This window comes from Physella acuta, unplaced genomic scaffold (genome assembly GCF_028476545.2).
Source record: "Physella acuta isolate Inbredline_101_S28 unplaced genomic scaffold, ASM2847654v3 ptg000210l, whole genome shotgun sequence".
NCBI lineage: Eukaryota > Metazoa > Mollusca > Gastropoda > Physidae > Physella > Physella acuta.
This window is the reverse complement of record NW_026731729.1, coordinates 51,834-167,636: the sequence shown is the minus strand read 5'-3', so window position 1 is coordinate 167,636 and position 115,803 is coordinate 51,834. Positions and strand designations below refer to the sequence as shown.

At 35.8% G+C, this 115,803-nt stretch overlaps 6 protein-coding genes and 1 long non-coding RNA gene across 16 annotated transcripts; 2 read left to right on the top strand and 5 right to left on the bottom strand.

Annotated features, from left to right (window-relative positions):
• Positions 1 to 37,472: 37,472 nt before the first annotated feature.
• On the bottom strand, positions 37,473 to 52,864 carry LOC131937449 (meiosis 1 arrest protein). Its single transcript, XM_059294897.1, has 14 exons — positions 52,715 to 52,864; positions 50,767 to 50,835; positions 48,483 to 48,640; positions 47,506 to 47,691; positions 46,730 to 46,843; positions 46,451 to 46,574; positions 45,913 to 46,008; positions 43,795 to 43,874; positions 41,205 to 41,294; positions 40,707 to 40,862; positions 40,422 to 40,567; positions 40,001 to 40,118; positions 38,432 to 38,569; positions 37,473 to 37,965 (listed from the first exon to the last, which is right to left on the bottom strand). Exons 2-14 carry the CDS (start codon positions 50,822 to 50,824, stop codon positions 37,834 to 37,836), a joined length of 1,596 nt encoding a protein of 531 aa, XP_059150880.1. The 5' UTR covers positions 50,825 to 50,835; positions 52,715 to 52,864; the 3' UTR covers positions 37,473 to 37,833.
• A 2,511-nt stretch (positions 52,865 to 55,375) lies between these two features.
• Positions 55,376 to 77,085, top strand: LOC131937444 (mediator of RNA polymerase II transcription subunit 25). Of its 8 annotated transcripts, XM_059294879.1 has the most exons (26): positions 55,376 to 55,570; positions 55,639 to 55,692; positions 57,874 to 58,121; positions 58,261 to 58,306; positions 58,856 to 58,980; positions 59,137 to 59,235; positions 59,390 to 59,510; positions 60,535 to 60,600; positions 60,821 to 60,914; positions 61,056 to 61,097; positions 61,206 to 61,280; positions 61,600 to 61,781; positions 61,986 to 62,048; positions 62,466 to 62,502; positions 62,832 to 62,938; positions 64,774 to 65,553; positions 66,365 to 66,461; positions 66,581 to 66,683; positions 66,886 to 67,063; positions 67,414 to 67,569; positions 67,685 to 67,822; positions 68,691 to 68,834; positions 70,716 to 70,854; positions 71,830 to 71,874; positions 75,049 to 75,161; positions 75,592 to 77,085. In XM_059294879.1, exons 3-26 carry the CDS (start codon positions 57,988 to 57,990, stop codon positions 75,814 to 75,816), a joined length of 3,309 nt encoding a protein of 1,102 aa, XP_059150862.1. In that variant the 5' UTR covers positions 55,376 to 55,570; positions 55,639 to 55,692; positions 57,874 to 57,987; the 3' UTR covers positions 75,817 to 77,085. The 8 variants fall into 8 exon arrangements, with proteins under 8 accessions (XP_059150862.1, XP_059150863.1, XP_059150861.1 ...); XM_059294880.1 differs by lacking the exon at positions 55,639 to 55,692 and having other exon boundaries at positions 70,719 to 70,854; XM_059294878.1 differs by lacking the exon at positions 55,639 to 55,692.
• Positions 77,086 to 78,918: 1,833 nt separating this feature from the next.
• Positions 78,919 to 82,830, bottom strand: LOC131937426 (oxidoreductase HTATIP2). Of its 2 annotated transcripts, none has more exons than XM_059294837.1 (6): positions 82,495 to 82,830; positions 81,894 to 82,080; positions 80,399 to 80,506; positions 80,087 to 80,224; positions 79,906 to 79,967; positions 78,919 to 79,383 (listed from the first exon to the last, which is right to left on the bottom strand). In XM_059294837.1, exons 2-6 carry the CDS (start codon positions 82,077 to 82,079, stop codon positions 79,161 to 79,163), a joined length of 717 nt encoding a protein of 238 aa, XP_059150820.1. In that variant the 5' UTR covers position 82,080; positions 82,495 to 82,830; the 3' UTR covers positions 78,919 to 79,160. The 2 variants fall into 2 exon arrangements, with proteins under 2 accessions (XP_059150820.1, XP_059150819.1); XM_059294836.1 differs by having other exon boundaries at positions 78,920 to 79,383; positions 82,594 to 82,829.
• Positions 82,831 to 87,346: 4,516 nt separating this feature from the next.
• Positions 87,347 to 93,746, bottom strand: LOC131937435 (transmembrane protein 101). Its single transcript, XM_059294866.1, has 4 exons — positions 93,607 to 93,746; positions 91,096 to 91,276; positions 90,175 to 90,333; positions 87,347 to 89,324 (listed from the first exon to the last, which is right to left on the bottom strand). Exons 1-4 carry the CDS (start codon positions 93,744 to 93,746, stop codon positions 89,025 to 89,027), a joined length of 780 nt encoding a protein of 259 aa, XP_059150849.1. The 3' UTR covers positions 87,347 to 89,024.
• Positions 93,747 to 95,453: 1,707 nt separating this feature from the next.
• LOC131937434 (UDP-N-acetylglucosamine transferase subunit ALG13 homolog) lies at positions 95,454 to 98,459 on the top strand. The gene is made up of 2 exons (XM_059294865.1): positions 95,454 to 95,735; positions 97,810 to 98,459. Exons 1-2 carry the CDS (start codon positions 95,667 to 95,669, stop codon positions 98,251 to 98,253), a joined length of 513 nt encoding a protein of 170 aa, XP_059150848.1. The 5' UTR covers positions 95,454 to 95,666; the 3' UTR covers positions 98,254 to 98,459.
• A 302-nt stretch (positions 98,460 to 98,761) lies between these two features.
• On the bottom strand, positions 98,762 to 104,577 carry LOC131937433 (inositol-3-phosphate synthase 1-A). Of its 2 annotated transcripts, none has more exons than XM_059294863.1 (7): positions 104,463 to 104,577; positions 102,210 to 102,301; positions 101,422 to 101,839; positions 101,012 to 101,262; positions 100,659 to 100,854; positions 100,228 to 100,427; positions 98,762 to 100,131 (listed from the first exon to the last, which is right to left on the bottom strand). In XM_059294863.1, the coding sequence occupies exons 3-7, from the start codon at positions 101,828 to 101,830 to the stop codon at positions 99,493 to 99,495; spliced, it is 1,695 nt and encodes a 564-aa protein (XP_059150846.1). In that variant the 5' UTR covers positions 101,831 to 101,839; positions 102,210 to 102,301; positions 104,463 to 104,577; the 3' UTR covers positions 98,762 to 99,492. The 2 variants fall into 2 exon arrangements, with proteins under 2 accessions (XP_059150846.1, XP_059150847.1); XM_059294864.1 differs by lacking the exon at positions 104,463 to 104,577 and adding an exon at positions 104,391 to 104,409.
• Positions 104,578 to 106,883: 2,306 nt separating this feature from the next.
• On the bottom strand, positions 106,884 to 109,625 carry LOC131937427 (uncharacterized). Its single transcript, XR_009386223.1, has 3 exons — positions 109,483 to 109,625; positions 107,487 to 107,548; positions 106,884 to 107,046 (listed from the first exon to the last, which is right to left on the bottom strand). It is a non-coding gene; the product is annotated as an uncharacterized LOC131937427 (long non-coding RNA).
• Positions 109,626 to 115,803: the final 6,178 nt, after the last annotated feature.

The window sequence follows — 115,803 nt, the reverse complement described above, 5'->3', positions numbered from 1 at the left end:
TATTGTGAAGGATTTTGTATGTTTAAATTTTAAATAAATTAAATAACCAGAAATGACACATAGTTCAAACAAGTCATGCACATAAATGAGTTAAAGACAATATGTGCTTGCATGTAAGTAAAGTTCGGTGTCAGAGACAATGGATGTTTGCATGTAGGTAAAGTTCGGTGTCAGAGACAATGGATGTTTGCATGTAGGTAAAGTTCGGTGTCAGAGACAATGGATGTTTGCATGTAGGTAAAGTTCGGTGTCAGAGACAATGGATGTTTGCATGTAGGTAAAGTTCGGTGTCAGAGACAATGGGTGCTTGCATGTAGGTAAAGTTCGGTGTCAGAGACAATAGGTGCTTGCATGTAGGTAAAGTTCGGTGTCAGAGACAATGGGTGCTTACATGTAGGTAAAGTTCGGTGTCAGAGACAATGGGTGCTTGCATGTAGGTAAAGTTCGGTGTCAGAGACAATGGGTGCTTGCATGTAGGTAAAGTTCGGTGTCAGAGACAATGGATGTTTGCATGTAGGTAAAGTTCGGTGTCAGAGACAATGGGTGCTTGCATGTAGGTAAAGTTCGGTGTCAGAGACAATGGATGTTTGCATGTAGGTAAAGTTCGGTGTCAGAGACAATGGATGTTTGCATGTAGGTAAAGTTCGGTGTCAGAGACAATGGGTGCTTGCATGTAGGTAAAGTTCGGTGTCAGAGACAATGGATGTTTGCATGTAGGTAAAGTTCGGTGTCAGAGACAATGGATGTTTGCATGTAGGTAAAGTTCGGTGTCAGAGACAATGGGTGCTTGCATGTAGGTAAAGTTAGGATACTGTGGTGAGTGCTATGTCCAGCCGTCTTTTAGGAATGTATGTGACATTTAGGAATGTATGTGACATTTAGGAGTATAAGTGACATTCAAGAACGTACGTAAGAATGTATGTGACGTTCAGGAATGTATGTGACATTCAGGAATGTATGTGTCATTCAGGAATGAATGTGACATTCAGGAATGAATGTGACATTCAGGAATGTATGTGACATTCAGGAATGAATTTGACATTCAGGAATGTATGTGACATTCAGGAATGAATGTGACAGTTAGGAGTGTACACGACATTCAAGAATGTACGTAAGAATGTTTGTGACGTTCAAAGGTGTATCTGACTTTCAGGGCTGTATGAAAAATCCACGAATGTATGTGAAAATGTATTTGACACTTAGTACTATATTTGACATACAAGGATATATCTAGCAATAAAGTTTCCGATCAGAAACACTACACAAACTACCTAGTCCAGAAATAGAGAAGAAATTAAAAATGTAAATATAAAACAACCTGTCTTTGCGATTGACAAGTGGAAAAAATATGTTGCCCTTTTTTGTTTCAGAAACTAAACATTGGTGTAACATTGATGTAACATTGATGTAACAATGGTGTAACAATGGTGTAACATTGATGTAACATTGATGTCACATTGATGTAACATTGATGTAACATTGATGTAACATTGGTGTAACATTGATGTAACATTGATGTAACATTGATGTAACATTGATGTCACATTGATGTAACAATGGTGGAACATTGATGTAACAATGGAGTATTATTGATGTAACATTGATGTAACATTGATGTAACATTGATGTAACATTGATGTAACATTGATGTAACATTGATGTCACATTGATGTCACATTGATGTAACATTGATGTAACATTGGTGTAACATTGTTGTAACTGTAAACCTTGAAATCATTCGAAATCATCATATAAGTTACCTTTGATAAAACGAGTATATCAATCTTTAAAATTACACTTAAATTAAGCATAAATTGTCATTAAAAGAGTTTATATTTCTGACTTCAGTAGAGGAGAGTTCCCGACTTCATAATAGAAGAGATTTCTTCCTCCAGAATGCCAGAATGCTCTTGAGTTGTTTTTTAATTTTCATTTTAATGTAGCTCAAATGCTTTCAACTATTGAATGAAAGATTCTCTTCATTCGCCCAAAGACGATTTAAATGAAAATGTATCAGTGCCTGGCGACAACGAAAATTGTATCGCATAGAATTATGTAAGACATGTGGCCTAATTATTTCGTTTCTCGACTATGTTTTATCCCATCAAAATACACGCAGACCTCCATTCAAACCATTTTTGATCGTGAAAAATATAAGTATATATATAAATGTGTGGCCAATTACTGGCTTAAAATGAACCCAATTGTGTACACAACGCCGGCTGATGAGCGCCATGTTAAACCAGCTGTAGACAGCCTGATAAGATAAACACTGTCTATTTGGGAGGTAAAGTTCTGCTGCTCATGGTAAACACGTGTGGGGCGGAGTGGGTGCTAATATGGATGAGGTTTTTTTTGGAGGGCGGGGTATCTTATATAGACGGACATTTGTAAAAATGGGGGGGAGGGACGAACAATTGTAAGGGATGGAGGAGGGGCTAATATGGACGAGCATTTGTGGGGTGGGGTAAGTAATATAGATGAGTATTTGTAAGGGTTGAGGTCGGGCAAATACAGACCAGCATTTGTAAGGAGTGGCGTGAAAAGACAAGCACTTAAAAGTTTGGGCGGAAGGCTAATATGGACCAGTATTAGTAAAATTAGGCGGTTGTGGTAAAGAAGTAGGCTAGTGCAGGGTAGGAGAGATGGTTACAATGGATAAATATTTATAGAGCTGGGGATTAGCTAGCATAAGGGAGCATTACCATAGGCGGAGTGGGGGTGGCTTATGTTCACGGGCATTTGTAGGGGTGGGGTGGCTTATTTTCGCGGGCATTTGTAGGGGTGGGGTGGCTTATGTTCACGGGCATTTGTAGGGGTGGGGTGGCTTATGTTCACGGGCATTTGTAGAGGTGGGGTGGCTTATGTTCACGGGCATTTGTAAGGGGGGTGGTTTATGTTCACGGGCATTTGTAGGGGTGGGGTGGCTTATGTTCACGGGCATTTGTAAGGGTGGGTGGCTTATGTTCACGGGCATTTGTAGGGGTGGGGTGGCTTATGTTCACGGACATTTGTAGGGGTGGGGTGGCTTATGTTCACGGGCATTTGTAGGGGTGGGGTGGCTTATGTTCACGGGCATTTGTAGGGGTGGGGTGGCTTATGTTCACGGGCATTTGTAGGGGTGGGGTGGCTTATGTTCACGGGCATTTGTAGGGGTGGGGTGGCTTATGTTCACGGGCATTTGTAGGGGTGGCTTATGTTCACGGGCATTTGTAGGGGTGGGGTGGCTTATGTTCACGGGCATCTGTAGGGGTGGGGTGGGTATTATGGACGGCCATTTGTAGTGGTAATATGCATCTTATGGACGGCCATTTGTAGTGGTGGGTGGATATTATGGACGGACATTTGCAGTGGTTGGTGGATATTATGGACGGACATTTGCAGTGGTGGGTGGATATTATGGACGGCCATTTGTAGTGGTAATATGCATCTTATGGACGGCCATTTGTAGTGGTGGGTGGATATTATGAACGGCCATTTGCAGTGGTGGGTGGATATTATGGACGGACATTTTCGAACTCTGCTAGAGTAAACTCCCCTTCGGTTTTTGATTTATTCGCTTCACGCCTCGTTAGCTTTCATTTAACAACGTTTTTTAGAGCGCGCGCCGTCGCTTTTTAATTATTTTTTTTCGTTCCTTTCCGCATTAATATTTTTTCGCTCTTCGTTATTCTTCTTACTTCACATCTGTCGTACACTCTGTGTACCCTGGGATTTTTAAATCCATTTTATTAATATTATTCTTAAATCTGGATAATTTTGACGTTTTTCTCAAGATCAATACTAGCACATTTTAGCGGGCATAATTTTTCTCTGGGTTTGCCATTCTCCTCTCTTTCTCCCCAACTCACTTTTTCTCTCACCCCATTTCTGTTTCTCTCTTTCTGCCTCATCCTTTACCCTAATTCTATCTACCTATTTCGCTCTCTGTCTCTCTCTCTCTCCCTCGTATATATATATATATATATATATATATATATATATATATATATATATATATATATATATATATATACATATATATATACATATATATATATATATATATACATATATATATACATATATATATACACATATATATATATACACATACATATATATATACACATACATATATATATATACATATACATATATATATACATATACATATATATATATATACATATATATATATATATATATATGTATATATATATATATATATATATATATATATATATATATATATATATATATGTATATATATATATGAAGAAATAGTTCATCTAATTTAAAAATGAATGCTGCCACGATGAATGGCGAATTAGTTCCCTTGATTTCCCCCTTTCAACCTTGAATGGCTTGTTTACTGCAAGTTTTGCCTTACCCAACCAGTCTAGTGTCGCAAGATGCAGCCTAGTTTTAAAAATGCTAGTTCTATCTATAGAAGTAGCAGGTGACATTACATAAGGTCGACTAAATTAGTGGCCGTTGATAGACCTGCGATAGACCTGTGAGAAAATGGACGTTGATAGACCTGCGATAGACCTGCGAGAAAATGGCCGTTCCGCCACCGTAGCCACACTTTTGACGGTAAGCAGAGTGTGGTAACGTATCCGGCTATTTCTGCCACATGGGACAACGCCGTGGATTAATGGGATGTGGTTTAATGTGGTGTTTACAGGCGTACGCCGGTGGGTGTGTGCTGGCGCCAGATCAGCTGGACGGTGATCACAGATGCTATTGATCCGTTTTTAATTTGATTGTTCCAACAGTTTCATGCGACTGTAAGAAACTCGTTAATTGCTCTATGGTGTGACGCGACAGGTGCAAAAGTACCCACCGACCGTTGCACTTTTGCGGTGATTGAAAAGGAGGACTTTTTTTTTAAATCAGTTGTTAGAAAGGTATATCTTCAGTTGATAGAAATTTATATCATCAGTTTATAGAAAGGTATATCATTAGTTGATAGAAATGTATATCATCATTTGATAGAAATGTATATCATCAGTTATTCTATCATATTATCAAATATTCCTAAGATTAAATTTTGTGAATGTCGTAAAATATAACGTAAAATGTTACCTATATTAAATGTCAATAAAATCAGTCAAATATTATAAAAATACAAAGCCATTTCCTAAGCAAACCAGCACCCCAACTAAAATACCCCACTAGCAACGTAGAATGCTACTATATACCCCACTAGTGATGTAGGACACTACTATATACCCCACTAGCAACGTAGAATGCTACTATATACCCCACTAGCAATGTGGGACGCTACTATATACCCCACTAGTGATGTGGGACGCTACTATATACCCCTCTAGCGATATGGGACGCTACTATATACCCCACTAGTGATGTGGGACGCTACTATATACCCCACTAGTAATGTGGGACGCTACTATATACCCCACAAGCGATGTGGGACGCTACTATATACCCCACTAGTGATGTGGGACGCTACTATATACCCCACTAGCAATGTAGAATGCTACTATATACCCCACTAGTGATGTGGGACGCTACTATATACCCCACTAGTGATGTGGGACGCTACTATATACCCCACTAGCGATGTGGGACGCTACTATATACCCCACAAGCGATGTGGGACACTACTATATACCCCACAAGCGATGTGGGACACTACTATATACCCCACTTGCAATGTGGGACGCTACTATATACCCCACTTGCAATGTGGGACGCTACTATATACCCCACTAGCGATGTGGGACGCTACTATATACCCCACTAGCAATGTGGGACGCTACTATATACCCCACTTGCAATGTGGGACGCTACTATATACCCCACTAGTGATGTGGGACGCTACTATATACCCCACTAGCGATGTGGGACGCTACTATATACCCCACTAGCAATGTAGAATGCTACTATATACCCCACTAGTGATGTGGGACGCTACTATATACCCCACTAGCGATGTGGGACGCTACTATATACCCCACTTGCAATGTGGGACGCTACTATATACCCCACTAGCGATGTGGGACGCTACTATATACCCCACTAGCGATGTGGGACGCTACTATATACCCCACTAGCAATGTAGAATGCTACTATATACCCCACTAGCAATGTAGAATGCTACTATATACCCCACTAGTGATGTGGGACGCTACTATATACCCCACTAGCGATGTGGGACGCTACTATATACCCCACTAGTGATGTGGGACGCTACTATATACCCCACTAGTGATGTGGGACGCTACTATATACCCCACTTGCAATGTGGGACGCTACTATATACCCCACAAGCGATGTAGGACGCTACTATATACCCCACTAGCAATGTAGAATGCTACTATATACCCCACTAGTGATGTGGGACGCTACTATATACCCCACTAGCGATGTGGGACGCTACTATATACCCCACTAGTGATGTGGGACGCTACTATATACCCCACTAGTGATGTGGGACACTACTATATACCCCACTAGCGATATGGGACGCTACTATATACCCCACAAGCGATGTGGGACGCTACTATATACCCCACAAGCGATGTGGGACGCTACTATATACCCCACAAGCGATGTAGGACGCTACTATATACCCCACTAGCAATGTGGGACGCTACTATATACCCCACTAGTGATGTGGGACACTACTATATACCCCACTAGCGATATGGGACGCTACTATATACCCCACAAGCGATGTGGGACGCTACTATATACCCCACAAGCGATGTGGGACGCTACTATATACCCCACTAGCGATGTGGGACGCTACTATATACCCCACTAGCGATGTGGGACGCTACTATATACCCCACTAGCAATGTAGAATGCTACTATATACCCCACTAGCAATGTAGAATGCTACTATATACCCCACTAGCGATGTGGGACGCTACTATATACCCCACTAGTGATGTGGGACACTACTATATACCCCACTAGCGATATGGGACGCTACTATATACCCCACTAGTGATGTGGGACGCTACTATATACCCCACTAGTGATGTGGGACGCTACTATATACCCCACTAGCGATGTGGGACGCTACTATATACCCCACTAGCGATGTGGGACGCTACTATATACCCCACAAGCGATGTGGGACGCTACTATATACCCCACTAGTGATGTGGGACACTACTATATACCCCACTAGCGATGTAGGACGCTACTATATACCCCACAAGCGATGTGGGACGCTACTATATACCCCACTAGCGATATGGGACGCTACTGTATACCCCTCTAGCGATGTGGGAGGCTACTTTTGATGAAGGATATAACAGAGTGAAAACTATTATCTATGGCGTCAAACAGCAATTCCAAACTAAAGTAGCTAATGCTTAAAATAATGAACGGAATTGTTAGATAAGATCTGACGTATTTAATAAAGTTAGATACGCTAAGCGAATTCTTCATACACTAAAATAATTTGCCAACAGAAATAGGAAACGTTGCCTTTTATTAAGTTACGCAAAGTGGAATTTTTTTAGCGCAATTTCCATTCTGGAGAATTGCGTTTATTAACTCGTCATTTCTGGGAATGGATGGATGGATGGATGAATGTGTGTCCGGGCTTTAAGTCGTATCTCCTCCTTAACGAAGCAATATCGATGACTAGTTCCAAAAGCAATTATGTTAAGTAAGTTAGGAGAATGAGCATAGGCCATAAAAATTCCGGGTTTCTTTCATGTATTTCCCGGAAAAGCCAAAAAACCTCGAAAAAATTCAGTTTTTGGCCCATATCTCGGCAACCAGACCACTTAGCGACTTGAAACATGTACCAATCGATTCCTGCCATAATTTAAAACAATATTGCCGAAGAAAGTTTTCAAAAATATCCTCTCGTTCGGTCACAAATTTTAAAATTACATAAACACCTACAAACCGATCTTTCTTCTAGCTTGAACGCACCCCATCATTATACGTCAGAGCTATTTTTAGATAACATAAGGAAATTGCGCATAAATGTCACTAGACTTTTTTAATTAACTTGTTTTCTCTATAAACGTTTGTCCACTGGACAACTGTATCAACGGTATCTTTTCAACTGTAGCAACTGTATCAACTGTATCGTATCAACTGTATCAACGGTACCTTTTCAACTGTATCAAGTGTATCAATGGTATCAACTGTATCAACGGTATCGTATCAACTGTATCAATTGTATCAGCTGTATCAACTGTATCAACTGTATCGTATCAACTGTATCAACTGTATCAGCTGTATCAAGTGTATCAACTGTATCGTATCAACTGTATCAACTGTATCAGCTGTATCAACTGTATCAACTGTATCGTATCAACTGTATTAACTGTATCAGCTGTATCAAGGGTATCAACTGTATCAACGGTATCAACTGTATCAACGGTATCAACTGTATCAACGGTATCAACTGTATCAACTGTATCAACCATGTAGTGGGATATCTTTTGACACTTATTATCCCAGTGTTGGGATATCTTTTGACACTTATTATCCCAGTGGTGGGATATCTTTTGACACTTATTATCCCAGTGGTGGGATATCTTTTGACACTTATTATCCCAGTGGTGGGATATCTTCTGACACTTATTATCCCAAGTGGTGGGATATCTTCTGACACTTATTATCCCAAGTGGTGGGATATCTGGTGTGACAACATCCATGAACAACATCTCACCTGATCCAGAGATCGCTACTAATCTTGCTATCTCCCCTTTTGTCAATGCATACAGTAATCTTTAAGTAATTTTATGGCTTATTTTGTATTCAATAGGATTCAAAATTAGATATTTTCGCGGTGTCCTCGGACACAAATTCCTCTGAAAAGTTTGAAAGGAAAACGTTGTATTAGAGAAGTGTTTCAAAATTGAGTTACACTTTTCCTACAAACAGTCGTATCGAATAAGCAGAAACTTGTAAAATTATTTTTGTAATAAAGAAAAGGCTATATCCTGAATTTAAAATAATTTTTTAAAGTTACCCACCATTTTAAAAAAAAATGTACCAGACACCTCCACAAGTTTGACATTTTCTGACAGAAGGGAAAAAAACACATCCAAAACCTCTCAGACTTGATCTCAAACACAAATTTTAATTTTTTTCTGGCAACTCTCGTAGTGGTTTTAAAAAAAACACGCTCCCTTCCCCCGCTGATCCTCTAGAATGCCAACACTCAAACGTTTGTACTAGATCTTTGCGCGGACGGGACCATCTCAGGATAGTGGACAACTAGATGGGAGACAATTCTTACACTGATAGCTGCTACAAATGTAGACCTAGATGGGAGACAATTCTTACACTGATAGCTGCTACAAATGTAGACCTAGATGGGAGATAATTCTTACACTGATAGCTGCTACAAATGTAGACCTAGATGGGAGACAATTCTTACACTTATAGCAGCCACAAATGTAGACTTAGATGGGAGACAATTCTTACACTGATAGCTGCTACAAATGTAGACCTAGATGGGAGACAATTCTTACACTGATAGCAGCTACAAATGTAGACCTAGATGGGAGACAATTCTTACACTGATAGCTGCTACAAATGTAGACCTAGATGGGAGACAATTCTTACACTGATAGCTGCTACAAATGTAGACCTAGATGGGAGACAATTCTTACACTGATAGCAGCTACAAATGTAACCCTAGATGGGAGACAATTCTTACACTGATAGCTGCTACAAATGTAGACCTAGATGGGAGACAATTCTTACACTGATAGCTGCTACAAATGTAGACCTAGATGGGAGACAATTCTTACACTGATAGCTGCTACAAATGTAGACCTAGATGGGAGACAATTCTTACACTGATAGCTGCTACAAATGTAGACCTAGATGGGAGACAATTTTTACACTGATAGCTGCTACAAATGTAGACCTAGATGGGAGACAATTCTTACACTGATAGCTGCTACAAATGTAGACCTAGATGGGAGACAATTCTTACACTGATAGCTGCTACAGATGTAGATCTAGATGGGAGACAATTCTTACACTGATAGCTGCTACAAATGTAGATCTAGATGGGAGACAATTCTTACACTGATAGCTGCTACAAATGTAGACCTAGATGGGAGACAATTCTTACACTGATAGCTGCTACAAATGTAGACCTAGATGGGAGACAATTCTTACACTGATAGCTGCTACAAATGTAGACCTAGATGGGAGACAATTCTTACACTGATAGCTGCTACAAATGTAGACCTAGATGGGAGACAATTCTTACACTGATAGCTGCTACAAATGTAGACCTAGATGGGAGACAATTCTTACACTGATAGCTGCTACAAATGAAGACCTAGATGGGAGACAATTCTTACACTGATAGCTGCTACAAATGTAGACCTAGATGGGAGACAATTCTTACACTGATAGCTGCTACAAATGTAGACCTAGATGGGAGACAATTCTTACACTGATAGCAAATAATGTAGCCCTAGATGGGAGACAATTCTTCCAGCCCTTTCTTTGGGAGAAAGTTGAGTCAATTCTTGTGTTTATCTAGCTGACAGTGTCACAGAGTCAGCAGTCTCATCGTCCAGATTGATTTCTTTATGTGACTCCAAGAGCTGACTCATTCGACTGACTCCAACTTACAAATTATTTGAAGCACCAGAAGACGACGGCTAACAACAATAGTGGACTCTAGGTGCTAGGTGAGTTTGGGCTTATCCTGGTTTGATAAGTGGTTAGCGGAATAAGTTGGTGAGCTTAATTGGAATGGGGGGGGGGGTCGTAGCAGGTGGGGTTGATTCATTCGTACGTGTTTATAGGAGAAAGGTCTTCTATCAAACATCTTTCTCGGGGGAGGGGGGGGGGGCACCTAAGACTTTTGGGGGCGCACTTTATATTTGCGGGATGGGGGAGGACGATGGTTAAATTTGATTGTTAATTACGTCTTTACCAACTGATTTAAGTCCCCTAAGAAAACAAGCTTCAAGACGTCCATTAGAACATAAGTAGATTAGTTTACAAATTTAATAGTAGACCAAATTTGATTAAACTTGTTTTTCGGCTTGCCTAAAAAAATTAATTGAAGCATAACTGACGTAGATAAATAAAAACCATGATCAAACCATTTTTTACAGGCAATAAAATGTGTAACAGTGCAGGGTAAATATGCTCGCTAAGCTCTCGGTATTGATCTCAGGCACTCCCATCTTCCCTTCATGATGCACAAGATTCAATTTGCATTCGTCACAAACAGGCTTATGACGCTAGGACTTCATGCAGAAAGACGCCATCTTGAGGGGTAAGCAATAATCTAGCAGGGGAATTCCCGTCAAATGACAACCGGGGGAAGTCTTGCACGGCTCTCATTTGCAAGGAAGAATGCTCCTAATTTTTTAATTGATAACTTACTCGATGTTTGGTTTTTAACATCTTCATCTCATGGTATTTCGTAAGACAGTGAATCTAAAAATGAGCTCAAATTACAGAAACAGGTGAACTCTACTTTTGCTGCCTTGTTAATTTATGCCTCGAAATAAAAATTTCTCGCGGAGTTGCTATGAGAAAGATGAAGGTTAATATTTATCGGAGTTCGACGAAAGAAGATATACGTTAATAGTTATCAAAATAACATGTCCAAGTATGAACGTGAATAGTTATCAAAATCCCATAAAAATGGGAACAGAAATGTGCAAGTAGAAGTATTAAAGATTCACTATGTAAGAAAATACTACAAGCAAACTTGAGAAAAGAGTGGTAAGGGTATGTTCTTTCCACGGAGTATACGTTGTTTAAATGTGTTAAATTGGACTAGAAAATGTTTGGCTATTGGCGCGAGCCGACCAATGAATTTCAAATGAGAGAATGGACCGCACGTGGAGCAGTGTCACGTGGTTGTGACGTGACGACTTGAGTATCTGATGTATGGCAGGAAGCGGCTCTGTGCTGCTGGGATGTTCGCAGGGTGCTGGTTAGAATAACAGAGGTGTTCATTTCCGTTTGGTCGGCCCTCTCACAGTCGGCTCCTTTACACTACACAACAACACATCTCTAATACAGCTTAACACATCTCTAATACAGCTTGATATAACACATTTCTAACGGAGCTTTAACAGAACACATTCCTAACACAGCTTTAAGAGAACACATTTCTAACATGTGCAATGATTAAATGACCGATACAAAATTGTCCTTGCCTTGCATAGTTGGCTCCACAGTTAGACACACTTCTAACTACCAATACAACTACCAATACGAGTCTAAACCTTCCATACCTCGCATATCTTACACATCAGTTCGACACACTACTGACTATCTAGACGACACAAAACCTTCCGTACCTCACATAGTTTACATCTCAGTACAACACACTACTGACTACCTAGACGACACAAAACCTTCCACACCTCGCATATCTTTCACATCAGTTCGACACACTACTGACTACCTAGACGACACAAAACCTTCCGTACCTCACATAGTTTACATCTCAGTACAACACACTACTGACTACCTAGACGACACAAAACCTTCCACACCTCGCATATCTTTCACATCAGTTCGACACACTACTGACTACCTAGACGACACAAAACCTTCCATACCTCGCATATCTTACATATAAGTTCGACACACTACTGACTACCTAGACAACACAAAACCTTCCATACCTCGCATCGCGACCTGCCCAGCACCATCAGCCTGGCGTGTGAACCAATTTCCCGCTGTTGTGGGCACGACTTGTTCACTAGTAATTGCAGGACAAGGTCAAGGAAGTCTCAGGGAGACTCCAAGCCTGGATGGATGACCGAGTAGTGGGACTTGACATTCGGCGGCGTGGCCAAGGTGGTAGTGTGGCCAAGGTGGTAGTGTGGCCAAGGTGGTAGTGTGGCCAACGTGGTAGTGTGGCCAAGTTGGTAGTGTGGCCAAGGTGTAGTGTGGTCAAGTTGGTAGTGTGACCAAGGTGGTAGTGTGGCCAAGTTTGTAGTGTGGCCAAGGTGGTAGTGTGGCCAAGGTGGTAGTGTGGCCAAGGTGTAGTGTGGTCAAGTTGGTAGTGTGCTCAATTTGGTAGTGTGGCCAAGTTGGTAGTGTCCATAGTGAATTTGGCCAAGGTAGTATTGTAGCCAAGATAGAAGTGTAGAAGATGTGGTAGTGTGGCCGACATAGAAGGGTTGCCATGTTGGTAACTTGGCTAAGCTGGTATTGTGGCTGAGGTGGTAGTGTAGCCAGGAGGTAGTGTGTATTAAAATAAAAAGATACATTTCGCCTACGACTTTACTTGACGTTTCTGCTAAATTTTTCACACCTCCCCTAGCACTAGCCTATATCTCTTCATGGGAGGCAAGACTCACAGTTTTGAAATCGCTGGTTTAAACTTTAATATCACCAAATAATTTTTTTAAGGTTTATTATTGAAGTTTTAAAGTGGAAGATGAAATAAACATGTCTGATAACGTGTTGCGATAATCCATCAAAAAGAAGTAACATCAAATGAATTATTTTATTTTCATTTCCAGTACAAAACATAAAAGACTGGGAGGCACACAGACGGACAACCGAGGTTTATATAGCACAACAGAACAAGTTTTAAAACCTTTACAATAACAAGCCGTAATGCATTCAAAATAAAATAAAGAAATATGTTTTCTTTCTTGTAGAAATAAAACTTATTTTGAACTTTATAACATAAAATATTTAAATTAACTAAAAATCTGAAGAAAAAATGTTTTGTCTTTTGTGAAAGCTTTGGTCACTTAAATGTGTAAGATAAGACACGAATAACCCATGCTTTTACTATAGAAAGTTAGTGAAAATAAAAATTTAAACTCATTAAATGGTATTAGATAGAATCATACAAAAACCACTTTCTTTTCTCTAATGGTCCTAAAGAAGATTAAACTTTGAAGGGTCTATTGTGTTGTGTTTTTGTAGCCTACACTTTGTTCAACATATTTGCATGTTTCAATAACACTATAAGTCGGATCAGATAAAGTCAGAAAAAAAAATGTTTTCATTTTCTGAATTTAGTTTGTCCACCTCAAGGCTGATTTTTCCCCATCTTCTCCAATGGATTCTTCAAAAGCCATAACCCAGCATGTTTGACCGCAGGGACTTTCGATTGCCCTCCCTCGCCCGCCCAGCCAAACAGCGATTGCTTTGCGCTTTTCTTAATCGCCCCAATGAAAGGCGCAATGAAGACAGGAGCGGGTAAAATATAGTCCCGGCTTTCGACCATTTTTACTTTGATAAATCCAGAGTTCCAATTGAAATGTCTATCGATTTTATAAAGCCGGGCTATTGAAAAAAGAAACTCAGGGGTCGATACGGCTAACAGAGTGCGTGATATTTTTTTCAGGAAAGGATAGTAGCGGGATAATTCCAAGGGAAACAATCCCTGTTAGTGCTGTAACAGATCTGAAACGATGGCAAGGGGAAAACACACGGAGTAAATACTGGATTTCCTGTTGACTCCCTAGGGCATGCGCAGCGCAAGATTTTATTTAACTTTAACGTGCTTTGGGGGTGGGCAAACGATTTGTGGAATCAGCTTTTTTGTTTGTAAGTTTTTTCATCCTATTACAAGATGGACGCTGTTGTTATTTTCATCTAAGACAAGCTCAACTATTGCTTAAATGTTCTTGCTCTCTATTGATGTCTAATTGTTGTATACCCATGTTTTGATACACTAAACTTATCTTCATTTAAAAGATTCAATTGATTCAAACATTGAGTTTAGTAATGTAACTTTTTCAGGCGATAGGCATTCCTGTAAACGACTTTCGGCAAAATGTCCGGCAGTCCTAATGTCAAGTTTTCCTTTTCTTTTTTGTTTAGCCAGTGGTGTAGGGGAGACCCACCCCAGGCAGCCATTTTGTTGTACAAGGAAATCTAATCTAGAAGGTGGCCGAGCGTCCGCCCTTGTGAACTGTGTTCTTTGTGCATCACGCACCAGACGTTACTTTTGTTGAAACTAGCTGGCGTTATGTTACAGGTTACTGTAATGTCAGGATAAACTCTAACTAGGCGTTATGTTACAGGTTACTGTAATGTCAGGATAAACTCTAACTAGGCGTTATGTTACAGGTTACTGTAATGTCAGGATAAACTCAATCTTTTATCAGCACGGCCCATACGAAACAGCATGTGGAGGGAATAAATTCTGCGGAATTAAAAGGTTAAAGTTCATCCGTTATTCCCAGGGTTAAAACAATGATGAATGTTAATTTGTTAACGAACACGAGATGACAAGCTAAAAAACGCTTGATATTTTGTCACGTGCTATCTGTGAAATTACATTCCAGCCACTGGCCGCCCGTTGCTGTGGGACAATCGGACGGGTTTTTGGCTAGTTTCTCCGGCTGATACAAGGATCGTCTCTTGCAGCTCGTGGTTTCAACCCGAAGACGCCATCTTGTCGTCATCGAGTTTTTACTCGTCAAACTCTCGCCCCACATCAGATGTCAACATGGCGGCGTTGTCGTGGGTTTATTCAGCGGCCTACGTGAGTGTTGGGTTGTGTTTTATTCACAGCACTCGGGAGTTTTCTCTAAATCACACTGATTTTTTTTTATCAATCACGAAAAAATTTTTATCGCAATCATACACGATTTTTTTGTAATCGTACACAATATTTGTTTCAATCACATAACACGCAACTGTAACCACAACGTACCCATATATTCAATCATTACAACGTAGATGTTTTATAAATCGTTTTCAGTCCAACAACCGAGTTTCACACTGGCAGTACACGTGTCAACAATATAAATATTTTTTAGCCAATTTTTTAAAAACAAAAATATTTGTTTTTAAAAAACGTTGTTTGATCAAATCAAAACAGGTTTTATTGCTTTTTAAAATCAAAGCAATGTTTTAAATCTTAGGGGAAAAAATGATTTAAATTAGAACATTAATGTTGAAAAATATCGAAACCTACGTTTTTGTATTGTTCAAATAAGAATCTAATAGTTCATCTAAAAGTAATTATCAGTTATATTTTTAAAATTATGATGATGTGGGGAAGAGGGGGGCGTGTAATGTCTGTATAAAAATGTGCACCTCGCTACAAAAGTACAATTTTCATTTTCTATCGAATTTTCTAGATCGGCCTTTTCTTAGCCCGCTGTGTAATGTCTGTTTGCTGGGAAAGTAAAAGCTACTCTGTGAAAAATATTCCATTCAGAAGGCAATTAATTAACTTTGCATATTCCGACATAAAGCCGTCGTGAAATCATCCCGCTAGACGAGAGTAAGACGACTTTTGCGGACGACCCAATCGCGCGGCAGCTAGGTGGCGTGCGAGGACGACATTAGCTTCTGCTCAGCTTGATCCGCCATCCCCCCGGCACGCTACACCCTGCGATCACTTACTTAGCAACGCCCTGAAATAAAAACCCGACTACCCCGTGATTGCCTTTTCATTCCAACACTTTGGCGGTTATCTAGAAATGCGCGCGCACAAAGTTTGTTTGGCCGGGATTTTTATGAACAGTAAATTTATTTTTTTCAGCTATCTCAGAGCTGTGTGGTAAATCACAGTTCTGTTGGCGGCAACAAACGGAGACTGGGGGTCATGCGACGCAAGTGTTCAATGTGCTTGTGCAGAAATCAATCAATCACTAATGATGGGTTGTCCGACCTTGGGGTGAGCCCTGTACAGCAAGGCACATTGCAGGGACCCGTTAGGTTTTAACTCAGGGGCCATAACTCACAGGGAGCATGACAAATTGTTCTCGACCGTCACGTGCAATGCAAGATTTGCCTGGTGAAAATTTGACGGCCAAAATCCTGATTACAACGGCCAATTATATTAATTCCTAGACTAAATTTCGTTGATAATATTTCTTCGAACCCGTTATGATAATTTCTTTAAGCAAAAAAATTAGTTGTTCTAAATATTTCTACATAGTACATAAGTAGCATACATAATGAAACAATACTACTGCAAAAAATATTTATTAATTAATAATAATGTTTACGTTCTCAATACATCCATTTTCTTATAACACGTAATGCTAGTCAAGTTGTGTGTGTGTGTGTTGAAAACATGAAATAGCGATAAAGTCATTGTAGTCCTAAATTTTAAATAAAAGAAAATGTCTTTAACAGTTCATGTTTGTTATATCAATTGATGTGTCTGTCTACTCTTGCAGTGTTGGGAAATGTGTGCTTAATTTGCTACAGCTGTCTTTGGATGTAGCATCTATGTAGCAGTTTAACCTTAAGTTTCACTTTCGAAAGACAAACATTGATGTTCTCCACATGAACACCGTTTGAAAAGTCTATATAATCACACTATTTTTTTTTTATCTTTTTTTTTTAATATCGCAAGCGATAAAATTATAGTTATATTTGTAAAAATTAAAGCTGTTTGTGAACCACCGATTAAACTCATTTTCATAATTTTTGTATTTAATGTAAGCCGTTGAAAAGCAGTTTAGAATTATTTTATTTAAAAAAAAAAAACGCCCTCAACCTCTCCTTTAAGTTTAAGTCCACCGGAATGGCCAGGAAGAGTAAAACAATGAAAGTCAGAACAATTGTTTTCCATGATAAAAGACCCAATAGTTGTGTATGGTGTATAGCGTAGTATTGTACTTACATTAAATAATACAACATCCCCTATCAAAACAACACCCTGACTCTACCAATCCAAATTAAAAATAAAAACGTTTGCTAAATTACTATTATATTACTAGTAATTATTTGTTTGACTATTTTAGCCTTAATTAAAATTGTGTACTTGTCATCTTGTACTTGTTACACAAATGTTATAAAAATATTCAATTTTGGTTGAAAAATATGCTTTCTGGCAACAAATTTGGAACCATTTGGAACCAGCTTTTCAAGCCTATTCATAATGAACGCTTAGTAATTTATACTCAAATTTTTGCCGATACAATTTTTAAAGATAAGCCATTTTTGTTTTAAATTTCTATGATATATTGTCAACAATTAATAACTTTTTTTTAAATAATTTTGTTTAGTTACCGAAAATAATAAAAACATCAATTATATCCAATATTTAGCAAGCCCAACAAAAATCAAACAGTCAGAATTTTAAACCAGTGGCGTAGCGAGGTCGGGTGTCACCCGGTGCGGCACTTAATGGTGTCACCCCCCCAGAAGCGTAGTCACCCTTCCCGGGGACAAACTTTCAATTTTCGATTGCACCCCCCCTCAAACTTTTGATTTGCACCCCCCCCCCCCCCTCAAACTTTCGATTTGCACCTCTTAAAAGACTATTTAACACTCGAATTAATCACTTAATTAAGTGGAATTATCATTTTTCTCTATATATTTTGCTATTTTTTGCCTTGGTGTCACCCCCTAAATGGTGTCACCCGGTGCGGTCCGCATCCCCGCCCCCCCCCCCCTCGCTTCGCCTCTGTTTAAAACTATACATTTTTTTTAAACTACAGCACACATGATTTTTTAAATATTTAATGGGCATTTCGAATTATTTCGAGACTATTCTCGGTTGCGTCCATTAAAAGCTTCGACAGACAAAAAGAGAACCAATATTGTTTATATTCACTACAAATACCTTATCAATTCCCCTTTAATATGCTTTCAATAAGAAATTGAGGTGGTTTTTTTTTATTTTAATATTTACCTGTAGATTTTCATGCACTAGTTTTGTTTTTCGTTATGGCTTTTTAATGACGGTTTATTGTAAGCCTCTTGTTTCTAGGTATGGCTCTTTATTGTAAGTTTATTTTAAGTTTTTTGTTTGTTTCTAGCTATGGGTCTGTATTGAAGGTTTATTTAAAGTTTTTTTGTTTGTTTCTAGCTATGGGTCTATTGAAGGTTTATTTAAAGTGGTTTTTTTTTTCTAGCTATGGGTCTATTGTAGGTTTATTTACAGCCAGCCCAAGCTTGCAACACGTTGTTTCTTTAGGTTGGTCAACACAGACGGCGTGTGGGCGGCGGCTCAAATTATTTTTTCAACATATCACCAGGCAAATGATTGTTTCCGTGACTTGGGTTAACGTCCCAATAATACTTGACTGCTGTTGGTTTAGGCTTGGTGACAAAAGACAAACACACGAGGAAACGGTTCACCTCCCCGAAGGCCGTTCAAATATTTTCTACCCCTTGCGCCAACAATACCCAGCAGTGCCCGCCCGACAAGCGAACAACCACCGTCTCGGTTCATTACACAGCTGGGGCCGCCAGCAGGACTAGCGCGTCCATCCGACCCTAGTCGTCGGTCTACTACACCGACACGACGGTGTTTGCTGCTTCGTGTACTCAGTACCACTGTGGTTTTATAACGGTGTACTCAGTGCCACGGTGATTCTATCAGGGGGTGTTCAGTCAATAATTCCATGCAGCAATCCCCCATTTCGTGTCGTGTTTTGTATTTGTGTAACACCGGCAAGTCCTGCCGGTGCTGTGTGCCCTAACGTGATAATAGAATGATCGGATTATGGGAAAATATACGCTATAAGTACATACTTCTGTTTCTTCTATTTGCTCATGTTAGTTATGTGGTATTGTTTTAACCCAGACTACACAAATGTAGACAAAATTCTCCACCTTGCTCGCATGTTGTGGTTTTTTATAGAGGTAGGATGGGCTAAAAACCATTTGGGTTTTCCCGGTATTAAAAATAAAACGAGGTTGGGCTAAATACATCAAACATGAGTTGAGTTCGGGGGAGGCACGTGGTCCCGAGTCATGTGACGACATGTTTAATACGTTCTTATCTTACTGCCTTGTAGACACACGCTGAAGGAGGGCAAACACGTCGAATGTTGATTGCTAATGAATGGGTTTCAAATGTCGTAATGAATTTTATTTTAAGCCCGTCCTTCTAACAAACCAGCCGTGATAAACTTTATTTCTACCACAAACTTTCTCTGGTATTACCTGTCTGTCACATACTCCCACTTTGACACCCTCTCTCTCTCTCTCTCCCTCTGACACTCCCTCTTTTTCACCCTCTCTCTCTATAACACTTCCCCTTTGTCATCGTCTCTTTGACACACCCCTCTGACTACATGAGACCCCACCCACGCCAACATTTAAATTAGTATAACGGTCGACCCCGATTAGACCCTAATTGCTCTAATCTTGACAGATTGTAGGGCCAATAAATTAAACGTAAACTAGAAAAAACACCAGCATCATGATAGCCAATTGATTTCAGTACCAAGGTGGCCAAGTAATGTCAGTACCAAGGTAGCCAAATCATGTCAGTACCAAAATGGCCAAATCATGTCAGTACCAAGGTGGCCAAGTCATGTCAGTACCAAGGTGGCCAAGTAATGTCAGTACCAAGGTGGCCAAGTCATGTCAGTACCAAGATGGCCAAGTCATGTCAGTACCAAGATGGCCAAGTCATGTCAGTACCAAGATGGCCAAGTCATGTCAGTACCAAGGTGGCCAAGTCATGTCAGTACCAAGGTGGCCAAGTAATATCAGTACCAAGGTAGCCAAGTCATGTCAGTACCAAGGTGGCCAAATCATGTCAGTACCAAGGTGGCCAAGTCATGTCAGTACCAAGGTGGCCAAGTCATGTCAGTACCAAGGTGGCCAAGTCATGTCAGTACCGAAATGGCCAAATCATGTCAGTACCAAGGTAGCCAAATCATGTCAGTACCAAAATGGCCAAATCATGTCAGTACCAAGGTGGCCAAGTCATGTCAGTACCAAGGTGGCCAAGTCATGTCAGTACCAAGGTGGCCAAGTCATGTCAGTACCAAGGTGGCCAAGACATGTCAGTACCAAAATGGCCAAGTCATTTTCTGCGCGGTTATCATATCTGAGTCTAAGTTGGCATGAAACTTGTCCATGTCACGTAAGTAACTGGTTCAAGCGCCGAATAAACAGGAACCGTGAGTACACGTGAAAACGCTAATGAACGTTCGGTATCCGAACAGGACCGGACATGTACCACCCCACCTCCCCCTTCTCGATTCACCAGCAATGCATTTATTTGATTAAATCCAGTGGTGACGTCACCGTTAAAATGAAACAGACCTTCGTTTGTAAAGCGATAATTGTAGCAGGGCAATATAGCATCGTCGGCTCTCCACACTTGAGTTATTAGATTGCCGAATGGACTATATCGGCGATTACAATTTTAACAGCGTGGGAATCGATTTCGCCCTATCGTGTTTGTGGTTCTGTTTGTCTGGCTATACAGGGCGCCGACACGTAAGAATAATCACATTTGTGATAAATAAATCGCTATGGTAATATCCGTCCCGCGAAAGACTGGCTGATAAAACAGCCTTATGCTATTCATAAAACTCTGGGAAATAGTCTAACCACATTTTTTTTCTCTCAGTTGAGATATTTTCTTCAAGAGGCAAAGCTTTCGGGATTTTCTGAAGTGAAAATAGGAGAAAATGTTGGACAAACCCAAAACGAATTTTCGGTGTGGGGCTGAAAGTGGTGTGTGACCTGCCCCATAAAAGGCTGGCTATTTGCTCTCCATTCGCTGAGCAAGCAGTCGCGGGAAAACTCAGCGCTGGACATGTGGATAAAAGCCTGGATACAATGTCCGTTTTTTTACCCGCCATCCTCTTCACACTCTTCTCTTTAACATCGGCGCTCCAGGTCTGTCGTGTGACATTTCCGGAAGTAGACTTATCTCAAGTGACCTTTCCTGCAGTATACTTATCTCAAGTGACCTTTCCTGCAGTAGACTTATCTCAAGTCACCTTTCCTGCAGTAGACTCATCTCAAGTGACCTTTCCTACAGTACACTTATCTCAAGTGACCTTTCCTGCAGTAGACTTATCTCAAGTGACCTTTCTTGCAATAGACTTATCTCAAGTGACCTTTCCTGCAGTAGACTTATCTCAAGTGACCTTTCCTACAGTAGACTTATCTCAAGTGACCTTTCCTGCAGTAGACTTATCTCAAGTGACCTTTCCTGCAGTAGACTTATCTCAAGTGACCTTTCCTACAGTAGACTTATCTCAAGTGACTTTTCCTGCAGTAGACTTATCTCAAGTGACCTTTTCTGCAGTAGACTTATCTCAAGTGACCTTTCCTGCAGTAGACTTATCTCAAGTGACCTTTCCTGTAGTAGACACCTCAAGTGACCTTTTCTACAGTAGACTTATCTAGTGACCTTTCCTGCAATAGACTTTTCTCAAGTGACCTTTCCTGTAGTAAACTATCTCCTAGTAACATTCCTTGCACATATAGCCAATAGACTTTTCCTGCAATAGGCTAGACTTTGTACTTTTGTATATTTATAATACTGAGCTTGCGCCAGAAACTAAACTTTTTCTTACATTGGATCTTTTTTTTTTTCTTTTTTTAATAAAGGAGCAATAAAGAGAGAGTTAAATTCAGAGTATTTTTTAAACAGGTGGAATGTAATAGCTAAGACAAATATGGGGATTTTGGTTGAAAGTTATAATACTTATCAACGGTACATTTATGATGAAAAATTAAAATTGTTATTTTATAACTACAATTTTTCAATACGAGAAGCCTAAGGTATAAGTATAAGCGAAACAAGTCAGCAGTAAAACTTTCCCAAAGACATGGTAGTTAGTACTTTCCTTTTTTTCTTCCACCCCAGTTCATATCATAAACAATGATGTGTCTAAAAATAGATAGCCAAATGTAATCTCCAACTCCCAACTCAGCTGACGTCACGGGTCTACCCTAAACTTTAGCCCCGAGTCCCCCAAGCCGTGCGCAGCTATGAAAATGTTGGAGTTACTTGGTCCGGCGGCCCAGACGTATGATGTTATTTACCTAAGTGGCTGCTGACGTTTATGAGCATGAATAAGTCCGGACGACGTAGAATGACCATTCACTCTCACCAAAGTATGGTCATTTCTTTACAAGTGTGATACGTCAACATTCACTGGTTAGTGAGTTATGTCATGGACATAGATTTTCTAAATGTATTTTTGGGAAGTTAGTTGTTGTCTTCACCGTGGTCACACCAACGTAATACAAAGACACTGTTTCGTTTTTACATTGCTTGGACTTTTAAAAACAGGCGTACAGGTCAATTCTAAATCTTGTAGCCTACATGTGTGTGTCAATTCTAAAAATTGTACTTGTAATTGTATTAAGAAATTTTAAATGTATATGCTTCACTTAATTTTGACTCTGGTACAAGTGAGAAACGTGTCAATCGTGGACATGTGTGTGCCAATGAATGCTAAACCCTGTATATCGTGTCAGTATGGAATAGACAAATTGACCAAACTTTGTCGATGGCTTAACTGAAATAAAAATTAAAGTTGTTCCCCCCCCCCCCCCCCCCCCCCACACCTCTCCACTCACCCGTCCCCGCCCACCAACCAAAAGACTTGCGTAAGTTAACAGTACATTTAGCCAAACATCGAATGTACGAATCTGTCTACTGCCGTCAAGTCGACTGGTCTAGCGGGCAAGAAATGATTACAACAATAAAAATACTGAGTTGCGGATACCAGCGGGTGAGCTGACAATATTTATCTCCCCTGTCTGAAGACATCTATCAGCATAAATGAAATATATTTCAGGCCACTCCATCTTGGCCAACATCGTCCAAATTGGTCTGGCCACGTTTGAGCTGGGTCTTCCTTGATAAAACAGTATTTGAAATATTTTGTTCCAATCGGTTTATGTGTAAAGTTGAGGCAGCGCGGACGTTTGAAACAAGCACGCTGGATGTCCCCCTCTTGTGAGAGGCACGAGCTTCTATTTTTTGACAGAATTATAGAATCAGACACGGACGTCTATACGTGACAAATTGGTTTCAAAGAGTTCTGTCCCCTTGAACATTCCTTAACCCTTTACTTACACGAGTCTACAACACGACAGCGTGAACATCGGCTGCACTCATTGACCCGAAAAGTATCGCGTCATCTCACCATGGTCGATGATTTCTTGCGGGAAAGGTCAACCCGGTGTAGTTTCTGCCCGCTACAGTGCTGGAAGTGGTGTGTTTTTTTTCTCCCGATGCCATCTAACGTAGTTGAGTATCTTCTGCTATTGGGCGAACCCCTCCGGAAACACAAAGTGTTTAGGTGAACATTGAACCCGGGCAAGAACAGATAACTCCAGCGCCAAAGTACACTTGAATGTCACCAGATAGTAAAAAGGGCGATAATTTTTTTCTTCTTTGTTTAACCTTCAAATGTGTTTTATTTTTTACTCCAAGCCAGATTTAACGAGTCTATTTTTCGCTGTTAGCTTTGGTGAATCATTGGGACTATAATTAACTGTTCAGCTCTGATTGCAAAGGTGGGGCGAACTCATTTATCATAATAATAATACCCTTGTTTGAAACAAAAATTACCTGCTTTAAATATTTGGCCTATTTTTAGCGAACTTGTGTTTGCATTTAATTCGATATGAACAAATCAAACACGGGGGAAAAACGAAAGTTACCAGGAAAAGAATATTATATGAATGCAAATTACTTAAAATCTTTTGTTATTCAGAGAGGGGAGCATTTATGGGATAAAGAAATGATCAAATTATGGTTTTATTTAAATCAGAGATTAATGGACTATGGTTCGGGTACTTATAATTATACAAATATGTCGAACAATTCAAAATATTGATGTGTTATGCCATTAAAAGCATATAGTGATTCATACAGGCTTATGACAATTTAAAATCACATGTTTTATTTTACCATTTCACAACGTAGATCTGCAAGTTTTAAGTACACAGTAAAAATTAGATTTTTTTTAGAACGCGTAGTAAGATTTACTAAATATAAATACTCAAAAGTGCCTATAAGGAATCTTAGCGATTATAAGCAAGCACCGCATTACGGTGGCTTGACATAAGAGTACATAGCGCGAGTCTTATGATAGAGGTTTCTTCAGAAGTCGCAAGTGGGGGCTGACCTCACATCACATACAATATGTCAGCGCGCGCTGCTGAAAATTTGATTTCAGTTTTTAAAATATCTAGCTAAACATTCTGTCTAGAGTCTAGGTCCCTAACTCGTTTAAAATGGTTTAAAATACACAGCGTTGTGACACTTCGTTTTCTTTGTACGCCCAGAGTTCATTTTTTTTATATTTGGCACGCAGTAAAACAGTGACATCATAAATTCTTGTTTTAACTGTAACTAATCACCACTAGCTGTACCACTGTATGAAATGTCTTGGGTACAACGTAAACACAAGTAGCTGTACCACAGGATGAAATATCTTGGGTGTTTTGAGTACAATGTAAACACCACTAGTTGTACCACAGGATGAAATATCTTGGGTGTTTTGAGTACAATGTAAACACCACTGGTTGTACCACAGGATGAAATATCTTGAGTGTCTTGAGTACAATGTAAACACCACTGGTTGTACCACAGGATGAAATATCTTGGGTGTCTTGAGTACAATGTAAACACCACTAGTTGTACCACAGGATGAAATATCTTGGGTGTTTTGAGTACAATGTAAACACCACTAGTTGTACCACAGGATGAAATATCTTGGGTGTTTTGAGTACAATGTAAACACCACTAGTTGTACCACAGGATGAAATATCTTGGGTGTTTTGAGTACAATGTAAACACCACTGGTTGTACCACAGGATGAAATATCTTGGGTGTCTTGAGTACAATGTAAACACCACTAGTTGTACCACAGGATGAAATATCTTGGGTGTCTTGAGTACAATGTAAACACCACTAGTTGTACCACAGGATGAAATATCTTGGGTGTCTTGAGTACAATGTAATCACCACTGGTTGTACCACAGGATGAAATATCTTGGGTGTTTTGAGTACAATGTAATCACCACTGGTTGTACCACAGGATGAAATATCTTGGGTGTCTTGAGTACAATGTAAACACCACTGGTTGTACCACTGGATGAAATGTCTACTGAGTGTTACCGGTCATTTGTAGTTTAGGCTAGAATAGTCTAGAACTAGTAGAACTCAGGGGACAGTACGTGTGTTAGTTGGTTTAACCCTGTGGTGTTTATGTACTTTTTACAAAGGTCGAAAGTGTGAATAAAAGAGGTGTGAACTTTTGTGAGGGGGGTTTTGTGTGTGGTTATGCAGCTGGTAGAAGATAATTGACCGGCTGGGAGTTGTGTATAAAGGAGTAAACAGCATTGTGTAATCATTGCTGAAGTTATTCAATTCAAAGTTAGCATCTGCTGTGAGTTTGTTGGTTACAATTTTACACTGTAAATACAGCGTGGGCAATTCACTAAGTCCCAGTGTCATGAAACTTTAAGCTTGCGGTCATCAAATAAATTAAGACTGATCCACTTATCGATTGAGCGAGAACTTTGATCTTTCATTAATTGTAGGTTGTAAATAAAATAATTTCTTTGATGCCGCCAGCTTTACTGATGGCTGTAAGATGTGAAATGTTCGCTGCTAATTTGGCCTCGACATTAAAGGTCTGAGTGTGTATTCAGGCATATAACATGGAGTGGGTGGGCGAGCCCATATATGGAACATACAGGTATATGTTCGTGTGTCTGTCGTATTATTTAGCACACGGGTATGTGTGCGCCGGTATGTAGTTATGAGCCGATTTATCCTCACCATCGGAGAATTACCCATAAAATGTAGACATTATAATATAGTTTACGCCACTCCGATGATGCCGAACTGTCTATACAAAATGGTTAAGAAATGACACACTACTGTGTTTTTTATACATATACGTTTACCATACACCCATATTTTTACCAAAACAAATATATGCACGAATACCTACAAGTTTAACTTTTAAATCTCTGACCATGCACTATTTATTAAAATTTTAATAAATGCAAATATTAAAATCGTATAAAGCTATCCTTTAACCGGCGTCTTGATCAATGTTTTATATAAAGAGAATACAAAAGACCAGTACTAAGAAAAACGGAAGTGACGTAGTACAAGTATGCCACGAGACACTTCGTTAGAGCGAGTTTCCGGTTGCAGACCTGCGATGATTGAGTAACCACCTCGGACAGCGCGTCCCAAGCCACGGGACCCACGTCGCAATGGAACTCATTTATTGCTCTGCAAATTGTTTTCTTAAACTTTTTTCTCGCCGAAAGCCCCGGCAGAAACTGGTTGGAATGAGCTGGAATGATATCTTATTTTCTATCAGGAAAAGAAGTTGATGATAGGAGCTGTCTGAATTTGTTGTTTTTATGCTACGTTAGTATTTTCAAATGTGGCGGATAACTGCCAGTTTGCTGGGCCGGATTTCGCAACGTTGGCCGATGTATGGCTGTATCGTTGATTGTAAGGTTGAGAATGTACATATATGGTGGCCAGGGTCTGGCTTGGTTGAAGAATATCAGAGCCGTGAAAAGGTTTCGGGGCGTCATTTTCTTATGTTTAATTTATTGATATTTTCTTTCTACAAAAAAACGTCTGCTTAGTAATTGTGTAGTTCTCTTGCTAAAAAAGTTGTCCATTTTGTTTTACCTTCGTTTCTCACTGCCAGCAGCCGATAACTTGAGATTCCAGCCTAAATGTGTAGAGGTTATGTCCCATTGCTTCGTTGACCGAAACTTACTACTTGTGATGTAGGTTGAGATCTTAGCTTTTCACCCAAGTTTTTCAAATTTTCCAAAACGTCTAAAAACTGAAAACTACAAAACGGTTTCTATATTTTATTTTAAAATATTTTTTAAAATAATTTCAGAGGTATTTTACACACAATTCTTAATCTTCCTTTTGTCCTACGGCTTACTTTAGTTAACAAATTCTATTAAAACTAAAGTTTCTATTTACGGGTATATCCAAAAATATTTTGACAAAGTAACATAAAAACAGAAATAATGTTCTAGACTAATTTCTTTTGGCGGCTTCATTCTTCAGTGTCCAAAAAAAGATATGCAACAGTAGCCGCGACCAATTAAATCGATGTATGTAATAGGTTAATCTAACGTGAGTCATTTGTCTTCATCGCTACTTGTACTTTATGGATAATCATAAGAGTTTTGTTACAAAAATCTATAACGGAAAATTTTCCAGGATTGTATTTCTCCTTCTCGTACCACTTTTTTTTTAGAATCTCAGCTCTCAGCCAAGTCATAGTCATCCTGTTCTAAATATATCCCAGACCACGTGATTTACATGTATTGACTATTGACGTCGCAAGCCTCTATTCCAGACACCTTGTACCAATATGCAGGAATAATAAACTCAATTAATATAATAAGAATCGCAGCATTTTTTGTACCAAATGTTGGAGATACTCAAGCTTCGTTGACACACGCATCTATAGCGCAAACACAACTCACAATTATGTTTATTAAAGTAGATGAATACAACCATTAATTATTGTTAGTAGGGAAGTGCGATGGTTATTGGTACGTTATGAAGCAAGAACTGGCCGTGTTAGATATTCCCCTGGGTGTGTGGATCGCCTCGGGCTATCATTTTTTGTTCCAGTATCTGCTAGCACTTAGGCTGAAAGGTCAACAGACGCTCGTGTTGGGTGCGTCAACTTGGACAATAACACGCCTCGCTAGATGGTCTAATGGTTAGATGCCATTATCATGTAACGTAACTACATTTTATAACATGCAATTAGAGGATCAAAGTGGATTTTAATTTGTTTAATTATTAACAATTTTTTTTATATATTACATGAGAGTAAAGAATTTTTTTTAAATAAAACCTCGTTTCATTATTTAATTCTGTATTTAACTTTTTTTTTAAATTAAATCTATGAATAGTGAAACTTCTGAAACTGATCTTCATTGAGCATATCATTATTACGTAGCATAAGTCTTGTATATATATCCTTAGAACTAGGTATTTTCCGATACCTTCAACGCCGTTGTAATCAAAGCCGATTACGTAGAGCCAATAATGACTGAGTTGTTGGTCCCGAGTACTGTAGTGTTGAACTGGCTGGGGTGAACCATTGTCTACATGCCCAGAACCCCGTACTGTAGTGTTGAACTGGCTGGGGTGAACCATTGTCTACATGCCCAGAACCCCGTACTGTAGTGTTGAACTGGCTGGGGTGAACCATTGTCTACATGCCCAGAGCCCCGTACTGTAGTGCTGAACTGGCTGGGGTGAACCATTGTCTACATGCCCAGAACCCCGTACTGTAGTGTTGAACTGGCTGGGGTGAACCATTGTCTACATGCCCACACCAGAGCTCCGTACTGTAGTGTTGAACTGGCTGGGGTGAACCATTGTCTACATGCCCAGAACCCCGTACTGTAGTGTTGAACTGGCTGGGGTGAACCATTGTCTACATGCCCACACCAGAGCCCCGTACTGTAGTGTTGAACTGGCTGGGGTGAACCATTGTCTACATGCCCAGAACCCCGTACTGTAGTGTTGAACTGGCTGGGGTGAACCATTGTCTACATGCCCACACCAGAGCTCCGTACTGTAGTGTTGAACTGGCTGGGGTGAACCATTGTCTACATGCCTACACCAGAACCCCGTACTGTAGTGTTGAACTGGCTGGGGTGAACCATTGTCTACATGCCCAGAGCCCCGTACTGTAGTGTTGAACTGGCTGGGGTGAACCATTGTCTACATGCCCAGAACCCCGTACTGTAGTGTTGAACTGGCTGGGGTGAACCATTGTCTACATGCCTACACCAGAACCCCGTACTGTAGTGTTGAACTGGCTGGGGTGAACCATTGTCTACATGCCCAGAACCCCGTACTGTAGTGTTGAACTGGCTGGGGTGAACCATTGTCTACATGCCCAGATCCCCGTACTGTAGTGTTGAACTGGCTGGGGTGAACCATTGTCTACATGCCCAGATCCCCGTACTGTAGTGTTGAACTGGCTGGGGTGAACCATTGTCTACATGCCCACACCAGAGCCCTGTACTATAGTGTTGAACTGGCTGGGGTGAACCATTGTCTACATGCCCAGAGCCCCGTACTGTAGTGTTGAACTGGCTGGGGTGAACCATTGTCTACATGCCCACACCAGAACCCCGTACTGTAGTGTTGAACTAGCTGGGGTGAACCATTGTCTACATGCCCAGAGCCACGTACTGTAGTGTTGAACTGGCTGGGGTGAACCATTGTCTACATGCCCAGAGCCCCGTACTGTAGTGTTGAACTGGCTGGGGTGAACCATTGTCTACATGTCCAGAGCCCCGTACTGTAGTGTTGAACTGGCTGGGGTGAACCATTGTCTACATGCCCAGAGCCCCGTACTGTAGTGTTGAACTGGCTGGGGTGAACCATTGTCTACATGCCTACACCAGAACCCCGTACTGTAGTGTTGAACTGGCTGGGGTGAACCATTGTCTACATGCCCAGAACCCCGTACTGTAGTGTTGAACTGGCTGGGGTGAACCATTGTCTACATGCCCACACCAGAACCCCGTACTGTAGTGTTGAACTGGCTGGGGTGAACCATTGTCTACATGCCCAGAGCCCCGTACTGTAGTGTTGAACTGGCTGGGGTGAACCATTGTCTACATGCCCACACCAGAACCCCGTACTGTAGTGTTGAACTAGCTGGGGTGAACCATTGTCTACATGCCCAGAGCCACGTACTGTAGTGTTGAACTGGCTGGGGTGAACCATTGTCTACATGCCCAGAGCCCCGTACTGTAGTGTTGAACTGGCTGGGGTGAACCATTGTCTACATGTCCAGAGCCCCGTACTGTAGTGTTGAACTGGCTGGGGTGAACCATTGTCTACATGCCCAGAGCCCCGTACTGTAGTGTTGAACTGGCTGGGGTGAACCATTGTCTACATGCCTACACCAGAACCCCGTACTGTAGTGTTGAACTGGCTGGGGTGAACCATTGTCTACATGCCCAGAACCCCGTACTGTAGTGTTGAACTGGCTGGGGTGAACCATTGTCTACATGCCCAGAGCCACGTACTGTAGTGTTGAACTGGCTGGGGTGAACCATTGTCTACATGCCCAGAGCCCCGTACTGTAGTGTTGAACTGGCTGGGGTGAACCATTGTCTACATGCCCACACCAGAGCCACGTACTGTAGTGTTGAACTGGCTGGGGTGAACCATTGTCTACATGCCCAGAGCCCGGTACTGTAGTGTTGAACTGGCTGGGGTGAACCATTGTCTACATGCCCAGAACCCCGTACTGTAGTGTTGAACTGGCTGGGGTGAACCATTGTCTACATGCCCAGAACCCCGTACTGTAGTGTTGAACTGGCTGGGGTGAACCATTGTCTACATGCCCAGAGCCCGGTACTGTAGTGTTGAACTGGCTGGGGTGAACCATTGTCTACATGCCCAGAACCCCGTACTGTAGTGTTGAACTGGCTGGGGTGAACCATTGTCTACATGCCCACACCAGAGCCACGTACTGTAGTGTTGAACTGGCTGGGGTGAACCATTGTCTACATGCCCAGAGCCCGGTACTGTAGTGTTGAACTGGCTGGGGTGAACCATTGTCTACATGCCCAGAACCCCGTACTGTAGTGTTGAACTGGCTGGGGTGAACCATTGTCTACATGCCCACACCAGAACCCCGTACTGTAGTGTTGAACTGGCTGGGGTGAACCATTGTCTACATGCCCAGAACCCCGTACTGTAGTGTTGACCTGGCTGGGGTGAACCATTGTCTACATGCCCAGAGCCCCGTACTGTAGTGTTGAACTGGCTGGGGTGAACCATTGTCTACATGCCCAGAGCCCCGTACTGTAGTGTTGAACTGGCTGGGGTGAACCATTGTCTACATGCCCAGAACCCCGTACTGTAGTGTTGACCTGGCTGGGGTGAACCATTGTCTACATGCCCAGAGCCCCGTACTGTAGTGTTGAACTGGCTGGGGTGAACCATTGTCTACATGCCCAGAGCCACGTACTGTAGTGTTGAACTGGCTGGGGTGAACCATTGTCTACATGCCCAGAACCCCGTACTGTAGTGTTGACCTGGCTGGGGTGAACCATTGTCTACATGCCCAGAGCCCGGTACTGTAGTGTTGAACTGGCTGGGGTGAACCATTGTCTACATGCCCACACCAGAACCACGTATTCTTGACCTTCCACGCAGTGACTGCCCTAGAACACAAAGAGCCAACGTAGCGTGCATCCTCACCTAATCGGCTTAAAGAGCGTGATGGTGAGAAAACAAGTTCAGCTTGTCACAGCCACTAGGTTCGATCTGACTATTTTTAGCTCAAGATTTTTTTTTTCAAAAAAATGTCTCCACCTTTTTATAGACACAAAGAATTTTCTGTCCAAACTTCTACCCCGGCTCATTGTGAGAAGGTGGGAGCGAGAAATGTGTGATCGCTCACCTGGAAGTTTAAGTAGCTTGCAGAGAAATCTTTCCGATTAGAGCATTGATTTGGTGTCGTGGGAACTCTTCTTTCACGCGATATTCATTATATTCAGTTTTCTAGCTCATAAACTTAAATTCAATGGGATATATGGTTAGAATTTAGAAATTGTGGAAAATAATAAAACGGTCTTCCATTAGTTATAAACTAACATTAGTTTTTATAATAATTTTTATGATCTGTAGAAAAACATGAAAACATAAAATCATATCTGTTATTCTGTTCTAATTTGAAAAAGTAATAAAATGAAAAGTCCCTATGAAGCCAGATTCTGGAATCAAATAAATCTGATCAAACAGCAGCTTCATTGATCGATCTCAAAGACTATAGAAATATCTTTTGACCTCAAACTTCAGATTTAATGTCGGTGACGGCCCTTGGTAAGGGGAGACAACGCGAATCAATGTAAGCTGTTTACTGTTTACAGCTGATGCTCTCCGAATAAAGAGCTGTTTGATCTTGATTTTTTATTGCATTCACTGCCAGTGTTTCATCTGCGATAGACAGGCGTTCAAAAATTGTATCTATTGATTGTACTTGATGGCAAGAGAAGGTTAAATCTTTAAAATCGTGCTTTATTACCATGCAGTGTAGCATTTTTATTAATATCTGTGATAATAACTTGTTTTAAGTTGATTTTAAAAAGCTATTTAAAGTTGATTACAAAAAATAAAAGTAGGTTATTTTATTTTAAAATAATGCGATATTAAAATATAAAAATATATAATTGAGTTGAAGCTGTGTTACGTAGGGCGAAATGTAAAGAAAGATATCTAATGCTAGTTTACATCTGAAGGTTGGGATATGTTGTCTTGTCAAGTGTGTATAAGGGCAGACATCCCATGATGATTTGTTTTTAATTTGCCGGTAATAATAAATACTATTTCTAGATCTATTTAAGAAACTAAATACTTTCAGAACGTTTCGTTTCTTTTAATAGAAAACTTAAATGTCAAGGCAAACATTTAAATAGCACTATGATTAAAAAAATATATCGATTACAATCATCTGAGGAAATAACTTTACAATTCATGTTGTGAAAAATGTTTCTCCTGTGCCTAGTATTATGATGTTAGACTAAGTATATGGGGGAATCCCTTGGCCAAGACGACAGGGGGTTAAAGTAATGAGAGCTGACACAAGACTCACGCTGGGTTGACCAGCAGAATACCGAGTGACGGGGATCAGTTTTTTTAAACTCACGACTGTTTTCTCATTCGTCGTGACTAGCTGGCGATTTTGTCATTTCTTGACTAACTGGTGATTTTGTCATTTCTTGACTAGCTGTCGAATGATGACGTTGTAGATTTTGACATGTCATGACTGTAGATTTTGTCGTTCTTTATAACATTTTTAGGTATACAGGGTTTTATTAGTCACGAAAGTTGGAACTGGGTAAGCTAACATCAGCTGAGAACTACTCTACCAATTATGTATTAAAAACAATAATTAACTCCATACATTACACCTGTAATTAATATGTAAATTATTTTTGATGTAGCCATTTCTTATCATACTCCTATATGAGTGTGTGGAGTGTATGAGTTAGGGAAGCAGAGGCGTAGCGAGGGGGGGGGGGCGGGGGAAGGGGTGCATAAATCCCCGGGCGCCGACCTTAGGGGGCGCCAAAATGGGTTGGAAAAACAAATTAAAATCTCATTTTTGCTGCAGTTTTGCATTATAAATATAAAAAATATATAGGGGGGAGGGGGTGCAAATCGAAAGGTTGTTTCCGAGAGGGCGCCAAATAGAAAGTGTTTCCCGGGCGCCGGGAAGGGACGCTACGCCTCTGTATGGAAGACCAGTAGTACACAAAATGTGTACATGACGCAGTTAGCCATTTGTATACAACTTTACAAGATGTAGTGGGAGGTCATGTCTGTGTGTTCTAATTAAACATTTTTAGACACGCCTGTGAGACGTTCGCCACACCAATCAGATTATTTCCTTTTGTAGTGTCGAACAACACAAGGGAGATGACTGCCAGCAACACGCCAAGATTTATGTCACATACGTTCAAGGCTCGGTCGATGGAACCTCTCGTACAATTTCGCTCCTTCAATTGGTAATTGAAGAAATTATTCTAACGACAATTTGAAGAGAACTGGCACCAATATAGTTGGTTTAATTGGCCAACTCAGTTGTGATCGTTGATTTATTATGGCTATAAATTTTTGCCAATACTATTAGCCTGTTTGTAAAATACTTAAATTTTTACTTGGAGAGATAAATGAAAAAAAAGAAGAAAAATCGCAATGAATAATTTCTAGTCTTTTTAAAAAATTATTTGTAAAAATATTATATTAAAGTCTAATCTCATTAGTAAATGCAAAATAAAATAAAGGTAAAAGCAACACCACAGAAGAGATACAGTAGAAAAATTTTCGGCGTTGCTAGAACATATACGCTTGTAAGATTCCAAATTGTAAAGATAATTATATGAATATGAATTTATTTTAACATTGTTAATCTCTAGTTACACTTAGTATAATTTATATTCTATTTTCGTTATTCCAAGGTTGGTATAGTTGTCTGTTGTGGTGGAAGATAGTTTTGTCCTTACTTTCTTGATACAGCCTATATACTCATTTCTGTGACGGTTCCTACATTATAACTATTCTGGTTTCTACACGAAAGAAACATTATACGCTAAGTAATTACAGATTAACTCAAATGAATAACTTCAGCCCAAATCCCAACACATTTAGACCCGCTGATTTTTTAGTGTTAAATTTATTTTTAAAGATATACGTTTTATTATTTTTCACCGCAAGGGAATTGAAGTAATTCAGCAATAGTTCGTATTTTAACTCTAGGTCGACAAGGTTATAGTTCTTATAAGCTTTGACAAGAATGTTGTTTTCCCACACTGTGAGTGTGGTCTAAATGTTAGCATGGCGTCGTTACGGTACGATGCTGTTGACAAAACACATCACGGTAAAACAGAGCAGTAATTGGTCAACAGAGAATAGAGTAGAGCGTAGAGGGGACGGTCACACAATGAGGCGGTGTGTTTTTAAACTGAGCAAATGGGCGATGGAAAACAGCAATTATTTGTATACTCGGGAGATGGCGGACAACTTGTATACAAGTTCACTGGTGTGGATTCAAATGTGGCCGCGCCTAAAGCAACGCACAGATTCACATAGTGCTTCAATTGTGTTGTCGTGTTTTATAATGAAGCAGGTCAATTCAATGCTTGATAGCAATTGTTTTTAGTTTCAAATTTTGGTTGGCGGATCTTAAGTTTTTGAATGACAAGGGACAAAATTAATAACAAAATAAATTGTAAATCATGATGCTGAATTTACCTAGCTATGAACTGACTTCGTATAATTAACCACAAAGTATTAAATATCAATATAAAATAACATTGAGGACAATCTCTGAGCACACCCGAGTTCATATGAATTAGTTAAAGAACCGCTAATAAAGCCACAGGGGTGGAAATTGTACGCCGATAACTTTTGTGCGTTAATGTAAAATTATCAGATAGTATTTTTTGGTCTCTGTGGGGCAATGTTTGTGTTCGTTTATAAAGAAAACAATATTTTAATGGAATATTTTGTAAAACTTCTCGTGTAAAATCTGTAACTCGTGGACGTTTTGGTAAATTGTAATTTATCTCCGTTATAAACGCGATAGAATAATTAAACACAGGGCATCACCTTTAGCGGAGTCTGGTTGTTGTGTAACATCTTCAGATCTAACAATATTCAGGTGTAATAATCTTCAGGTGTAACGATTTTTAGGTGTAACAATCTTCAGGTGTAATAATCTTCAGGTGTAACAATTTTTAGGTGTAACAATCTTCAGGTGTATAATCTTCAGGTGTAACAATTTTCAGGTGTAACAATCTTCAGGTGTAACAATTTTCAGGTGTAACAATCTTCAGAAGTAACAAACTTCAGGTGTAACAAACTTCAGGTGTAACAATCTTCAGGTGTAACAATCTTCAGGTGTAATAATCTTCAGGTGTAACAATTTTTAGGTGTAACAATCTTCAGGTGTATAATCTTCAGGTGTAACAATTTTCAGGTGTAACAATCTTCAGGTGTAACAATTTTCAGGTGTAACAATCTTCAGAAGTAACAAACTTCAGGTGTAACAAACTTCAGGTGTAACAATCTTCAGGTGTAACAATCTTCAGGTGTAATAATCTTCAGGTGTAACAATTTTTAGGTGTAACAATCTTCAGGTGTATAATCTTCAGGTGTAACAATTTTCAGGTGTAACAATCTTCAGGTGTAACAATTTTCAGGTGTAACAATCTTCAGAAGTAACAAACTTCAGGTGTAACAAACTTCAGGTGTAACAATCTTCAGGTGTAACAATCTTCAGGTGTAACAATTTTCAGGTGTAACAATTTTCAGGTGTAACACTCTTCAGAAGTAACAAACTTCAGGTGTAACAATATTCAGGTGTAACAATCTTCAGGTGTAATAATCTTCAGGTGTAACCATTTTTAGGTGTAACAATCTTCAGGTGTAACAATTTTCAGGTGTAACAATCTTCAGAAGTAACAAACTTCAGGTGTAACAATCTTCAGGTGTAACAATCTTCAGGTGTAACAATTTTTAGGTGTAACAATCTTCAGACGTAACAAACTTCAGGTGTAACAATATTCATGTGTAACAATCTTCAGGTGTAACAATCTTCAGGTGTAACAATCTTCAGATCTAACAATTTTCAGATCTAACAATTTTCAGGTGTAATAATCTTCAGGTGTAGCAATTTTCAAATGTAAGAATCTTCAGGTGTAACAATCTTCAGGTGTAACAATCTTCATGTGCATGCAACAATCATACCGATTCGGTCTCGCTGGTCATAGACAATCGTGTACCTATTAAATAACCCACCCACACTGTAACCTATATAACTACTTCATGCCCCAGACCATCAGCCACATGTTCTAGAACATTTATAGGAAACCCTAAACCTTCTCTGAACTACCCCCCCCCCCCCCCCACACACACACATACCCACACAGTTTGGAACTTAGATAATTTTAGATATTAAATTTAAATTACAACAAAACGATAAACCGCTATTCAAATTCTTTGTGTTTTATATTTGCACGGTCGCAGAAATTCTTTTTTTAACCTCAAAATGGTTGACCCGGAACAAGTGTTTTTAGAAATAAACTGTTCGGGGGAAAGTACATTGTAGTGAATGTTTAATAATGTTGTGTTAGGCAGAATAGAAGTACATTCAAGTAAGTTCATTTTGACGGTTCGCTTTGTTGCTCTACCGAGTTTAGTTCATCATCTTACTTGATATTTCTGACAGTAATAAATTAAATTATTTAAATCACAAGATCAAAACAACGACATGATTTCTTAAAATACAGAATAGATTTGTGACGAAAATATAACTCTCGGGGTTGTTCAAAGAAACTTTAAATTTTAATAAACATGTAATCGATTTAAAACTCGACCAACGTCTTTGCTACAACAATTTTAATATATTGATTTGCACTTTTCATAATATGTACATTTCACGTAAATTTAGTTAAATCTATAAGGCAAAACAAAGGCGGCACATCAACTGAGTAAAGTACAATAACAGGATGTAAGGGCGTTTTGGCGAATTAACTGAAGACATGAGAATAATTAAATTTTATATAACGACAGAACAACACACAAAGATTTGGTAGAATCGAAAGCCGTGAAACTTTAGACAAATCTAACCGAAATATCAACTAGTGCTTGCTGTGTCTCGGCACATTTGAAGCAGCTGTTTTAGCGTAATTCATCAGTGGATAGGACCAGGGGTCAGCTATTAATCGGTTCCCAGTTGTCTTCGTCTCGGCTGGTTTGTGCTTGGCTTGAGACTGCAATCAATGAATATAGCATTGATTGTAATCAAAGACCCTCGTTAACTAGACACGGTGTAATGATAGACCCCCAACATCCAGACACGGTGTAATGATAGACCCCCAACATCCAGACACGGTGTAATAATAGACCCCCAACATCCAGACACAGTGTAATGATAGACCCCCAACATCCAGACACAGTGTAATGATAGACCCCCAACATCCAGACACGGTATAATGATAGACCCCCAACATCCAGACACGGTGTAATGATAGACCCTCGGCATCTAGACACTGTGAAATGATAGGCCCCTGGAATTGGGAAGTGTAATGATAACGGTTGTAAGCGTTGGTCATTAAATGCGACCAACGCTTTACTTTTGGTTAAAAAATTTTGCTTATTTTTCCTTTATACGTACAAGAAAAACTGTGTTGTTATGTGGATTTATGTATATGATTTAATATAATGTAAGCCACCTACCTTTCCCTGCAGGGCTTCATTTTTTCTCTTATTCGCTCTTGTCTTGTCTACGGCAGATTTGGGCAGACTGCTGTATTTCAAGGCCCTACACAAACCAGATTCGTAATGTAAAGGATTGAATTCGTCTAGGTGCTCCACCTGTTGAAAGATATTTTCAACTTGTGAAAAAAGTGCAACGCATGGTTATATTTTTGAATATTTATACAATATATAAACTTCCCGAAGGTGGTAGATTTGTCTGCATGATTCTCTTAATTTTATTTTATTTATTTTAGTGCTTAGTTAATGAAACTAGAGCGAAAAATAAAAAGTTACTCTTTCAAACCTATTACTTTATGGCGCAGATGATGTGGAGTTCACCTATTTCTGTGACTTTGGCATATAAAAGGAAAGTGAGGTCAGCACTATGCCCCGCGGTCTTTTCTTTCTACCACGTGAGTCTGGTACCTATCAGAGCTGGATGGACCCACCGACGTATTACGGACTATATCAAGGGAACAGAACGAAGTTTTCGTGTAAGCAGTCGTACGCTCTATATCTGTCCACGCTGACCCAACAAACAATTAAAAACGGTTTATAAATGATGATATCACGCGTAGAAATGAGTTCTCGTAAAGAGTGAATGTATAAAAGTGTCGACGATGTAGGCTCCGTGTTGGTGTATGTGTAGACACTGAACTTGTGATCTGACATTGAGACACGCTTTGACCATGTGATCAGTGCGTTGTCTCGGGTGAAGTATTGATGATGTGTCATCCTCTGTCCTTACACACACAAAACAACATTTACAGAAATAGTAGATTGTTATTTTTTAAATGAAGGCTATCTCACGACTTATTTTGGTTCGATGCATAATCATCATTCCCTTTTTAGTTGTCAGATGTTTTTTTCCAAATCCAATACATTCCCCCAACATATAAAAAAAACACGTTCTAATACTTTTTGCCCCAGCACAAAGAGCACACGAAGTGTCAAGATGACGCGTTTTTTAAGGTCGCCTGTCATTTTGTCAGTGTAGACTTTGATGGAACAGAGCACGGCCTGTCCAATTAGAAGTAACAAGAAAAGTCTTAGGTTTAATTCTGACGTTGTGGTGATGGCTTACAACATTGTGATGCTCTGTGGTGGATGGCTTTTTCTTATAAGTTTCTCTTTATTCCTTACTTTGAAGACTAATGCGCTAACCAGGAACACTGAATCAATAATACATGGAACATAACAATGCTTTAATGTTGAGGAGAGTTGTGAATAAATCGAATACGTCGAAGTCAGTGTGAGGTTGTAGGAGTAATTTAATATTTTTTATGCTAAAACAACATAGATCTCGTGTTGTGGGTTTTTTAACCTGACACTACACACATTACCAACTACAAATAAAGTTAGGTCTTCGCTAGTATTGTATAATGTTGCACCAATAGCCGTAAGAAAGAATAGAGGTAGTGGTATGCATCATGGCAGTCACCAAATAGACAAAAGTGGTATGCATCATGTCAAAGACCAATTTTGAAGAAGAACAGTACTATGTATCATACCAGAGACCAATTACACACAAAAAAAACTGTTTCATACCATAGACAACGAGGACCTGACACACAGATCAGCCTCTACGTTGTGAGCAGCTGGACTCATGGGTTGGGTCAAGGGTAGCAGCAGCTCTTTGGGCACGACACTCTTGATCAGCATAGTGCTGGAGAATAAAAGTTTTACAGTAATCTTTAGGAGCCTTACGCTGTAAAAATAGTGTACAACACTGTTTATCAGTATATTGTGCTGTGCAATAAATGTACGAGTATTTTATCAGCATAGAACTGTCATGTAAAAGTTTAACGGTCCTGTCCTTCAATGTGTAACATTAAGGTATTTGCATACGACAAACACCACTTTTTTTATCATTTTGCAGATAAAACCAAAATACCAAACGGGAAAAAAATTGTTTACTAACGAGAACGCCGTTTGTGTTTCGTCTGTTTTAACATGTAAACATAACTACCTGTGCTCGGAAGGCATCAAGATGAAAAAGCCCGCAGGTTTTGGGGCTGTGTTGACGCATTGAGGACGCGGCTGGGGCCATTCTCGTGCGCTAGATGAGCTACCTGCATTGTGCTGGTCATCGATTTGGGTAAGAAGTACCTGATCCTGCATATATTATTACTTGATAACTCTGCGTGAAACCACAATGGTAATTACAGTTTAAATATTAATTATGCTATGTTTGAAGCTGGATCGATCTCACGGCGAGAATACACAATGGAAGTTAACGTCAGAGGCGTCGAACCTTTTCTGTGAGCGCGTGACAGAGAGAATGGAAATGGTGTTGGTTCTTCTCCAGTAGCTCCCAGTCCATCCTCCAGCAGGCCGTGGCCACAACAACCAGTGGGACACCGAACAACACAGACTCGCACAACGTGTTGCGGTCCAGGCTCTTCAGGACCTGTCACAACAAGGAGGACATGCGTAGAACGTCATTCTAGGAAACTAACTTCATTTGAAAAGGGTGATGGTAATACAGGAAGAATGGTAAGGATGAACTAATGGTAAATATGAATGAGTGATAAGGCTGAGTTGATCATAAGACTAAATAAATGGTGGCAAGACTGGAGGAATAGTGAGAATGAATACTGAAACTGGTTTTTCTTTCAGGCATTTCTTTTGGGTGGGGGGGGGGGAATTTATATAGAAAATATACACTTTTACCAGTGCCCCCTTCTCTCCCTCCGGAGAAGTCTGAAAGACAGACTAACTGAACCTGAATGAACAATAAAACTTGACAAACCTTGAGCTGATAAATTGGAACTTTGATCCCTTTAGCTTTGCTGGGTGTTGGAAAAATATGCTTGCAAGACGTCGACTCGGCATGTAGATTCTGTGATTGTCGTGAATACATTAAGTTAGTTTTGTAAAGAAACAGTCTTTGGGGGGGGATTTCAGTTTAGACGTGAATTATATTTATATTTTGTTTTTTTTCTTAGAAAATAAATAATGGAGTACTTGTCAACAATCGACATGAATACATGAACACATTAGACGTTTAAATCTCCCCCATATTGACGTGTTTAGCTCTTGATATAGCACTGACCTCTGAACCCTTACACAAAAGACGTCAATAGTACGACTGTACCGAAAAACGTAGTGTGACCAACAATCACAAGAGGAATATTTCCAGCTAGCCAAGCACCTGAGTGAGGTGAGACGCCCGAGCAGCAATGTTTGCGTGTATGGTTTTCTTACTTGAAACTATCCAGCTCGATATACGGACAAAAATTAGCAAAAAATCGCTGAGTCCACTCAGCTTTAGTTTGTATCTGATTTGAGTTGTGGAAAGTAAAACAGCAGGACATAATGCTGATCATGCATTTCTTTACAAGATCTATATCGAATTTTAATAAAAAGGGACCTTACTTCCTCTCTCATAGGCAATCTTTTGAAAGGGTACATTACTTACTTACTACTATTCATGCGGGCGTCAATTCCCTAAGGAAATAAACTGATCGACTAAATGGCACTAAATGATTTCTAACGATTGGAGTTTTAATAATGCCGGCAACCACCCGATTGCAATGAACGCAATTAAAGCGTTAAATCAATGTCAGCTTTTTGTACAGTTTACCCAAGATTACATGTGCGTGTAGTCACCATTAAAAGTGCTAAAACTATCATACTTCAAGTGTAGCCTTAAAATATCATTATAATTTATTATTCTATTATGATTTCACGCGCTGTGATTAAGTTAGACAATGTAGGTGTTAACAAAAGCTAACATAACATTTTAGAATTACGTTTTATTTTTTGTCCAATGCTGTGTTTTATTTTAGCTTTAGTTGTTTTTGTTTGTTGTTTGTTTGGTTTTTTTTGCACCAAGTAAACTGTAAAACCACTAGCGAGCTATGTACTTTACAAATGATGTTAGTGTTTACGAGTTAAAAGATCCGTTATAATCATGAAGCACGCATGCATGTTTCCTGGTCTAACTCAATAGTTCACAGTCTGTTGTTTTATAATTGAACAAAATAATCAATTAACTAATATACTAATGGAATATTGAAATAATGGTACAAAAACCAAATTAGTTGTACGTATCAGCCTCCATATTTATTTTTCTTGTAGTGTATGAAACAATATGTCTAAATGTAATAAATGTCATAATCAATATAAAGAGTTAAAACAACGGGCTACATTAACCGCGTTAAAATGTTTTAAGTCTGGCATGATTTTGCCACGGTACTGCGTCTCAGTGAAATTTAAACCCAGAGTTTTGTAGTATGGTTATTATATGACTTAATTTTAGTTGATACCGAAACGGTTTATGTGACAGAAAAATGTTGACGCCCCTCTCGCCCCATCCCGTCACAGCAAGCAACCAGTCAGGCAGTTTGACAAATGTATTGCAGCTTTGTTTTGCCACTCGACCGTGCGCTCGCTTTGTGTTCTTTTCATGCTGGTCAACAAACACACGACAGTGAGCGAAGGAATTAAGGCTTGAGCTGACAATACGGAAGTTTAAAAAGTCACGTGTCCAAACAAATAAGATTTCAGCTTAATTAAGTGTTATTTTTTAAACCATGAATCTTTTGGGGTACGGTACACAATGGAAGACAGTCTAAATTAACGTAAAAGCTCAGGGCGCAAAAAGAGATTAAATTAATCTTTTCAAGTGGTCGTTACAAAAACGTTTTTATGTTCTAAAAATGACAGTGTTTTAAAAAGAATCTTTTCATGCCATTTCCATATGACATAGTTCATAACATCTCTTGAATGGTGGCAATTAATTACTTTAATAATCCTCACAAGCTGATTCAAGCAAACACTGGTGGCCGGGAAGAAAAGCTGGGATACCGTGGATAGAATAGACAGCAAACCACAGGAAGTAGGCACCACACGGCGTGGTGATTGCTGACTGCCTGCAGGAGATTGTTGATTGCCTGCAGGTGATTGTTGACCGCCTGCGGGCAATAATCAAGAAGAATCAATCCACTTTTTTCTTTTTAAGTGTTTGAAAATGAAAAACTTTTTATTGCCCTGCACGCATTATTATTATTAATTGTGTGCAAGCTTTTTTTAATGAAATATATTGCAGGAATTAACACATATTGCTCGAAGGAGACTAATGATCAATGGGATATATTATAATTGTATGATTCGTCGATGGGTCAAAGGCCATAAGACTGGATAAACGTTTAGTGTAATGATAGACCCCGGCATCTAGACATGGTGTACTGATAGTTTTGTCATTTTTACACGATTTACCATTAAATACTTTTTACTAATCATAGTTACCGATGTAATCGTAAAATTGTAATTAATTTCGCGTCATCAAAAAAAGAAATTAAATCAATTGAAACCCTCATTCAACATGAATAGCTTACAAAGTACTCTTCAAATGGGAGCTGTATAGGGCTGAGCATCCGCTCTATAAAATCACACTTAAGCACCAAAGCCTGATCAGCTGTGGAGGAAAAAATAGATTTTCTGTTGACAGGCCTACATGCTTTTAGTGGGGGGTCCGAAATTTTGTGACCAATGTTAGAAAATGAATTTTAGCCATTATTTCGCGTTTTAGAAAACTGTTTTAATAAATTGCAATAGGAATTGATTAAAATACTCTATTTTGACAGTTCAGACAAGATTTTGGAAAAATCTCGATGTTTCGAAAAAAAATTCAACTGCAATTTTGAGGGGGTTGTGGCTTTTTGTGACAGTGGCCTAGGCAAGGGGGGGGGGGGGGGGGTTAGGGGTTATAACCCCTCCCATGGACTCACAGCCTTATATATATATATATATATATATATATATATATATATATATATATATATATATATATATATATATATATATATATATATATATATATATATATATATATATATAATTTTATACATTTGGAAAAATGTTTGAACCCCTCCCATGACCAATTCCGGGCTACGCCACTGTTTTGTGACGATGTGTGACGGAGGGGAGAGGGGAGGTAAAAATCGTCCAAAAAAGCGTGACGTCATTTATGGATGACCCCTAAGGATATTTCATGTCTACATGATCGAAGGGTGTCGTCTAACAAAATTGGGAGATCCCGAATAATCTTATAAATAAACACAACCGCTGAAGATGGAAACATGAAAACTGTTAGATAGAAATATCTCGTTGAGCTGATTAATATCATCATACTTTGAAAATTATATTTAATTAACATTACAAACGAAATAAATATATGGGATATAAATAAAAATACTGTTGTTTTGAATCGTCTCTTGGTGTAAGTTGATGGGCCGGTTATAAAAAAATACTCTCTATTTACGGGTCTCTCCAAGGCAAGTCGATGTTGCTTGGTGTTGAAACTTGGAAGAGACTTTACGTCAGCTCCATTAGTTTGGAATAATTCTTGTTTGGGCAGTTCACTTGACTGACTTACCCACTACACCAAAAACCACCTTACAGTCCTATCCCACCCAACAGTCCTATCCCACCCTACAGTCATATCCCACTAGGGCAGGTTAAACCCCCAAATTGAAATTTAGGTGTTAGGACTTTTTTGAGTGATAAGGAAGTTGTAAATAGCATAGTATATGAAAAAAATGCAAAAAAAATCACTAAAAGTTATGGTTTTGTGAAAATATTTTCTAAAAAGTGTCATTTTTAGGGTAAAATAGCTCAAAATTAGCTCTCATTGAAATCACAATAACTCAGCTTCTGTTTGTCAGAATAACACAAATCTTTAATATATTGTAATATACGCAATTACAAAAAAGTTGAACTAAAACAATTAGAAAATAATAAAAAATGGATTTTAGCCAAATTTTTTAAATGTGAGACCTAAATTTTTTCCATAAAGTAGGGAGTAGACTTAGCTTTTTTTTAATAAAATGATAAGTTTCAAAGATATAGAAATTCTTTTAGTTCACCTTTACAAGCAGTGGTTAGTAAACATGTGTGCAAAATTTCAGCTAAATATCTCAAGTAGTTTTTGAGTTATAGTGATTTAACTGGTACTATTTTGTTGGAAAGTAACATTTTGAGAAAAACGCTAAATAGTGAAAAATATACTAAATTTGAAAAAAACGAGAAAAAGCGAAAACTATACCAAATAAGTCATTTTTAAAACCTCCCAGTTACATAAATTGCATCTGGTGCCTCTTACTCAGCAATAAGAACATCTATTTTAGTTAGTTTTTAATTTTTATGTTGCTAAATGTTGCTTAATATAGGTCAATTACGTCATTAGTCTCATTAATTAAAAAATTATAAAAAATACTAGCAATACGAAATTTTGCAAAATGATTATACAAAAATGTTCAGAATTGAATGTAGTTTCAGAAACAATAGATTTTCAAAAATCAACATTTCTGACTTAAATATGTATTTTGGGGGGGTTTAACCTGCCCTTACCCAACAGTCCGATTCCAAACCTACAATCCTATCCCACCCAACAGTCCTATCCCACCCAACAGTCCTATCCCACCCATCATTTTTATCCCACCCTACCGTCCTACCTGGACTAGGAGCTGGCAAAATCAAATGCATATTTTCATACTCGCTTGATGTATCAATCAACCAGTTATAGAAAAACTTCTGTAGGGAAAGCGGATCTTTACAGGAGAAATATTTCAATAGCATTATTAAACTAAAAAAAAAAGAATTTTTTTACAATTCATGTATGTATGTATGTATGGTTACAACGTATTAGAGTATTAATACAACTGTTTAGTTTTAAATTCAAGCTATTTAAAACATTTTCGATGTATCAGTGGCGTAGGCAGGGGGAGGGGGGTGAAAGTTTGAGGGGGGTGCAAATCGAAAGTTTGTCCCCGGGTAAAAATTGGAACCCCCCCTCCCCTTGAGACGATCCTGGCTACGCCACTGTTGCGTATGCATACATTGTCTCATATGTGAGGGATTATCTCATACTGCACTGAAAGAACACTTTATGCCTCCCTTCTCTCAAAATGATTAATTATATTATTTATATATTTATAATTTTTTTTTTTTTAGGTTTTAAATTATGTACATCCTTTTGGTATTTCGACTCACCACTTTGAAGATCAAATACATCGACGAGACTGCTGACGTCACTAGGCGCAAAATTGTTTACATCCAAGTTTTCTGGGATCACGTCTAGGGGCTGGCTACTGCTGATTGTAGCGCTGACAATTCTCTGAAAGGGGCAAAAGTCTACACAACCAAAATCTTAACCAACATAATCGCATCAAGCATCATATGCCATTCTTCACCTTTTTGATTTACAATTTTAGTAGGTTAATTAAATATTTTTGTTGGTTATTTAACTGATTAGTTTAAATACATTCCAACCTTAAAAACAGTTAAATCCGCTTCATTTGGTAGTGCGTTTAGCTGCTTGTGTACACAATCTCCGGATTTACCCGTTACTATAATTACTTCCAGTTGGTTAAAGTTGATTGGCGCCTGAACAACAAAAATTTCATCATTCGTTTTTGTTGTTTGTTTGTTTGTTTGTTGTTTGGAGGGTTTTTTTTAAGGGGGAGGGGTATTAAAAAATATATTTCTCATGTTTGGTTTTTTTTTTTTTGTATTTTCCGACTTACAAAAATGCTCGCCTTTAGAGGTTTTACTCCAACTATTTTCTCTATTCAAGTGGTATTGCGAGGTCTACACTACCAATAAATTCAGTCATAATTGACAATGGTCTTAAAAGTCATCTAAGTGTTAGAAATGTATCAATATAGAATATCAATTCTTTTAATTTTTTTTTAAACGATGGGGCTAGGTTGCCATCTGTATTATTATCTTTATTGTCAGGAGTTTTTTTTTTCCAAAATGTCTGAGAAAAGTCTGGAATTTCCTTTTTAAAAAGCAGTACGAACCAAGAGTTAGAGATAGGGTTAATTTGGAGTTAGGAATAGGGAGCTGGACGAAGAGTAGGGATATGAAAAAGGATGTGGACATGGATTGCGGTAAAGATAGATGCGCTGACCATTTTAAAAGGGGGCGGTATTACCGGTGGATTGACAGGGGTACTTGACAAGCGGTAGTTGATAGATAACGACGGGTGAAATAACCGAGAGGTAATTGACGTGGGAGTTGCAATGTCGTAGATGCCTACACACCTGAGGAAGGCTGGCTATGTATCGTCTGTATTGGTTACATGACTCTAGTACCGCCTGGTAAAGGCATGGCTCCTCACTCTTTGACTTGCGTTCTGATAAACCATCATCCAGCATTTTACGTATGTCCTCTATGGCTGCATGCAACCGAACGAAGTTATTTTTTGTGCAGGACAGTGGCAATATTACCTGTATATTTAAAAGTTATATATATATATATATATATATATATATATATATATATATATATATATATATATATATATATATATATATATATATATATATATATATAGTTCTATTAGTTAGATTTTCATAGAATCAGAGTCTACGTTTCAGCGAAAATTATGCTCAATAAATTACTTTACTGTATTAAAAAAACCAAAGGATTTGATTGTACCATAACAGATTATTGTTTTCGATAGGAAGTCCACGTGTAATCGATTACTGATTGATTGAGGCTGCTCAAACGAATTTTGATTTATTTTTTATTTGTTCTTTGCTAACCAATAAAACAGTTTTATACAAGGAAATCATAAAAGCGTGTTGCATTAAAATTTTATAGAAACAATGGTGTGGGTTAAATTAGTTAAAATCATTCCATCACATTACACTGTTTCTAAATACTACGTTTTCAAAGCGGGCCAGAAAATGTAACGACTATGGATTTTTTAAAATTATATTTAAAAAAGCGAACTCATTAAACTTATGCTTTTATTTATTTCCCAAGAACGGCCAATCCATACAATGATATGTACGTCTATTCCCTGTACACCATAAAGTTAATACACAAATTACATACACACTAAAAAAAAACATCCAGTCCACGGTGGTACTATGGTTGAGAACATTTAAGTTGTACATGTTTTGGTGGGTTAAATAAAATGTCGCTTTTTTTTTTTCAAAATTGTGCAACCAACTATCCCCTAATCCAAGTAATTCCCACTAACGATGTCAGCCATCGCCTGATGTTTACTTACTTCGGGATAAGACGTAAGTAAGTAAATAGCAATCAGTGGGATCCGGGGCTGGCCGTCCATCCTAGAACTCATACACAGGGTGTTTTCTAGCGCCTCGCACACAGCTCTCGCCGCCTGCTTCTCCAGAGGTGAGCTCAAGTCCAGCAGAACCGTCCGAGCTGGTTGGGTAGGTGTTGGGTGACCAAAGATGGGTGAAAAATGGATGTTAGGTGACAAAAGATGGGTGACAAATGAATGTTAGGTGACAAAAGATGGGTGACAAATGAATGTTAGGTGACAAAAGATGGGTGACAAATGGATGTTAGGTGACAAAAGATGGGTGACAAATGAATGTTAGGTGACAAAAGATGGGTGACAAATGGATGTTAGGTGACAAAAGATGGGTGACAAATGGATGTTAGGTGACAAAAGATGGGTGACAAATGGATGTTAGGGGACAAAAGATGGGTGACAAATGGATGTTAGGTGACCAAAGATGGCTGACAAATGGATGTTAGGTGACCAAAGATGGCTGACAAATGGATGTTAGGTGACAAAAGATGGCTGACAAATGGATGTTAGGTGACAAAAGATGGGTGACAAATGGATGTTAGGTGACAAAAGATGGGTGACAAATGGATGTTAGGTGACAAAAGATGGGTGACAATTGGATGTTAGGTGACAAAAGATGGGTGACAAATGGATGTTAGGTGACAAAATATGTGTGACAAATGGATGTTAGGTTACAAAAGATGGGTGACAAATGGTTCTAAGGTGACAAAAGATGGGTGACAAATGGATGTTAGGTGACAAAAGATGGGTGACAAATGGACGTTAGGTGGCAAAAGATGGGTGACAAATGGTTCTAAGGTGACAACAGATGGGTGACAAATGGATGTTAGGTGACAAAAGATGGGTGACAAATGGATTTTAGGTGACAAATTATGTGAATACATAGATCAGTGGTTCTTAATTTGGGTTCATTCGAATTCCCGCTCTACGGTGAGTCAGTCGCAGGGGTTCGGCGGAGGTCAAGACACACACCCGACTCATTTGATTCACGATTGATTTTTGTCTGTGCGGACGATAGATTAAGAAGGGTTCGGCGAATGCGCATATGAAACTGGTGGGGTTCGGTACTACCAAAAAGGTTTTAAAAACCACTTATATAGATGCAGAGGCGTAGCGAGGGGGAGGGGGGTGCGGACCGCACCGGGTGACACCATTTAGGGGGGTGACACCAAGGCAAAAAATAGCAAAATATATAGAGAAAAACTTGAGGGGGGGTGCAAATCGAAAGTTCGAGGGGGGGGGTGCAAATCGAAAGTTTAAAGGGGGGGGGGGTGCAAATCGAAAGTTCGAGGGGGGTGGGGCGCAAGTAGAAAATTTGAGGGGGGGGTGCAAATCGAAAATTTGAAAGTTTGACCCCGGGAAGGGTCGCTACGCCTCTGGGGGGGGGGGTGATACTATTAAGTGCCGCACCGGGTGACACCCGACCTCGCTACGCCACTGTATAGATGTGAGGTTACAAACGATGCGTGTAAAGATAGATGCTGTGTACTGGAAAAAAAGAATTGTCTAAATGTGTATACCAGGGGTCTCCAAACTACGGCCCGCGGGCCGGATGCGGCCCGCGAAGTCCTCTCATCCGGCCCGCGGAGATCTTTTTGTCTAAGGAAAAATCGTTTGTTGGTGATGGTTGATGACCTTTGCCCAGAGAAATCAAAGACATGCCTGGAAGAAACTGGCCCCCAAACTGAAATTCGATAGTTAATGTGGCCCTCGGTCTAAAAAGTTTGGAGACCCCTGGTGTATACTATCATAGCAGCAGCAAAAGAAAGTTCAAAGTAGAAAAATAAAAGCGTGCACTTGTGGAAAGAAAATTGTAGAATGTTGTCATTTTAAAATTGTTTTTTTTTTTCGATACCATAAGAGTTGCCACTCGAAATCGAATCTTCTTAATCGTGAAATGTAAATCAATACTTCAAGAGCGACAATATGTCACAGCATTTTGATGAAGTTGTAATCGGAGGGGGTTTTTTTAATTAGTCCAGCCGACATCACCAGTATTTAGTACTTTTTTTTCGTTGTTTCTTCCTGTGCCATTTTTAGAGCATCAATTCAAACGATTACTTTAGCAAGTAATTTAACGATGCAGGATTCTGATTCATTTTTAATGAGACCTTCGATTGTTAAGTACCTGACAATGATGATTGTGGAGTGAGCGGCCGTTACACAAGAAAAAAAAACATCTATTAGACTGAAAACAAAGCACAAAAAAGTCAGTACATTGATCTTCGCCTACCTGGTTGATAGGACATGATCGTGCGGCCACTGCTCTCGTCCATTTTAACCGTCGACATTTATCCCGTGTCTATAAAATATAAAACACGATCAATCACACAGCTTACATGGCAACAAAAGGAATAAAAGGGGTTCATATGACAGTGCCGGTATGATAATAAAGTAGCAGATCTAGGTTTATCGCTTTCGGGATCAGGGTTGCCAGGGTTAAAGTTAAGGTTGTGGAAAAAATAAAATAAAATAAAAACAATACGACGGGCCGATTTTCCAGAAGTACTATGACTGGTATTATCATTTGTAAATACAATTTTTTTAGGAAAATGTGTTAGTCATTTTAAAGTGTAAATTTAACATTTACTTTCGTACAGACATTGGCCAATAGAGTAAAGGGATATAACTGCAAAATACAGAGACATTGGAAATACGGATAAAGGGATGTCACTGTAGAATGGTTATGTAAAATATGAGTGACGTGATTAGATTTTAACATTTTAAACACAAAGTTTGAGTCCTGCTATCTATCTTCATGTCCAACAAATAAATTTCTAAAGCTTATTAATTTAGTCTGAAAATGTAAACTTTTGAGAAAATGTATATATCTAGTAAGCCTATAGGACCTTCAATATATTTGAGAATGGATTATAATTTTCAGCGGTATATTCCTCTTAGCTAGCTAATGTTGTGATATTCTTTAGGCCTATCTTTAATTGTTGAATATTTAAATTATAAATACTGGTTCTTGTAAAAACGCCCTGTTGGATGTATATTTGTTTTTTACTTTCTCGTATACAGAATTTAGAGGAAGTTTGAAATTTTTGACAGTTTTCACAGTTATACTCCTCAGTGCTTCATCATATATAAGGGTACAGGGGACTTGCACTGATTATTTATATGCTGTTCATTTTGTGCGCAATTCTTATTTCTACGCGATTCTATTCAATTTTTTTAATTAATTTAAGTATTTTAAATTTGAAAAAAAATATTTAAATGCCAATATCCCGACTGCACTGGAGTTGCCATCCCCATTAGTGTTATCTAAGAATATTCCCGTTTTTTTTTTTAATTTGCCCTAATGTTTACTACCCTGTTGTGAATGCGTCGTCAATCTATAGTGCGACATATGTCCCCGGGCGCCGACCTTAGGGGCGCCAAAATGGGTTGGAAAAATAAATTGAAAGGTTGAGGGGGGGTGCAAATCGAAAGTTTGAGGGGGGTGCAAATGGAAATCTCAAGGGGGGGGATGCAAATCGAAAGTTTGAGGGGGGGGTGCAAATCAAAATCTTGAGGGGGGTGCAAATCGAAAAGTTTGTCCCCGGGCGCCGGGAAGGGTCGCTACGCCTCTGCCGAGTGGCAATCTTTTATGTAAAAGTGACACTGTCTGCACATTTCAATAGGCCCTAGGCCTACTTAGCAATATGGTTAATGCATCGTTCATGAATGACGTCAGGCTTTTTTGTGAGTTATTTTTGTACCCCCACCTCTCGCTACATTGTCACACGTCGACATAGGCAGACCGATTCCCCGCGCAACTTCTAAAATGACGTCACATGTCAAGTTACCCCTGCAGAAAATTTCCTTTACTATTAGTAAAAGTATGTCCACTGAGTAGCCTAAGCAAAGTTAAGTAGGATAGAACTATACTTAGACTTTAGACAGACTAGGTCCTTCCCCAGACGTTAGACCTGCTAGAGGTGGTGCTAATAATAATTTAAAATATAGTTAAATAAATATAGGCATCGGATACCTAACTCGGATAGAATTATTTTGTTAATCATAGGTAGGTCCTACTCCTAGATCTACACTAGTAGGCTAACTCTAGATCTAGATCTAGACTAGAAATACTTAACTTAACTTTAATGCTGAATATTAATTAATTGTTGTAATTAATATTATATTCATAATAAAAACTCAGCAAATAAATAATAAAGTAAAGTAAATCTCAAGGGTACCTCCAGAACTCTTTAATAATACACAATTATGATTATTTTATGCTATGTTTTGCTATTAAAATAACTTAGATTCTAGATTTATATGTAGATTTAGATCTAGATCTATTACTTAATTAATTTAAACGGTAACTTAGATTAGCAGACGACAATCGGGCCAAACAATTGTTGAATCTAGATCTATAGCTTATAAAATAGTTTATAGCAGTAAAAAAAATTAAATCTTAAAAAAAAGCAACTGAAAAGTAGACTAGGGCCCTAGGCTGCAAAAAAAAATAATCCTAACGTGAACGAAACACGTCATCTTAACTGTGTTTCCAATTAACTGGAAAATCTAGTTTGGAACAAAATTAATATTCCATAACTTTTACTAGTTTACTATTCACAGTATTTTTTATTATTTAATAATTAGCTTACATATAGTTCCTGTTTGTGCTTGGGAAATGAAATATTAAACCGAGTAAAAATAGCAGAAACTTTGACAAAAATATAATTGATACAACCTAAGGATTAGGATATAGGGCTGGTAAGTAGGTCAATAAACAGTTCTATGGCTCATGTAGGTTTTATTGAGCCGTAGAACTGGTTGGTGATCTACTTACCAGCCCTATAGTCACCCGGTGCGACACCTCATGGTACCCCCCACCCTCAAGAAACAAATAAATTGCATATATATATATATATATATATATATATATATATATATATATATATATATATATATATATATATATATATATGTGTGTGTGTGTGTGTGTGTGTGTGTGTGTGTATGTGTGTGTGTGTGTGTATGTGTGTAAGCCTACATAGACCTATAATTTAATACTATGCCATCTACACGTAGATGTATGTGTGTAAGCATGTGTATATGTACTTTTATATAGTTTTTTCTTAATGTATTTCAAATTAGTAAAGCTACGCACTTTTGGTCTGAACTACGAACTCTATTTCTAATGAATAGGAACATTATTTCTATAGTGACCAAGGAAATATGTCCAACGCTTGAATCCGCTAGAAGCTCTTTGCCTTTTATTACGTTCAGGCCAGTACATTGCTTGTCTGTGAAAGTTGCGATTGTTATCACCCCCCCCCTCCTCCCATTTCGCCTAATGGCGTCTATTTGTGCACGTAATTATATCAATCCACTTATTAATTCAAGTGGGGGAAAATGGTCCTTTTCAAGGTAACCTAGGAGATATGGGGTCGGTGTGGTCGAGTCGGTAAAGCTCATGGTTGCTAAACCGAAAAGTATCGAGTTCAAACTCTCGGGCAGATGAGGCTCGTTAGCTGGGGACCCCATCCCGGTCGTTGATTGAAAGTATTCAACAATTTCCTCTTTAAATTGTGCACTCCCGGGTGATATATTTAAGGTGTTCAGTCACTAGTAACAATGTTTATCTAAAGTCGGCTATTAATACAGCATTATTTTCTCTATAGTTAGCTAATTTACGTCGTGGTTTTTTTTAGTAAGTTTTGCAGTTATTTGCCTTGGTGTCACCCGGTGCGTTCCGAACCCCCGCCACCGTGACGCCTCTGCAGCCTATAGGGCTGGTAAGTAGGTCAATAAATAGTTCTATGGCTCATGCAGGTTTTATTGAGCCGTAGAACTGGTTGGTGACCTACTTACCAGCCCTATAAGGGCCTATTACACGACGCTTAACCACCACTACCGTAACATGATATAAGAATATGATAAGCCACTACTCACGCCTTATGTAATAGCACAGTACGCTTATTAAAAGATGAATAAGTTATAAAGTAAGATCTTAAAGACGCCCCACCACTAGGAATGGGTGTTACATATTAGACGATGATAGACTTTATGTGGGATGGCGTTAAGAAGTATGACTTCGAATACTTTGTATGCCGTAAAATAAAAAATAATAATAAAAGCTGATTCTAATTAAAATTATTGATATTGGAGCTCGAAGTTTTAGTTTTTGGTTCATTTTAGGGGAGAGGCTGATTTTTTTGTAGGAACATTGGGGTAATTAGGCGAAAACTGATAAAAATAGACTGTATCATTTATATAAATCCAGTAGCGTAGCGGGGGGGGGGGGGGGGCGGGGGGGGGGACATATGTCCCCGTGCGCCGACCTAAGGGGCGCCAAAATGGGTTGGAAAAATAAATTTAAAGGTTGAGGGGGGTGCAAATCGAAAGTTTGAGGGGGGTGCAAATCGAAATCTTGAGGGGGGGTGCAAATCGAAAAGTTTGTCCCCGGGCGCCGGGGAGGGTCGCTACGCCTCTGTATAAATCCACTAATTAACTATGTGTGTTGGTAGCTATGGGCAATTTATCAAAATGTTCATCGATTTAATAATGTCAGGGTAATTGGATACTATACTATCACTGAATCAAACTACTATGAGAAACTATTTTCAGGTCTTTTACTTTTTTTTATTTATTTATTTAGATACCAAGTAGGCCTACATTAATAGATTCATTTTTTCTTACGAAATAATCAAATTTGTTCAGTTATTTTTAAAATGTTTTCATTTAATTACATTTTTACTTTAAATTCGTTTAGTTATTTAAAAACATCTTTTTGAATAGGCCTACTATTTTTATTTTACTATTTAAATTTGCACATCAGTTTCTCCGTATCTCGGTAGCTGGTTGCAATATCTATTTTTATTTTTGAACTATTTTTACCATTCACTGTCGCTTCCTGTTTGTAATAGATTTAGACTAGGGAATTTCGATCAAGCGGACGGCATCTTTAAAACACCGATTAAGCTTGGCAATATTGAGTTTTCTGCTCTTCATTTAGATATAGATCTAGATATCTATCTAGATCTTACTTCGAGAATGAAATTTAAAAACCTGTTGGATTAGATGGCTGGATAATTTATTCAAAAGTAAGTGTAAATATAAAAACCAGAACAATTTCTGATTTGATTTGCTTTCCCTGACTTGTCGTTTGTAGATCTAGATCCAGAACTAGAGGTCTACTGAACTAGAGATCTATCATCTAATCTAGGTAGGTAACTCAGTAACTGAGCTTACTGTTTTAAATTATTAGACTAGTGATTAGATTTTAGAATCATAAGCCCTAGTAGATCTATTAGAATCCAGATTCTAGAACCTAATTGATAAATCCAAAATTATTAAATTATATTATTTACTAGACTATATTTAGGCTAGGGAGCCTAACAATTTGATTTTGAAACACTGAAACAGCAACTAGGATCTAGATCTAGTTACTACAATACTAGTAGTTAGTCTAGCTACTGCCAACTACCACTGTCATGGTTCATCACCAAGGTAATAAATAAAGTTAATTTATCTAGATTCTAGAGTAAAGTGGCGTCTGTGGACAGACGTAGCAAAAAAATCGGAACTCCCGATTTCCATTGAGCGCCATTCAGTAACAGTTTCTCATAGGAACTTAAGGAACAAACCGAAAGTACTGTGTTACTCCGCATTCTTTCTAGTTTAATCACGTATGAGTCATTTTGTATTCATACACATAGCATTGGATGTATTAACATTTTCAGTGGTGAGACTTCAGACTTTTTTTGTTACATTTTTTTATTTTCTGTGCGGACACTTGCTCTTTATGTGGACAAAGCATATTTTGTTCGTTTTGTTTCTATTTCAATGATTGAAATAAATATGTTACACACATAAATAGTTCAATATATTGGAAAACAAAAAATATGAAATAAGTTTTAATTAAATTTAACATCTAGATCTAGATTAGATCTAAATTGAGATGTAGAAATACAATATCAATTTACAGTGATTAAACATGAAGCCGCTTCCCTTACTGATAATTGTTTGAATTGGATGGTTGCTATGGCAGTTTTAACAATTTCAGGGTCATGTGAGACCCAATCAGTGTTTCTTTTAGACTTTTTCTTGGGGGGGGGGGGGGGGGGCAGATACTTGATATTTCGGGGAAGGGGGGACACTGGTAAACGTATGTTTCCTATATAAATTCCATTTCGTATGGGGGGGGGGGGCTGAAGTGCACTTTACTCTAGATTTAGAAACCTAGATCTAACTAGTAGTGTAGTAGTAGATTACTAGAATCTAGATCAAGCTAAATTTTAGATATAGGCTTAATTTTCATTTGTGTTTTAAAAGTTACAAAAATGTTTCATGTTGCATTTTTAAATTTGGTTTGGAGAAAGGAGGCTAAATTCAAAAGTTGGTTTCATTAAACTTAATAGAACTTTTAAAATATCAACGGTGTAGGTACAAAAATGAGCGAGAACGTAAAGCATTATTAGTTTTATCAGTCTATGAAAATGAAATCAAATATTGTGAGCTGTCTTTTTATAAGACAGGCGTTCATATCACAACCAATTCATTTTTAGTTTTTAAAAACCACGTTACTTAAACATTGCGTTTGCTTTACTGTTCAGTTATCTATATTTTTATATCACAATATACTTGTTAATATTAATGAGTCACCTTACTTTCATATTACTAGCTTTGAGCAATTTTATGTAGGCCTTACCTACGTGATTAATGATAGTCTAATTTTCTAATAATACTAATACCTTATTAAGTATTGAGCTTAAAAGCTTATTTAGTCTTTTTATTTTTAGTAGTTTGAATAGCTTAAAAGTAGCCTGTAGGTCAAACAACAACCTACTACACATAGGCTACTGAATAGTCTACTTGATATTTCTATCAACATTGCCGGCAAAATGTTAAAAATATATTAGTCTCACAAACATGTAGAACGAAAAACAAAAATCAATACAATTATATGCTTGGTTTTCGTTGTTTAAAAATGTTGTCGCCCTTTTGTAAATAACTGCTTAAAACCGCTGTGCTGTGAAATTCATATTCTTTCCAAATAAGGGCAGGTAACTTAAAAATCCAAACCCAGGTTATAGGGATGACAGGCTAACCTAACCCTACTGCACTTTATCACTTTTCTCAATTTTTAATTTTTAAATTTAATCTATTGATAACAGTTTTGATTTGGAAAAGGCATATTTTGTTACACACTTAATTTATCTATTATTTTGAATCTTTAACTATTTCTTTAAAATGTATATGTATGCTAGTTGCTACAGTGTTAAAATATCTCACACAGTACAATTAAAGCTACTCACACACCACACCCAACACCCCCCCAGCCACATGCCATTTATCATAATTGATGATCCATTACATAATGGTTTTTTTTTTTGTTTTTTTGCAGTTAAGACAAATTGCAAAGAACTCTAAGACAAGTCTTTATGAACAACTTTAACAGTTTTTAGCAGAATTTATAATTGACTTTTTTCAAAAGTAAACTAAAAATTATATCATAACAATGGTGCTCACAGCCAACCCGACACAGCAAGATGAGGATCCTGTTTACGATGTTGTCATTGTAGTGGAAAAAACTGCCAATTTGGTGCCTTATTTGGAGGAATTAAAAACTGCATATATAATTCCTGCATTGGAGTAAGGGTGATATTTTAATATAGCTAGCACAGTTGTTTTTGGTTCATATCCAACTTAGATTGAGAAAATGCTAGGCATAGTGCTTTTTTATTTTGCTCTATTTTATGCACTTACTTCATGAGTTTTTCTCATTTTCTAGACATTTCAATGGTGGACCACCTAGTCCAATAGATACGGGTCATGATGTAAGTATATTATACTCTTTACATTTTAGAAAATAACTTTAAAAATTTCTTTGACCAGCCCACGTTCATTGAGTTACTAGGTATTATTTTGTTTTTAACTTAGAAAGACCATTGTTATAATTTTTTTAAAGTTCAAGTTGTAATGAAAATTTAGATTCATGAACACTAGGCTTTTCTTAAGCTGAGATAATACACGTTGTTATTTTTGTTACGCTTTTGTCATTTTTTTTTTTTTAAATCTGTAAAACATGAATGTCTTTTATGAAAGTGTGGCAGTAACTGCTGTAAAAAACAATAACAAACCTCATGAATACAGTTTATCCATTTCACTTAGTGACCAAACTTACATACAGTTATTAACTCCTTTACATGAATTTTAAAAATAATAGTGTAATTAATCTTTGCATAAAAATATTCTGATATGATACCTAGTCTTTTTTTTTTTTGGAAATATCTCATATTGAATGGATATTACCTTATATAAAGTAGTATCCTAATTAAATAAAAAATGTGCTGTTTAATAATGATGACATGATCTGTCTATTTCAGTACAATTGCACATTGTATTGCATGGTAACTTATACAGCAGGTGACTCTGCACCAGAAATGGCTTCAGATTGCACCTACCCTACAACTAGTACTTATGAGCTCCTCCAGGCTTTTGACAATATTCAGTAAGTTTTTCCTTTTCTTTGCTTTCATTTTTTTTTTCAAGTTTTATTCTTTTTAGAACAGGCCATATGTTCACTCAGATTATGAATAGTTTCAAGAGTGAAAAAAAGTTAGATAATTTTGTGATCACTTTTTGATATAAATTTATTTTTGTATAGGTTTATAGGAGGTGCAGGTCAGAGTTGTAGCCATGTATCTGAAGGTTTGAGCACTGCTCTTCAATGTCTAGATGAAATTAAACTACTAAGATATTCTGGGTAAGTATTTTGACCTCCATAGCTGCTTAAAATTTAGCGTCTTCATGGAGAAGATATTTAGAAATACCTCAATAGAAATAAACTACTTAAAAAAAATAATTTTTTATTACTTTAATATTGATACATGTTTTTCACGGAGTTGTAATCTTTTTAGCAAACATACACAGCGCCACTGTATACTGATCTGCAACTCCCCACCCTATCACATAACAGCAGAGGAAAGCCAAGACTACAGAGGATTTAACAGTGAACAGCTAGCCACTATGATGGGAAAGGTTCTTGAATAATTTTCTATATAGCATTATCATATACTTAATATTTATTATCTCTCAAGTCAAAAATACAAACTCAATTTTGATAAAGGGCTATGCTCAGTTGTTGTTTTTTTTTAGTTTTTAGACTGAAGCCTTTAAAGTATTTTTGCCATGTTTGGCACATTAAAGTTAGCACTAAACAGCAAAAAGCATTTAAAAACAACATTGGTTGGCATGGAAACCAGAAAAAAAAATCTGCCATTTTGAATTTTTTGGCACTTTTCAAAACACTGGCTTTTTATATTTATGCAGCTATAGCAATACAAAATTTTTTACACTGCTTATATTTCAGTATATATTAAAACTTCTATCAGGACAACTTTTTGATAGGGTTACTGGTCAGATTTCTACAAAGACAGAAAAATTGCATTCAGTATGCAAACATTTGAAATATTTGAATATTTTTACCACAAAATTTTTCCAAGAATGCCATCACAATTCGCTCTTGGCAAAAGTTTTATAATGATGGGGATTGTATTATTACTAAAAAAAATAGTAAGCTTTTTAGTATTAAAAAACTGAAAAAGAAAAAAACAAAAAGTAGATCATGAAAATACCATTTCGTCTTTTTGTTGTACTTTGTAACGTCTATTGAAAGCTTCTGGTGTTTACTATAAACAAATTCTGAAGATTGCTAGCAATGCCAAAAACAATATGATGGCAGATATCAAACATTGCGTTACAAACATGTACAATTGTAAAGAAAATTATTATTATTTCATTAACAGGATCATAAAAAGTTAATTTTTAACATATTAAAAATTTATTTTGATTAAAAAAAATTATTTTTATAATTATAAAAATGGACAAAGAATCCAATAGTGCTAGAAACTCACTGTGATGAAAAATCAGGATTTTAGCTATTTTAAAAAATTTACTGTGCATTTCCTCTTAAGATTTTCATAATTTACTATTAGTCATAGTAATTTTAGTAGTAGCTAAGTTCACGATTTAGGCCTCTTATTTAATTTTTTAAATTTTACAGCGTGGGGTTAATCTATCCATTATATCGCCTAGAAAGATTCCTGCTTTACAGAAACTCTTTAATGAGGTAATATTTGTATCAATAAATTTTTATATAAAATCTTGTAGCTAGTATAATTTTCAGTCTAGTTTTTTATGTAACAATTTGTATTTTAAGATTAGCTTATTTAGTTAACCATAAATTCATTATATATGAAAAATATGAACCCCATAATTGAAAGCTAAAAGTTAACTTTAATTTGGCATTTACTGTCTTATAAAAGTTAAATATTACTCTGTTGATAAAGGCCTGTGCTGGGGACAATTTTCACAATCTTCCACAAGCTCATTACGCAATTGATCCTAGACATCTTGTTCTTTTAAAAGGATTTCAACTGCAAGGTAATGGTATATTGTTAAATATCTTGTATGTTTGGTTTATATCATTAAGTAATTTTGCATGTAAGATGCTTCCTAGAAAAAATTCATTAAATCTGTATTTTTATACTAATACACTTTTTTTTTGTTTCCTTAATGCATCAGAACGATCAATTAGTCCAAAATTTGAGGAGAAAAAATTAAATGGTAAGTTTTTTTTAAATTACTGCTGATCACACCCTAATATATTCACTATTGGATGTGTAGTTGGGTAAAACTTGTGATCAGTTTATCATGCATACTTTGTCACTTCAGCACCAAGCCCAGCATTAAAACAAGCTGATCAAGTGCAAAAAGAAAGTTTTAAAATACCACCAACAAACCAGTCAGGTTAGAATTTATATCTAGCTCTGATTTAAAAGTTTGTTACATATTGTAAAAATACTACTCCTGGTGGGACATTTGTGTGTTTTGTCATAATTTGCTCTTAAATTTAGATGTTTTTAAATAGTAGTCGTTTTTTATACAGTTTGTTTAATATTGTTGGAAAATTTCAAGTAAAAATTAATATCCTGTATTCTGAGTTCAATAAAAAAAATGTTAACTTACATCAAAATTTTCTTTAAACAAATTTTACCATTATTGTATTGCATTTTGTTACACTTTAATTATTAAATATGACGAGTTAATTCTGTGCTTCTCTAATCAGGTTTACAACAAGCTTCTCCACAACAAGTGTTACAGGCTCCCCCAATGCAAACCACAAACCCACAGAACTCTGTATCAAACACAGGGAATTTATCTTCCTTGGATCCTCTCATAGATAGATCTGGTTTACAGGGGGGAAACATGGGTGGTAAACAGCCATTAATGGTTCAGCTGCGTGCCCAGGTATTTTTTTTATTAAGTTTTTTATTAAACACTTTAACTCAAATCACTCTTAGCAACAACAAAAAAAAAACTTTGTTTACTGAAGTGTGTAACAAGTTTCATGCATCATCAATGTTTTTACTATTAAACTTGTGCTGCATAAAGTTCCTAAGCTGTAATAAACTATTGTTTGACTAATGAACACATTTTATCATTTTCTTAAAGAATCAAAAGGCACAGCAGCCCCAATCCAATTTAACTGGACCTGTACCAATGCAGCCTAGAATGGTATGTTATTTTTGTATTCTTATTTTTTATTATATTAATCCAATGTGACATCCTGTTGCTACAAATGCAACATGACACACCCGCCATTAATGCCTATGGTGTTTTTATCGCAGTGTCATGCAAAACACCCTTGTCCGCTATTTATGCCTACTAATTATAGTAGTAGAGTGCACGAGATATTTTCTTTTTTGGCATTTTTTAAATGATTTTATTTTAATTCGAGTTTTGGACAAATTTTAAGCTTGTTTGCATGAAGAATAGTTTCTGAAAAATGCTTTAGAAGCAAAGAAGTTAAGCTCACACCTTTTCAGAATCTTAGTTTGGTTTTTCCTCTTTGTTTAAATCGAAAATTCCATTTCTAAAATTTATGAATTAATTTATTTTTTATATAATTTTTATCCTTTCTTTTTAAACCAGCGTACTCAACAGGACCCCAACATGATGAATAATATGAGTAAGTTTTAAAAAATTGTATTACTTTAATTAGACATGATAAATGTTTTTAGTAATCTCCAACATTTTAGTACTTTAACTTTACCTGAAACTGTTTGATTTCTGCATACATTGTAAAGGGGCACACAAAGATTATGCTGAACATACTTTATAATTAGAATTTAATTTCACCAATAAATATGAGAAATTGTAGTAGAGCAATTGATTGTTTACCTGAGAGTCAGGGAGGTGAAGGCATGGTGCTATCTTCTCCATAACTTCACTCCAAGAGGGCACAGTGAATCAACTCTAAAAATGTCTTAAAATATGTATATATTTATTATGTTACAGTGAGGCCAAACATAGCAACTAGCACTGGTCCAACTATAATGGGAATGCAAACTTCTGGAAACCAAATAATGAATCAACATATGTCTCAAGGAGTAATGACCTCACAGGTTAGAGGCCACTGAGTTTAAAGTTCACTGTGTTGCTTTCTGAGTTAATACCTTTGAGTTGGCAAACCACTATTTTAGAGCATCAGTGTATGGTGAATTACTGTAGGTGCACACATGTACACACTAGTTATACAATACATTTTTAGGTGATGTACACAAAGTTCATTTAACATTTTTTATAAAAATAAGTGGGTACCTGATATTTTAAAAATTTGAAAGGAGTAAAAAAATTTAAACACTGGGATGTAAATTATTTCATTGATTAATTTTCAAGCTCTAGCTTCTAAATTTTAGTTTAATAAGCTACTAACCACTTAGTCAATTTTTAAATCCTTGAACACTTTCTTAAGACCTAAGTGGTGAATTATGTAGTTTAAAAATAGCTTATTTACAGTATCTGTTTTAATGGATATATATACCATATTCATTTTTAGTGAATTGGTAGACAGCAATTTACTTTAGACTGAATTTTTTTTTAAATGTGGCAAATTATAAATTTTTAAGTTGAGTAACATTCCACTTAAATAAACATACTCAGTCATAAGAATATTTCAATTTTCTAATTCTGGTTAAATTTCATTTTCCAACACTTCAGGTTTTTTTTCAAAATGAATTTACTTGCTTGTTAACATAGTTGTTAGGCATTTGTTTTTTTTTCTACAAAAAGGGTATTTAGCTTAGGAACACACTTTGCATGCATTATTTTCACTTTGTTTTAGAAGTGAAGATTTATTCAGTTTATAAATACATTTTGTTTCCTTTAGAGATCAGTTTATAACATTTTTACAACATAATTTTCAATAAGAAATTGATATATACATGTATACAATTTATATATGTGTGTATACAGTGATAGCTACTGTCAATACAAAAAGCTGCAGTGAAGGACTAGCTTAGCACCCTCTTTTAATTTTTTAGTTGCTTTTATATTTCCTAGTTAATTTTTCAAACACAACATGACACACTTTAAAATTTTGACATAAACTGCAAACTCAAAATATGATATGTACAGCTAGAATTTCACTACATTGAATTACTGTTTAACTATTGTGAAATAATGTTCACATTTAGGGTTGACAATTGAAAATGTTATAAAATCAATTTAAGCATTACATTTTTTTTTTAAATGCCAAAAGATTGCATGAAGATATTGAAGAAAAAGTGCTAAACAGCCAATTTCACAAAACTTATATATTATAACCGATATAATTATATTGTGGAGATGTATTTTTAGAAAAATTGTGTACAATTATTATATAATAAAATTTAAATAGCATTGCTTTTGCATGCAAATCAAGCAAAATTAGTGCTTGTTTTATTTTTTTAACCATCACTAAAATAATTTCTGCGCTTCCAAACAGTTTTAAGTTGAACAATGATTATGAACATACAATATATCCAGTTAAGACTTTTTTTTTTAGATTATTACAAAACAGATTCTTTCATCTTGCTTTATTTATTTTAAAAAATTAGGGAGTGGGGGTAGTCCCTCATTGCAAAATAGTTTTTTTATAAACATAGATAAATAAAATTTGATTTTTCTAAAGTAAGAAAATTATGTTGTAAAAATATTAATCTTTCTGTAAGGAACCACCACTATTTATTGTCACTAATTTAGATAAATAAAAACCGGGATACAAAATTTTGCTGTGTTTATTTTAATCATACAATGGTTATTACTCTAGTCACATTAATTAATGGTGGATTCTTGCAGGTGTATTTTATGTTTTGTTGGTTAAGTTTTAATAGATTTTTTATGTTAATATTTTGCTAACATTTATTAATGTTTTAAATTGCATGCTTTATTCCACCCCTTTATGGTCACACTTACATAGGCCAACATGATGGCTACACAAGGCTCTAATATGATGAGCCACATTCAGACCACTGGCCCACAGAATGCTGGTATGATGCAGACCCAAAATATGGGCATGATGCAACAAGGTGGCCCACAGAACATGCAAGGGAATCTCCAGAGTATGATGCAACAAGTTGCACCACAAAGTCAGACAATGATGCAGAGTGGAGGGGGCCAGAACCCTGGAATGACACAAAACGTGGGGTCTCAGAATGCTAACATGATGCAACAAAATCAAAACATAATGCAGGCTACGGCTTCCCAAAACAATGTAAATATGATGCAGGCCGGTGGCCCACAGAACCCCAACATGATGCAGACTGGCGGGCCCCAAAACCCCAACATGATGCAGACAGGTGGGCCCCAAAACCCCAGCATGATGCAAACAGGTGGACCCCAAAATCCCAACATGATGCAGACTGGCGGGCCCCAAAACCCCAACATGATGCAGACTGGCGGCCCACAGAACCCCAACATGATGCAGGCAGGTGGCCCACAGAACCCCAACATGATGCAGACTGGCGGGCCCCAAAACCCCAACATGATGCAGGCTGGTGGCCCACAGAACCCCAACATAATGCAGACTGGCGGCCCACAGAATCCCAACATGATGCAGACAGGTGGGCCCCAGAACCCCAACATGATGCAGGCAGGCGGGCCTCCAAACTCTGTCATGTTGCAGCCAGGCATGAGTGGGTCCCAACAAGCACAGCAATCTCAGCCACCAACCTCTCAACAGACACAGTTCTCTACTCAGGTTATTAAATATATCAACATTTATCTGGGGTTTAATCTACTGGGTCAAGCTCAAGCGTTAAGATCACTAAAAAAAATTATATTTTAAGACTAAGAAGAAGAAGTCTATAAAGTGGATATTAATTAAAAAATTAATTATTAAAGACTACACCATTTTACGCAAATTAAAGCTCCATTCTGCTATTTAAAATTTGGGACATGTTTTAAATTTAATTTCTATTGAATTTATATAGTCAAGCATGTTGCAATAATGATTAAAAATCCCTTGGTTATTTGTCTATCACCCTGCCTATTGTTCTTCAGCTTCTATATATCTCCATAGATTTTTTTTTTATACTTTAGTCTCCTTATATTCTGTTAGCCAGATCTATTCTCCTTTTATAATTTGTTTCTCTTTGTGTTGTTTAAAATATTTTTCATTTGTTGTTGTTCTTTGTTTTATTAATACTTTATTGCTGTTTTTCTTAGAGTAAATATAGTTAAACAAAATAACACTTAATCTTTTTGCTTTGGATTTTAAAAATTCTAATGATCACAATGGATTAAAAAAAAGTAAACCTTTAAGGAATTTCCATTAGATAAAAAAGTAAAATATTACTTTTACAATTGAATTATAATCATCTGAAGAAGCTATTTAGTCTACTACTGTTAGGACATATCTTCAGAGTTTTTTAAACAATTTCAACATTAGTTAAGCTCATCTTTAACTTGATATATAATGTATGAATTGTTGCTGCTACTAATTGTTAGAAAAGTATTTAAACAGATCATTTAGATAGCCTCATATTAAATGACTACTATCATTTTATCAGCCCTTCCTTGGTGACCTCCAGAACCAAATGAACCCGATGAACCAAAACCAACTCCCCATGGTGCCAGGACCTCGGGACAGGAAAATCATCTGGTCAGGTAAATATGGCTAGAGGCCATCAGATTCATTGAGTGACTTAAATGTTTTCCCCATGGTGAATATCATAAAGAGCTTTAATTTGGTCTGAGAATGATGTGTTAAAATTGTTGATTCTTAGGAACCCTTGAGTATCAGGACCGAAACATGCCATCATCTAATCAAAGAAATGTTACTTTCCTGCTCAACTGCAATGTTTCTGTCGATGTTCAAGACAATGATATGTAAGTTGTAGATTTCTAGCATAGGTCTTACACTCTTCTAGTACTATGTGAATATTTCATTAGGTCAATATATTTAAAAAATGATGAATGTCTTTATTTGCTTCCGAATTTCATATAAATACATAGTACAATAAAATCAATTGGTTTTTTTTTTTTGGGATAGCATTCATGCTGATTTAAACTTGTTTTTTTTTTCTTGAAGATCAACAGCCGACTGGCCACCTAAACTGACCATTCAACTATTGCCACAACCCATGCTGTCCAGTTTACAGGCCCTGTGTAAAAACTCACGCCAAGTATTCTTCCACTTCCCAAACAACAATGCCAATCCTAACCCAGCTGCTCTCCAGAATCTCTACACACTCATGGGGCATGGATTTGTAAGTTGATTCTTCTATTCTGTAAAGTACATAAAAAGTTGTACAGCTTTGAAGAACTTTTATATAGGGCACAGATTTTGATTTGATGTAAAGTAACAAGCAGTACCAGCAATCAACTACTAATTTGCAAGACTCAAATTCAGTTTCCTTTTTTTGTATTCATCCAAGGTCCCTGAATAAGTTTGCTAGGCAAAGTACTGACTGAACTTCTCCTCTAAATGCTGTTGAAATAGATATATTATACTTATATGCCATGTAGACTGTCAAATCTAAAAGTGTACTTAGCTTTTATTTTGAGTTTTAAAAAAACATCATTTGAAAAAAGTCTTCATAATTCTGTTTGTTTCCAGGCTGGCTGTGTTAGATTTCATGTTCAATCTACTGGCACCAAAATTATTCTGCTTATGTACAGTGCTAAGAAGAAATCATTTATTGGTCTCATCCCCAATGATCAAAATGGTATTGTCCAAGGTATCAAGACTCTTGTTGCTCGCTACAGACAAAAGGTGAATTGTTTTTTTATTTGTATAAAGTGTGGATATTTAATTAGTTTTTTTTTTATCTATCTATTGCTACAAAGTAAATATTGGTTTAACATGAGTAAAATTTGTATCTATTCAGCAACAACAGGTTGCAACTACATCTATGGCTGTAGCTAATGGGAGCAATCAGGCTGTCATGCAAAACTCAGTTATGCCCCCTGTTCCGTCTGGACCATCAGCTGGAAATTTAAATACAGGGGGAATGTTGCAAAGCCAGGTATGTAGTTGAGTAATTCACGTCTGGTGGTGGTTTTATTTCAATACACATATAGGCTCATTCAGAAGTTTTCAAATTTAGTGAAAATATATATATTTAATATCTTTCTATACTTTATGTTTAAACTGTGAAAATAATTTGTAGGTTAACTCAAATCCACATAGATTGGTCATGGTCACTAGAAAGTGATACCATGTATTAACCATTCAACTATTCTGTAATTACATTTAAAGGTACTTTTTCAATGGTGATGGTTTTTAGAATATGAAGACAGCCCGGATTGTTCTAACTTTAAATCAACCTAATTAATGTAACAAGATATAACAGTTTTGTTATAGTTGAAATGAGCATTCCTTAATTTAAGGATGCTGCTGAATCTGATTTACTGCTAAAACACCTTGTTTCATTTTCTTAGTACTTGGACACTCAAAAATTTTGTACTTTTACTTTGACACTCAAAAGTTTTTAACAAAAGTTTTTAACCTTAAACAAAACATCCGTCTCAGCCTGGACCTGACATTTTTTTTTGTTCACCGCAGTGTTTGTTTATTATTGCACTTAGTTGTGCCCTCCAATCCTTTTGGAAGTTGTAAATTTGTGCGTGCAGATCACAAGTGGCTGATAAACATTTTAAAGCTTTAAAGCACTTTCCATGAGTGTTTAAACATACACATAATATTGTCTGTTTACTTATGTACTCTTGTGTTCAGTTAGATGGTTGTTTTGTGTAAAGGATTTAGTTGTAGTGTTGTAATACACCTACCTGTTGTATATAAAATAAACAGCATTGTGTGTGTTTATAAGTCCTTGGTTTAGCCAGTGATTAGATTTCTCTTGAAAAGCATTTGTTTAATTGGCAATAAACTAGATCCCAATGTCAGTTAACTCTGGCCAACAACAACAACAAGTGACACAGCAGACACCCCAACAGCAGCAACAGCCGCAGCAGCAGCAACAACAACAACAACAGCAGGGCCAGCCAGCACCAACCCAATCAAGACAAGCTAATTTGGTAATCACCAGACAACCTACTTATAACCTTTGCTTCCACCAGCTGCAAGAAACTGCTTTCAATCTATCATAACATTTTTTTCTTCTAATATGCAATACTAAATATAGAACTCACACTGGCTTCATTTACCACATTTTATCTAATGTATGCAAAATTTAGAGCCTTTAAATTGAGTTGCATTCATTCACACTTGATAAATATTGAAATGATCATATCTATAACCAACAGTTTATGACCCCCATTCCTTGTTTTACTACAACGGCTTGCTTTAGTTGTAATATTGATTGTTTGATATACACAGACAAAATAATTAAGCCAGTTTTTTGCTACTTTTGACATAAGTTGTATACAAAACTACTAACACCTATTTCAATATAAGTGTGCTAACTTTGTGTTGTGTGTAGAGATGCTTGTTCATGTGTAGTATAAACTAAACTCTTAATGGTTTAAATTATCTATAGATTATTTAACTTCTGTATGATAACAAGTCAGTGGAAACATCTATAATCATTTTGTTATCTACTATTAAATTTTACTGCCCATATATATGTATGTAGACATTAACTAGTCTTGCACCTTTTCACAATTAAATATTTGCTTGATTTGAACATACATATTGATCAACAAAAAATGAAAGACAAGATAAATTCTAGAAACATTCTGTTCCATCAGGAGCTAAACATTAATTAACTTGAGGCTGATACACTTTTTGTATGATTAGTGTGTAAACCCATACTTCTAATTCATTTATAATTAACATGCTATTATGGTGCTTTACAAAATATATACATAAACTACTGTATGTCAGAAAAAGGTTTATATACCTTTTGATTAGGTTGAGTTTGAAAAAAGAAGCGACATGGGTTGTATGTGACCATAATTAAATAATTTATTTAGTTGTTTGAAATTTTTAACCATAAGCATTTGGGAGTATATTGTTAATTTTATCTGTATTATTTTACCATTGTTTAATTTCTGTAGTATTTTTCTTCTTTTTATGCATTTTTTGTCCGCAGCCATTTCCTTAGAGATTGTTTTCAAGAACTAGTTGTTGTGTTATCCTGAATATCCACTTTCAGCACACCTCAATCATGTCCTACATCTAAACATTTGTAATTATATAATTGATCCATTAAGCAACATCTATCTTAATACGGACCCACATACCATTGTTTGTATTACCCCCATAATACAAACCCCAAAGCATTTTCTACTGTTAAAAACATACTGACATGATTTTTTTGTGTTAAGGGGAATTAGAAAATTACCATTTTGTTTTAAACATAAGGTTTACTATATAAAATGTTACTAAACCTTCAAAATTTTAATTTTTATCTTACTAGTTTTATATTTCATAAAATATGATAAAAATGTGCATTTTACTGTTTTAAACTTGACCAAATGCTGTATCTTCTTGACAACTGATTTATAGATGAATTGATCTCTTTTGGAGATCAATAAATATTTAGTGAATTTAAGTAGTATTGATTAGGAAGCATAAGGTTTTCTTTTATTTTTCATATACTGTGAATAGAGTTAATAAACTTGTAAGTTCAGATTTAATCTCACTATTTCTGGCTAAAACTTTTCAATTACTTGCTAAGATAATGGAAAATGTTTCACTCTCTCTCTCAGTATTTAAGTATTTTAAAATAAAGACTGTCTTATTACATCTGTTTAGAAAAAAACATTTCTTAAACCTGTTTTTCTTTACTTGCAATTTCAATAACAATGCTAAACATTTCAAGTTTTATATATGTTACATTCATTTATGATGATAATTCTCTTTCTCCTAGCTACAGCTGGGAGTGATACCATGATAAGCTCATCAAGTTATTTAAATGCTAGATCAATGAAGATTGTAATTTTCTGTCTTTCCAGCAGATGATCCAGAGTCTCCAGAATGACCTGCAAGCAGCCAAACAGCGAGAGCTCCAGTTCCAGCAACAGACATCCCAGGGTGTGGACCAGAAGAAGGTCATCATGGCCCAGCAGCAACAACAGCAACAGCAGATGCTAGGTAAGGCTTGCTTACCCCATTGTCTCCCCTGACTGTTAGTGCTTTTGGCTCAGTTTTTAATGGCTGTCTGCAACATTTGCCATGCTATAGAACAGCACATAATTGATTCACTTGTTGTTTGTTGGAAATAAAAAAGAAGTCTTATACCAAGTTTTTTTCAAAGTATTAGATTCTATTTCTCTTAAAAATTGCCATTATTAGAATTTGAAATAAGTGAAAGTACAGAGAGAGAAAGGTACAAATGCTTAGACCAACAATAATAAAATGTCTAACTAGCTACTTAGAACATTACACACATATATAACTTAACATTCTTTTATGCTTCTTTGTTTGACTCTGCAGCTGCTTATTGCAAATGTTTTTTTTTGGTCAACAAATGGGGTTAGAGTGGTCTACCTTATACATTTTTTGCTCAAATTTAATTTTCATGCCATAAAGGTTTCCAACTACATTAAAAGTATTAGATATTTTTAATCAGTAACTTGTCCAATGGGAAAGTAACATTGGCCCAAATAAGCACACAAATTAAAAGTTTAGCTTGGTTTATCATTGTCAAATTGGAGTTTAAATTTTTTATCTGGTAAAGTCATTTATCTATTGATGGGGGGAAATTGAGTGTCCATTTCACTATTTATTATCAACTAATTTAATGTGGGAGGTGGGGTGTCCATATCAGCTAATATGATCAGAAGGAGGAAGTGTGTAACTGTTTTAGCAACAAAGCAACACTCAGCTAAAAATCTTTAAAACATTAAGATGATACCTAGTGGATAATTTTACTTAAATTAGATTCGTAGATCCATGGAGAAAGATGTGGTACATCCAGATTGTTTACTTGTCTTATTGTCATTTCACTGACAACGTAAAGCTGACAGGTTGGCTTGTCATTGTCTAATTTAAAAATAAAAAATTTCTTGTCCTGATTGACTGCCTTCTATAAAATATGAGTTCATTGACTCCCTGTACTGTTTCTAGAGGAACATATGTATTACCCCAGTCATCACCACTACCTCTATCATGGTATGTATGCACAACAGCAATTTGTAGTTGAGGTGGTACATCTTATGGGATTGGTGCACATAAACTAGTGCATTGGTGACTTTGGTGACTTTTCTTGGTGATCTTTTTTTGTGAGTGGCCTGGGTTTACAAATAACATTTATTTTATTATCATAGTCTTCAATATGATCTCTCATTACACTTCTGCCACAACGTAGGGATATCAGTGGAACCTCTATATTTCATCTTTAGTTGTTGCTGTAAGCCATCTATTGTGTTGTTTGGTTTTTGAGAGAATTTTGTTTAATTAAGCTGATCCTAATGCTGGGAAGAGCCTAGATTTGGTGTGTGAAAAATATGCCTTCATATAAAAAGCTTTAAAGATATACAAATCATCTCTTATGTACTTTGGCAGGTGGGATTTTTACTTTATTGTTAACTTTAAAACAATAACCAATCACCCAGCCATGATAGTATCAGATAGTTTTGTATACAGATAGAGTACTGTGTTGTTTTACAAATACAATATATACTTGGTTTCAATAGTATGGAGGTTCCACGATAGTGATACCACTTTAATTAGATCACCATTTCCACTCTTCCTTTATTCAGTTTCCTGAATCCAGTTCAAAATTTCTTTTAACAACATGGTTCACACAAAATTCACTCATTCAATTGTTTTAAATTGTATTTCTAAAAATATCTTTAGTGGCATTGTCCATCTTAAAACAATAAAACCTTGCTTCTTGATAAAAATGTATACTCTGTTTAGGTGTTGGTTTTACAGTTAGGTTAAGGTTTAAACTGGAATGTTCTATTAGTGGTGTTGGTTAGGGACTTAAGATAAAAACATGTTTGTTGAAGATGAATATTATAACAGCATAGCTTATTTCATTCTGGTTTTAAAACGAAAATCAAATTGTTTTACATCATTACTCAGTAGAATATGTTTTTTTAACATAGTAAATAGTTAACTTAGCTTATTTGACTCTTCTTTCAAAATAAAGTAATGGATGTTATTCAGCATGTGGCTGAATATTGAGGACAGAAAAGTCTACAACAACAGTAGATATTTGTTCTGTGACTGTGGTCAGAACAAATACACTCTACAACAACAGTAGATATTTGTTCTGTGACTGGGGTCAGAACAAATACACTCTACAACAACAGTAGATATTTGTTCCGTGACTGTGGTCAGAACAAATACACTCTACAACAACAGTAGATATTTGTTCTGTGACTGGGATCAGAACAAATACACTCTACAACAACAGTAGATATTTGTTCTGTGACTGGGATCAGAACAAATACACTCTACAACAACAGTAGATATTTGTTCTGTGACTGGGGTCAGAACAAATACACTCTACAACAACAGTAGATATTTGTTCTGTGACTGTGGTCAGGTCACATACACTGTATACAAAACATGAAGTTTTGTTTCCAAAGTCTACATGCTAAATCTGATGGGGATCACAGCCTGTAAACATTTTTCAAGGAAATGTTTGGATACTAATTGTAGTTACATGTGTGAAAATACATTGTTTTTTAATTGTTTATGGGGCTTTGTTTTTGAGTTATGGAATAGTTGAGCATGTATTGCAGTGATTTTGCATGGGTCTTAAATAGTTGCTTGATTATCTAAATTCTATTAGATATACTTATAACAGTTACATTCTAAATGTCTCTGAGCAAATACATTTTCACATCTTAGCAACACTTTATGCAATTTTGCTTATGGCGTTCATGCAGAAATCAAAATATACCTTGCACATCATTTTTTATTAATGAAATCAAATTATCTCGTTATTTGACTTAAACCATACAAAATTAAGGTTTAAAAGAAAATCAAAATGTGATATTCTGAAAATATATGGGTTTTTTTTTTTTTTTAATTAAGTGGATAAATATTGTAAATAAATATTATCCACACAAATTATGGCCATCTGCATTTTTATCATACAAATTGAGGAAAATATTTTTGTGCTTTACTTGTCCCTTACATATTTTCTGAAGAATAAACATTTTGGCATTCCTAAAGCTGATGAGAAAAATGTGTACTTCTGACCCACATAACCAGTGATTGTTCAAGAGCAAATAATTTAAGTAATTAGTAGGCCTACATCAAAACATGAAACAATATAAAATTGTGGATTTAATTTTGAATAACAAATAGTAAACAGTCAACTAAAACATTAATATAACACGTGTTGTGATATCTGTTCAAGCATAATCATTCTTTTAGAACCACTGATTTTGTAATAGCTGCCTAAAAATTAGTCATCTTTACAAATACTCACTTTAAAGCTAGAGGCCCTCTGTAACAAAAAAATGTTTCTTCCTCTTGAAAATAAAATAAGTATTTTTAAAAGAAAATTATTTTCTTGTTTTAAGCTTAGGTGAACTACCTTATTAAAACTAAGTCAGAAAGTCTATCTTGTCTAAATAACGGTACACAAAATTGTCCATGATACCATATAGCCTACTGTTAACAATAATAATTACTAAAATTTGATTAATATTCAACTTAGATTTTTGAAAACATAAACATTAATTTGAACATAGTATGTTTTTTAAACTATTATAATATTTCAGCAAATTATTTCCTTTTTAGCGATGTCTCAGTCCCTAACTATAACCATTTGGAACTTTTCTTCTTTTATACTGGTTTTTGTTTATCATGACGGTTTTGGGTTGTTGTTTTTTTTATATTTTTTCTTTGTTCAAGTAAAACAAAAATATAAACTATCACTTGTGATTCCTTCTTTCTTAAAACTAATTGCTCCAGATTATCAAATTAAATTATTATACTCAAATCTCAATTTTAACTGAGATACAATGTTGTTTGTGAATTACAACAAAGCAGCGCACAAATTATCAGTGAACTTACAACTCTTAAATCAAAATAATTGTTGTATTTGAGCTGTTCCTCGCCAGTTTTGTCTGTAAATAATACCACGTCTCTCTAGTCACAGCATTGGCTACTATGTTAAAAGACATATTTAAACATACATTTTATGATTTTAAACTTTATAACTCAATTTTAAAAATTACACATAATTTCTTTTTTTTTTTCAATTTTCTAAAGGTCTATGTGTATCAGAAAATTTCCTCTTAAAGTTAAATTATAAGAACATTCACAAAATAATTGTAAGCACTATAACAACTTTATCATGTTTTTTTTTAATTACCATAGCACATCGAGCTAAAATTCAGCAACAACAACAGCAACAACTGCAGCGAATCCAAATGCAGCAGCAACAGCAGCAACAAATGTCAAACCCACAGCTCCGACATCTTCTTGTCAATGTAAGTGCTATGAGTTTTCTAGTAACTTATATGTGCACCAAGTTATTTAAATGTTGCTGGAGCAAGAGCAGTGTAGTCTGGATAGAAACAACCAGTTTTGTGATGATAGCAAGATCAGTTGGTCTCTGACACTGGCACTAACTAAACCTAAAGAATTCACTTGTATTGGATTGGGAGGATATAGTCTCATTTGGTCTATACAAATACTTGTAGATGGCTGATATTTTACTGTTAACTGTTCTTTGTGATTTGTTTTTGTTCAATGTAAAACAATGATCTATAGGAGAACTTTAGCGCACAAACTTTCAATTATAGAATTAGTTTCCATATTACCTCAATTTTATCACAATGATGTACTAAAGATGATCTACTCAGATGTTTTTAGATGATGTACTTAGAAGATTTAATGTTGGCCAATTGTTATCTTCAGACTCAACAACAACAACAACAACAGCAGCAGCTTCGTCAACAACAGCTGATGATGATGAGAGGTGGAAACCCCCAAGGTCAAGGTAATGTGATGGGTCCTGGTGGCCAGGCCGGAGGTGTGATGGGGCCAGGTCAGCAGGGCATGCAGGGAGCAGGGATGGGTCAGATGAGCAGCCAGCCAAGCCAAAACTTCATGGAGGATTTCAACTTGCCTGACATCCTCTGAGTTGGTCAGACAAAATCTCATCTTGGTACTTTGTGAAATCTCAATCTTTATTTTCTTTGTTGTTAAAATATTGGCTCATGAATTTAATGCAACATATACAAGAACTATGTGATTGGTTGGCATTACAATTACTGGATCACTCTTGCCTACTCAAGCTATCTGAAGTCATGCAAACAATTCACTAAAGTTCTAACAAATGATCAATGGGTCCACTATAAAAGTATTGAAGAGCTTTGCATTTATTTATAATAGTAAAAAAACAGTGTAGTATGTTGTTTCATTACGTGTTCTGTTTTATGTTGTAAATTTGGTTGTTTTATTATTGGTTGTCTGAAAATTGCTTTGTGAATGTTTAAAAAGAATAATTTATTTAAAGTGGTTTGAATGAGTTTTAAAAACTTCAGTGTGATAGTAATTTGATTGTTGAAAACATTTTTTTTAAATTATTTCTTTTGTGATAATGTTTGCAAGTGTTTTTAATAGCATTAAATTGTACTGAACAGCTCATCCCTATCTGGCTGTTTCTTATTTATTGCAATGCATTATTTACAATGTAAATAAATAACATGATTTTACCAGAGTTTTGAAATGACCTTGTTGACTGTTGCTTGATATGCAGGAAAATTTCTTTGGATTGTATGATATGTATTACAAGTCTAGAAAAATGTGTTTAATGAAATTTTATTTTATGCTATGTCATTTGCATGTGTGTACATTTAGCACTGAATGTACAAAGACATTAAAAAGTGATATGCTTGTTTTTTTTGTTGGTTTAAATAATTTTTTTCTTCATGCTTCTCATATAACTAAATTTATGTTTTATATTTACATTCATTATCTCATGTTGGCTTAACAGCCAGATTGTATTTAATGTTTTGCTATGATTAGACCAAATTTATTCTGTTGGTTTTGGGATGTTTAAAGTAGCAATGTTGTGTTAGCTGTTTCTTCACACTTGCATGATGTTGTTTTGTATGGTCTAGAGTTTCAAAAATATTAAGAGCATCCATGAAATTGTTGCTTATTGACACAAATTTAAATCATTGCCATGTTGTTGTCAGCATATGACCAGGTCACTACCCAATGTTCCCCAACCCCATGTTCCCCAACCCCATGTTCCACTCTCTACACGCTGCTATACAAACCTGTTGTTTTACTGTTAGTGTTGATACCAAAAGTTTTTATTTTTAAAATAATGAAATATGTTCTGCATCATTGTTTTTCATGCTCGCATAAAATGTTTACACATTAAACTCAATTTCATGCTGTAAATAAGGTCTCTGTCTATATGTTATTTTAATTACAAGTTAGACCAAGACCAAATGCTTGGCTTTAAAAAATATTAAGTCTTTTTCTTGATGTAACTAAGATTACAGTGGAGTTAAGATTAGCCCTTTTAAATATATAAAAATTAATGTCTGTGGGTCTTTTATGCATTACTTCACCGTTTATCCAATCATCATGAAACTGTGGGAAGTTGTAGAGAATACTCCTGGGAAGGTTTCTGCCATAAAAAAAATTTCGGAGGGTGGCGCCCAAGAGTTTCCTTGTGTTAGCACCCTGGGTCTGTTCATTGTTTGTCCTGGTGGTCATGTGACCCAGAGCGCCCCCTCTCACTCTTGAGCATCATAGCGCCTGCACTCTTTTCAAAGAGCTCATACACGAGGGATACAGTGGGCTACTACAATTGATAAGTAAAGCATACCAGGGGTCGATTCCCTGCAGTAATGTAATCAGTGGCTCCCAATAGCACCCCCTGACATCAGGGTGGTCACCAGGGGGTTGTTCTACCTCACCATTGTAGAGTGTAATCAATATACAATCACAATTTTCATACAGCACACACAAACTTGCACCCCAACAACTAAGTCCAGATATATTTTCAAACATTTTTACATTTGAATAACTCAATTCTAGTAAATGAAGTCTTCAAGTATGAAGTGCTTCTTCACAGAGTAAAATGTAAACTAAATATCATGAGTGTGGTTAAATTCCCTTCCCTCTAAGAATCTTATTTAATAATTTTTTTAATGACCTCCATTATCTGGAAGTGATACTTCATTTCCTGTTTCTAAAATACCAATAACCTGAGTACCCTTTTAGTGAAGTTGATTAACTTACATATGTATTAGCTAGTATATGTAGATTTCAATAAACATAACAATGATTTCCGGAAAAAGATTGGGATATTTTACTCAAAAACCTGCAGATTTTTTTATTTGATTATTTAATATATTCTCACAAAGCAATTTCTGATAATTTTCAGAAATGTATTTCTGTTATATCACACATATTTGACAAATATCACATATTACATATTACATTGATCTGACATTCATTGGTGCTTACACACATGACAGCTGACACTATACATGCCCACTTGGCAAACAATCAGGAATTGACAAACACACAGGCATGACCACACATACAAAACTCACTGCAACATGTTAATGACAATTAGAAAGTTGTGAACCTGTTTTTTAAGGCGTTTAGTTGAAAATTTTAAAAATGTGGTCCCTTAATTTTGTCCTAATAAACCTGATGTGTGCAATAATGAATAATTTATAGTATGTCTTTACCAGGAAAAATAGAAAATATAAGACTGATATAATGTCAGTATAGGCCAAACATGAATTTTGTTTTACCCTGATAAAGTTAGTTTCTACAAGAATGTTTAGCTTTAGTTACCCTAGTACACTACATGGAAGCTTGTTCATTGAGCTGTATTGTGTTCAATGGTGACAGTCATCAAACAACTGAATAATTTGCATATTTTAAAGGTTTGTGAGCACCAAACACTGGGTGTTTTCTAAGCACACAATGAATGAGTGTGTGAATATTGAATACTATATAGCAGTGGTGTAGCCAAGAATTGGTCATGGGAGGGGTTAAAAAATCTTTCCATGCATACAATCATATATATATATATATATATATATATATATATATATATATATATATATATATATATATATATATATATATATATATATATATATATATATGTATATATATATATATATATATATATATATGTATATATATATATAGGCTATATATATTTATATATATATAGGCTATATATATAGTAAATATATGCTATATTTATAGGGGTGTGGGGTCCATGCTATATAGCATTGGATTATATGGTCACCCCTATATAAATTATTAGGCTGTGTATTTATACAGAGTTTGACTTCACTTTTTATGCCATCGGAAAATATAGAGACAAAAACAAAATGCAGCAAATTGAGACAACCTACACAACTTAATAATATCGTTCTGCTGTCCCAGCCGATTCATTTATAATAATTTATTTATTTTAGTCCTTGTAATCTCTGTCTTTAGCTTGTGGCCGATTGTGAAATGTGGTGAATGTCTTTGTTTTCGTAAAGTTCTCTGATGTTGGTACCGTCCACTTGCTTGGTGACATTGTTAATCATAGCTTTGGCAACCGTTCTTACTGGCGCTGACATCAAAGTAGGGAAAAGATACGTAATAGGCTTGAGGACAACTGTGATAATTTTCTCACCCACTCTTCTCTCTTGGCGATTACATAGTAAAAGGCTGCAGAAAAACATAAAGAAAGAAATAAAGACACAGCACTTTTGTACCAATTTTGTATCCATCCATGTCCCCCCATCCCCTTCATTCCGAATAACGCATCACTAGAATCATTCAAAGCCATCCCCCCCCCCCCCCGATCCCTTACCCCAATAAAACACCAGGCTACTCTTTTCTTTAATCTCCAACAGCTCACCACCTCTTTTTTTATACATCAATTATTTTTTCTTAGTGAGTTGTTTCCCATTTTACGGGGGATTTAACCAAGGTTTTTACTTAGTAACAATTACTAACATGGTTTGCATGCTACGGGTACCTTGCTAAAAAAATCGCTCATTTATTATTTTTGCGAATTCCAGCCACAATTAGATCTATAATAAAGGCCTACTTTGATCATGTTTTCTTCAAAAGTCTTTTCAAACGGGGAAAACAAAATTTAGTTTTAATTTTTTTTAATGTAAATTAAATTTTAAAAAGTGTGACGTCACACTTTTGTAAATTTTAATTAAATTTAATGGAACTTACCCTGGCCTGTAGATAGAAAGGCGATCAAATTCCATTGCTCCTAGCTTCTCTTCTACTTCGCCCTGCCAAAATGAAACATAATTATTCACTAGTTCAAATAATTTCGACATTCTGAACAAGTAATAGACTAAATCTAGCCTAAAAATTATTTTAAAATGTAAAACGTAGTAATGCGCATTACCTTTATCTTGGGATAAAGTAAATAGCTGTTTTTGTTTGCCCCTTGGCTGGAGACTAAAGAGAAATGTTTACAGCCCTGGGACCTGGCCACTTCTGCTGAGTTCAAAACATAGTCGCGGTCGATTTTTATGAAGCCTTCCTACCAAACATACATTAAGTAATCATATTAAAAAATGTGCGATCGTTTTATTTTTATTACTTAAAATGGCTACAGAATGCAAAGGACTAATACTGTTTAGGCCGTATTGTCCTATTCAGGTTTAGGCGCTGAGATATCCAGCTGTAGACTACCTAACCCAAAATCTCCACTTACCTTTCCTGACTTCCCTCTTGTTGTACCCAGGCAACAGAACCCACAGTCCAAACTGGTAAAGACGTCTTTGTGGTCTTCTACTTTATCGAAGTCGATAACTTTCTGTTCCTTTAATCGATTTAATAAATATAATTGGACCAAAATATTTTTGCAGTATTGGAGACAGTCATCAATATCCTAAAATACTAATATGTTTTTAATTTATTAGAAACAAAAAGAACGAACAAATTTTTATTTCCTTTTTATAGTGCTGGTAAGTAGGTCACCAACCAGTTCTATGGCTCATGCAGGTTTCATTGAGCCGTAGAACTGGTTGGTGACCTACTTACCAGCCCTATAAGTGACACTGGCGATCTTGTGTGACGTCATTTTAGGGTGGACGTAGTTTGTGATTTATGTGACCATGTGTAACAGTAAAGTGTGGGAGTTTTTTTTTTAATCTGCGTGATGTCATTGACGGAACGCTTTATGTGAGCCTGGCCTAGGCTAATGTTTGTCTTGTGTTTTTTAATTCAGAATAGTAAATTTCCTTTTCGACCTGGCGGTCCATGGGGCAGGAAAATAGAGTCCACCTGTTTCTGTGACCAGTGTTTCTTCCAGACTTTTTTCTCCGGGGGTGCACTTGAAATTTTCGGGGGGGGGGCGGACAACTATTTTCGGGGGGGGGGGGGGGGACGACGACACTGTCAAAAGTTAAAAACTTTCTATATAATTTCCATTTCGTTGGGGGGGGGGGCGGTAGACTTACTTCGGGGGGGGGGGGGGGTGCGGTGCCGCTCCCCCCCCCCCACCCCCGAAGAGATGCATGGAAGAAACTCTGTCTATGACATCACGACTATAGACAGGAACCTGAACTCGAGACTTTCGGGGTTCAAGCTGTCAGTTTTTCATCATATAGAACAGGGGTCTCCAAACTACGGCATGCGGGCCGGATGCGGCCCATGCCGGCCCGCGAGGTCCTCTCATCCGACCCTCGGAGATCTTTTTGTCCCCGAAAAAAAAATGTTTCCTAATATTCAAACTTTTTCATCAAAGTACCTTTCAAATTTTGGAACAGCATTCAAATTTTATCAAGAATGAAGTAGGCCTACGTGAAGAACAATTTGAGAAAAAATTTGGACCTTGAGTGCGTTGTCGGTCCCCGACAGTGTTTCTTTCAGAGTTTTTTCTGGGGTGGGGGGGCACTTGAATATATATATATATATATATATATATATATATATATATATATATATATATATATATATATATATATATATAATATATATATATATATATATATATTTAAATATTTTATTAAAATATATTTTAAATATATATATATATAATTTACGGATTTATTTAAATCCGTAAATTATATATAATGTTGGAATTCGAACCGTCGGTAACACATAGATCTTGTCGGATATGGACTACTTTGATATTTATTATATTATATAGATAGGAATATATCACGGTATTTTACACGGTAAAATTTCTGACAAGTTGGACTTACAAATTCTGGTCCAAGTGAGAGCGGGACTTGGCGGCGCCCAATGAGAACAACACGTTTGAAGATCTTGGATTTGTTGAGCTCATCCACCAGAACCTTCCCCACCTCGCCTGTGTAGCCCAAAACAAACGCCGAGCGGCCCAGGGATCGAAACCTTTCCATGTCGATGCTGTTTTCTCCTTCAGACATGCTTTAAACACACACAGAAACAACACAAAAAGTAAAGCATTTAAAAAAAAATTAAATGTAGGCTACTAGGGCGATGTAAAAAGTACATGTGTTTGATAAACAGCTGAAGTTATTAGTTTAACTGGTGGATAATTCAAATAGTTCTGATCTGGTTTAAACCTTATTAAAAGTGCGACTTTAAATTTTATAGCCAAGTCTGGGCTGCTGTTTCTTTTTGTACACTCAATCAAATTAGTTCTTAATAAAGAAACAACTTGTAGCTTATATGCTACTAACTGTATAGGCTACATGCGACTAGTAGTTACTATTTAGCGTTATAAATTTAATAGTTACAGATTCAAAGAGAATGTTAGATTATATGACATCTTATAATAAATTTAATGTATGGAGAGTGCCATGTATTCAATCCTCTTACCCAGTTAGTAGTTAGATCTTCTAGAAGTGTTTACACCGCTGTTGCTGATACACATTTTAAAAAACAAAGTCTTGTACCATAGTAGACCAAAGTACTTACACACTAGAGATGTGCTGCAGGTGATCTGGCTACCAACTACTTGACTGAGCCTGTTGGCTTGTATCAAACGGTGGCGTGAATGAACTACGAAGTTTGATACTACCGATCTAGCTCAGTACATTCGCTAAATCTGTTTGTGTGACCTACCCCGGCTGAATCTGTTAGTGTGACGGTGGGGTGGTGGGTAAACACGGCCGGGAATTTGTCGAGTCACGGTTACCCGATCAATCGGACGTATGCACCTCAAGTGGGTAGCAGTGGCGTGCAGAGCTATGTTGCTGCCCGGGGCAAAACCAAAGGAAGATGCCCCCATAAATTGTATATATATATATATATATATATATATATATATATATATATATATATATATATATATATATATATAAATTACGGTGTTTAAAGCGTTAGTAGCCCTACTATTGACGATAAATTATAACACACATTATGGTATTAATCAGAATACCAATAGAAAAGCATTTTAAAAAATTGACTTAGCTGAACTCTTGAGAAGACTCCATGCATATATATCCAAAAGAATGACTGACTCATTCGGGGAGGGAGAAAACAGTTTGGGGACATGCCGGATGTTGGGGGGGGGGGGGGCTATATGCCAAGCCCAACAAAAGAATTTACAGTTTCCATTACCCTACCGGGGTCGGGCTGCGGTCACCGTTGAATTAAATTGGAAAAAAACTAAAAGGTCAAAGTTCGCCATTGTTTATTGCTACGACTGAGGCCACGGTTGATGTTAGGCCTAGTAAGTTACCCTCCCCATCTCGAACTTGAACAATGCTGTATTTTATAGAAACACATTGGTGGCACACCTCGTGTGCAGGGAAGAGAACCACGGTCGCCGGGTGATTGTTTGGTGGCTGGCGATGGGTTGATTGAGTGAGCCCTTCCCCCTCCCCCTCCGCCTCCACCCCCTTGTACCTGGTATGTAAATTTGGGATACCCTATTGTATTCTGACCAATGTAGGTGTATTTTTTGTGGATGCCTGTACTAGTTACGGACCTAAAAAATGCTAGTCTTGTCTCGTACGTCGAAGTAGTCGGATACGTAGGAATAAAGCGTCTCGTCTTAACTCGATACATTGAGAAAAGATCGATTCTAGTCATAGAGCACAGCGATTTCTGCTTGTGCGCATTGTCGATGTTTGATAGAATTTTAGTATCGCTAAACTTGGGGCCCGCACTTAATGGTCGGCTCTAGGCCCCAAGTATTCATATGCAAACCCTGTGTGGGAATTAATCCAGTAACGGCTACCAGGGTCGTTATAACTCCCACAATTCATTAAATCAACGTGGACTCACTTACTTTACAGGTGGCTCTACTATTTATAACATCAGTTCTATTTAAGCGCCCATTTACTTTACAGATAACTTTACTTTGCATTAAAATACTTTAACACAACTTTCAGTATGCCCTACAATTGATAAAAAATAAAATGGGCACAATTGTTTGAAATGATATAACTACAATGTATATTAAAAATCTGTTGATGCTTATTCTTGAGGGTGTCCTTACAGTGTCTCAGAAACAATACGGACATTCTTATTCTTTAGTATATTCATATGCATCAAAACCGAATAAATTCTCTTGGGTGCCCCTACAAGTTATCTAAAAATAATACGGGCTTACTTCATCTGCAAATGCCCTTTTAATCACAAGCAAAAATAAAATAAATTATTCGAAAATCGCTCTAATGCAATAAAGTGGTTTAAATTGTTCGTTCAATGGCCAGTGGTTAGAATAAAAGTCATGCGTTTAGGTATATTATATAAAGAGACAGTGTTAGTAAGCACACAATTTTAGACAAATTACAATATCAACAAGCATTAGTGGTTAAAATTAAAACAAATAGGAAACCATTGACAGATTTGGACACTTTATATAATTAGTTCGAATTGTGGGAAAAACACCGTTTTCGGCTATAGAATCCAAGAGAAATGTCTCTCAAATGTAATAAGAACGCTCAGTAGTGTAGGGTTTAGGGGTGGGTGACAGTAGATGCCTTGGCTTTGGGGTGGGTGAAAGTTGGGGGGGGGGGAGGTGAAAGATCACGCAGACTGTGCATTTAAATATATGGCTATGGGATGGAACATCCCAAAAAAAAAGTCTCCAGATTCGAGTACTACATTACTGGATCTCTGGCCGTGCCAATAGAGCGTCTAGGTATTACATTACCGGTCTTACAATAGAAGGTTTGTGCCTAAAGTGAGGGGGGGGGGGGGAAACAAGTGACAGCCAGCTACACCTTATTTATGTGTTTTTGGACAGTACGACCGGGCGGCCGCGAATGCCGGTAATTAAGAAGTGTGAGACTTAAGGACAACTTTAGAATGAAGTTAACTCGGCCCGGCCCAGTGGATCAAAACAGTACGGACTTGAAAGTTTGTATTTAACCGTACACAAAAATCCAAATGGCCATGAATAAAGAATATCATTAGAATAAGAAAAAACCGAGAGGATGTGCGCTTAATCAGTCTACGAATGCCGTTACGTCCATCAAAATGAATAAGGATGCCCTACAAACATTATGCAATGAATAGAAACATAATAAAGATGCCCGATAAAATATGAAGCGAACAAGGGCATAATTACTGTAGGGATGCCCTTCAGACATTCAATAATGAATATAAGCATAATAAATATCCGATAATATATAAACGAATATGGGCATAATTGCTGTAATTATATAAATACAAACGTGAATACAAGTAAATTACTTTAAAGTTGCCCTGACGATATATAAAATGAATGTGGGCATAATTACTGTTTGGATGCCCTTCAAAAGTATTATGATGAATATAAGCAAATTACATTAAAGATGCCCCTACAGTGTGTAAATTATAATCATGGGCTTTAATACTCTATGGATGACCACAAAGTATAAAATGATTATGGGCGTGTTCTCTAAAAGATGCCCCTACAGTGTGTAAATTATAATCATGGGCTTTAATACTCAATGGATGACCACAAGTGTATAAATTGATTATGGGCGTGTTCTCTAAAAGATGCCCCTACAGTGTGTAAATTATAATCATGGGCTTTAATACTCTATGGATGACCACAAAGTATAAAATGATTATGGGCGTGTTCTCTAAAAGATGCCCCTACAGTGTGTAAATTATAATCATGGGCTTTAATACTCAATGGATGACCACAAGTGTATAAATTGATTATGGGCGTGTTCTCTAAAAGATGCCCCTACAGTGTGTAAATTATAATCATGTGCTTTAATACTCTATGGATGACCACAAGTGTATAAAATGATTATGGGCGTGTTCTCTAAAAGATGCCCCTACAGTGTGTAAATTATAATCATGGGCTTTAATACTCTATGGATGACCACAAGTGTATAAAATGATTATGGGCGTGTTCTCTAAAAGATGCCCCTACCTACACAAGTATCAGATACTCTATTAATTGAAAGACTGCATACATTTATTCGGGGAATATCAATGACTACTACACCACTATCCTTCACCGATGCCCCTTTCTCCCTGAAGGTTGCACGACACGGACAGTACGATGACTATATCAGTGCCATGTTTTGATTGTATATACACATTTCGGTGAATTCGGCAAATTGTGATAATTTGATAATTCTGCCTAGGTAGACAAACCTTAGTAGACATTTAGCTTTCCTAAAAAAAAAAAAAAAAAAAAAAAAAAAAAATTAAAAGAAAATTAGAAAATTTAAAAAAAAAATCATTTTTTACCCCCTTTGGATGCCCCTTTGATGTGGCTGCCCGGGGCCTGGGCCCCCTCCGCCCCCCCCTCTGCACGCCACTGGTGGGTAGTGACCTAGATCTACGTCATATATTGATACCGGGTGTGGATGTGATGTTTTAGAATATCTGCTGCCGTTTAACTTCTCGCCATGTTTTTTTGTTTATAGGCCAACCCCTGTCTGTTTGTAGGCTACTAGCCTATAACACACATGGTGCGAAAATACTCAACTACACGTGGCCTTGGGTTGAATGAAGTAGTCGGAAAACTCAAATGCTGGCTCTTGGTGTTCTCCACTGAGAACATATGTATTTCATACCCTCTACACAAAAAATAGTATTATTTTATTGGCAGATAATTTTTATTATTGGCGGGCAATTTATGTGTTGACCAAGATAGGCTCAGGTTGGTTTATTACATTAAGGCTAAACCTAAGTAAGTATCTACCTGTCCTAGGGTTACATACATGGGCATTAGAAGAGTAACATGCATAAACAAAGACTATACAGACAAGTAAACAGCCCAAACAATTATGATCCATAACAGTGTTTCTTCCAGACAAAAACTATGTGCCATGTGACTGCATTGCAAAGGACAACTATACATACATACATAACAACATATTTACTACTCTTTAAATTATTTGACGTAAATGAATTAATTTTTTAAAAGAAATTTCTAATTCATTTAATGGATCAATTACCCCTCCCTCCTTAAGATTGCATATTATAGTCTATGTATCTGCAATGAGGGTCAGAGGGTGTAAAATAACAAGGAGTACCAGTGAATGCCTTTCATTGGCTGAAAGATGAAATACAAAATACATTTAACTAGGCTAGGCATCTATAGTACATGAAACTGGGAAACTGACAGAATAAGCTTTTTTAACCTAGAACTAACTTTTCCCTAACTTATCCTTATGGTACCCTTATCTCTAATTGTCTGGGGGACGGGAGGGTGGGAGAAGGCATAATGTCCTGTTTCCCAGGTTTATAAAGCTACAATTTATATAATTTGTGTGTGTATATATTTATAGTATGGTGTCAAGTCATTTACACAATGTGAATCAAGCAAATTTGATAAAACTCAAGTAAATATAAAATGAAACTAAGAAAAAATAAATTATCATTGTTAAATATTTTAATAAAGATGTATCATAAAGTTAAGCATTGGTTTGGAAAATATGCTGTAAGAGTTGTATAACAATTTAAAACATGCACAAACAATAAAATTTAAAGAAAAGAGTTTAAAAGTTTTGTAAGGTATTATTTTAAATATTCTTTTCACATTTACTTTACCAGTACAACAATTTAAACAAATTTAAACTGTGTTTAAAGATGTAATAAAAATAAATTAAAATTACTGATATGGAAAAACTAAATCAAATGGATGCATTCATCAGATCTTAGATGAAATATGTCATTCAAAGGTAATTAGTCATCTTTTATTATATTATAATTATATCAGTTTATTTAAGTTACTCTACATTTTTTTGCAATTTGATTCCATTCAATCTAATTAATTTTTAAAAATTTATAACCTATGTAAATTTTAAACAATTATTTGCACTTTACTGGGTAATGTACTATTTAACCTCAAAATACTAAACAGAACATAGTAACAACTATCAATACAGAGAAAATGATTCGGTGAACTAAATTAATTAAAAACTATATATTCCAGTCTTTTCATCTAGAGCATGTTAAATGCAAAACAACACTGCATACATTTTTGTAACAACAAATATTAATTAAAAGCATTAGAATTTTTAAAATATACATCTGATTAGTCTTTTTGTTAAATCAATTGTAGATTTTTATTAATCACATCTGTGGCCTTTGCTAACAAAAAATTAGACTCTACTAATTTGCACACAAAATAACTGAAAAATAAATGAGATGAAAGGCATGTTTTGAATTAAAATGTCATGTATTGTTAAAAAATATAATTCTTAATTCCTGTAACAAACAAAAAAGTCATGTAATGGACTTACTTTAATAAACACAAGCAAACAGATATTTTAAAAATAAGTGTATTCCACTTCACATATTGATTTACCAGGTGGTTCATAGACTAATTAGATAAAAACACATTTATTCTCAATAATCATCTTCACAACCAAACCAACAGAACAATCTCACCTAGGATCTACTAAGGCTAAAGATTTAATTATAAATGGGTAATTTCTGCCTATAAAAGTCCAGTTCATACATTCTAGTAAATAGTTTTACAATTTCCTATCAACAAGATTCATTTACAAAATCTTAAGGTATAGATATCAAATTTGCTTCACAAAAAATATCACAATACAGTACAAGTTGAGCAAAAATTAGAATAAAAAAAACAAGTAAATAATAAACATAAACTTTATATATGTAAATAAACTCAAATACCTATAAACGGCTATGTGATAGTGTAGTCTATTTTGTTTATTGTAGCTTATTAAATTTTCTTTTACAAGATAGGAAATCTAGCAACCATTTAACTTACAATTAGAATATGACAGCCAGTTATTCAAATTGTATAGATTCACTTTACTTTATAAAACATTGGCTAAATTATAGCAACACACATTTTAAAAACTCTCCAATAAAAATATGTAAAGAAAACCATTTACAAAAGCAATATGTTAATTCAAATTTGTGTAAAGGAAATTGCACGTATATTTAGCTACTAAATATAAATATATAATAAATTAGTCCATTTTCACTCTATTTTCAAGATGAAAAAATGCATAAATCAATCCAACACAAACACAAAGACTGTCTGCAATCATTCTAATCTGGTTCCAATAATGGACACCTTTCCTTGACCAGTAGTCAACATCAGAGTCCACTGTACAAACCATGAAAGCTATGACAACGGCTGCACACAATGACATATCACGCAAGAAATATCCTGAGAAAAAACTGAGGGCGCAGGCTGCTATGAGAACAGTGACAACATACCTTCCCCATTCACCTCCAATCATGTGACTTAAAACACCACTCCGAACCTGAAACAAAAACACATAACTTTATTTTTGTTTACTTATTTAAAACTTGGTTTCAGTTGTTTTTTTTTAAAAATAATTTTGATTGTTACAGGAACCTGAAACAAATTATTTTTTATTTTTAAAAATTTTAATCAGATGTGTGATGAATATACATATTCATCTGATTTTTTTTTGGCTCTCTAGCAAACCTAGTGATGAGATTACACTCCACCAAACTTGATTTGTGGAATTTGTTTTTATACCGCTGGCCATGTCAATCTAGCTTCTCCTTTTCAAAAGATCTCTCCCAGATGATTCTTGGCCTCTCCCTCTTCCCCCTGGTTTATCTGTCTGTATGGTTTCAGGCCTTTCTGAGTGTGCCCCCTCCATTCCCATTTTCTATCAAATATTTCCCTCTAGACTGTCGATTGCTAATTCTATCAGATGTATGTATCTTAAACTGTTCTTATCTCATGTTCAAGATATATCTAAATCAGTTTATTGAGCACTGAAGCTATGTGCTGGAGCTTGGGCCACTTTCCATGTTACTGTGCATATCACAAATAGCATGCTTTTACCTTGGTCATCAACAAGTGAAACTTGAAAAATTGATTTACAATATTTTATCATCATACTTAAAAACTATTGACAACAAAATCTTGTAAAATTCAGCTTTCAGGGATAAACAGGTAAAAAAATAAGCAACTTTGGATAAATATGATTTTTTTTTCAGATATGTATAGGGTAAAAGAATGAAACTAAACCTAGTTTTTTCACGTAAAGAAGCATATGTTATTTTGATTTGATATTTTTATTTTCTCACATGCACTTAATCTTATATTTCAACAAAAGAGACTAAATTATGCCCTACCTCATGAACATTGTTTATCAGATAGGTGAAGGCAAAAAGGTACAGCCCCATGATGATTTCTGCAAAACGCCTCAGTGGAACAGATTTACGCCTGTCAATGACATAGGCAAATAACAAGTATATCCCTATACAGCCAACTTGTCTTGTACACACTTGTAACTGTTTGAAAAATGAAAACTTTTTTATTATTTTGTTTATCTTGCACTTCCTCCACCTTTGTCAATAATGCCTCTGAACATGTCAAACGTAAGATGATATACTTTGATTTTTTATCAGTACTTTAAAAATAACAAAATAAAAATAATCATGCTAAAAATTAGATATTTAAATAATGATGCCCATAGAACAGAGACAGTGTGAACACGACCCTGTTCCCGTAGTTATGTGTCATAAGCCTCAGTGAGTACAACCATTAGTGTTGTGAATGGTATTTTAGTGTACTGAATGGTTATGAGAGTATGTGTGTAGTGGAATGTGTTATATTAATAAAAGATGTTGAATGTGACAAGGCAAGTAAGGATGTGACATGTGAGAAAATGATTTTGTTGTTAGGGGAAGGAGTTGAAGTCAGTCTTGGTCTTGTCGCGTGAGGGTGTGGAAGTCTTCGTCATGTTGTATTAGGTGTGGGTGTCTTTGTCTGCCATCTTTATGTTTATCTTTATGTATTAACCATTATTCTTATTATTTATTATCATTATTAGTATTGTAGAGTCTATTGTATTGTGCAATATGTCTTGTGTTGTCCTACATTATCCCCTAGACAGAAGAATCCAAAAGAAGCAGATTAACCTAAGCGGAAAAGATAAAGCTGTGTTTTATAATTTGTTTGAAGCTGTAAAATTAAACATGATATTAATTTAACATGTTTATAATTACTCAGAAAACTTATAATAAAATGTAAATAATAAAAAGTAAACTTACCCGCAGCCATTCTTTATAGTTTAATTTTTTGTTACTGTAAAATACATATGTAAAATAGCCTAGCTGTCCACAAAAAAAAAGTGCTGCTGCCTTTCTCTGAATGTTTGATGACATTAATAAAGCACAGCCAAGAAAACCAATAAGATTTGCATAAATGATCCTATGGTTTATAGGTGGTGCACTGAAATTGAAAGAAAAAAACAAAAAAATATATAGAGCAATCATTGGAAGATTCAATACACTAAAGAATTCCACTAATTTTAGTTAGGCCTCTCAAACAATACAAGAATTTTTAAAAATATAGATTACATTAACTAGATAGACTATAAAGTCATAAAAATGATGACTCCTTTGTAAGAGAAGCTAATTTAAAATAAAATAAAACCCAACTGGATTTTTTCGTCTGTAAAAAAAAAGTTTGGACAGAGTTATTTATACCTATATGCTAAATTGAATGTGTAGCATATACCATACTCAACGCACTGCTTTTAATTTTATTATTTATATCCACCTCGGTATAGGAGGTGCTTGAGTGTCGGTTACTGCTACTGGTTCAGTTTAATCATCCAATATCATGTGCCATCATGTCCCAACTGTAGGGTGCTCTTTAAAATTAATGTTGGGATCATAGTGCTCATGGGGGAGCCACAGGTGCTGCTGGACACTCCTGATTAAATTTTGTTAAGGATTATAGTAGCCCATTATATCCATAGTGTATGGCACTCTTGGGAACCTTTTTAATATCAGGTTAACTAGATCTAGATAACGTAGTATTAATGAATCAATAAACATTTCATAAATAAGAATTCTGTGAAATGTCAATCTTTGAGTTCTAGCACTTCTCAACACTTAGCTTCAGAAACATTACAAGAACCAACATTTTCTAAATTAATAATAACATTCTTACCATGCCATATAGTGACACAAATGCAAAGTTTATTACAAATTGTTAAGTATCTCGATCATTGTGCTGTTTTTGTCGGCTCTAGTCTAACTCTATACACTACCTATACAATGTGTATACTAGCAATCTTATTACTTACACCAGAATCAATATGTTTATGTAATATATGTAAAGTTTCACAATGGTATATGGTATATCAACCTAGCTGTGCAGTATCAAAATCATCCTATGGCAGTCACTATAGAACAGTGCCACATCCCTTATTGACTTCTTTTATTTCTAGTTATCTTTTTTCTAATTTTTATTTTACTTGCAGACTTCTATTATTGCCTATATCCTTCAGCACAAATGTGCAAAGTTTTATCATTATATCTTTAATAGCAACATTGGTATGCAAGTTTAAAGGCAATCACAACTCTCGAATTCAATTTACAATGAAACATAATCTGTTAAACACATAACTTTGAAAATTCGTATAAAAAACTACTTGGTCTAGAACAGGGGTCTCCAAACTACGGCCCGCTGGCCGAATGCTTTTTCCAAGTTACTTCAAAAATAAAATCTGGAATAACTTGGAAAGTGGCACCCCTGCTAGTTAGTTAAGCACAGAAGTACAAGGTAAAACTCCATTTTAGCGTATTTTATTCTCCGCTTCTTGTTTACCTCCAGTTGAGCGTATTTTATCATAACAACCGAAACACACCTAAACATTAGGAAAACACGATTTATTATTTGTATTGTATTTTTGTTTTAACAAATGAATAAAAAAAAGCAAAGAGATTGACTTTTTTTTTAGATTTTGATAATTTACTTTTGTTAAAAGTTGAGAAAAATCCAAATTCAGAATATTGAATGTGCAATGTCCAAGCGTCAGAATTTTCATGGCAATGGGTGAAATACGTAAAAACGTAACTCACAATTGGCTGCAAAGGCGGTTAAGTTTGTACTGTTACAAGTATCTCCCAGGCATGATACTATAAATAAACATTAATGAACTTACAATGACCCTAAAACTAAGGCCAACACAATTTCAAACAGCTATTGCCTGAGCTATGACGTATGCTGATAATTTAAGTCAATGTGAACTCACGGTGAAACCGCGACAGTGTAAGGCGTGTAAGGATTTTTCTAACGCTGACGATCACACGATAGTTAATTGGAATAATTGGACCAGTTTTAATGCTTTTTTATGGTTTTTTTTTACCTTTTCTAATAAAAAATAGCATTTATAAAAAAAAAATAGGTAGATCTGTGTTTTCCTAACGTTTTTGTGTGTTTTGGTTGTGTTTACAATAAAATACGCTCAACTGGAGGTGAACGTCAAGCGGGGAATAAAATACGCTAAAATCAAATGGAGTTTTACCGAAGTACAATAGGCCTAATCACCAATGCCAACAAACGCACACACAAAAAAATTCTGTATTTTTTTTATGAAAAACAAATATTTATCATTAATGATCAGAATTTTCGTTAAGTTATAGTGAGTTTAGTCAATCATATCATTTATCGATAACAGGTAGTTTCTCTTTAGCTAAGGTTAAATGAACGGATATTCTAATCCCGTTAGCAAATTAATGCTTGGGGCTCTTAACATTCTCTTGAAATACCTTTCGTTGGCTGCTCTTTCGGCGAATAGCATTAGCAATGTTAACGCATTTACAATGGGATACTTATGCAAGAAAAACTCAACAGCTTTAATTGCTATTTTTCTCTTGGAAGCCATTTTTTTCACAACTGTAAACCTCATTATTGAAGAGTGAGTGTGCCATGACCTATAATAATAATAAAAGTAAAAGGCCCTTTATCATTTTTAATTTTAATATTGTTTATTAGACCTATTATATTAGTAACTATTAGTATTAGGCATGGGTTTTTAGTGGTCCTAGAAAAATAAGGATAAAAAATCCCCAGTAAAAGTGTATGTTTACTACATAAAATCCATCTCGTTCGGGGGGGGGGGGGGGGCGGTAGACTCTCTTGGAAGAGATGCCTGGAAGAAACTCTGATCGGCTCCAGACAAATGAATCGAATGACCACTATTGGCATAAACGTAACTATTTTGTCCTACCCAATTTCCACACACAGTTCCTACCTCTACTACCACTATAAACTGTTTTAAATGCCTGAATTTCTGAATGAAAAATATTTAATGAACCAACATCAATTAATAAACAATCGAGCCCTTAACAGTTAAAATCGACCAATGTTAAAATGGGGTCGTCCATAATCAATGACGTCACACTCGTAGGGGGAGGGGGCGGGGTCCGTAATTTTGTGACGGTGTGTGATGAGGGGGGGGGGGTTCAGATGGTGGGACGTCACATTTTTGCATTAACAAAAAGTAATGTTAGAAAACGAATTTTAGCCGTTATTTCGCTTTTTAGAAAACAGTTTTAATAAATTGTAAGAGGAATTGATTCTTCTTCGTTCTTAATTTTCAATGTTGAAGGGATCGAGCCTTATCTGCCAGAGGGTTGGACGAGACTTTTTTTCGAATTTATCAACCGTGAGCTTTTGCCTACTCGAGGAATTGATTAAATTACTCTATTTTGAGATATTTTAGACAAGATTTTGGAAAAATATCGATGTTTTAAGAAAGATTCAACTGAAATTTTGAGGGGGGGGGGGGGGGGGTTGTAGGCAAAGGTGTGAAGTTATTTTAGGGGGGGGGGTCTGGCTTTTTGTGACGATGTGTGACGGAGGGGAAGGGGAGGTAATAATCGTCAAAAAAGCGCGACGTGATTTATGGATGACCCCAATGTTGACAATGTTTAATTTTCAACAGTGAAGATATGTTGTTTAAAAGCGAGCTTTGAAGTTTAGATGTATGATATACATGATGTTTACAGGATAACGGCATTTTGTTTTGATAACCTACAAGCATACTGTAGGTAAATGTACTGTTGTACAGCGTGGACCTCTCTCCCCACACACGGAGTTATAGCTGCCAACAACCGACTCATTTATGTAAGTCATATTACCCTTAAATTTAAAACATACTATTTCTTATACTAGATAAAATAATATAAAACTAAGGCCTGCCGAACAAGATATGCATACGTTGAATTATATAAGAGTGTTGACTAAGGTAGCTCTAAAAAGTATTGATGAAGGGGTCCCACTGGCAAGTGCCATATTCAATGAGGAAGTTTCACCAAGAGACTGGTTCTCTAGTGAAACCGTATTTACAAGGGCCCTTTTGTTGGAAACCAAAATGACGGGAGCCTATTTCGGGAGTCTATATAACGGGGTCCATTTGCTGCTTGCCCTTTTGATGGGGTTGGTTTGACGGGGCTGTTATGCCGGGGTCGTTAGTAGGCCTAAGTCATTGGCCGTTTTGTCAGTTTTGATGCAGCACGAAAAATTAAAAACAAATTTGTGCTTTTTTCCTTTATTTTTTTTTATTAAAACGTAGACTTAGATCCATATTTTGCATTTGACCGTGTAGGGCAAAGTAAAAACTAAAATTGTACCCGTAGGAATACGATAATCTTAAACAATAAATATTAAATAATATAAATTATATTATTATATTATAATAAATAATTAGGCCTAAACTTCTAAACTAATTAATAACTTTATTGAATCAATAAAAATTTAACCATCGAAGTGTCAAGATTCTAGATATATTTTATATTAATTATACTGGTGGCACATTTGATTTCAAATGATGAAACAAATAAAAAGACTTTTTGTCACCGTGGGAACCACACAGTTTGATTCACTGATCAAAGAGGTAGACTATAAAGAATGATTTAAAATGTACAATCTATTAATATATATTATATAGATCTAGGTGGTAGCAAACCATTCCCGGTATTCTCATGATATAGCGCCAGTTATTCGGTTATGTTTGTTGAGTTTTGTTAGAATTTTGAGTTTGATCAACATAATCTAGCTAGTGATACTAAGTGATACAGAAATAAAAACTACGAGCCGACCCGCTGCGTATCATACGCCGCTATTTAGTTGTTTTTTTTAGCGCAATTTCCATTCTGGAGAATTGCGTTTATTAACTCGTCATTTCTGGGAATGGATGGATGAATGAATGAATGTATGGATGAATGTGTGTCCGGGCTTTAAGTCGTATCTCCTCCTCAACGAAGCAATATCGATGACTAGTTCCAAAAGCAATTATGTTAAGCAAGTTACGAGAATGAGCATAGGCCATAAAAATTCCGGGTTTCTTTCATGTATTTCCCGGAAAAGCCAAAAAACCTCGAAAAAATTCAGTTTTTGACCCATATCTCGGCAACCAGACCACTTAGCGACTTGAAACATGTACCAATCGATTCCTGCCATAATTTAGAACAATATTGCCGAAGAAAGTTTTCAAAAATATCCTCTCGTTCGGTCACAAATTTTAAAATTACATAAACACCTACAAACCGATCGTTCTTCTAGCTTGAACGCACCCCGGCATTATACGTCAGAGCTATTTTTAGATAACATAAGGAAATTGCGCATAAATGTCACTAGACTTTTTTAATTAACTTGTTTTCTACTTTTCAGTAATTTATAATTTGTGAATTCGACAGTACCAATGCTGCCATTGAAAATATTTGCTTAAAAACACTACCCCCCCCACCCCCCCCCCCCCCCCCCCCACGTGAAAGCAGCCTCCTCTTAGTTACCTCTTCTAAGTTTAAAATCGTTTCAAACTAAATTATCTGCCCCTAATAGCCGTCACCAAACCCGTCTCTGATTGTAAAATATAAACAGAGTGAACACCGCTCACCAGATCATGTGGGGGGGGGGGGGGGTAGTGATAGAGAGGAAGAGAGGGGACTGCAAAGGCGCGCTTGCAGCTTGTTCTCTAACTGATCCCAGAAGAGAATTATATATATAGATTAAAAGCAAGGTTCAGAAAAATTAATAATGTCAAATGTAGCAATTGTTTTAACAAGCTTTTATTTGATTTGCAACATCTATTTGTTTGTGGCAAATCTTGTAACTCAGTTTTGACAGACTTTTATAAATTATAATGCAGTGATTTCATTCAAAGTTTCCAAATATCTTATTCTTCTAAGACAATGCATGATGTGATGAATAATTATTTTTAAAAAAATCTAATTAGACATTGGATTACTCATTAAAATTGAATTAAAAAGTTCTGAAACTAAAAGAAGATAACAAAATTAAATGCTAATGATCACTATATTCAATAACAGAAGGGGAGATAACTAGCTAGACACAATCCCCTGATGATCTGAGCTGTGGTTCATGCTAAATGTTGTTTGGTCACAGTGGTTACCTGAGTGTCCACTATGAAGAATGGGCAGACAACTGTACTTGGAATCTACTGGATGAGTTTTTAACTATATTCAAAAATAAAAGGGAGGCAATGATTTGCTAAACACTAGCAATGAAAATTATTAACTTTACATCATTAAACATGCAACTAAAATCAATCAATCCAAATCTGTAAATGCTCTTTATTAATTAATAAAAGATTGCACCAGATAAAATATGATTTACAGTACTTCCTGTATGTGTGGGATGTTGTGGCTGAATCTGTTATTTTTTTTTACTGCCAAACCATTTCAGAATCCTATTCCTCACTATCCCAATAGCAAAATGTCAAAAGACAAAATTATAATTTTAAAATATTAGGGTATAGGGGCCTATGTAACTTATAATTTTATATATGGGGCATATAGGTACATTTACAGATGCCTATAGTATTAGAACTGCGACTATTCTCTTCTTTCTTATGTCTTACTATTATATTATTAGATCTATTTTAAATTTATGTGCTGACTTGAACTAATCTTAACAAATTTGAAAATCCACTTTTTGTTTTATTTTAGGTTACATCTGTTCCTGTTTTGGATGTGTTAGCAAACCTTGGCTTCACTCATGTAAATTTGCAAATAGGAAGAGGAACATATGAGCCAACAGAAATTGCAGAAACAAATATTACACCATGTATAACCTACTATCGGTTCAAAGATTCCCTTGTGGATGACATTGCTGAAGCAGACCTTGTTATTTGCCATGCTGGTGCTGGAAGCATCATGGATTCTCTAGGGGCTAAGAAACATGTCTTAGTTGTGATAAATGAAGAGCTTATGGGAAACCACCAATCTGAGCTTGCTGCCAAATTGGCTAAAGATAATTATCTTTATTATTGTAGTGTTCCCTTACTATACAAATCTTTACCATCATATGACTTCAATTTACTTCAACCATTTCCACCTGGAGAACCACATAAATTTGCTGATTTTCTAGACAAAACTCTAGGTTTTGTCTAAAATAATATAATTATGAATTGTTCTTGTTACCTGTAGAAGTTAGTTTAAAGTAAGCCTTATTTTTGCAGTAATCTGTCCATCAATTTCAAATGTAAAAATCTAATTTGAATTAATACCTGTTTTTCAATTGATTTATATAAATCATTGAAGATTATTTGTGCTGTATGGCTGGTGTTACTATTACAAAATAAAGCTAGCTTCCACCTAGTAGTCTTGAATTTTATTTATGCTCACGTTAGCTAACCTATTAAAAACCTGTCTGATGAACAAGCACCACTTTTGGATTCCTGTAGTGTGTAGGATAATAGGGGTAGGATTAGGTGTAACAAGGGGTTGTGGACCAGGTGACATGGAGGTAAAAAAATTGTAAAATGTACAGAGAGAAAAGGTTTTTTTCCTATTCTTGTGTTGTTAACCAATACACTTGTATTAGATTTTTACAGCATAACAAACCACCCACAGCTTTAAAAGACTGAACAATAAGTTTTAAAATATTTATTATGTCTAATTTTATTCATCAAACATTTCAAAATTACTTACATCACATACATTTTTTTTACTCTTAAAAATACATTAAAACATCTGTTCCTTCAGTTACATCTTTGTTCCTCATCAAAACATTCATGATTTGTAAAGTTATTGAAGCAATAGGGCTCATTAAAAATATAAAATGAGTTTTTGAGATAGTTATTTCTGTCAAAATATTTCATACTCAAATACCAAATGAAAATCCAAACCTAGCACAACACTAATACACAATAAATATTGTTATAATTTATAATTAAATATAACATCAATGTCAGATATATTACAAATAAAATCAGGTAGTAGTCAATAAGTCATCATAAAATAACTGCAATGCGAGGTGTTCTTAGCTATGTTTTTCTTATGAACCTACTACTATTTATAATGTGGAATCAAGATGGGGTTAAAAGCCCCATACATAATTTTTACCATTTGTAATTGAACAAGTTGGGAAATCAACACAATTTAAGAGTACCCAAGTTATGAAAAGTATAGCTGTGCTGATGTGTGTATAAATCAAAATAATACTAGTAAAGGGTATGCTTTTATTTTAATAAATACTAGGGAATGGCAGGAACAATAAACAAGTAGGTTTTTCCTAAAATGAACATCTTTGAAGAACTAGTGTTGCATGAAAATAGGAAATTAATTAAATAAAAGCCTTTAAAATATATTTAAAAGCCTATACAATTCTATAATTGTAAAAAAAAATAATTATCTTTCTCCATTTAATACCATGCCATTTATTTCATGAAAACCATTTGAATTGTGTAAACCATTCATATGACCACTAAGTGGCTTCTTTACTATCTTAGTAATGTGATCATCTGAAACAGGTTGGAATGGCGAAGTTAGAAGAGCATGCTGAAGCTCTGATGGTATTACCTCTTGCTTATACTCTAATCCCATGTTATTAATGGGTGTTAAGCCTATGCAAGCACGGAAGATATTTTCAATACAAGCCCTTTGTTTAAAAAATGCATTTACAACAGGGGTACCTCTTGGAGCAAGGGGTGCTTTACACAGTATACTGAGTATGGACAATGCAGCATTAAATCTATGGAATTCAGTTTCATTTTCACGACGTATTTCAATTCTTTCACAAAGTTCAGCTATGATTGCGAGATCAAGAATAAGGGGTGAAGCCAAAAGAGAATCTTCACATGTGTTATGGATAGCAATAGTATTTCGACCTCCCATCATGATTTCGGAAACGTATTCATCCATAGCTCGTTTACTATCACCTACATAGGGCACATACTTGATGACAACGCAGTGATCTGGTTTTTCTCCAGGTTTATAAAGGATTGGATTTGACTTTACCATGTCATCAACAACATTTGTCTTTGATATCTGTAAAGGTTTTTGTATACACTCATTAGATAAAAAAATTTCAACTTTTAAAAATTGTAATTAATGTGTTTTGGGAAAATGAACTAAAAATCTTACCTCTTTAGATCTAAAAGTTTCAGGAGCTGAAAGGTTGGCTCCATCATTATTGCCCAAGTGATTGAAGCTGACAATTGATACAGGCTTTATGCCAGCACTGACCAGAAAATCAACCAATACAGACTTCATTTTTGTTTGCCCTGACTTAAAATCATCTCCACCAATATAAACCCTGTTCTTTTCAGCAAGCTCAACAACACCTTAAAAAGGAGAAAAAAATTTGATTGTAAGAAAATACACCAAGATGGAAAGAATGTTTTGTTATGTTTTCAAACACTACAAAAGTAATGTTTTAATTTAGAACTGGTATGCTAAAGTGAATTTTTTATGTTTAACATACAATTCATAATTATTTGTTTTAAATGAGCTATAAAACAAAAATACCATACTAATAAAATAATGAGAGATTAAAAAAATATATATTATTGTACCAGGCACAAATGTGTTTTGTGGAGATCCATTTATATAGGTAATGCCTTCTAATATTGAAGCAACAGCAAACAATGTGGAAGGTGATATTTCAGAATCTCCTCTTTTTATACTGTTTAAAAGGTTTTCTGCTGTGTCATTCAAACCTTCTCTTACTTCAGCAAATCTTTCGGTATTTGCAGTCCATAAAACGATGACCTAAATAGAAAAAGTTGTCTATACAAATTAAAAGCTTTAACAATTACTGAATTAGGATTGATGGTCCTTCATATTAGGGGTTAAACACAATACCATTACCAGCAACCTTATTTCTTAAAAACTATGTAACAGAAATGCAAACAGAGAGATAAGTTACCTTGTCTAAATTTTTCTTCTTTTTAAAATCTTGTATGTCAGCTCTGATTTGATTTACTACATCTTCCAAAGTACCTGTTAACAAATTATCTGCTCTATCTTTTTGATTAGCTGCTATAAAATCTGGGATGTAAATTGATGGACGTGGTTTCAGTTTTGACATGTAGGGGTAAAGCTGAGTTTGTAAGTTGTAGTCTAAGACCATGGCGCGCTTCATAGCATCTCCCAGATTCATAGATGATATGTCCCAACCTTAAAAAAAATGCATGGTGGTAAATTTTAAATATAATTTTAATTAAATTACAAATCAATTTTCAAGTTAAATTTTTTTATACTTTTAATACTTTTAACTTAAAATTTTCAGTTTTTTTTTTTTAAATTTGATCCTTACATCATAAACACTAAACTTACCATCAAATTGTATACTGTTTGCATCAACCATAGGCAACAATGATTTAAGGGGTACAAAAATTTCTCCTTCTGGCCCCTGACCCAAAGAAACTGTAGTTGCTTGTGTTAATGAGCCTAAGTAATCAGCATACCTCACCCCTTCTTTTGTGTTCCATGAAAGGCCCATACTATTAGCTAAAACTGCAGCAGTTACAGTTGTTCCATTGTTACCTCCCCATCCAACAAGCATGACTCCTAGCTTAGGAACTGTCCTTTGCGTTTTGAATATATACTTTGTGCTCTCTGGACAAGCAATCAAAACTGAGCCTTCTTTTTTAACTTTGGTTGTTTGATATTCATAGGTGGATTCAATATGAGTATCTGTATACTTTACATTAGGGCTATCCACTTTGATAGTTAAGTTTTCCATTTTAATATCCTGAAATAATTACATTTAAAAAATGCTTAGAAAATAAATCTGCATTCTTGTATTTATGAAATATATTTAAATCACACCTAGGTTTAAATATGCTAATGAGCGAGTAGTGATAGTTACAAATATTCTTTAACAGGTTTTTTAAAAATAAGGTCCCCTGTGACTAAGAAATATTTAGGCATGTAGTAGCACAAGCATGATAAAATACTCTTTTATCGATTTAACGTGAAATGTAGGATGCCTTCAGCTAATTAAATATCAAATGCTTTTACATTTTATTACTCGCTTTTTTTTCTTTGAACAACATTCCTGAACTTAAAATTACACTTACTTTAGAGAATTTGTTATTGAAGTTTTAACAGATTTAGCTTACCTTTTAAATTACTGTAATATAATTATCCAACTTGGCCTGACTCAGAGATTTGTGAGTTGACTTGTGAGCAATCTTACAAGACGTTAATACCACTAGAATTTAAAAAAAAGCAATTAACAGGTTAAAATTTAAAAGATTTGTCATGTGATTATTGATAAAATAAGCTTCTGAAAATATACTGAGTATCTATTAGTTTTAAAGTCTAAAATACAATTGACATATACTCATATAGATTTTGATTGGAGTCACAAATATAAAGCAAAACTGAAAACGTTTTATTTCTTTATACTTATACTTACTACATTGCTATTATTATTATGGTGTATTATTTTTTATACCTTTAGTTCAGAGTGTTAGGATTATACTTCAAGTACATGCCTATAGCATAAAGATTGCTGAGATTGTTGATGACCTTACTTTTGCTTTTCTATAAACCAAGTAATATGAAGAACATATTTGGGGTCATTATGAGTTCACATTAGCTTCTTATTTATAGGCTCTCATGTGAGATTAGATTTGTGAAAAACTTGGCTTTGCAGATGTAGCCTACATTTCTTTTATAAAAGGGCAATAATTAACAACAGGCCAACTTTTTTGTGAAAATATCATTAAATAAGTAGGCCAATTGAAAAATAGGTGAAAAATTTTGGATCGATATAAAATTCAATTAATTAAAAACTTAAGGAGAGAAAAAATAAAGTAGGCCTACATTTTTACATAACATAATAAAATTGACAAATTTCAGGTGCTGTATAAATTGGAATTGGAACATCGAATTCATGGGGGGGGGGGGGGGGGGGGGGGGGGTAGTGTGGCTAAATTATAACAAATTTTAACAATACATACGAGCTGACCCGGGACGTTGCATAGGCCGCTATTTAGTTGTTTTATTTTCTACTTTTCAGTAATTCATAACTTGTGAATTTGAGACTACCAAAGCTGCGACTGAGCTTGTGAAGGACGATTATCCTCACACCCCCCCCCCTCCCCCAGTGAAAGCAGCCGTCTGTGCCGACAGTTTACCGACAATGAAAAGATCAAGCAGAACTTGTTATTACCTCCCCTTAGTTTCAAATTGTTTAAAAACTAAATTATCTGCCCCTAATAGCATTCACTAATTCGACACGGCTCTACAATTGTGAACATTTGGTGTGAACAACAGCTCACTAGACAGGTGGAGGCAGTAGCAATATGCCATTCGGAGTGCTAACATGGTGTCCTGCATGGTCCCTCAATAAAGTGAATTATATATATAGATGTAGGCCTACCAAGTGTTTAAAAACTGCTTTGCATCAAAATTCATGTAAACCATCGGCTTGTTGCAATTTTAAATTTAGTTCCATAAAATTTTCAGATATCAGCGCAACTTGAATTTACCCCACAAGCCTACTATTCGGACAGGGATAAAGTGCAAGACAGAAATGTCACATGACCGGCTATTTTTGCACCCTTCTCACAATTTCACATCTCACCTTTTACCAAGACCTTTTTGGACCTAGACTAATTAATTACATAATTAGGCCTATTAGCCTAACTATTAACTTTTTAAATAAATTCTAGACAGATTTTACTAAAAGTCAAAAGTTATCTTCCCTTTGACTTTGACACTTTGTTGACTTAGATTTATTTGTATTCTACCTTACTGTCTAATTCAGTGCAGTGATGATAGATAATATCATAATAGTCTCAAATAGTCTACATTCTAGATTTAGCTTGATCTAGATTCTAGATCTAGATTCTAAATAAAAATTTAGAAACTAGATCTAGATCTAGATTTCTAGTTGCTAGACGACGATGATTAAAAATAGTTGGATAATGGATGGATCATGGTCCAACCAACCAATGGATATTCGAGTGCCTAATGATTGATTATTATTAAATTAATTAATAATTAGATCTAGATCTAAATCTAGAATTCTAGATCTTATGGATTCTAATAATCCTATAATCTAGATAGAACTATAAGATTCTAGATCTAGATTAGAAAAATCTAAGATATAGATTCTAACTGTAGGCCTATCTGATCTGCTTGGCTGGAGAAAGTACACGACGACCATTTCGTCACTTCCAAATAATAGTCTAATTTATTTATCAAAAATGTATTTATTGCATTTATTATAATAAAATGATGACATTGTCGTAGAGAGAAATGAGAGAATTTGATGTCTAAAAATAATTTACTAAAATGATAATAAATGTGACGAAAAATACGTAAAAACATCAACATTCAACACATCGTCTAGCTAGATTTACCGGCATTCAGATTTCATCTGCAACACAAATAATCATGCCACACATTGACCAATAGAATTGCGTTAAAAGTCGCATGATTAGCCTAGGCCAATTTGTGTAGACGAAACGAGTAGGCCTATCCAATATAATTTTTATTTTATTTGATGCTTTAAAATTAAATGAAAGTCATTTGATTATGACTAATAATAAAAGCTGTATTAAAATGCGTGGAATCCAATATACACATGGAATAGGGTTAAGATTAACGAAAAATGAAAAGCGCATTTTTAAATTAAGTGCAAATAGCCCACATGCTATTCACACAACTACAAATAACCATAGATAGTAATTGGGCTTGTAAGTTGTTAAAGTAGCTTACCAAGTTCTCGCTCCGGTAGTTGCCAGCTGGCGTTTTTTTCTTTTTTCAAACCAAATGTGAATATTTTTTATTTTTATTTTTTTTAAGTTATGAAATCTACTTTCGTTTTTGGAATAAAAAAAACTCCGACAATAAGTTGTTTTAAGTAAATTAAGTTTAAAATAACACACACACACACAAATATATTATATTTTATATAGATCTAGATAGATCTAGAATACAACCTGTATAATAATAATACAACTATAATCTATATAAAATATGATATTTATAGGCCTAAAAGATTTCAATCGTAAATCTGAAATCAAGCCTAATTTAATTAATAAATATATATAGCCTAGATCTAGAGTCTAGATTTCTAGATCTAGAATTCTATATCTAGATCTATGACTTTAAAAAAACCCTCTTGAAAATTCCGACTTAGACAGTAACATACGACATACAGGATTTATTTTTAATTTATAGACTCAAGAGTAGTCTAGAGATCTAGATTCTAGATCTAGTTTCTTTTATTTTACAGTGTAGTTGAGTGGAATTAATTACTAAATTACTAAATAGGCTATTTACTTTAAGACAGGTAGACTAGAATATGTTCAATATCAATTTATATATAGAATCTAGATTATTCTAGATCTAGCGAAGTTTAGTGTAGTCTTGTTGTAGAACTTAAGAACTAAATCTAGAGTGTAGGCAACTGTAGTAATTTAGATCTAGAATCTAGTACTGTGTGACGTCATTTTAGGGGGTGGGGGTCTGGCTTTTTGTGACGATGTGTAGGGGGAGGGGGGGGGGGGGGGGAGGTAAAAATCGTCAAAAAAATGCGTGACGTCATTTATAGATGACCCCCATGGAGAAGATCCACACAGAAACAGTTTAAGGAAATGGGCCTAACATTCAAACAGGTAGAGGTACCAACATGATGTTAGAGATTATGTAGATATACATATATATATATAGGGGGAGGGGTAGAGAGAGAGAGGGTTCATCTGTAAATTGCATCACACATTTTATGATGATTTTTACCCCCCCCCCCCCCCCTCATAAAGGAGGGCAGTAAAAAGAAGAATGTATGATAGCTGGGTAATCCTAATTTATATAATCAGATTATTGTGGTAAATAAAAGTCAACATATCTAGCCTAACAAAATGCCATGAATTTAAAATATATATTATGACTTAGAGAAAGTTTGGTGAAATGGAAATATCTGCAAATTTGATTTATTGATGATGTGTAACTTGTTTATATTATTCCTTTGGAGCTGATATTAATAAAAAGTTAATGAAATTATAGAGTTTTATCCAATTGATGTTTCTAAAGCCTTGCATGAACTTAATTTAAATATATTTAGCTGCCCAGGCAAAGAACCCAATGAATTTTCCAGAATTGGCTTGTCGTTTGACCGATGGTAACAAAGAGAATCACCCAGGATCTTCGCTAATAAGAAAATCTGAAGACGTACCTTATTCTTCTATACCTAAATGTGATTTGTCTAATGAAAATATTTATTCAGTGACAATTGCTAAAGATATTTTACCATTATTTCAAACATCATCTTCTGAAATGTTGTTTTCTATCTCTAAACCTTCCACAATTTCTTCAAGTTTCAAGAGATATTTTAACATCATTGCCTACTTCCCACAGTTCTTATGTTCAAAATTAGCAATTTTCTGAGAAACAAAGTAATAATAAATTTGTACCCAGTGTTTTAGTTTCAGCTCCATTAAAATTTAATAAACCAATCAATTTCAAAATTAAATGTTTCTTATCCCATATGAAAGTAGTCTGTTTTATTTAAGAAAAATCACCTTTAAAACAATTTAATGTTTGGATGTCAATAAATTGTTGACATGGACTGGTTTGCGGGTAAGCTTTTATACTTAGTGTACAATAAAGATTCAGTTTTGATGTCAATATAGTTGCTTCTGAAAGAATTAAACTATAAACAATAGCATTTATATTAATATCTCAATGGCAGTTCAGTATACTTTCATCTTTGTTTTCAAATAACAAAACAGAACTACAGTTTTAAAATTGAAAAAAAAAATGAAAAGAATTTCATAAATGGATGGTTTTTTAATTACTTAAAACAGAAGATGCATCAATACAGCATTACAATGTATATGATTAATATTTCTTTTCATGGACAATCATCATTTAAATTCTTCATTAAAAGTTAAATTCAGCTTCCTTGTGTCTAAAAATCCACATCCATGCTGTTCCATTTACCTGGAAATTAAATAAATAATATTTTTAACAACTTTCTGTAATATGAAAAAATTAATCATTGATTAAAACAGACAGCCAATATAGCAGTTGAATTAAAATTCACCTGTTTCTGTAACATTTGCATGTAAAATTAGAGTGTTCAGAGGTATATACCCAGCCACCTTTAATTTCCCTATCTTGAGCCAGGTACTCATGAGAGCTGGTACTCATGAGACTTAGGACATCATACTAGCACTAAAGGCAGGGATCTGAACTCTTATCTTTTAGGATAGAAATGTAAAAGCTACTGTCTGACAGTCCCACTATCAAGCCATACATATTAATACTTACAGTAAATAATCTTAGTAGCAACATATTCTTTAAGAATTAGAAAACTGAATCGGTTTCAAACTTGGGCTTAAGCTGAAAAATGGCTTATTATAAAATAAAATTCAGCTCACTTTTAGTTCAAGATCAGCACCAATAGCCACAGTAAAGTGTGAGAAAATTGCTTGCCAAGTACCTAGAGAATTTAAATATAATAAATTATTAAGTTTATCCATATATTATATTAAAATAATTATTTAACTAATATGTGATATTAATATATATATATATATATATATATATATATATATATATATATATATATATATATATATATATATATATATATATATATATATATATATATATATATATATATATATATATATATATATATATATATATATATATATATATATATTTATTTATTTATTTATTTATTTATATTTATAAAAGGTTTAATTTATTGTAAAGGTTCAGTTTTCTATCTACTTAGCTTGTCTTAAAAACTAAAATATCTGGTTTACAGTTAACCATATCTTAACTATTACAAAACTATTAGTTTCATTTTCATTACTTGTAACTAAAAATTGTAGTCAATAGATCTAAAACTTAATTCTATTAACAGCTAACTGTAACCATACTGACTCTGACCAATTTATTAATTTTTGTACCCTGTAATTCATTAATAATTAGGCTTATACTAAAAGGCCGAAAGTTATCAATTGTAGATTTTATAGTCCCTGGTCTAGACTAACAAGACTAGCCTACAAGTCTAATAGTACTAATACACATGATCTAGTTTATAAGTTTACTACTAGGCAACTTGCTAGAAGACTAGTACTTAACCAAACTTTAACTTGCTAAAAATAAAAGGGCCTAATACAATAGTAGATGGCCTAGTAATACTTTTTTTTTACTGTGCTACTTACACTGCTTTTGGTACTATTACTATGACTAACTAACTAACTACTAACTAAACTCTATTGTAGCTTGATGGAGATCTATCATCTTGCTCTTCTAGTAGTCTACACTACTTACTACTTAGAAAAGTAGTAGCACTACTGTAACAATTTCAAACTAAATTTAATCTATATATTACTAGATCTACTCATTGCAACACTGTAGTCTGATAAGTCTGTAAGCCCTAAATGTATCTAGACCTAGATTCTTGTCTAATTTAGTTTCAGTCTAGTTATTAGTACCTACACTCTACAATAGTCTACAGTACTCTACACTACACTCTACTACTACTCTAATCACTCTACTGGCTACTGATCTAGATCTAGTAAATAGCTAGAGTAGATCTAGTCTAGATTCTAGATATAAAAAAATTGATTTAAAATTAAAAACAGGTTAGCCTTACTAGATCTAGCTCTTACTAAACTTAACTTAATAACTAGGGTAGGTTTTACCTAAACTAGATCTAATCTAGATCTAGAATCTATCTAGATCTACTAGATTCTCTAGATCTAGATTTTAGATCTAGGGCCTACCATACTACCATCTGCAACTAGAATCTAGATCTATTCTACTATCTCTATCTAGATCTAGTAATACTATCTATCTAGCCATCTATCTACAAGCTACTTCTAATATAAGTAAATAACTAATAGGCCTACTTCTAAAATATTAAACAGTAATCACTGAGTAATCAGTACTAGATTTAGATCTAGAGTCTAGTTCAGTAATCTAGCTAGATCTAGATCTATTAACATTAACATTGTTGTCTAAGTTCTAGATATCTAGATCTAATATCTAGAATCTAGATTCGATTAATAAGTAAGTCGTAGGCTGAGTGAGGCTGGAAGTCATCCTCATTTTCCTGTTGTTTTAGTTTTTACCGTCATCCTTTTCTTAATATTTTTAATATTTTATCTAGATCACTAAAATACTAGACTCTAGATCTAGAATCTAGATCTAATATATTCTAATTCATGAACTTATACTCTTAGAACTAGATTAAAGCAATGTAGATCTTAGTTGGTAGATTCTAGAATCTAGATCTAGACCTAGGTCTGGCCTGGTCTGGGAATCTTAAGTCTCGTAGCAAAGACTGAGTAGAGTCAGAGTAATGTCCCCTAGCCTTGGACAAACTATCAACAAAAGAAATAAAATCAATATACTTACCGCCACAAAACTTTTATATTCAAAAATGCATACACATGTGTTTGTTCCCATCCATATGAACAAAACAGCGTTGAAAGTTTTTACAGTTGTTGCATTTCTGGAACGTTTGATGATTTTGAAATCTTGAAGCGGGACCTACTAACAAACAGCCGCCATGTTTTTTGTTATCAATGGGAAACCCCGTTCAAAACAATTGATTTAGTTCGAAAACTTTTATCTCTCCCTGGCTAACCAGACACGAATTAACGCGAGAAAGAACGATAAACTTACAAGTTCTATAGGGCTGGTAAGTAGGTCACCAACCAGTTCTACGGCTCAATACAATTTGCAAGAGCCATAGAACTGGTTGGTGACCTACTTACCAGCCCTATAGTACTGGATAGGCCTAGGCGTAAGTAGACTAGACTAGATAGGCCTTCGCAATTCGCTAATAATTAACATTAATATAGATGTAGTCTAGATCTAGTTTTGGCGTAAGAGATGTGTACGCAGGTAGTTGTTTTTTTTTTTGGAGGGGGGGGGGGGCTGAGGCGTAGCTAAGGGGGCGGGGAGGGCGGCCGCCCCGGGCGCCGACCCTAGAGGGGCGCCAAAAGGGGTAGAAAAAATATTTAAAAGCTCATTTTATGCTGCAGTTTTGAATTATTAACAGTCAAAGTTAAGAAATTTAACGGCTAACTGTAAAACCCTTAAGAAACAGTGACCGGGAAAAAAAAACGCTTTCCAGCTTCCTAGGGGGGAAGGGTGCTTTTTCGAAGACTAAAAGCAGAAAAAATTACATTGGATTAGTGAGTTCATAAACTCTACCACTTATAAAAGAAACCAATTGTACTAAAGTGTATTGTACGATTGAGTGACATTAAACTACCACTAACTTTGTCAAGATGGTGGGGGGGGGGGGGGGAAGAAACCAATTTTACTAACGCTTAATGCACAATTTCACTAGCCAGTTTTGTTAAGAAATGACGCGACTATAGTATTTTGTACGATTCCTGCGATTCTCTCAACTTCAACGTGAGAGATCAGATACTTTTACTTAATTGCATTACATCTTACCTGGATCACTGCATTAAAGAGAAATAAATATCACGGATTCTTGTATTGCTATCCTATCAGTAAAATATAAGACTGTCGGGGCGGGTGGGTGGAAGGCGACACTCTTTGCAAAAAATTTTTAGAGAGAAGAAAGTAAGTATATTGTACCGAATAGATCTTGTTTTTATTGCTTTTTTTTATCACACTTTGTTACTTTGTTCCACCTAGCATAATTTAAAACTGTAATACACTATTATCTAAATTGTTCTAACAACACGACCAAAAAGTAGACCTGCACTTTCTACAAAGTACACTTTAAAGCAGTGGTTCTTAACTTTTTGGAGGTACCAAACCCAACAGTTTCATATGCGCATTCACAGAACCCTTCTTAATAGTTGTATCGTCCACCCTGAAAAAATCCGATCGTGAATCATATGAGTCGGCTATGTGTTTTGACCTACACCGAACCCCTGAGACTGACTTACCGAACCTCTTGGGTTCGATGGAACTCACTTTTCTAAACTCTTTGATTTTCTTCTTTTTATTCGTTTCGGCTTCCTAAGGAACATAGGCGTAGGAAACACTTCGTTTGACCTTAATCTAACAAACTTATAATCCAACTATGTAATATGTCATTACAGAGACTGTTCCAAAGATAGAACATAAAAAGACTGTCCTAAACGAATTAGCACCTGCTACAAACTGCCCTCTAAACTCAGATGAGGTTTATTTTTTTCTGACATTAATAATAATTTTTTAAAGGACAATGCATCTTAAGGGGAATTTAATTGGTGTCGAGTAAAGCTTTAGGGAACGACAATCATACATCGTAATTATTAAACCTTTTCCGACTTTCCCGGACTGTCGAACTATCACATACACACACACACACACACACATATATATATATATATATATATATATATATATATATATATATATATATATATATATATATATATATATATATATATGGGGGGGGGGGGGGGCGCCAAACTGAAAGTTTGCCCCGGGTGCCGGTTGGGGTCGCTACGCCTCTGGGGGTCGGAGTAGAAAATGTGCAATATTATATGTAGGTATATAAAATTATAAATTATATATATATATATATATATATATATATATATATATATATATATATATATATATATATATATATATATATACTTTTTAAATTGCAAAAGTATTTCCAATACCTTAGCTAGTAGCATTAAAGGTCGACCCCTACTAAGTTGTTTGTTGATACGTGCACTGTCTGAGTTATGAATCAACACAGTTTTCATACTAGGTAACTTAATGTAACTCGTTTCATAAAGCTGCTAAGGTAGCAGATTGATAGGGTCCTATTTAGGGAGTAGTCCATATGTTAAGTAATATTCCTAACATGGAGGCGGTCGTTGAGCTTACACCGCAATCACTCTTACGATATGTTTGTATAGTAGCACGTCTGGGAAAAAATGTTTAACTTGCTGCTAGATTTTTTTCCGGTATCTATAATATAAGCGGGCTGAGCGTGTGTCAGTCCTTCCTTCCGTCATCGCTATAGATTTTGGGACTATAAAAGTAAACTACGCACCATGCTGTGCTTTTCAGTGCACCGCAGTGTCTTATTATAAGTATTAGAGTAGGGTTTGTTTATATAGCGGCATAGAGCTATTTTATAATTTCCACTGTTTGTACAATTTTGCATAACTTAAAGAAAATATTAAATATACACACACGGCTAAAACATATTAAAAGTATCAATGTCAAATATCATTTTCGTTTATATTCCCAGAAAAAAATGGATACATTTCAATAACATAATAACAGTACGGTAGAAAAATCAAATTAATATAACTCTTTTTTTCTAATTTTGACAAAAGAGGTAATTTAAAAATACATTAAACTCACGCTAATAAAAAATGTGAATGCAAATATACGGTCGTCATAGAAGGAATTAGTGTTGCAATAATATAATTAGCAAAATGTGAATGCAAATTATCCGGATGTGTAAGAGTAAATTATTGTTAGAAAATTATAATTAGCATGGATTGATAAAAGGCAATCTTTTATTTATTTTATTCACTGAATGTAGGCCCTACTGTTTATTACTTATAATTTTGAATCAACTATTCAGCACTATTATAGACGCGTCATCACGTTCATCAGGTGCGCAATGGTTTTAGTTATGAAACTCTATTGTAAATTTTTAAAATTTAAAGTACTGGAAAAAAAATGCGTGAATGGATAAAGTGAAATATTGTAGGTAAAACACGGATATTATAGATACTGCATATTATTTATACAGTTTTCTAATTATTATTCTATCTTTCGGGTTTTATAGGAGAGGCGTAGCGAGGGGGGGGGGCATATGTCCCCGGGTGCCGACCTTAGGGGGCGCCAAAGTGGGTTGGAAAAAATTGCGCGAGGGGGGGGGGGGTGGAAATCGAAAGTTTTAGGGCGGGGGGACAGGGGTGCAAATCGAAAGTTTGAGGGGGGTGCAAATCACCGGAAAGGGCGCGATTAGGCGCTACGGGCTAGACTGTGAGCAATATGCCTTTATGATTGCATTTAAATTGTGTTTATGTTATGAGTGTTGTGTTTGTTTTTTCGTTTTTTTTTTCTTTGCGTTCGTTTGTGTTGTATTTAGTTTTGTTCTGTTCCCAACTTGGTACATTTAAAAAAGATTTACCGTGTGTTGTGGTTGTGGTTGTGTTGTGGTTGTGTTGTGGTTGTGTTGTGGTTGTTTTGTGGTTGTGTTGTGGTTGTTTTGTGGTTGTGTTGTGGTTGTGGTTGTGGTTGTGTTGTGATTGTGTTGTGGTTGTAATGTGGTTGTGTTGTGGTTGTGGTTGTGTTTTGTTTGTGTTTGTGTTTGTGTTGTTTTTGTTTGTTTTGTTCTGTTCCAAAGTTGGTATATTTTAAAAAGATTTACCGTGGCGGAGCACGGGATGCAGCTAGTCTATAATATAAGCGGGCTGTGTCTGTCCTTCCTTCCTTCCTTCCGTCCGTCATCGCTATAGATTTTGGGACTATAAAAGTAAACATTCGCACCATGCTGTGCTTTTCAGTGCACCGCAGTGTCTTATTATAAGTAATAGAGTAGGGTTTGTTTATATAGCGGCATAGAGCTATTTTATAATTGCCACGGTTTTTACTCTTTCGCATAACGTCAAGAAAATATTAAATACACGCAAACTGCTAAAACGTATTAAAAAGATTAATGTCAAATATCATTTTCGTTTAGGCTCCCAGAAAAAGTGGATACATTTTAATAACATAATAACAGCAGGGTAGAAAAATCGAATTAATTTAACTCTTTTCTAATTTTGACAAAGGAGGTAATTTAAAAATACATTAAACTCACGCTAATAAAAAATGTGAATGCAAATATACGTTCGTCATAGAAGGAATTAGTGTTGCAATAATATAATTAGCAAAATGTGAATGCAAATTATTCGGATGTGTAAGAGGAAATTATTGTTAGAAAATTATAATTAGCATGGATTGATAAAAGGCAATCTTTATTTATTTTATTCACTAAATGTAGGCTCTACTGTTTATTACTTATAATTTTTAATCAATTATTCAGCACTATTATAGACGCGTCATCACGTTCATTAGGTGCGCATTGGTTTTAGTTATGAAACTCTATTGTAAATTTTTAAAATTTAAAGTACTGGGAAAAAATGCGTGAATGGATAAAGTGAAATATTGTATATATTATAGATATTGCCTATTATTTATACTGTTTTCTAATTATTATTCTATCTTTCGGGTTTTATAGGAGAGGCGTAGCGAGGGGGGGGGGGGGGAGGGCATATGTCCCCGGGTGCCGACCTTAGGGGGCGCCAAAGTGGGTTGGAAAAAATGTGCGAGGGGGGGGGGGTGGTGGAAATCGAAAGTTTTAGGGAGGGGGGGGGAAGGGGTGCAAATCGAAAGTTTGAGGGGGGTGCAAATCACCGGAAAGGGCGCGATTTGGCGCTACGGGCTAGACTGTGAGCAATATGCCTGTATGATTGCATTTAAATTGTGTCTATGTTATGAGTGTTGTGTTTGTTTTTTCGGTTGTTTTTTTTTGCGTTCGTTTGTGTTGTGTTTAGTTTTGTTCTGTTCCCAAGTTGGTACATTTAAAAAAGATTTACCGTGGCGGAGCACGGGATGCAGCTAGTATAGTATAATACATGTAGCAAGTGCAAACGCGGTGTTTAATTGTGCAATTATTTTTCATTTTAAAAAAAGCGGTTGTTTCCCTTAGGCCCATTTTCAGGATAGTGGCAACTTTTTCTGAGATGAATTCCAAAAAAACATAGTTCCAACTGCTACAATCGAACTGTGAATTGTCAACAAAGATAGTTCACAGGAAACAAATATTCCAAGTAAATACTTATTATTTTATGAAACCGCATGAACATCTAAGCCTCATTAGGTCTTAGAGATAAATAACACAGTAGCCATTTGTGAAGTATGCTACGGCGCGCGGCGTCAAAACGGCCAATGACAAAAAGGCCACGACAAATCGGCCCCGACATAAGAACCCCGTCAAATCGATCCCGTCAATAGGGCCAGCGACAAATTGACTCCTTCATATAGACTCCCGACAGGCTCCCGTCATTTATGCTCCCGACAAAACGTCTCCCGTCATTACGACACCCGACAAGTAGGCTTCCATCATTATGGCTCCCGAGAAAACAGCCCCCGTCATTACAAATCACGACAAAACGTCTTCCGTCATTATGACTCCCGACTAATAGGCTCCCGTCATTTTGGCTCCCGACAAAAAGGGCCCCTGTAAATACGGTTTCAGTAGAGACTAAGACTCCCGGCGAAAAGTCGTCATTGAATATAACACCTGCCAGTGGGACCCCTTCATCAATACTCTTTAGTCTATTAAGTAATAAAACGTATGCATCTCTTGTTTGACGGGCCTTATTTATATATTATTTTATCTAGTATAAGAAATAGTATGTTTTAATTTAAGGGTCATCCAACTATGACTTCCACAAAAGAGTCGGTTGTGGGCTGTTCCAACTCAGCGTCTGGTGAGAGAGGTCTATGCTGTACATTCCTACCTGCAGTGTGCTTGTAGGTAATCAAAACAAAATGTCGTTATCATGTAAACATCATGTATGTATATCTTACATTTAATCTTCTGTGCTCGTTTTCTTAAGCAACAGGTCTTTACTGTTGTAAATTAAACATCAAAGTTTTAAAATTTATGGAATTTAGCTCGATTTGTTTGTGAACTGCTGTTGGTTCATGACAAAAATAATTCATCCAGGCATTTAAAAGAGGTTGTATTGGTAGTGG

Coding starts and splice junctions, on each gene's coding strand:
- LOC131937449 (XM_059294897.1), bottom strand. CDS start 50,824: ATGTCGACGGTTAAAATGGACGAGAGCAGTGGCCGCACGATCATGTCC. Junction 46,009..46,450: donor TGTATTTGATCTTCAAAGTG/GTGAGTCGAAAT, acceptor TCTCCTGTAAAG/ATCCGCTTTCCCTACAGAAG. Junction 43,875..45,912: donor TTTGCCAGCTCCTAGTCCAG/GTAGGACGGTAG, acceptor TTTCCTCCACAG/CTGATCAGGCTTTGGTGCTT.
- LOC131937444 (XM_059294878.1), top strand. CDS start 57,988: ATGGTGCTCACAGCCAACCCGACACAGCAAGATGAGGATCCTGTTTAC. Junction 62,939..64,773: donor AAGGAGTAATGACCTCACAG/GTTAGAGGCCAC, acceptor ACACTTACATAG/GCCAACATGATGGCTACACA. Junction 65,554..66,364: donor AGACACAGTTCTCTACTCAG/GTTATTAAATAT, acceptor TCATTTTATCAG/CCCTTCCTTGGTGACCTCCA.
- LOC131937426 (XM_059294837.1), bottom strand. CDS start 82,079: ATGTCTGAAGGAGAAAACAGCATCGACATGGAAAGGTTTCGATCCCTG. Junction 80,225..80,398: donor CAAGAGGGAAGTCAGGAAAG/GTAAGTGGAGAT, acceptor TATGTTTGGTAG/GAAGGCTTCATAAAAATCGA. Junction 79,968..80,086: donor TACTTTATCCCAAGATAAAG/GTAATGCGCATT, acceptor TCATTTTGGCAG/GGCGAAGTAGAAGAGAAGCT.
- LOC131937435 (XM_059294866.1), bottom strand. CDS start 93,746: ATGAGGTTTACAGTTGTGAAAAAAATGGCTTCCAAGAGAAAAATAGCA. Junction 91,277..93,606: donor GAAAGAGCAGCCAACGAAAG/GTATTTCAAGAG, acceptor TTTCAATTTCAG/TGCACCACCTATAAACCATA. Junction 89,325..90,174: donor TGATAAACAATGTTCATGAG/GTAGGGCATAAT, acceptor TTTTTGTTTCAG/GTTCGGAGTGGTGTTTTAAG.
- LOC131937434 (XM_059294865.1), top strand. CDS start 95,667: ATGATGAAACAAATAAAAAGACTTTTTGTCACCGTGGGAACCACACAG. Junction 95,736..97,809: donor TTGATTCACTGATCAAAGAG/GTAGACTATAAA, acceptor GTTTTATTTTAG/GTTACATCTGTTCCTGTTTT.
- LOC131937433 (XM_059294863.1), bottom strand. CDS start 101,830: ATGGAAAACTTAACTATCAAAGTGGATAGCCCTAATGTAAAGTATACA. Junction 100,855..101,011: donor AGAAGAAAAATTTAGACAAG/GTAACTTATCTC, acceptor TTTTCTATTTAG/GTCATCGTTTTATGGACTGC. Junction 100,132..100,227: donor AAACTTTTAGATCTAAAGAG/GTAAGATTTTTA, acceptor AAACCTTTACAG/ATATCAAAGACAAATGTTGT.